General features: G+C 35.2%; 11 protein-coding genes and 1 long non-coding RNA gene across 23 annotated transcripts; 8 read left to right on the plus strand and 4 right to left on the minus strand.

Annotated features, from left to right (window-relative positions):
- The first annotated feature begins 34234 nt into the window (after window positions 1–34234).
- Window positions 34235–36478, plus strand: Emc (Basic helix-loop-helix domain-containing extra-macrochaetae). Its single transcript, XM_074112194.1, has one exon. The coding sequence runs from the start codon at window positions 34793–34795 to the stop codon at window positions 35174–35176; it is 384 nt and encodes a 127-aa protein (XP_073968295.1). The 5' UTR covers window positions 34235–34792; the 3' UTR covers window positions 35177–36478.
- Window positions 36479–38166: 1688 nt separating this feature from the next.
- Psa (puromycin-sensitive aminopeptidase) lies at window positions 38167–42372 on the minus strand. 2 transcript variants are annotated; one of them, XM_072021923.2, is made up of 4 exons: window positions 42097–42372; window positions 41486–41730; window positions 41226–41373; window positions 38167–40899 (listed from the first exon to the last, which is right to left on the minus strand). In XM_072021923.2, exons 1-4 carry the CDS (start codon window positions 42223–42225, stop codon window positions 38821–38823), a joined length of 2601 nt encoding a protein of 866 aa, XP_071878024.1. In that variant the 5' UTR covers window positions 42226–42372; the 3' UTR covers window positions 38167–38820. The 2 variants fall into 2 exon arrangements, with proteins under 2 accessions (XP_071878024.1, XP_071878023.1); XM_072021922.2 differs by lacking the exon at window positions 41226–41373 and adding an exon at window positions 41022–41172 and having other exon boundaries at window positions 42097–42371.
- A 787-nt stretch (window positions 42373–43159) lies between these two features.
- Window positions 43160–49555, plus strand: Eip63e (cyclin dependent kinase Eip63E). Of its 8 annotated transcripts, none has more exons than XM_072021929.1 (7): window positions 43160–43717; window positions 45269–45387; window positions 45774–45902; window positions 46302–46525; window positions 46601–46986; window positions 47063–47607; window positions 47694–49555. In XM_072021929.1, exons 2-7 carry the CDS (start codon window positions 45309–45311, stop codon window positions 47783–47785), a joined length of 1455 nt encoding a protein of 484 aa, XP_071878030.1. In that variant the 5' UTR covers window positions 43160–43717; window positions 45269–45308; the 3' UTR covers window positions 47786–49555. The 8 variants fall into 8 exon arrangements, with proteins under 8 accessions (XP_071878030.1, XP_071878027.1, XP_071878025.1 ...); XM_072021926.1 differs by having other exon boundaries at window positions 45298–45387; XM_072021924.1 differs by lacking the exon at window positions 43160–43717 and adding an exon at window positions 44062–44353 and having other exon boundaries at window positions 45298–45387.
- Window positions 49556–49814: 259 nt separating this feature from the next.
- LOC139997883 (RAB11-binding protein RELCH homolog) lies at window positions 49815–56414 on the plus strand. The gene is made up of 16 exons (XM_072021921.1): window positions 49815–50167; window positions 50422–50622; window positions 50959–51117; window positions 51195–51547; window positions 51634–51744; window positions 51824–52068; window positions 52146–52456; window positions 52539–52825; window positions 52904–53231; window positions 53313–53466; window positions 53533–53656; window positions 53732–54002; window positions 54099–54234; window positions 54382–54581; window positions 54651–54912; window positions 54979–56414. The coding sequence occupies exons 1-16, from the start codon at window positions 50116–50118 to the stop codon at window positions 55124–55126; spliced, it is 3342 nt and encodes a 1113-aa protein (XP_071878022.1). The 5' UTR covers window positions 49815–50115; the 3' UTR covers window positions 55127–56414.
- On the minus strand, window positions 56110–81838 carry Lpcat (lysophosphatidylcholine acyltransferase). 2 transcript variants are annotated; one of them, XM_072021934.1, is made up of 11 exons: window positions 81352–81838; window positions 68959–69104; window positions 61405–61619; window positions 59714–59826; window positions 59140–59294; window positions 58874–59011; window positions 58481–58606; window positions 58241–58388; window positions 57913–58011; window positions 57692–57836; window positions 56110–57597 (listed from the first exon to the last, which is right to left on the minus strand). In XM_072021934.1, the coding sequence occupies exons 1-11, from the start codon at window positions 81475–81477 to the stop codon at window positions 57512–57514; spliced, it is 1497 nt and encodes a 498-aa protein (XP_071878035.1). In that variant the 5' UTR covers window positions 81478–81838; the 3' UTR covers window positions 56110–57511. The 2 variants fall into 2 exon arrangements, with proteins under 2 accessions (XP_071878035.1, XP_071878034.1); XM_072021933.1 differs by lacking the exon at window positions 61405–61619 and adding an exon at window positions 65048–65265.
- LOC139997888 (uncharacterized) lies at window positions 59280–65071 on the plus strand. Of its 2 annotated transcripts, XR_011803140.1 has the most exons (4): window positions 59280–59399; window positions 59472–59691; window positions 60078–60872; window positions 64955–65071. It is a non-coding gene; the product is annotated as an uncharacterized lncRNA (long non-coding RNA). The 2 variants fall into 2 exon arrangements; XR_011803139.1 differs by having other exon boundaries at window positions 59292–59691.
- A 3181-nt stretch (window positions 81839–85019) lies between the features above and the next one.
- LOC139992932 (uncharacterized) lies at window positions 85020–86376 on the plus strand. Its single transcript, XM_072014249.1, has 5 exons — window positions 85020–85249; window positions 85414–85549; window positions 85796–85953; window positions 86037–86149; window positions 86222–86376. The coding sequence occupies exons 1-5, from the start codon at window positions 85104–85106 to the stop codon at window positions 86266–86268; spliced, it is 600 nt and encodes a 199-aa protein (XP_071870350.1). The 5' UTR covers window positions 85020–85103; the 3' UTR covers window positions 86269–86376.
- A 1532-nt stretch (window positions 86377–87908) lies between these two features.
- On the plus strand, window positions 87909–97967 carry LOC139992922 (sodium-dependent neutral amino acid transporter B(0)AT3). The gene is made up of 14 exons (XM_072014241.1): window positions 87909–87997; window positions 89970–90237; window positions 90500–90698; window positions 90844–90959; window positions 91035–91142; window positions 91448–91531; window positions 91608–91769; window positions 91879–91989; window positions 92325–92526; window positions 92613–92815; window positions 92912–93113; window positions 93188–93347; window positions 93437–93700; window positions 93988–97967. Exons 2-14 carry the CDS (start codon window positions 90052–90054, stop codon window positions 94181–94183), a joined length of 2193 nt encoding a protein of 730 aa, XP_071870342.1. The 5' UTR covers window positions 87909–87997; window positions 89970–90051; the 3' UTR covers window positions 94184–97967.
- A 1142-nt stretch (window positions 97968–99109) lies between these two features.
- On the plus strand, window positions 99110–102196 carry Art7 (arginine methyltransferase 7). 2 transcript variants are annotated; one of them, XM_072014296.1, is made up of 9 exons: window positions 99110–99623; window positions 99699–99848; window positions 99926–100147; window positions 100222–100454; window positions 100539–100668; window positions 100728–100954; window positions 101024–101594; window positions 101685–101845; window positions 101923–102196. In XM_072014296.1, exons 1-9 carry the CDS (start codon window positions 99450–99452, stop codon window positions 102179–102181), a joined length of 2127 nt encoding a protein of 708 aa, XP_071870397.1. In that variant the 5' UTR covers window positions 99110–99449; the 3' UTR covers window positions 102182–102196. The 2 variants fall into 2 exon arrangements, with proteins under 2 accessions (XP_071870397.1, XP_071870406.1); XM_072014305.1 differs by having other exon boundaries at window positions 99111–99623; window positions 101036–101594.
- Window positions 102197–102208: 12 nt separating this feature from the next.
- Dtwd2 (DTW domain containing 2) lies at window positions 102209–103563 on the minus strand. The gene is made up of 5 exons (XM_072014317.1): window positions 103372–103563; window positions 103060–103221; window positions 102802–102982; window positions 102532–102734; window positions 102209–102460 (listed from the first exon to the last, which is right to left on the minus strand). Exons 1-5 carry the CDS (start codon window positions 103452–103454, stop codon window positions 102331–102333), a joined length of 759 nt encoding a protein of 252 aa, XP_071870418.1. The 5' UTR covers window positions 103455–103563; the 3' UTR covers window positions 102209–102330.
- A 991-nt stretch (window positions 103564–104554) lies between these two features.
- Window positions 104555–106213, plus strand: LOC139993372 (histidine protein methyltransferase 1 homolog). The gene is made up of 6 exons (XM_072015040.1): window positions 104555–104722; window positions 104909–105160; window positions 105271–105428; window positions 105499–105749; window positions 105829–105944; window positions 106075–106213. Exons 1-6 carry the CDS (start codon window positions 104683–104685, stop codon window positions 106110–106112), a joined length of 855 nt encoding a protein of 284 aa, XP_071871141.1. The 5' UTR covers window positions 104555–104682; the 3' UTR covers window positions 106113–106213.
- Window positions 105982–108347, minus strand: LOC139993378 (pyridoxine/pyridoxamine 5'-phosphate oxidase). The gene is made up of 6 exons (XM_072015054.1): window positions 108117–108347; window positions 107086–107242; window positions 106918–107017; window positions 106790–106843; window positions 106444–106643; window positions 105982–106383 (listed from the first exon to the last, which is right to left on the minus strand). The coding sequence occupies exons 1-6, from the start codon at window positions 108166–108168 to the stop codon at window positions 106218–106220; spliced, it is 729 nt and encodes a 242-aa protein (XP_071871155.1). The 5' UTR covers window positions 108169–108347; the 3' UTR covers window positions 105982–106217.
- Between the last annotated feature and the right edge of the window lie 33758 nt (window positions 108348–142105).

The raw sequence follows: 142105 nt of genomic DNA on the forward strand, positions 1-142105 counted from the left end.
GAATAAACGTAAAGGTATATAATTTTTATTACACACGATATTATAGGCGATTAATATTAAAAGCATTATACAACTTTCTGACTTTCCTATTTAACAAACATTGCATAAAACTTTTTTTGTAGCGTAATAAGAAACAAAAAACAACTAGTCAGAGATAGACGGATTAAATGAATGTGACATAATTCCATACTTAATCTACAACGTTAAACGTGTGACCAAGAATCGTGAGAAACGTGACAAATACATAGATTATGGCTTGTATTAATCAATACCAACCATTTTTCCACCGACAAGAAACTCTAGTGCAAATCGACACCTGCGATCTCACTAAAAAAGAATATTACGTTTTTTGAAGCAGCACAATTACTTGCATTGTTAATGTATCGTGCATATTTTGTTCACATTTTTGCCCGAAGCAGAAATTAAGTCTACTTATCGATTAAGTAACAGATATTTTTCTGCATAGTTATCGAGGATAAAAAAGAATGACAGACCACTTTGTAGAAAATTGCGTAAAAACTCGTCGAGAATATTCTCATCAAATTGAATGGAAACCTCGAATAACACACATTTAACATTCATGAGAAAGAACAGCTTTTAAATTGCACTATTTCATAAGTTTCAAACGTTCAACGTGCCGCTTGTGTCTTTAAACGAACGTAGAATCCTACTTTACGGTTAATTCAACTTTGACCAAAAATTCGAGACTTCCATTCGATAGTTATTGACCTCGTAAAATTACGATCGAAAAATCCGTATCTTGATATTCCATACAAAGAGGAAAACACAGATAAAGACCGCTTGGGGATAGTTTCCAAGAACGTTTCGAGGCCTCTGCACACCTGAGGAGGACTTACGAACGGTGTCGCCTAAGGCGTGTTCTCCAATCTTAGCAGAAATTCGAGCTCTCCCTCGCGGTCGTTCAACAATAAAACAACGGCGTGGGGTCCGTTCAAATGTACAGGTCGCGATGGAACAAGGCAGGAACGGAAAACAGGCTCCCACGAATCCCACGACACTCGTTTTGAGCCGTGAAGGAAAGGCTGCGGGTGTCCTGGTGGCTCTTTCGACTCAGCCAAGTGACAGTTTCGAGTTGTTATTGCGCGCGATCAAACGTTTCAAAAAAAGATCGCTTCGAATGGATAATACGCGAAATAATCATAGCCTTGAGATAAATGGCGGATATTTAAATTATTTTGTACCCCATAACGGTTGGATGACTGGAATTGCCATCGCGTACGATCATGTGTTTCAGAGAAATAGTCAACTGGAATTAAAACACGCGAAATAATCATAACTTTGGGACTAATGGCAGAGATATAAATTATTCTGTAGTCCATAAGAGTTAGGTGCAATAAAAGAGAAATAATATAAGCCATACCTTTTCTAGAGTGTAGTACAGTTTGTAACTGTTAACCATAATACTGGAATTCGTAATTGGTACAATATGGATGCGGGCAGATTTATGACCACCTGGCCATCACACGTGTGCAACAACGGTGACGACTGTGCGCATTCGTCAAACTTCTACCGTTATCATGTATGTAGTTTAGGTTCGGTTCTCTGGGTTCGATAAAAATTAAGAGTTACTTTTTACAACGTTTCTTATAATTTTATTTTAAAATTCAACAGGCCGCTGGCAATATACAGACATACGGATTAACGTTATCTGCCACCTGATTATTCAGTTATTGGTGATTTATTTTTGCAATATATGCAGACACATGTCCGCAGGGAATATGTATACGGATTAAGATAAAATCGTTGCCGTGCTAGAACTTGCTCTGTATCTTACAACGTCGATTCGTTCTCCAGCGAATGATTAATAAGTCGATCCATTTTTCTTTTATTGCAATTCGATGGAAAAAGCAAATAATCGTTTCAGTTAAAATTCCTTTAGTTGAGTTGATGTTCACTTATAAATAATTGTTCGCACGGATAATTCTTATTGAAAATATCTCAAATTCATAAAAAGAAGGTAGTGAAAAAACCACTTGTAATCTTTAATAATTTTAGCGTTGCTCTCGATAATTTATATGCTCTTAAGATAAAATATCACTTTTCGTGGTCGGACTATTTTACAACATTGCGATGCGTCACGAAACTACAACGTGACACGCTATTATTAATTATTCGTAGACTGCGGATATTTACCTACGTATTTATGAAAAATTTAGAGCCGAGAGAATGTACAGAATGCATATAAGAAATACACGAAAATATATAGTACTCGATATAATATTATATAAGATGAAACAAATCTCCATTTACATTATTCCATTCCTTTAATTGCACTGATAAAAAAGCGAGTAAAGATGGTAGCTGATTTCCTGATCTCGTAGGTAAAAAATATGCATAAACATCTGCGATCTAATCATTAGTCTTGCGTAAGCAACGCCACATAGATCCCAATGGCTATCCTTCATGCTGATAGCGCAACATTATCAAGAGCAACCAGGCTTCCCGTGCAATTTATTAACCGGCAACGAAAAACAAAAATAACAACTTCTCTGCCATCTCCATGAAACTCTCGCGACACAAATTGAGACAAACAACTGGAGTGCGCGCTCGTGTGCGCGCTTCTATGGCTTCTAGATCGCACGCACACATTCAGACGGCCTGTCTCATACACAGCACCGGCCGACTTATGAATGGTATCTGCACACGTTCCCACGTCACTGAATGAGTCTCAGGTCTCTCACGTCCGGCAGGATTATCGTGCCCGGTCGCGTTCTTCGCGTAAACCGTGCGAGTCTCCTTTCACGTTTCCTCCCGGTTCTCTCGTGTCTGCTTCTGCTCTAGTTCTGCTTCGTAGGAAGAAAAAAGAGATTTCGACGGCGCTGTAGAACGACAGCTTCAGGGAAGAGAGCAGAGAAGAAAGAAGAAAGAAAAATGCGTGCGTTGCTCTCCTAACTCTCGCTAGGTGCATGGCGCACGGTAGCAATTCTAGTTGCATAACAAGTCACATTCCGCGAGTAAGACAATGCCAGTTTGCTTCCCGGAAGTTGGTACACGTTCAGAGACCTGAGAAAAAATACATGTTTATTGCCGGTTTTTCGATACTGTAATTATACGGTCTGATGTAAGGCGCCGCTTTTCATTTGAGATTGTTTTGATTAGGCTAAGACCTGTTAGGAAACTCTAGCAGCTTGTCTTATGATTTTATAATGAAATAGATACTAAATATACTATTTTATTAAGCTTTTTTCCCGTTAACTTATATTACTAAGTTGAGAAAATACGTATATATTCGCGATATGTGTATTTGTAGCTTATGGTTATACGTAATTTGATGCAAGTCGACTCTTTTTAGATATTTGTATTTATTCCTATCGATTATACCGATCCTATTGGAAAGCTTCAAAGGTTTGTTTAAAGATTTCGTAGAATAAATGTCGATCGTGTATATTATTTTACGGAGCTGATAAGATATGTATACGTAATGTTCGTATTTTCATCCTATAATTCGACGTAAGGTGTCAGATTTGAATTAATATTTAATATTAATTGAGATTAACTATTAACATTAATATTGATATTGATATTAACTGTATGAGTAATATACTACGTACATATATTAATTCACAATGCTGGGAAAAAACATATTTGTGGTTGGCCTCCCGACAACTAACGTGATGCAAGATGCTATTTTTCATTTGCGTTAGTCGATATTGATCAGGCTTATCTTAATAAGAATCTTCAGAAGTTTGTTTGAAGATTTCATAGAATGAATATTGATCGAACGTATTGTTTTACAAAGATGAGAAAGTACGTGTTCGCAGTGTTCGTATCTTTACTCTATAATTAATTAATTAATTTAATACAGGCGGCCAAATTTAGTTGTATTTACATTTAATGTTAGGATAGACTTCAGACACTTGAGACGTTTGTTTTATGATACAGGAATGCTAAATGAGTAGACGTATTAATTTATAAAGATGGGAAAACACGCGTTTGTAGTTAGGTTTATAATCTTGTAATAATTAATTTGATGCAAGGCGCCAGTTTCATTTGAATTAATATTAGTTAGGTCAGAAAGATGGGAAGTTTGTTTTACGAGGTAGTAATATTAAATGAGTATATACATTAATTGCAAAGCTGAGAAAGAATGAATTTTACGTGTTGTTTCATTTTATAATTAGTCTGATATACAATGTTATTTGAATTAATTGCTGATTCGCTTAAAATTCTGAATTAGTTAGTCGATTCAATTGTTAATAATGTTATCTCATTAATGCATTAAAGATAAAGCGATAATCGTACGACTTTAAGTATCTATAGGATATTAATTAGATGGAAAGAAACTCGTTTGAGAGGAAAGTCTCAAAACCAAACTACTGTAAAACAATTTTATTTATTCCATATAGAATGGTTGAAATAAATGTAGTTTTCTTTGACCTATCTTATCATACAATTATCTGCATCAACGTAAATCATGTCTATAATAATTTCATATTCGCATATAGACCGGTAATTGTCACTTCTATAGCTTGCAACAACTTGATAGCGGCAGTTTATAACGTATCGCGTTCTTTAAAAAAATATACCTATAAAAATATATTTTACAGCTGCATACAACAAAGATTCGTTTTCCAAAAAATTGCTGTTTCGTCTCTTATCAATGACATTTCACGCTGAAAGAATATCCCACATAATATCTAAAAATACCACATTTTAAAGGAATACTATATGATAAAGCGACACGTACTTAGAAGACTTATTTTATAATCTACAATGAGCAATCATTTTTCACAAAGATCGATCTTTTGAAACTTCCCCTTTTCTTATCGCCATCGTCGATGATAATTCGCAAGGGCGACTAGAACCATACGAAGACATCCCGTTTAATAATACCATTATCGCGGACAACGAAAACGCATTTGAATAATAGCTTTTTCCACAATAGAGGCGCCTTTCTTACAGCTCAGGGTCTAATCCTGCAGCTTTGCTGGATGACCACGCGTCGATGCAAACATTATCGATTATACCGTAAACCAGGTAGGAGGTTGAGGGGGGACGTTGCGGAAAGAAAATACGGATTCCTGTCACGTTCTCCTGTTCGGCGAAAAAAGAAGTTCGCGCGGGGCCTGTCGGTCGGCCGGGCGGTTCCGCAGGGCCGTAGTACAAAACAGGTGCTTCCAAGAAAAACAGGTGTCCGCTCGTAGCCGTCGCTAGTCTCGGAGCCCGGCTTAGATTGCGGCACTGACAGACGTGCCGACCGTCGGACGAACGACGGACACCTGCACGCCTCCGATTGTACGTAAGATCGGTCCTTCGGAGTCTCCTTTTTCCCCTGTGTCTCTCTTCTTCCTACAAAACCTACGCTCGTTTCGTTCTTTCACGGTCTCCGGTACCTATCTCAGGTCCCTTTCTCAGATTCTCGTTGGTCCTTCCGTGGCTATTCGAACAGCGCGGAGGTGGCCAGGGGACGGTGGTAAGGGGAGGTAGAAGAACGAGGTACAGAAATCGTAGGAAAATCTACGCGGAGACGTGGTAGAAGAGGGACAGAGTCGAAGCTCTCGAGGAGTCAACGAGACTCGAACGAAGACGAAGAGAGAGAGAGAGAGCGCGTGATTACCATAAGCGGGACGAAGACGCTCGCTTTGGTGCGAGCAAGCGACGAACGAAGAGAGAGATTTCTGAAAGAAAGAAGAGGAGGAGAACGGGCCTGTCGTTGAACGAGGATAGCTTACGTCGGCGCGTTAAAGACGGAGAAAGGCGCTTCGTGGGACGAAACAGAAGGAACAGGCAGACGAGGCATGCGAGCGAAACGAGGATAGAACGACTGGCTCGGACGAACCGACCAGCTGAAGAAGGACGAAGAGATTGGGTTATGTCGGAGGCGCCGTGATTCAACCGAACGCGCAGGTGTGCCGCAGACTGGCCGGCGCCTCTCTGGAATGCGCGACCCCTCTCCGCGACTCCCCTCGCCATGCCGCTCGCCTCGTCGGCCTCCACCCCACCGCCTCACTCGAACCACCACTACCGACCCTCGCGGCTTACCCTCCTCCGCGACCATCCGCGCGCTAGCCAACAACACACCGCTTCACCACTACCAGTCGCGACACACGATCGAGACCGCGAATTGCTAGCGATGGAACCGATTCTCTCGCGATCTTCCAGTTTATTAGACGGCAACTAGAGGTTTTTACAGCTTCTTTTTACCGCGTTGAGTCTGATGGATGATTGGGTGTTTTCTGCCCTTGGATGATCCCTCGGAACACTAGATCTGGTTGGCTAGATTGAAAGATGGATAGTCGAGGATGTTGCGAGTGTTTGTAGGTTATTCGTTGTGTTCGGGTAGAGATAGACATGCTTCTCCACGTTTTATTTTTACGTAGCTTCTTCGAAATTTTTAGGGTTAATTGTACTTTGAGAAACGTCGCACTCGACGCTGATAAATCTATTTTTCTTTCGTTGGAGAGCAGTAGAAATATTTTTGATAATGGATCTATCGGAAGTCAATCCTTCGCGATGCAATATTTCGCTTAGCTGCAGAAATTTTCCATTTTATCTTTATACAGTTTACTTTATTCGAGTATAGTAACGTCTAGCCCGACCGTGAATGTATTCGACATTCTTTGAAAATAGCGACTTCGGGAAAAATGTAGGGCAAGCTTAGACGATTGATTGATAGATTTAGAATGTGCACTTGAAACAATAGACGTTGCAATAGGTGAATTGAATATAATGCGCGGTGATCAACAGCTCGTTGGCGTTTGACTACGTAATTAGGATGATGCTTATATGCAAATTTTTTATTACTCGAATTCACTCGTAATAATAGCTAGATGAGAGATTCTGAACATCTTGGTGAGTCATGGTTTTGAGTCACAGCTTTTAAGACGAATTCCAAAACCATAAACGCTTAGTCAATCTTTGCGCAACTGCCAAACAGTTATTATTAAGGTCAAACAGCGAAAATTATATCTCCTAGTAAATTGTTATCAATCTGCTAATATTATCGTTTGCGTCCATTTCTCCAAAATTTTTCGAAACTCTCTGTTTGAGATCAACGATGACAAAATATTTTCCACAAAAATATTTTTATCCTTTGTCTCATCTTCTATATAATCCCCGTACCAATTCCATATACGTATACTCTTGCAGTTTACGATGAATCAAGTTCATACCAGTTTCCGTATCTTAACCGAACGGATAATACAAATTATAAGCCGTGTTCTTTTCAAAAAGAACTTCAGTAATTCCAATAGAACCGCGACGTAAAACAGGAAAACCAGGTTATAGAATTTTCTTGAAAATACAGAAATACAGGAAGGATCACCCCTCTAATTCCCATTTCGAGTGAATCGAAACCAGCTGCATAATCGCAAACTTTCATCTCCCTGGATGCACCTATTTTCGTTGAAGAGCACGGCGCACCTTTATTCGTGTGTTGGTTTCTTGAATGAAAGCTCGTGAAGTGCTCGGCTCGGTCCCATCGCTAGAGCTGCGGGTCCACACAAGAGTAAAAGACACGTTCGTGTTGCATGCGCGGCTGTGTGGCTTCGACGACGACTACGTCACGTCCTCTCATGGCAATCAGTGCAGCTGGCCACCAACGCGTTCCCACGGGGCCAAACCGACCAGGCCGGCCAGCTTCGGTCGCCTTTGCGAACGCGCCTTTTACCTCTTTCTCTTTCTCCGTTTCGCCCCTTGGGCTGTCTCCCTTCCACTCGCCACCTATCACGCTCGTCTTCTCTCCTTTTCTCCCTATTTCCCTCCCTGTCTTACTTTTCCTCCTTCTCTCTTCCCTTTCTGTCTGTTCCTTTTCACCTCCGCTTCATACCTTTCCACGTTGTTTCGTGAAGATTACTCACGCTGGTGCAACAACGTTTTTACGCGGCGCACTTGCCGTGTAATTCCAACGGTTCTACCGGATAGAACGAAGCCCTCCAGTGCGATTTGATGGCTTTTTGCATGACACGGAGATTCGTTTTCGAAACGTGCTGCCCGATGATGATTTATGAAAGGATCGTTAGGATTTTATTGCTACTTACGGGACGATGCCCAAGCATAAGCAACGAGCGGAGCTTAATGGACTGCCGCGCGTAACTGACTGTTCCTCCTCGACCAGATAGTCATTAATTAAATATCTATCGTAAACGATAGCCGCTGATTAAGAACCCGCTAAAAGGCTGATTCTTCTCCGAATACCTGACTTCTGGAATATTGTTCCATAGACGTGCGACGATTATGAAAATTTTAACTTGTCAACCGGACCGTTTCTTAAATTATAGGATTAAAAGTTCGAGAAGACAAATTAATTTTGGTTCGGGTTGGTTTTAGATCTTAGGAACGTAAATACGATTATTTTGGGAAAAACGAAGCGAAAAGCTAGAGCTAAATAAAGAAATTATTGTGTCTTGTGTTCGAGAGATTGACTACAAGTTATAATGAAATCATTGAGCAATACCATTATCATGTACGCGCTTTGATGGGTAATATACCGAGCAAGTTGATAGAAATCAACGGTTAATTGCATTCTTTTATTAATTCAAGAGAGACTCGCGTATGTTTTTTCGTTGTTGAAATAATTCTCTAAATAAGATTCGTAATATGCAGGATATCCTGTGTAATTGTTGGTACTACGTAAAAATGTAGATTGAAAATACGAAATAAAACTTTTCTGTATAAGTATCTTCTTAATTATCTAATACAATAAATAGATACAATTAATTAATCTACTGCGAGAAAGATTATCGCGCAGATATTTAAGGAAAATTTCCTGGGAAACAAAATCTTGTACGAAAAGATTTTATTCTGTATCTTCAATTTCCTCTCTCTAATAGAACTAATAGAACTTCCTTCTCAATTGTACTATCAATTACGAAACACCCTCGTCTAACTATAAACATCCGCGTATAACGATGATTACAATTCTTTCACTTTTATAATTATAATTCTTGCTACTAACTAGGTATACATTTTTTATTAACAATATGACGAATTTATTTTTCAATCAAGGCATCGTATTTGCACATGGCTCGGTTCCCACGAACGGTTAATTCAATTTGAAAGGAGTTTCATGGAAAATATTGTTTTTCCAGCGTTTCTTCACGTGTTGCAGCCCATCGCTCAAAGAGCCGCATTGCTCGTTTCAATGGAACGCGTACATGCATTTTAAATTTAACTCGGTAAAGTCTTTAGCGGGCACGCGTATCATTAAAATGTTCCGCATGCGCTAATCACCAGACACACGAACGATTGACGTTTCATTAAAAATATCCGCACGCACGATTCCTCTTTGCTTCGTTGCAACTCTATTCCCGTTGCCGCATAGAAATGTATATTCAGCATGAACTTTCATTTCCATAAAGGTTACACGATTCCGTAGAAAAATTTTAACATAGACAGTTAGACATGTGCATGCTTCCGCTGAAATTAGTCCGTTTCAGAAAATTAGAGATTTTAAGATTAAACTCGTTATTTCCCCACTTGTAATTGAACATTTTCCAAACTCTTTTTTATTTCCGTTAACGTATTTCTATTTTGTCGAATGACAACTTCGTGATTTAAACTGCAATATGCATGCAAATATATCTAAAACGTATAAAATTTCTGATCAATATATTGGATACAGTAGAAATTGATGCTTTAAAAAAAAAAATAGAACGAAGTATGAAAAATATCATATATAAAAGTGTGACGAAAAAAAAAAAAGAAAAAAATGGAATAATAAATTACGCGACAACGAAACCTTATACAAAAGACAAAAGCAAATTATCTTAACGCGTACACATTTGTCCTCGAACGGTACAATTAACGTTTCATTGAAAAAGCTTCTTCGCTTCGCAACTCTATTCTCGCGGCGCACGGAACGAAACAGCACAGAGAAACGAACACGGGGGTCCTTCCTCGTTCTTTTTTCCTTCTTTTCTTATCGCCTTCCTCGTCTTTTTACCTTCTCTCCCTCTCTTTCCCATTTTCTTTCTTTTTGTTTCTCTCGCATTTCCTTTATTTCTTCCGACGTACCTGCTAGCTAATGCAAGAACATGTTGCATACGTATGCGAGAAGCCCGTTTTCGAGGCTTTCTTCTTACAGAATTCGTCGCCACGGGCGTGCTCGTGGTAGGCTTTATACGGTGTTCGAGATGGAGATGATCAAATGAATTTATCGTCGTTGTTATATTCCCCTATGTAGTATCACCAGGCTCGTATAATCACCATACAGGACCGCCATGGTGGCTCTGTTCGATGGACAACGACGCTGAATGAAAAACATCCGTTTTTGGTTGACTTATTTCATTGCGAGAAGCAATTGATGTTTCAATCGAGATGATTCCTATAAGGACTTTATACGAATTACAATCTTTACTTTGTAACCGGTAGATTTAATTTTGCGAGGTTGGAATAAAATTTTTAATTGGCTATCGTTTAAGAAAGGCAAATAATTAATAGGTCATGTTTGTCTTTATGTAGATTGTGATTCAGTTGGTACTTTTAATAAGACCAAATGATAGTCTTGCAAGGAAAGTAAAATAGTTTGTTAAATAAAATTGATATATGTAATTTGATAGGAACATTTTTCATTAAAATTTAATTTTTTGTAAACTGTATAGATAGATATACATGTCTGAATTTTCGACTAACAAAAGGCTATATGAAGATATTAATAAGATGAAATTAATGCTTAGATTCTCGAAAAGATATATGTTCTTCGTACGTAAAAAAAAATCTTAGCAATGAAAAAAGAAATTTTAATTACATATATATTTTTTTTGAGAATATATATTTTGTCGTTTTTTGTTAAATATTATTTAATATAAGAATTCTATTATTAATATCACGATAAAGTCACTTTCCATTATATTCATCTGATTAATCGTTACGCGTTTTACACAAAAAGCTGTTCTGTATAGCCAAGAGGAAAATGTAGAGTCGAGAACAGAGGTGGTCCTTGTGATATACACCGTTATCGATCCGAAGTGAAGTAACGTTGAGTGATGTTACGAGGGTGGCCGACGTACTTTTGGGCTTTTCATGACTCGTATCCAAATTTTGATACGCGAGTCGTGCCTCGTTTTCAAGAAATATGATGACAAGGGTAGAAGGGTTACCATGGTTAATGGAAATCTATGCTTACCGTACTCGTTCGTTTTATCTTGTTTTTCTTCTCACTTGGATTTACGAGATAACGATGCTTCAGAGAGTAACAAAATGAATTTTCTTTTACAATTTTTCGACACAACGGTACACTAATAACGTACAATGTTTATTTAGATCGATTTAACGAAGTTTCTAGTCAACTGCAATAATATTGCAATTTGAAAAAATTATTTCAATTATCAAATTGACTTATATGAGTGCGATTTTAACAAATATTTATTTAAATTACAATAAGAGCAATATATCAATAATATAGGTAATAACTGTGTTCTGTTCTTTTCGATACAACCTATCCCTATTTTATTACATCTGTAACACTAGAATTTAGAGAACTTAGAGATTTCAGTCTACCTAGGACCTCATTAATGGTCATGTTGATAGTACACGATTTTCTTTACCGTGTGTATATTTTTAACAAACATTCAGTTATATTCTACAATTTTCTTCATTAGCGTCATATTCAATTGTCTTTTACTGACACATAACATACATTGTGTAATAATCAACCGTTCTATTTATATAAAATTTCTAGAAATTAATATATATATAATTCATATATTTTATTTCAAAATATATACACCGAACAATAGAATCGAATTACAAAGAAATAATAATTTTAAATAATTACAAAGAGGAACTTCTCTTAATAAAATATATAAATTCATTGATTCCCTTAATTTATTTTTCACCGCGCAAATTAGAATTTATACGTGAATTTCCAATTTCTCAATAAGTATAGATAATATAAATAAAAATGACAACATTGCACAATACTTTTCGTACATAATATTGCAGCAATAAAAGCTGAAACATCATTGAGTGCATAAGGCAGAACACGTGGAGATATAGGGAATGGAAACGACAAGGTCAAGCATATGGGTCCCTAATGTTAAATTCGGGGTTTTCCCAACAAGACTAATCTTCCTAATTTACAAAAATACGACGCACACTCTCTAGTAGTTATTTTTCTTTTCGCTTAGTTTTTCTTAAACCCTAAATTATGGGCCATTCTCTGTGTACCTGGGCTATGTACATTACGGCTGTTTTCGCAGCCACTCTTAGCTTCCCAATCAGCTGCGTATATTCGAGTTAAAACCATATGGCGTATTGTGTATTGTGTGCCGAAAATCGGCGAGAACGTCTCGTCGTGTCGCGGTGAACGAGCGAACCGAACGTTCCTCGTGACCAACCATGTACCTTGGACGCTATTCGGCATACCTAAATTACCCGATGTATTTACTTGGAAACAATTTGCAGAAACGGCAGAATTCCAGGCTTCGTATAGATTTCACGTTGAACGGTCCTCGTAAGTGACTCGGAACCAAATGAATTTCACGATGCTGCAACGATGACCGTGAAAACGGACAACTGTACACGGACAGACGTGCAGAATGCACGCAGGTAGCGAAGCACAGCTTAAGCATTCATTCGGCAAAGAATGAAAGGGGAATAAGAAACAATTGTCTCGGTCTTAATGGGATTCGACTGGTTTTCTGGCTTGAGCATCGCACAGCTGTGCGTTGGAAATAATAAAATTCAATGTCTAGCCGTACAATGAGCAGCTCTGTTCTCCATGGAACGGCCTCCGGTTCCCGTAGCTAGGTGAAGAAGCCATCGACGTACCTAGTGCTCCAGATCTCGGTTAAACCGGAGAACAAACGGCCCTCCTAGGCTCTTACAACGAAAAACGGGTCACGAAGCGTTTCTTCACCGTGTTAATGACTAGGCCGTGGACACGGGTGTGTTCTACGCACGTAGCAAATGCGCACTCGTCACTTGACGGATATTTTAAAAACCGACGGCGAGGTGTAGTATTTTCGCGGTACGACCCGTTTGAACAGCTGCGCAAATAGCGGATCCTCGCCGCGACGCGATGCCGCGATTTTTGTCTCCCGTTTCGGAGCCGAGTGTATTTTTATTGCTTGCCCGATTGCGAACCACTCTTTATACTGGCTGAAATAATCGGTCGTATAAATTAACCGGTTATTTTCGTGTCTCGATCTCACGTCGAATGACAAAGAGATAAGTGACGTAAAGAATGTCTGTCTGTCCGATTATTATTATTGTTAGCTATGAGAACATTCATTGATTAGTATACTATATTTTTCTATTAATATCACAGTACTTCTATGTACTTTTGACTATACTTTGTCCACCTTTTTTAACATCCGTTCGAAGGTTCCAGAAGTTTGGAAAAAATTACAGATTGCTTGATAACGTTCTTACTTTAAAGTTAATTGTTCAAAATTTTCTTAGTCTCGACGAAATATTCAAAAGTGAAATTTCATTTGCACCTAGATATACGTAAGGGTATTATAGAGTCATTAAGCTCTTAAAAAGTGTATAATTAAGATTATATTGATTAAATGTTTTCTCGGTTAATGTAAGATAAACAAAAATATAATTCGAAAGTCTCAAAATATTATTTGAGTCAACAACGAAACAATGGAATGAAATTTCACTTTCCCTATTTGTCTACTGAAGTGGAGAAAATTCGTATGTACCTAGCTATATGCGTACCACACCCCATACACTGGAAAAACCCGTACGCACATATACGTAACCCGTAAGTACCGTAGGCTCTGTTCTAAATAACAACGATAATATTTGAAAACACTCTCTGTATATTTGCAGCTCTTCCTTATCTAATTTTCGTTTAGATATCGATCGATGGGTTCGTTAAGATCTCTCAAGAAAAATATCGGGTCAGTCAACATTCGACTAATGGAGGTTATTAGTGAAAAGGGGAGGTGCTGTCCTGATTTGTCTCCATCATTCGAAACATCATCGTTCGTGTTTCGACAGTGACGTATAACTTAGTTTCTATTTATCTGTTTCCTAATTAGCGACCTATTGGTACGTCGCGTCACTGTGGGAGCAAACTTGTAAAAGATATTCTCTTCCTGACATATGCACGTTTGAACCGGTTACCACGAAGTCGACCGTGTAAAACCGGATATTGAAGGATTTTTTGAAGAGGAAAAGAAGTCGCACATGATACTTAATTTGTGGCGTGTATGAGGTCACGTATGAATTTAAAATTAACTTATCGTAACTGATCGTCCTTTGGCATTCTTGGGAATATAAACGCCTCGATTTTGCCATTATTGTCATCTTTGTATTTAAGTATTAGAGCATTAAAGCATCAACGATATTGCGATATAATTAATCACTTTTTATCGTTCTTTCATTACCGTTATTTTTTACTTTCTTATAACGAAGAACGATTATTTATGATACACTTTGAAATTCTAATGATATTGAATTCTGCAAAATATACGACGCTATAAAAAGATCCATCGATTCAATAGCCGTATATTATAATATAAATTATTCCATTTTATCATAATCGTTATTTACTTTTTCGTATCAAACGCATGAAATACAAGAAAAAGAATCCATTGAACAGAATCAAAATTTATTACACTATACAGACATTTTACTTATCAAATTGTAACGAATATAAAATTAGTTAGTAAAATATGAAAAATACAAGTAGAACATAGAGAACAAAAAAAGATACAAAGTTAACAATTAACTCTAAAATACTTAATCTCTAATCAATGAAAATCATAATGAACGATGAACCAAACGATTTAAAAAAATTCATCAATTCAATATAATTATCGGATTGTAACACGAAAAAATCCATTTTGTTGTCATCGATTATTCCCTATTATCAAATTATCGTAACTAAAGTATTTTAAAAGTAGCGAAAAGACCATTCCTTGTAACAACGTCCACGTCTAACAACATTTAAATCGTGCAGAAGACACCAAACAAAAAGCAGACGATAAGAAAGAACTTAAACTCTCAACAGTTGAAAAACGCCCCTATCGAATCGCATTGCAGCGAAACGCGTTAGTAGATCGTAAAGGAAGATAGTATTGGATCGTGTCGTTCCCGATTCCACGATTTCCCTGCGTATTCCCGCGATCGTGACGGCTGAGAAGCTCTGCGCTTACAATTAGCACCGCGTCAGAATAGAAGAGGACAGAGATCGTAAAGTGGAATCGCGGCTGAACGAGGGAGCGACGAGGAGAAAGAGAGATGAAGTACGACGAGGCAAGTGTGGGTATATAGTTATAGCCGGCGTGGCCCTGATACGATGTTACAGTCTGTAGGCAGTCAGGAATCGGGAGGGTCGCCCCACAGCTAACACGTGCAAGGCGCACGTGCACTCCGAGAGACCACTCTAGCCTCTGGCGCACAATCATCGGATGCCAAGATACACTCCACGGAATAATTTTCGTGGGGCACTCCCATGCCTTCCTCCTTCGACTCTGTGCATCGCGAAAAAAGAGATTTACCTACCAACCAGAACGGGTTTCGTCGATTTACCTTTCGACGTAACTCTATTTTTATTCTTTTACGCCTCTCGTTTGCGAGAATAGCGGGATTATTCGTCTGGCGAATACAGTTAAATTTTCTAATTTTAATCAATCAACGACGATGCTATTACTTTTGACAATTCTTTAAGTTTTAAACGATAATTTAACGCATATAGTAACAGTAACAGCCATTTTTTAAGTTTCAGATATGTTTTGAGGAAATTTGGTAAAATATTTTTTAAAACGAAAGGAAACTAAAATCGTTAAAGATTAATTGTATTGTTATGGAGATTAATAAATAAAGTCAGCATGAAATTACGATAGCTAATCTTCGAGTAGATATGGGGAAATGTGATTCCATTTTGAATAAAGTTGAGAAAATTTCGAAAAAAATTAATTTTGTCGCTGACTAGACGAAAGTAACTGAATATCGAATTCGCTCGAGAAATTGTCTTTGATTCATAGGTGAATTATTAGATTCTAAAGCATATGAAAAATAGTTCCGAATCAGTGACGATAAATTTGAATACTAATGTATTTCTGTTTAGGAAGTAGTTCGGATATTATTGCTTTTTATTGAATCAGACTGTACCGAATGTTTTCAATATTCTTCGATATTTTAATTATTTTTTCACGTTGCTACCAACAATTCATCATTCAATTGTCCACTGCAGTCAAATCAATTACTATCGCTTAACACAACACCAAGCTTTCGAACGAATCTAGTACTTTCCAACGAATCATTGATAATAAAGAATATTTCAAATTTATTTCATTACTTTAAAATGCTTTATTTTTCCGATAATTCTTCGTCTTTCGTGTAATTAAAATTACGATTAAATAAAAAAATGACGAAGTTCGATTCATTTATCGAGACAAATAAATTAAATTGTCCCCTGTTTATACGTTTCAACATACTATATAGTATCTTCTACTTATCTTTGAAACATTAAGACCGTAACCTTTAATATATATCTACATAATCCATACCAACGTGATTTTTTTCCAAAGGAGCGTTCATATTTTTGCCGATTGCAAAATCAAAATACCTGTAACTCTTCGTTGCGATAAATTTAGTCGTTCCAATATTAAAAACACCTAGTTCGGACGTAATTTGTGCAACTGCATAACGACATATAGCCTTATAAAATCATAAGATATGGAAATCTAAATATCACAGCATCAATATCTACCAGATCCATCTACTTTAACCACCAGCCAACCCCTTGAACATCAGAATCCGTAAGCTTCATCCATCAAACATTTCCACCAACCGTATCTCGTTCGATTGCCCCGACCATAAATCCAACAGTGAATCCTTCATTTTCCGCTGATCGCGCAGCAGAGACGAGCCACAAACGATAAAGTCTCTCTGGTTTCCTTGATTTTTTCTGAAACGAAAGAATCGCCGGCGGCAGCCTTGCACGCGCGCACGCCTCGTCGGCGGCGTAAATTTATTCGCGCGAGTGTACGACCGAGCGTGTGTACGAGGTGAGTACCTACGCATGCTATCGCGACGAGCGACGGACGCGATGCGGCAGGAAGCACACGATTACCGGCTCGCTTTGGGGTCGTTCGCGGCCGGTGCGTGCGCGCCAGCTGCAAGAGATGCGAGAGCAGTTTCACCGGTCCGCAATCGTGCCGTCCCGATTTCCAAGGGGCGAGCACGCGAGTACGCTAATTATAGGTGTGGGTACGTTCTCTAGCCTTTCTTCGCGACAAATCGTACTTAGGAGAGCGCATCGTACGGCCACGACCGATCTTATAATCGTTGGATCGAACAATGAGAACGTTGATCTATGATCGAGTTTATCGACGAACCACGGACTCTCGTCCAAGTTTCGCGCGATAATAGATGGACTCCTGGGCACACCTGACTTCGTCGTTCGGCCGACACTGCCGCGTAATTACGTGAAATATCGAGCTATCTCGGGAATTTTAATGGCTGTACGTTCTGCCGTGGTAGTTTGTTGTTGGTGGCTTGAGAAGTAATTCGCGTGGAGGTGTTTCAATAGCGATACCGTAAGATGCTATCGAAGAAGAATGTTCAATTTTATTTATATATTATATTTATATTTGTTATATTATTGTATCGCAGAAGTGGACAAATTGTACGGGAAATATTTTTTTGGTTCGTTCTGCAGCTAGGAGCTTGGGAAAATAGGTCGAACTTCGTTTCGGGGCGTCACCTCTTGCTTAACTATTTTTGCATCTTCCGATAGTAGTCGACGAATAAAGACGAAATACATCGATTTTTAATTTGCGAATCCATTGGTACGAAAGTTATTGTCAATGTATGAATCGATTTGTCGAACATCATTTCGTATAAGGGTACTGACCGCCTTCCGGCTGCCGCAGAAATATACAGAGTGATTCATAAATGCATGTCCACGCTTCAGTGAAGAGTCTATACAAGTAAAAGAAACGAGTAAAGAACGTCACATATGTTCGATATGCCTTAGTGTTTGAGTTATTGATGATTAAAGAAAATATGCGAGATGACCGCCTCGTGTCTCAGCAGACGCTACTCCACGAAGACGCTCATAGAATTGAGTTCCGCACTCGGTCCAAAATACCACATACTCTTCAAATAGTCCAAAAATCCATCTGCTACGAACATTATATGTAAACATTAGATAAGGTCTGTACGTATCGAATATTTTCTTTAATCTCTCGTACTAGAAAACTAAGGTAACACCGGACACGTGTTCGTATGACATTTTTTACTTGCTTTCTTTGCATAGATTCTCCTACCGAGATATGGACATGCATTTATGAAATATCCTGTATAGTCCAACCAATACTACACCGATAACACTCATAGTGTGAACAAAGACTAACGCTTTACGGTCTGTCTCCAATGCATAAAACAGAATATATCATACACAGTACATTGCGTATGATACAGACATTCTAATCTATTACAAATTCTGAGAAAGTTTAAGTTTTATTTATATCGCAAAGAAAAACTAGACGATAATTTATGAAACGTATAACAAATTTTAGTTTACATACATTGACCTTAAAAATTGTAAGCAACGCTTTGCAGAATTTATTTCATAATTAGGCAAACTGTGACCTAATTATGCAAACCAAATAGTGATCGTTTATTAATCAAAACTGGATCCTCCATTACCAATAAAACGATAAACCATTGTTATACAGAGAATGAAGATTTATAGAAAATAGAAATCATGGAAAGAGAGGATTCAACGAAACTAGGTAATAATTTATAAAATACCGCGTAGGAAACATTTCTCCTTCTACTTCGGCCTTAAGAATTCCATACAATATTCTTGCAAAACTTCTCGATAAATAGTAAATAGTGACCTAATTACCCAAACGGAGTTGTAAACTTTGATTAACCAAATCGAAATCCTCGAGCAGTAAACTGATGAACCTCCGTATAAAGACATCGCAATCTCTCCTAACGTCATACCGATCGCTCCATTTTTGAACGCGCCACGTACTCATCTCTCATTGTTCGCCAGCGTTACGTGACTCTGAGCAATCTTTGTTCGCGCGATAGTTTCGTAAACGAAAAAAAAGAAAAAAGAAAAAAGAACGAAGGAGAGAAAGATTCTTCCCAGCGGCAACCGTAGTTTACCGCTCTGGTATGCGGAAAATCGGTACGGATCGTAAGCTCGATCGAACGATGCGTCGATATAATGGAAACGAAACTGCACCGTCATACGTTTAATTACGTAACCGACCTTTCAGCCTTTCGTTTATCATAAAGCGTTACGAAATGTTTTTGTGCAGACTCGACCTTCGTATCGAGGAGAAACGAGTATCTGCGCCAAAGATCGTGCGTCTGCTTTTTTTCTTCCACGTCCGATCCTCAGGCGCGAAGAAGCGCGTTCGATCGACCCGTATTCGTACACGTCGGCTTACGTTACATTCTCGCCTGCATTATCGCACGGTAGGTACTTACATATGTATGGACATGTGTCTATATATAGACATAGACATATGTAGGTACTTATGTATCATTCATTGATTCGTTTGGTGAGAAGGGGAGGATAGCGAAATTGATGAACTTTAGGAATTTTATGTACTTGAAATTACTAAATAGTCGTCCTTCGAACAGATTCTGAGAAAACTTGACGAGATTTTGATTGAATAAAATTCAAGCGATGAACTGTAAGAAATTGGTAAATAATAAAATATTAGAATAGTTGTCGTTCGAATAGGAAATTGACGTGCGATATGTTTGTTTAAGAAAATGGAAAGACACTAAAATTCATGAACTTTAAGAATTTTACCAATTTTGAATTAAACAGATGAAATCAAAATCGCAGTAGTTGTTCTTCGAGTAGATTTCGAGGAGATCTCATTTTAATTTGATAAAATTGATAAACTGTAGAAAGTTAATGAATAATACAAGATTACGGTATGTAGCTATTCTTCTAATAGGAAATTTGGTTTAATTTCTGCCTGTTTGTTTAAAAAAAAAAATGGTAAAGATGGAACTATAATTGAGAGGATTTAAATATATTAATAAATAAAAAATGAACGATCGTTAAATTCTGAAATATATAAAAATTAGTTTGGAATTAATAATGACAAGTTTGATATATTCGAACTTGTACTACACGGAACATACTCATACTAACGTAATTTATATTATCACGAAATACATACATACAAACGACCATTCATTAGCCGTCGTCTGCGTGATGTTTGAAACGTCACTACCTCGAGAATTCTTCAGTCATTACGTGACTCAAATGTTCGCGAAGGAAATCATCAAAGATCTAAAACAATGGATGAAATGAATTCTTTTCCCTTTTCTTTCAGATCACTTGGATTATATGATTGTTACGATAGGTGTAACACCTGGTAGCTTAATTAAAAGAAGTGTGTGACGACTCGATAAAATCGCATCGCGACGCACTTGTTTATCGTGAACAGTCTTCCATCGAATCTCTGTCTAGTTAAATCTATTTCGATATTTATCCAGATTCAAAATTCATGTCAGATTATAGATACTTGCGTCACCACATTGAGTTCATTCATTTGTACGAATGAAGCCGAGGTTGGAGTAAAGTACATCTTTTATCGAGTATTTTCCTACGATTTCTTGTCTTTATAAACTATCTTGGTGTTGTGAGACGGAGAAAGATTATACGGGAGATTCGTTAATATTCTCAGTATTCTATCTAAAGGATAAATAATTCCATTGAAGAGATTTATACTATTTATCGTATTAGATGACGAGTGTAGCAAACTAATTGCAATTTACATTATACATTTTCCTTTTAACGGTAATGTTATTCAGATTCGTTCAGAATTTTAGATTCTTTAGTGTTTCAGATTCATAAAAAATTCAAAGCATCGTTATTTAACATTAGGAGCACTATTCGTGAAATATTTGAAACTTTTCTTACGCGTTTAAAACTATTGACGCTATACTTGACGTCATTAATAACGAGAACCTTCGAATTTAAAATAATTGCAAAGCGACATTAACTAGCCTCGACAACGTACGATCACATCGTAATCCAGTTTCGTAGTTTTCCTATAACGTCCTATCGATATCTATGCATACGGAGCTAAGCAGAAAAATCGTTGGCTATAAACAAACAACGCAGACAGCGTCGAGGAAAGTAGACGAGGAAAGAAAATAACAAAAAAATGGTGTCGAGTGGTTTGTCGAAATCCGACATAGATATCGCGATTCGACGAAACTTCGTAGAATTTCGGTTCACCTGTACCGAAGCTGTACTTACGAGCGTAATCGCGATTCCTTATCGCGGTACCTAGATAAGCCGATTCTTTTGCCACGAACGGAACTCCTTCAAGTGCGTGGTCAGTACAGCTGACCGAAACACCTGGGCGAGCGTCGATCGATTCCGTCAAATCATTTCCTTTCGGTGAATCACAAACCAAATCGCGTACACAATCGTGCACCTCCGAGTAGGTGTGACTCAATTTCTTTTGCAGTCACGACCATCTTCTTTCCCTGCTGGTGCTCGTTCGTTCGTTCGTTCGTTCGTTTTGCATTCTGGCACGTAGCTTGTTTTCGCGCCACGTAAATTTCAACGATTACATTTCACTCGACACGTGCACCACTCGAGGCTCGCGAAGATGTTCCTTGTCCGACGGCGGTGAAGTTTCGAAAGCGTACGCTATTTCGAGGACCGCGAACGTTTATCGAGATACATAATCATTTATTAATAGGATGATCGCTGGAGAAACGTAAAAGGACGTGACATTTACCGAGAGACGTATTTATATGTATGGATGCCTGTTAGGTTGAGAATTTGGAGCAGCTACATTATATAAGTGTGATTCTTCGCACTCTCCAATTTGTTGGATTAAGTTTGATTTTAGGACCGGTATTCGCATCGTTGAAAGAGTATTAAGAGATATAAATGGTTTTAAGAAAGCAGTGGACTTTGATTATGATTAGGTTTAATTTTAGAGAATTATAATTTAAAGTGGATTACAGTCAGGTTTCAATCGAAATTTCAATCAAAGGTATTTTAATTTACTCGTTGCGTTATAAACGTAATCTTAACGGCGCAATAGAAAAAATAATACAATAAAAACAAATAAATATGGAAACAATAAAATGGATCACACGAAAGAAAACTTCACAGGATACAAAATCGGAAAGTATATTGGTAGAGAAATAGATTGTTGAATATCTAAAACTAAAAGATTAGAGTATTTTTTTATACTCTATCTATCTAGCATTTTATACGTAGAGATTCTTTTTTTCCTTTATGGAACTTGATTACTAACAGAAAAAATCATTTAAGTAAGTACTGCTATTTACTTGGTCGTCATACATGACGTAAACGTCGAGTGACAAATAAGTTGTAAAGTTCGGAAGGAAGAAACACGAGGTACGCACGAGGTAAGACTAAAGAACGGTGGACAAGTTGAAGTACAGTAAAAGCAACGTCGACATAAGGTTATAGATAATTTTGTATATACTACGTCAAGAATCACATAATGATGACATGTTAAATATTCTTGGAATATGTACTTACCATCGTATTTACGTGATACTCGTTCGTTCGATAATCGTTCGAAACAGTCCATAGAACAGTTAGCTTAAGAAACCTCTATATTATATGCAAATTTCTTTCCATACAAGCTACTTAATTTTACATTCTGAAATTTTAATTACGACATACACGCGTTTCTAATTTACCTATTACCTATTCAATGAAAATAGTCGTGTACTACGTAACAATCTTTAAAGAATAAAAATAATTAAAGACAACCTCAAGTAATCTTATCGCAAGATTGCCTCATACAGAATGCTCTATGCTCTAACAACTGACATGTACGAATGCAGCTTGCCATTTCATCATTCACAAGAATTTACGTTGAACTCTTTTGAGAAAAGCCTAGATCGTACGTTTCTTTCATTTTTAATATTTCTTTACTGTTCGTCGTGAGCCTCTTTATCGTGATATCTTGTCTTTTTCTTGGTGCGTTTATCTCGATAGAGCTTGTCTGATAAAGTGCATCTTCATGTATATACACGTACACGCGATTCGACCGCGTGGTATATAACGAAAAATTACGTAATTGCTTTGTTGTTTCCCTAAAAAACATTTTATCGCTTACGCAAACCCATTCTCGCGTAATTAGTTCAGGTGTTCTCTCGCGAAGCAGCAAATAATTCGCTTACTTGAGATACGATATTCTGTTTACGTGCTTAGTCGTGCTGCCGTACGTGATTCTTCTGCGTATCATATGCGTTAGCGAAGATTTGCTTTTTTCGCAAATTCCTGCAACGAAATATTTTTCGACAATTATTTGTCGGAAATAATTAGTATACGTTTATTTTTCGCCATCGTTATTTATTAAATTTCTACAACTAAATACTACTTTTTTTAATAATTGGAACTTTACAAAATTTGTACAATTATATATTAGTTACGATATAATAAGGTATTATATAAAATAGTAACAAATGGAAAGATAGATACGTACTTAATATAATGAGAAATATAGTGTCAAGTAAATCTGATTAAAAAATAAATCTATGTATATCTTATCAAAAACACGAATGGAACAAGGATGAGAATAGATTCACGGTACACGTGAACTTTTACGTTAAGAAAGCTTGCTATCGTTTTTTGAATCTCGTCTATCTATCGTATTACAAAATACAGAGCAAATGTTCATACTCTTGCACATAATAATACACGCACGTATATTTAGAAACACAAAGTTCTTCGGCTTCTTCAACAATTAGAGATCGCCGAAGATACCGCTCAACGGGAATATTTCTAAATAAATAGCTAGCTAACGTGTTAATCAAAGAGACCAAATCGATGTGATGTTGTTCGGTCACCTGGAATACTAAATATTAATATAACCGTACTCGCGTATTTTAACACGAACGTTGAATATTGCGATACGAGTATCGCATATGCAGCATAACAAATATAGCGTCGCTTTCGAAATTCCTCTGGTTCACTCCGAAAACCGACGTGTCGTGAATGTCGTTCTCGGAAACGGTACACCGAGGAAAATCTATGATTTTTACAAAAACAGACCACGTAGCCAACGCCGTGATCGTTCATGAATCATTCATAATGCATGAGATAATAGCGACGAGCAGTTTGAAGCCACCCGTTGACGAATGCGTCCGCAGCGGCTGTGCGTTTCCACGCGCTAGACCGACAAAGAACAGACGCGTTTCGTTTCGTCCCATTCAAAAGGTCTATGAATTGCTGGTGAAATCGGTAAATCACGAAGAAAACGTGGCTTTTTGTACACCGAACAGGTAACCCTTTCTTTCTTCCAACTTATGGAAAATGATTCTTTTGTGCCTAAAAGATAATGCGCATACTAATATAATCGGTACTTGTACGTTCGAACGAATAATATCGTATTGAAATTGGAACGTAGAACGAATAGAAACAACGAACTATTTTATTAGTGATAAGAAGAGAAGTCAAAGGGATTGTAACAACAAAGAGACAGCTGCATTCTGTATACCTATATTTTTGATCGTACATATGTCTTGTAAAGAAGAATATACAGGGAGTCCCAAACTTAAACAGTCAAGGGTTTGCCAGACTTGATCTACGGAGAAAAAGAAGAAAGAAATGTTATATAAAGTTTGTCAAGAAACGCTTTGTTTCATGGCTATGCACAAATATTGTATGCATTTTCCATCACAGCACAAAAGAGTTGGGTGGAGAAATATAATTCTGTGCCGTTAATAATTATGGAATATAATAAAAATGATTACCTGGTACTTTTAATTTCATATTTTAGAATGTTGCCTTGTGTTCGGACACAAGCAAAGGATCAACGAACAATTATTGACCTTCGGTAACTGCGTCGTTACCTACTTCATGCGCACAGTATTCCTTTATTACTCTGTGACAGTGCGTTTATTGACAAACTTTGTATGACATCTGTTTCGGATTTCTGCCAGCAGATTAGACTCTCGCAGTTGGGACTTTCAAGTTTGGGACACTCTCTACATATGGTCCTTAGTAGGTAGAAAGTCATAAGACGTTATAAAACTATAAATTATAATTTACGATACAGTTCCATTTTGGAAACACATGTATAACCAGACTTTACACTGGAACCAAACAGCTTCAGATGCTCGAACCGATACAGAAGGCGAATTTAAAGACGATATGGTTTGATTATATTTTAGTTGAAACATTGTACGTGTATTCATTACCTAATCATACTAATTACAACAAATTTATTTATAATTTATCGAGTAATTCTTCTTCTTTCTTTGATATAAAGGGAAAAGGTCGCTGTTATTCGTAATTTGTAATATTTAAATTGTATTTTTTAGAAATTAAAAAATCCAATATTCGATGATTATATTTAAAGGTTCGATGATATCATATTCAACGGTTCAATAGCAATATTTAAAATTTATTACTGACGATATTAGTTCACCATGAATAAATCAAATAGCTTCTTCTTCGGTTAAATTATATCAGTCACTTTATTTATAGTACAATATATAAGTAGAAATCATAAAATTATAATCGTAATATAGTAGAAGATAGATCATCTATTCGACGAATTATGACAGCAATTATAATTCTGGAATCGAGCCGAAAATGTCACTGTGCAAACGTCAAACATACATAATACAACGTAATATATTCGTCGTTTAATTATTCCAGCCGAATCGAATGAAATGACATTCGATACACGAACGATACAATTTAGACAGAAATTAAACGGTATAAGCAGAATCGGTTTGTAGAGTTTTCCGTGTCTTCTCCGTTAATTAAAATACGATAACGATATTCTACTAACAAGGGACAAACATAATCGACCATGAGTCATTTTATTCTATATTTTACATCGTAATAACCGACCACAGAATGTAGGAGGTTAATCGTAATTTCGCTCTCCTCCGCGTCGTGATTTATGTTAATTACCCGAAGACAGGTGAAGCATGGGATGCGTACGTATAAATTTCCTCTGTCCCATTTTCCAGTGGTACCGCAAGTGGCACCGACTGTCAACGGCAGCAGAGACGACCAAGCTGTTTTTATTCTGGAATCCCTGTGAAATGACGGATTTCTTCCTTTTCAGCTAATCGAGGACGAATCGCGAAGCAAATAAAAGGGGCGAGGCGCGATCGATGAATTCACGCTCTGATTGACGCTGTTCCAAAGCGTACAACGAAACTGCATTTCGAGTATTCGTGTTGGATCGTGTTCGCATGTCACAACGATTCTCTGCATTCGATTGGTGATTTTACGTCGAAACGGTACCTGGATCATTCGCTCGATTTCTCATTTTTCTTTTTATTTTCATTTTTACTTCCATATGACGTTCTTTCGACGGATCATTTTCTCCGATCTTTTTGCATTTTGCATTTCCCCAACATATTTGCATATCGCGATGATTCTCCATATGATCCTTAATTTTACGACCGAAACTTCGATTTTTTTCTTTTCTTATTTCTGTAAATATAAAGTTCTTTCGAAAGATCTTCTTCAACCTTTTCGTATTTTACATTTCCTCGATATATTTGCATACTACAATGATTCTCCATTCGATTCGTGATTTTACGTGGAAACGGTATCTCGATCGCTCGTCCGATTTTTCTTTTTATTCTTCAGTTACTTTATTACTCCTGTACAACGTTCTGTCGAAAGATCATTTTCTTTTTTCCGATCATCTTGCATTTCGCATTTCTCCAATATATTTGCATATCACAACGATTCGTGTTTTTATATCGAAACCGTATCTTCATCGTTCGTTCGACTTTCCTATTTCTTTTTTATTTTTACTTTTTACTCCTGCGTAACGTTCTTTCGAAAGATCATTTTCTCCAACCTTTAACGACACGAAGTTTACCCTTATTTGCATTCATGGCTGTACCGTGTGCAGTTGAAAACTACAGCTTGATCGGTCTCGCTAACCAGATCGCGTTTTATAAGATTCGCCACGATCGTTATATGTATACGAACAAGTATCTATCTGTCTCTGTTACCAACGCGATAGTACCATCGAACGACACGCATTCTCGTTCCCTCGGAAAAGTCGTCGAGCAATTACTCGATAATTTATACGACTCGTTGGTGCACCTCTTCGCGGCGTAAAATGGCCGATTAACTTGTCCAGGCTCGAAAAAGATTTATGTAATGCGTACACGATTACGGTTTATTTAAAACCGTGCGTTGCGCGTTCTATTGCGTCTGGTCACGGTTAAAAACATCGAACTGATATCGGCTCCGGAGGAATGTCGCAGTTATTTTCGATCCAATTCCAGTTCAGTTCCTCGTTACGTATGAAAGCGACTCGATTGCAAATTGTATCGGGTCGCAGTCAATGGCACGTCATCGATGATTTACATAATCTAATTTATAGTTACGTATCTGGCTCTTATCTTTTGCTGATCTTGCTCCAACTCGAGTCATCTTACCACCTTTTTTTTTAACCTACAAACCTTGATACCTTTTCTTTTATTCCTGTTACCATGATATTTCCTTTCGGTGTAGCAGTGATAAAAATATCGTTTAAGTAACGTTATGGTAAAGTTCAAGCTTCATAAACGTTGATCTAACGGCATTGGTGTTAAGTACGTGTAGTTGGTGTAAATCAAAAAGATAGAAAATATACTTAGCTCGTTAACCTGTTATTTACGTCTTCGTAGAAACGCAATGACGCATAAGGAGAAGGGCTAGTAATTAAAAGCCAAAGGTCTCGAATGACCGATGGCTAATACACAAAATATTTCGAAAAGTTGCGATGCGCTGACATTTATAATAGGTAGTTACAATCGTATCGTATCGTATTGTGACAAGCTGGTATCTAACAGAGATCAGCAGGATTAATTCGCAATCTTTCACGGTAACTTGATCTATAGATTTGAAAGCATTCGTAACGGAGAAATTTATCATGATTTTTATAAAATATATACTTCCCTTGCGTTATGGATTTTTTCTATATAACTTTCCTCTTTTTTTTTTTATTTCTCTGATACAAGTCTCACACTATAATTTTCGGTGTATTATATTATATTATATTCCCAATCGACCAGTTACGTAACAAGTATGTTACCCTATCCGCCAGGGTTAATTTCGAATGACACTCGAGCTATCCAGAGTCAATGAAGATCCGGTGCTCGTGAGACGAGCTACGTGTCCGGCATTCGAGTGATTTCCTCGGCTCGCGTTAGTATTCCGTAGAATTTCCACGTAACGCGTTACTATTCCGGTTTCTAACGGCGGACATTGAGCTTTTTTTTCTCGTAGAGAACTGCTCAGTTCAGAGTGTAGATTGGCTGATCGTCTAAACTGAACGACGATCCAAAAACGTGTCCAGCGAAACGACGCGTGTAAGTGAGACCCACGAGCTGAAAATAGGAACACGGGAATAATTATCTCGTGAGTTTCAGTGGAAACTGAACGTTTCGGAGGGTAATTAACGATCGAGCAAGCGGTCGATGTCGTAACATAAATCGAGAGTATAGCCTCGTTCCAGCTCCCGAATCATTTCAAGTTTGCGTTAATAGTTCATTCAGTTATTTGATATATAATTTTATCGATTTCGGGCCACCTGGCTTCAGGTGGATTTCTAATGGAAAATGGATACTGGGAATGGCATTGAGAGAGATCGCGAAAGAAAGGGAAAAAAAACACGAAGATAACAGTTATTGTTCCTTCGAGACAAAGAATAGTTGGAGGAATATTAGCTTCTAGAAACTTGAAAGGATATTTCAAGCGAAGTAAGATAATAACTGCAAATTAGTAAAATGGTTTCAAGCTGCATTCTTGATCACACGCAGCTTGGAGTTAACCATCTTGACTAGCAAAAAATGAGGATAGAAATTGAAAAAGATACTTCAAGTCGAATAAACAGCAAGTAAGTAAAATAATTTCAGTTAAGTAAATGATACACTGGCCGAACGAAACGTTTCCAGTAGACGTTTCTTTTGTCCGTGACTATTCGATTCGTTAGAAAGCGTTGGAATATAGTAATTTACTTATCTCCCTTGGAACTTAATGCGAAGCTACGTTTCTCATGCTAATTAAGCTCGTAACATATCCAGATAACCCCGGCAACTATAAACGTAAACGCGGTTTTTCGCTCGATACACGTGTAACGAGAAACGGAAGCTTAAATAGAGACGCCGAAGGCGATCGATTGTAACAATTAATTAACGAAATTAAACGAGGTTAAAAGCGGGTGCTCGCGGTCGTTACCGGTAACTGGTGTTCTCCGACTCGCGATCCCGTAATGACAGATAAAGGAACAGCGTGCGCGGTATCCAGTTTCAATTACCGGGTACCACTTAATACTTTGCTTACGCGTAATAGAGCCACGATACCGGGGAAAAGTATAAATACACTTGGGCTAAAATGATACTGCCGGGCAGCGGTTTCGTCAGTTTATTTATTCCCAGGTCAAGGGAACTCCATTTCTTAAACTCGAAGGTCAAGAAGTCAATGAGATCCGGTTGCTCAGGTATGTAACCGCGCAAGTGCCCGAGTCTCACGGGCGTTTCGTTCGATTTTATTCCCTGTAATTTTCCATGGAATCTTCGTGCCGGTTAGCGTTGACTCTGCATCGACAAACACTAACGATCTCTTCATCGAGATATCGTTCACGTTCGTCGAACTAACGACACTGATCATTATACCCGATCGTCATTGCTCGATAATCGTACGTACGCACCAACTATGTTAGAAGGTGTGATTACTGCATTGTCAAGTTATGCGTTATTGTTTCGCGTTATTGCAAAAGGACGAAGATAAGCATCGAAAATTCCACGGTTTTAGTTCACCGCTCGTATGCAGATTAACTTACGCAAAATCGTTGATGGTATCTGGTCGAGAAAGGGTGATGATTGATTTATGTCGATTAGATAAAATATGATTTATTAATAGCTTTTTTCCCGTGATACAAAAAGGTGCTATAAATTGGAATAATTTTTTGTAAGATTTTATTGATGGAATAATAATGACTTTAATTATAGCTGTGTACTGACAGCAGCTGAAGTATTATAATTTGGTATCGAAATAAAAAGTCATTATACACATAATCTATACGAAGTCTTCGGTATCTATCTAAAAGAACAGCGAAAAGTTGGTAGATATTTAACAGTCTGATTTAACTTTAACTTCGCCTAAAGCTATAGTAAAAATATTAATTTTATATTTAACGTCGCTTTATAAAAATAGAAGGTTTATATGTAACGATATTTTCATACTAGCTGTTACTTATAATACAATAGAACTGATGTGCGCACAAGTATACTATATGTACATATATAAATAATTATAATCAAAATGGTATGCTGAAAATGAAGTAAGCGCATTAATACGTTTCAACTTCAAAGAAAATCAACTTCAATCTTACAAAAACACCCATACGTTCTTATTAATCGCAGAAAGAGAGAATAGAAACCCATCATTTTATGTTAAAAATATTTACCTAGGACTTGAAGTGCCTTTATCTTGCCATTCCATCGCGTTAACATGTCAGAACGTCACGGCGTCTTACATGCTACTTAGCGCTTTAATTACATCCACAATTCTTATTACCACATCATTTTCTATTTCTCCTCGTTATTCTTTTTTGCTCGTCTCGCGCTCCACCGACAGCTAAACGGAACATCCGGCGCGCGTCGTCGTCTGCAGCTCCTCGATTAGCAAAAGCTCGCGAATTACGTATTTCTTCCACGTTTACCGTTAACTCCCATATTCTTCCTCTCGATCGACTCGACTCACGCCTTCGCTTTTAGCCGAATGGAAAATCGCGACTTCCAACTCGGCCAACTATTCCATGGTATCTAAAATCTTTATCACGACGAGATTTCACGCGCAATGAGGCGCGCTCCGTTACGCTTTGCATTTCCGATTATCACACTCGCATCTCTCTCAGCATTCTCCGCTTTATACTCTCGCCGCGTGTTTCTCCCGAGCATAAACTTATTTTATCCGTTACAGCAGTATATTTTCTTCTTTCTCGTTCTTAGAAATTCTACTTTTCTATTTTTTTCTTTTACCTGTTCGTCCAACATTCGACAAAGTTTGCTCGCGAAGATATTCAATCTTCTTCCTCGTTAGCATCCATGAAAAAACAGCTTTACCATGAAGCAGATTTTCTTTTCCGATACTAGATAACGTTATCTTCTATCTCCAGAGTTTTAATTTTCTTTCTATAGGAGAATGTTACGTGCGCTTGTTACGCTAGATGCTTCGTAAGTGCTAGCTTCGATGAGAAAGCGATTTATGCGAGAAAATGAGATGTAAACACGAATAAGATTTTGTATATAAATTTGTTTTAAAGATGGGAGATTTTAAATGTTTAATAGGTACGTGAGTATTCGAGTGTAACTGTGTTTGACAAATTTTATCGCGATGTGTCGTACTCGTGCATCATTTTCGTTCGACGATCGAATGTAAACGTGAAAATATTTTATCTGTTTGATTTTAACGTAAATATCGTTCATCTCTATTGAGAAATGTTAAAAACGTTTCAGAAATTCTAGAAATTTTAATCTTTTTCAACGTTCTTAACTGATAATGATTCGAGTGTAGGGAAAACTCAGAAGTATATCTAAGTCGCTGAAATTCTACGAACACCTCTACTATCTAAACGAGTTCTAAAATACACAATTGCAGATGTGAACTTTGTTCTACATTTAGTACCATGTTCAACCCTGGGTTCTTTCGGTTCTTCACCGCTGCCGTGAACTTTACACGGACATTAGCTACGTTCATAAACACAACCATGAGGCAAGCTGGCCCACAGCGAATTATATTCAAGTGCAAACGTACCTAAGCTTGATATATATTCATAAGCTTCATACATATTCTGATACTAGAACATTGTTAGCATCTTTTCGTTGAACTTTTTTTAGCTACCATAACGATTAACGAATTACTTCTTATCGAACTCTTTACCGAAGTTGAATATATTAGAAGATATAGGAAATAAACAACAAGTTCACACTGTATGTACGTAATTTTGTGGGGATGAAATGATATTCAAGGCTGTTTTATTTAAAATCCCACGCATGGTGAAGTAATATCAGAGTAGCTGCAGCGAAATAATAATTTTTACAAAAGTTGTATATCTGTCATATCCAAAAAAAAAAAAAAAAAAATACGATACTGTGATATATTAGTGCATAAAGCTGTCAAAGAAGGGAAACCGAAGAAAGACAAAAATGGACACTATATCTATGGACTGTATATCATATAGGAACCTTCCTCGTATCCTCACCGCCGCGTTCGTGCAATCAGCACCGACTCACCCTACGAATCAGAGATCTTTCTCGCCTCCTCCTCCAACGCAATTTCACCGAGACGTCTCGTGGGACTCGTATCCGAAACGTGGCGCATAATAAAGGACTCCGCTCGCTGTGTGTCCGTAGCGCCGGACAACGGATGAGTTCTTGTCCCGGCGACCGGTAACGAGACGCCGAAGTAACCAGAGAGTCACGAGAAGCGAGAGCAAGATCGACGAACCGGCAATCGGAGAAAGACCACGAGAGCGTGGAGTCGTATGTATACGCGCTAGCACGCAAAGTCAAGAAGGCGAAAGAGTCTCGGCGCTGGGCACCTCGCGCATGTATACATATATGCGTGCACGTATATATAGATATGCTATACACGCGCGTACATATATAGAAAATCGTAGCCGGAATCATGGTGTACAGGTTGGCGGTGCACGGTGCCGCGAGAGCTCGTGAACCATGAGCATGCATGAGAGGACGGTGGTTGTCGTTGACGATGGTGGTAGTGAGACGACGCGAGTTGGCGATGGTGGTGGTAGCCGTGATGGCTAGTGGCTGGCGCCGCCGGACGTTCAACAATGGTCGTGTCTCCCCTTCCCCCTCCCCGCGACCGCGTACAGCCGCGCAGCTCTCCCACCCCTCCACCCGCGCCTAGAACCCTTAGCGCGAACCCTCTCCTACCCCGCCGCCACGCCGCTATGCCTTTGCCCCCTCCCCTCAAGCGCCGCCGCCACCCGTGTCCCTCTCGTCGTGGGCAGCTTTAGCTTTAGCGGCGTCGCCCTTCTCTTCCACGCCCGGCTTGTCCCGCCGACGCCTCTGGTCCCATGGTCGTCAAACACCCCCGACTACGGTTGGCTTCGAGCCGAACGATTTTCGCTGGAACAAGCTCCATGGCCGGGGAGGAGGCGACGGAGATAGCGAGCAGGCGTCCAGCAGGAATTCCTGGCGGCGTTCCTGCTCGCGCCTTTCCGCGAATTATTCGTCGCCTCGGCTCACGATACGTGTACCCGTCCGCTTCTGTCGGATTTTCTTCCCTCTTTTCTCCTGTTTGTCTTGCCTCGTCCTTTTTCACTGCTTCTTCGGTTAGCTGTTGGCTACAGCTTGTGAATGGAATATAAGGGATGCCTTAAGGGGGTAACAGAACGTCGGTTGGAAGAATGACGAGATCGATGGTTTGGGAACGTGTTTGTACGTACAATATGGTGTTCGGTCGTGGTACAGGATTTTGGGTTATATAGAAGTTGCGTACACCTGGTATGGGTAAGGAAGTACGGTTGAAGTTCTTAGGTAGTTTGTATGACTTTGGGCTACATAATACGTATGCGATCATACCGCAGGAAATTAATCCGTGAAAAGAATATATTAATAGAAAATGATATATCATGTGACACATTTTATACGTTACTATTTTGGTATTTCCGCACTGATTAAGGAAGCTGAATGTTTGCTTCGAATAGTAGCAATTGTTTCCATTGGTTGTTTAATAACTACTGTATTTGTAGCTATACATTGACGAATAAAGGAAATTTATGAAAAAAATTACCTACGCGATATCCTGCCAATATGTATATCCCTTTTTATTAAACTACGTACGAAAAAAGGAAAAATTAGATAAAAGAATCTTCAAATATAAATAAATATCAACATTCTTCTTTAATAAACCAATCTAGCCGACATAAAGAACAAAGCATCGACGAGACACGAATACCACTTTATACTTCTCAGTAAAATAATTTTTCTAAAGAAATCGACGCTCGGTTCACATGTACCGGCAAATAGCCCGCGCAATCGAGTACAGTGCAAACAAGATTATCGTCGATTACATTATCTCCGATCGCAAATAGCGGCCATTTTTTTCAGTCGATCGAAAAGAAAGAAAAAAAAAGAGAAAAAAGAAATTATTTATGCATAAATATTTATCAAAAGTGCATATATAAATAGGTCAGATAACAATTCGTTTCGTGAGCGATTCGAGTCCAACGCTATTTTATTCGGGCAGCGATTGCGCCGTATGGATAGTGGAGGCGTCTCGGGTAGAACGGTACCGGGGTGGGGGAAAGCTATATAAGCGCGCAGGTGAGGGGCGGAGGCCAGTTGATTTCGATCCGTCGAGCATAACGTGTACGTTACAAGGAGAACGCTGCACGCTCTTTTCTTGCGCACTCGTTGCGTTCGGAATAGACATCAGAAAATTTCTCTTCTCGAATTAACAAACAGTTCGATCAAGGCGATGTTCAACGCGAGTGTAACTATCTCGCGATAACACAGACAGCCATACAAATAGTGTGTGACGGTGTTGTAAATCATCAAACTTCACCGAAAGGAAAAAGGAGCGGCATATAAAGTGGACGGAATTAGAAAGAAGAACGAAAGACCAAGATCGCGCGAGTCTCTACCGCTATCTCGTGCGCTTACTTTGGTGGGTTGGTTCGATCGATAAATACACGGGGTGCGTACACTGGCGTCCGGCAGATAAGCAGCCGTATATTTCGGAAAGTGTGCTGCCCGATCGAATTAATCGACGACCCACATCTTTTTTGCCGCTTAATTGCTGACTGTGTGCTGCTTAGCGAGCTAACTCTCGCGTAGACTGAAAATCGACCAGAAGTAAGAAACACGCATATACGCGTACGACATGAAGGCGATGGTGGTAAGCCCAGTGGGCGGCAGAGTACCGCCAAGTCGAGGTGTTCTGCACAGCAGCCTGGGCATCAACGGAACTCGTCGTGACCTGGAAGCAGAAGAAGTGGCCGCTTACCTAACGAAACTGAGATCCCTGGTGCCTGACATGCCGAGGAAACGGAAGTTATCCAAGCTGGAGGTTATTCAGAGGGTGATCGAGTATATCTGCGATCTTCAGACGACCCTGGAGGAAACGAACGTTCATCACGAATCCACCGTAGCGAAAACGACACCGAGACAACCGTTGCAACCGTTGTTGAATGCCCCGACGACCGTTCCAACGACGACGACAACATCGTCAACATCCACGATCACCGGAATGGTCGCGGAACGGTGACCTGTATCGGCGAACGAGCTCCAGTGAGGTTCAGGTCGCTGCGAACTTCTTGTCCTCGTGGGCTGACGGCTTGACCTCCGTGTTTCGACCTCGCGGGATTGTTCGAGTCATCTTCGGGGAGTTGAATCGGGAACTCGGCTCATTATGGCAGCGTTTCACCGGAAGAACGTTGCTACAACTATGTTTTGTGCTCGTCTTCGACTGTATAGAGATTTCTTGAAGATTTCGAAGGTCCAGAAGGGAAACAGGGATGAAAGGTATCCTGATGTTCAGGTATTCGGGAGAAGAACGGGATTTTGTCGAGCGTTTCGAGAAAAGAGCGAGGACATCGAATAGGGATGCGCTCGACGTCTCGAGGCGGCGCGGCGCCTGAAGAAGAGAACGAAGACGACGTGAAAGAAGGACGACGAAGCGGGCCGATTACGGCCGATCTTAACTTCTTTCTTCGAGTAAAGATGTAAATACTTGTACATAGAACTCACCGCATTCCTCGCACGAGACCCCTTTTATCATCTTTTAATCGATTCACTTCTTTTTTGATCCACCAAACTCTCTCTCTGCCTTCCGACCCCTCTTCTCCGATTCTTATAATCCTCTCCTAATCCGAGCTGTGTTACACGTGTCTCGTTTCTCGATATCGTAAACAATGATCGCGTTGTTCTTTTTTCTTTTTATCATTCTCGTGTTACTTTGTTTCGTAACTCCGAATTGTAACATATAGGAAGATCGTTTCTTCGCATCGATTGATTTTATAATATTACAACTATTCGTTTCGACAAGAAATTCCGATCGATTCCGATAGTTTAGTTCGAAATCTAGGAAATTTTTCTATAGATGTTCGTTTTAGAGAAACAAATGTATATTTAAGGATCGACGAAGATCGAAATCGAATTGATCACCTGCGTTTTAATTGTAAGTACCAGCCCCTCGTCCACAACCAATCGTGAATGGATCGCCTTTCCTTTTCTTTCGTAGTTTTCGCGTGGAAAAGAAATGTTTATCATCGCGTTGATCAGAGCATGTATTATTTTGAACTCCCCCTTGTAGATAATAAAGCGAATTTATCTGTATTATGAATTATTACATTAATCGCAGCGGTCGATTCTATATGATTATTATATTATATTATTATTACATGATTATCATTGTTATTGCTTTTCATATTATAATTTAGAAATTTTCTCCGTAATTATTGTATATTCGCGAAGACTGAAAGGCTGTAAAGTGTAAGTATATTTGATGTGCGAGCTGGTTATGCTCGCTCGCGCGCGAAATAAAATACAAACTGTGTCCATACGATTACTGTGTATACTGTTTTCTCATCAACGATGATCCTTCCCCTTAGCAGATTATTTGATTAACGAAAAAAAAAAAGAACTTTTAAGCTGTAAAAAGCGTATAAAGAGGAAAATGCAACTTGTAATTTCAACTAATTATATCGTGAAATGTCTTTTTTTCTTATAATGCGGAACAATGTTTGTCTTTATTTCGAATAATAATTACAAACAAAATTAGGACTGTTTCTATTTTTATGCTCGCCACTGTGCGCAACGCTGAGGAGAAATAAGAGAAGAGTCGTATATTTATGTAAGTTGTTATCCAACAGAAAATCTCAGCCTCTCGAAGAAAGCTAAAGGTAAAAATATAACTTGACAATATATTTCCTTCTTCATAAATATAATGTTCCAAAGCACGCAGCCTTTTCGTAAAATATCGCCAATAAATTCATATACACCTTACTTTTGCCATTCTCCTCCAAGTTTTACCCTAAAAACTTCCAGCGATTACGCCAGCCCTTCTACCCGATCTCCAATCCGGGAGATCCATCTGATACCATAATCCTTTCACCCTCGGTCCAACGCATACATCACGCTAAATTGCCCAAGGCGTTCGAGTATAAAGTCTTAATCATCGATAAAACGATTCGAATAGGTGATATATCCCGCGCGTTCGTTTCTGCCAGCACAGGTGCCTATTACAAGAAATAGAATGGTCCAATAAAGGTTTCCATGGTCGACGATACGCAGTGGAAAAGCCAACGAAGTTGTTGGCGAATAAGGTGCTCCGGGGACATTACCTCGAAAAAGGGACTGTTCCCGGCAATCGAGCTCAACCCGTAACGATCCCCATTGGCAATTTCTTCTCGTTAGGTCGCTGCATCGCTTTCAACGATAAATCCGCGAGCATCCTGTGGAACACGCGCGGGGTGGGCTGACTTAAATGGACACACGTGTACGTAATAATCCGTGCACACGTGCGAGGAGGAGGCGGCCCTTCGGATGGTCGTCCTCGTCGAGGCAAGGAGAGGACAGGGCTGGTAGTGGTCGCACGATGTATCGTTGTAGGAGTTCGCCAAGTTCCCGTATTGATCGTGTGTCCCCTGTCCCGGGTCGCGTGCGCGCTCCTGGGAACCTCGAGACCACGGAATACCCACGGGAACTGATTCCGTCCGAGCGCGTGTGCCCCCGGCCCGGCTGGCTCTCTCATCCCTTCGGCCACTCGAGTTTGCTTCGTATTCATACGGGGAGATGGGGAGGAAGCACCGTAGGGAGATAGAAAGAGAGAGAGAGAAAGAGAGAGATGATAAAGAGGGTGGCGGACGACTAGTCGACGCAAACCACCAGGCTGGATACACGCGTGTGTACGCGCTAATAAACGAAAGTGGAAGCTGACTCACGGCAGCGCAACCCTCCTACGCGGGTTAAAAGAGCTGATCAATGCTGGGGATAAGGAGCGAACTCGTACTCCGCAACCGTCACCTTGCGAGCGTGTAACGACGCTTAAGTGACCGATATGACTTCTGCTCGCCCACGCGTACTTCAATCACGAGATACCGAGGAGGCGGAGAGTTTGATAGGTTGGAGGCTTGAGGGGTGGATTCTGGTTGTTACGAATTTGATGATTAATAAAATGTGAATATGGTCGATCAAATGAAATTTTTAATACTATTAAATATTAAGAACGGAGAAAGCTAATTGAATATGTAGTCGTAAAGATACAAGCGTAGAAGTATTTATTTCAATTTTTTCGGTTATAGTACGTGATATAAATGAGTTTCTGCAGCTACACGCTTGTTTTCTTTCTTTTTATTCATCTTGATTCACTCATTTTACTCGTATTATAAAAGTGGTAAACACTAGTGCGCGGTTTTGTGACATCATACTTATCGGGGAAAGAACTTACATCGTACGTGAATGATAAGACTGGGAAAGTAAATGTCAAAGAATATAATGCAGCAATTTAAAAAATGCCGTCGTCACTTGATAAAGTTCGGTAGTACGGACTGTAATATCCTTTCGTAGCTCCTGTACATTCGTTCGAAAGAATTGCAACGAAATTTGCAACGAAACAACGAGCAACTATGCACGCAATCGAGGTTTCTTTGAAGCAACTGTTATATATGTATACCCGTCTGTGTGTATGCATGTGTATATGTATGTCTGTAAAGGCAAATTCTACGATGTCGTGTGTTACAAGAGAATCCTTGCAATCTTCTCTTTTTCTCTAAATTGACTCGAAGCAACTCGTGTTTTATTTTTAATACGTTCGCAGAATGGCATACTGTAGCCCTTTCGATTTTCTATTGTACGAGAGATTGTAACAAGGTAAGGACAAGAACTCGAGACAAGTAACTCATGGTACTACTAAACATGAGTGATCAAATATTCCTTGATAGAGTCTTTATCCCTGGCAAGCCATGCCGCGTTCAATCTGATGGATTCGGCGCTCTGCTGGACTGTTCTTTCGGTTCCTGGTGTCGGGTGGTTCTTGAAGAATTCCTCGACATCTTTGGCTCGTTCCTCGGTAACGAAATTCTCCGTGGTGAATTTCACCAATCTCGAAATCAAGAAACCGCCACCGTATCGATCGAGCAGGGTCTTCCAATTTTCCTTGAAAAAGTCCCAAGCCATTACGCGGCCTTTGTAAGTCATTGCCACCGACATGATAGCAAACACTGTGTCCTGAGCTCTGACTTCGTCGCTCATAGCGAAATCCAGAACCTTTGCCAACAAGGTTTCATCTTTGATCGCACCTAGCGCTCTCAGTATTCTGTCTTTCTCTTCGTGCAAATCTGCCTCTCGATAAAGCCTCAACATGGTTTCATAAGTGTCGGCATCACCAACAGAGAGTACAGCCCTGTAAACAGGGCTACGTAAATCGGCAGCGAGTAGCGTGATGCCAGAAACGTGTAACTCAAATCTCTTTTTCGCTTCTTGTATAGTATCCTCGTCGTTCAATGCTGCCATACGACCTAGAACAAGGGATCGTAGAAGGGTGTCCAGATGACATTCATTAGGTTTAGGATCCCAGCCTAGTTTGTTGGTGATGTCGCGCATCAAGTTACGTCCAAACGCTTTGAACGAGTCCTCGAAATCCAAGTGAGACACGAGAACTCCGATTTTTCCTAGGCTATTGACTATACTAGACCATACAGTGAAATTGTCTTCGTGTTGAAACGCTTGCATAAGTTGAAGTACTTCTACGGTAGAAGCATGACCAGCTTGTACCATAGCAAATAGATCGTCCAGTAGACCCAGTCTATCTAAGGGAGGTAACGCGTGAGCTTTGACTGCCGGTAACAAGAGAGACAATGCTTCTGGGCTATAGTGAGTCCTGTAGAAACCGATCGTTCCAGGGTTGATCTTTACCCAGTGATCTTCAGGAACGTTTTTAACTCGAAATTCTTTCGTCTTCTCGTCGAACAAAGCGTTAAGTACACACTCCTCTGGATTCTTCGACGTACTTATGCTAATTGGTATGATCCACAAACTGTTTCCGGTATCCACGGAACCATCAGCTAGGAATCTTTCCTGAGACAGAGACAGAATTCGATCACTGCCTTCTTGACGATGTTGAACTCTGACAACAGGGAATCCTTGCTGCTCGGTCCAAGTAGACATCACGCTGCGTACGTCCTTATTACTGGCTTCCTCCAGAGCTTCCCATAGATCGCCAGTTTCCGCATTGGCATAGCTGTGCTTTTTCAAGTAGAGATTCATACCCTTTCGAAAGTCGTCGTCTCCAATGTAGGAATGCAGCATTCGAATAACACATGCCCCTTTATTGTAAGAAATGTCATCAAAGATCTCATCGATTTCCGACGGGTGACCAACAGGTACCTCGATCGGATGGCTGTTCTTTAAAGCGTCAAGTTCTAATGCTCTGATATACGTGTCTGTCACAAATTGAGTCCAAATATCGTATTCGGGAAACAGATGAGCAACGCATAAGAATTCCACAAACGAAGCGTATCCTTCGTTTAACCATAAATGCGTCCACCATTCCATGGTTACGAGATTTCCAAACCATTGATGCGCCAGTTCGTGCGCTACAACTAAAGCGATCCACTGTTTCCGCACAGCGGATGTGTTTTGTGGATCTACTAAAAGACAAGTTTCTCGATATGTAACTAGACCCCAATTTTCCATAGCTCCGGATGAGAAATCAGCAATCGCGATAAGATCAATTTTTGGCAGTGGATAAGCAATTCCAAAGTACGTTTTATAATATGGCAATACTTTGGTTGCTACTTCCAGAGCAAACTGTCCTTGTTCTTTCTTCGATTTCGGGGTGTACACGCGTACTAGTACACCATCGCTCGATTTGTCTTCTATGTAATCGAATTCACCAACTACCACTGCTACTAAATATGTCGACATGATTGGTGTCCTCTCAAATACTAAAGTCTCGACCGATTCATTTGTTACCTTGCTTTTGATAGGCTATAACAAATAAATAAATATTTCTTCTAAAATTATGTATATATTTAATAACATTAATGTTTATTTAAAAAAGAAAACAAAAGAAAAAATAAATAAAACCACATGTGCTAGGCGCTGCTTACCATATTGGAAAGTGCTGTAAGACCTGACGGTACATTTAGAGTAATATCAAACGTGGCTTTGTGTGCTGGTTCATCCCAGCATGGGAAGCAACGTCTAGCATCTGTTGGCTCGAATTGAGTTACAGCTGCATGTTCAACAGTTCCATTGGTCCTGCAAACACATAAAAGATCCTTGTTATTTTAAAAATGCCAATCATTGCTTACCATATTTGATAAACCAACAAGTGACATATCACGAGGAAGCACAAGTTGTATAGTAAAAGTAGCTTTTAATGATGGTTCATCCCAACAGGGAAAAAGTCTACGAGCTGATGTAGGACATAAATAAGTTACAGCATAGTACTTATTTTGTCTATAAAATGTTAAATTCTTATAATAAATGAAAAAAAAAGATGTATAACTCTTATAATAAAATAAATATTTGATAGAATCATATTATTATAGTTCTATACAAATTGTAGTACCCAATGTATTTGCTTCTATAGAAACCCTTCATTTTATCATTAATTTCCCCAACAAATTCCAAGCTCAAGTATCCACTTCTACCCATTGGTAATTTTTCTTCAAATACCAAAGTGGCTGTTTCTTCGGGTGAGCAAACTTCAATTTGTTTTGTTGGAATAACTTTTCCATCATTATCATTAAAAATTACGCTCTTTATATCAATGTCCAATGAATTTAAAACGATAGTGTCTGTAGATGACTTGACCTGTAAATATTAAAAAATCATAATTAATAAAGAGACAATAAAATTAAAAGAACGTAACATTTAACATCTTGGCAGAAAATATCAAATCAAATATCTTTCATATGACTATCTTATCATGTTCTACTTTTAGTAATCATACACATTTTCAGAATTTTAAGGACAGATAAAGCAAGATAAGAAAAATGCCTTCAAATTTATTGTCATTCAAGGTTATATTAGAATTTGTTTTATATATAGCACATAAATTTTATGGTTATGTTTGCCATATGGTCAACATTTTTTGTTCTATCATTCAAATAACAAATATACTAGGAGCCACGTGAATAATTAATATGCCAATGAGTGATCTAGATTAACTGAGCTTACGTCAATGTGCACATCCTCCTTGCCGTCGAAAACAAAAGTTTTCAGATTCGGTGACAAAACGATATTATAGTGGTAAGGCTGAACATCTGTGGGCAGCCGACGAAATGGCTTTTTTTCTACACTTGACATCGCTCGATGTTGAACCGCGATTCGAAAAATCCTTAAATATCGAAATGTCTTAAAACCCGTTTTGAGCTTTTCCTTTTTGCCGACTCACAACGCGAAAGTATGCACTAACACGCAACGCCTCAAACCATCGCAGACGCATGCGCAATATGCATGCTATATACAAAGATGCGAATAAAAATGGAACTATAACTGCTAGAAAGAACAAATCACGTGCTCTGATGTCGCCATGGATATAAAAGCGCAAATTTTGATTTTAATCCATATCCTATATTCGCACTAAAAATTTCAGTGTTACAGTTTTATTCCAACTATATTAATTTTTAATTCCTTGATATAATTTTCCTATTTTCATTGAAAACAAGTTGTTTTTTCACTGTTTACTTGATTTAAATGTGAATATTTTGTAAAATCGTTTAAATAACTGTACACGCGCGTCCGTACTTGATGTGAATTGAATTAGAAAAAGATGTAAGTTGCATAATTTAGGTACAGCTAGAATAAACGGTTAACGCTTGCCTATGATTATGTAATATACAGAAAGGAACATTATACTAGGAACTTGTTTAGACATATTTTACAGTAATGAAAAGTAGATTTTAATTTAGCCGAGTATGTAATCGTCTCTTAAGAATAGTTTGTCAACAATATGGCAAATAAAAACTCAATATTTGATATTGCTCGTAACATGAAAGCTGACAATATGTAATTGATGATTTTATTTATTTTGCAAAATAAATATAAAAACTCACTTTAAGACGCATATATATATTATTAATTAAAAATATTACACAATGCAATGAAATATATACAATATAACTCCAGCACCAAAAGAGTACGATAACAAAATCCAGATGGGTGTAAACGAACACGTATGAAAATTCTATCGAGTAGCCATTCTGGTTGCACGTTGTATATACCCAGGCCAACGTAGATCGGCCAGTTTCAGACTTTTGTCTGTGGCGCGAGGCAGTAGTGGGGCTATGGGAATAGAGAACTTCGTGGGAGAAGTTTGTTCTCGCGGATGAGTTATTCGAGGTAGTGGTGGCGTGCGCGAGCACCCGCCATATATCCAGGAAGTGGCGATAGAGAAACCCGGTTGCAAAAGATATTTGAGATATTTCACTGAATCGAGAACGTGTAAACGTTCGGCGAGGTCTAACCGGGGATAATATCGGCGGAACGCATAGCACGGCGAGAGCGCACGGCGCGAGATCTTTAAGCGGTGAACGGGAAGACGGTGGTGTGTTTTTCATGGCGATCAGTTCATTAGGAAAGTATCGTACGTTGCCACCGATGTACAAGATACGGGAAAGGTGAAGGAGGTACTCGCCGGACCTGACCTGCCCGAGAGGAACACCACGAAACATAGCTTCTCACATATACACACACACTGTGCGTCACCGCCCATATGTGATGTGTTTCGTGCGTTCGAGCGAATGAGTAATCATGTACTGTCAAGACAAGGGCTCCACCGCCTCCAAGAGCAAAGAGGGTAAGTTGACGCCCGCGAGATCCGACTATCACAGAACTAATTCCCCCGGCTGCTCCCCCCCCTTTTTCATTTTTCCGCAGCCTTAGACCGTGTCCTCGACGCTCGTGTGCCGCTTTCCGTTTTTACCCTCTGTTCGTGTTTCATTGCGAATTGAATCGTCTCTCTGGTTTACACATGTGGACTCGGTAAAACACAATCAAGTGGTAGTCTGACAGAGTGTCAAAAGTTGCGCGATATGGGGGCGGACATTGGTCCGACAAAGAGAGACAAAGTGACAGGCGAAGAGAGTGCAGCAAAGAGAGAGGCAAGGAGAGCGTGTCGTTTACTAACGAGAGGGGTGGGGGCGGACAGTATGTATTTCGAAGAGAGAAACGAATCATGTACATTCTTGGCGAAGCTTTTTATCGAACTTCGGTCGCATAGACGAGTTTATCAGATGTGAGATTGTATCAAAGTTGTGCATCGTCACCTCGAGTGCTCTGGATATTGTAGTGCCTTTCCATTGCCGCGAAAACGTTACTCGTTTAGAACCGCGACAGATGCGTGAATGGAGAAAAGTGCTTTTGTGTACGGGGAAGCATGAGGAACACCGTGAAACGAGATGTGGAGTCAGTAGTCACTCTAAAGATTATCAACGTAATTTATCTATCGTTATTTCACACGTTATAACTAAACTTTCTTTAGTTCATTGACCTGTAGTAACAACACATGTGCGTATACGCATGTATGTACATTGTACGGTGTATATACGTTATACATGAGATACACATAACCATACACATCATGTATTTATGTATACATATAGTTATCAAACTTTTAATTATTTGTTGCTTTCTAATAATGGAATTGATGTTTATAGAGCTATAAGATACTTGCTCTTACGATATAAACTATAGGTTTTTAAAGAAAAACTTATTTTATATTTGAAAAAATGTAGATCAATTTCAAATTCTTGTTATCATTATGTATTAGCATATCATTGTTTCAATATCATAATCTGCTAATAATTGATCATGTTATGTATTAATTCATGAATTTAATTAGATATGAATTTTCTTCAATAGAATAACTTTGTCAATGCAGTTGAACAACTGGTGCTATTATCTTTTCGAATTGAGCATACATACTTATATGGTACATAAATTAAGAAAGAATGTCGTTTGTATTTGTAGAAGCAGTTATAAACTCTTCTGCTCTACTATTTCATTGTTTCAATGAACATACTGTTACATCGTGGTAATCTTTACTTTATTCAACAGAATAAAAAATATTGTTATCTATATAAACAAGATATATTCTTCTTTCTGAAAGAAGTGTTCATTGATAATATTGTCATATATATATATATATATATAGCACTTTATCCAAGACAAATATATCTTACACATCCCTGCCACTATTAATCATAAGATTGAGGAACACTGGCATTGCACACTGCATGATGTCATCACACATGTAATAGTCCATAATGTTTGAATTATTCTGAGTTTCTTGGTTATATATTATAGTACGCCAATGTCTGAATTTATATATCTTTGTTTTGATTTACAGTTGCTAAAGATTGCGCTTATTATGCACAGGGTCTGTGACAATGCGGGAGAAGAAAGGAGGTGCTCTTAGCAGAGTACAAAAACTGAAAAAAAGGCTTAGCCACAGCTTTGGAAGACTTTGTAAGTATAATCAAAATTATCTAACGTTACACAACATCGATATATTATGTAAAATACCTTATAAAATAAAAAGATAAGAAGAGTTTCATACCTATTTCTTAAATATAGTACTTTTTATTATATAAAGATAGGTCATAAAAGAATTAATGTCTATTTAGACACTTAAAAGGTTCCACAAATATAATTTCATTATCATTGATATTAGTTATGTATTGTAAAATAATATTACTTATCGCATGTACTTCCAAGTTAATTAAGTAATTGCTATTCTGATCTTTATTTACATTTTTTACTTTATCTATTTCTTATATTGAATTTTATAGTAAAGATTGATAAAAAATATTTGTAATATTAGGTTATCAATATTATTGGTTTGTCTACTTTAGCAATATCAAAAGAAGAGGCTGATGATGCTGCAAACAGGGGTCAACTACCGTATAATGGCTATTCCGAGGAGTTCCTAGACCGTTTAGAACCAAACGGCAATATACCTGCAGATAAGGATCGTCGTTATGGTAAGTGTAAAATTTATTTATTATAAAAGAAAGTATTGTATTTTTTATAATATATGGTATGACTATAAATAGTTTAACAAATAACTCTATTTATCAAACTAAGTTTTTATAGTGCACATTGGCACTTATCAGGAAGCTACATACCATCTTTTTTTTTGAAGTCATAACATGTTAAGTAGATAACTGTTATGAAAAACATTTACATCGGAGTTTGATATCTGTGGTAAATATTTGTTACTTTAGTAGTTAATAGAAACCAGTAGTATGATTAAATTGACCCATTATAATGTATTGTTTACTAAATATGTATTGCACATACACTAAAATTTTTATGTATTAATAAAATATTGAGGGATTATGATTCTACGTGGATTCCTATTGCTGTTATTTTAAAGAAAGTTTTAAGGACGAAATTGGATGTCATAGAATGGACAGGTGTGGGCGACCATGAGAGAGTGCATCGGCAGCTTTCCGTTTCTAGTGATTCCAAGCTTCTCGACGAGGATATACGTGAAGAAGCGAGAGTAATCTTAAGACCTCGGCGTCCACCGCGACCCAAGTCAGAGGTCTTCCTTGGGCCAGATCCACCTCCTAGAAGAACCAAGAGATTTTCAGCATTTGGGGTAATGCTAGACTCATATTTACTTATATTCTTTCAACATTTTAGTGTTAACAAGTGTCTACGCTTATATTCGTAGGGAGACTCTCCTTTTGGTAAATCCGAAGCTTATATAAAACTGGAACAATTAGGGGAAGGATCGTATGCCACAGTGTTCAAAGGCTATAGTCATCTTACAAATCAAATGGTGGCACTTAAAGAAATTAGACTACAAGAGGAAGAAGGTGCTCCATTTACTGCCATCCGCGAGGCAAGCCTTCTTAAAGAATTGAAGCATAGCAATATCGTTACTTTACACGATATAATTCATACACGCGAGACTCTTACTTTTGTTTTTGAATATGTTCATACTGATCTATCGCAATATATGGAGAGGTATGGAAGCGGTAATGGTGGTCTAGATCCACGAAATGTTAAACTATTCTTATTTCAATTATTAAGAGGATTGGCATATTGTCACCGCAGGTAAAAGCACGCGTACATATAAATTTAAGATTTTCGAGCTTAATATTAATAACTAATTTATCGTATGTTAATTTAGGAGAGTATTACATAGAGACGTGAAGCCGCAAAACTTGTTAATCAGTGAAATAGGAGAACTTAAACTAGCAGATTTCGGTTTAGCGAGAGCTAAATCTGTACCGTCACATACGTACTCGCATGAAGTTGTGACATTATGGTACAGGCCACCTGATGTTCTTTTGGGTTCCACAGAGTATTCTACCTCGCTTGATATGTGGGGAGTAGGTTGCATATTTATGGAGATGTTGACTGGTGAACCAACATTCCCAGGTGTACGCTGTACGTACGACCAACTTGATAAAATATTCAAAGTATTGGGTACTCCTACTGAAGAAACTTGGCCTGGTGTCACACACCTGCCAGGATATAAACCACATAGACTGGGATTCTATCCTCCACGAAAATTGGGTCTTTCATTTCCTAGACTCTATGATATTGCCGAAGGTGATAGTATGGCATCGTCGCTTCTGCAGTTAAATCCGGATCAACGGATTGGAGCTGAAGAAGCGTTAAGGCATCCTTACTTTGCCTCTCTTCCTAGAAAACTATACGAGTTGCCTGACGGTAAGTTTAGTATATTTGTTAAAAAAATATATATTTATCTTACTGGAACTGTAATTTGTCATTGATCGGATATTATTTCTTTACAGAAGTATCGATATTTAGTGTTGAAGGTTGTCATTTGTATACAAATTCGAGGCACGGGTGTGCAGATTCGCGTCACACAGCCCTTAAGACTTGAGGTTAAAAGTAAACGTAAAGAAAAAGAAAAGTAAATAATAAGTAATTCCCAAATTCACATGTTCAATGAAACGTTCATTCTCATACAGATCAAATTCACACAGGCAACATGCCTTAATTCACCTACACGTTATTTCCACGCGCGTCAATCGCTCTTTCTCAGGGCTGCTCTACAAATTCCAATCATCGTTCACACACATGTTGATATGTGCACACACAAACATGAACACATTCATATACATAATTGCGACATTCATATTTTTGTTTCTTTTTTTCCTTTTTCTTCTCAAAACTAGTACACATGTATCAAATGAATTAACGAAGATAAATTATTAACTGGCAAAGAAAATACGAAAGTAAGCTATCTGTGGCTAAATGAAGTAAAACGATTTTATGAGATTTGCACGCTCGATTTAGAAAGCAAAAGCACGCACGACCCATCCTCGCACTTCGTCCAAATACTAGATTTAGATTGATACCAATCAAAAAAAAAGTACTACACCGCCTTGTGTCTCTTGATCCCAATCTGAGTGAAGTCTGGAGATGGCGGTTTCTGGTTAGAAAAAATATAATAAAATAATTATAACTTAGAAAAATTCTGGAAGACCTGTAATACTTTATATGAATTTTATGCTGTTTTTGACTTTACCGTTGGTTGCTGAGACAGTTGAATATATTGGTATATAACGAAAAAAATCATTGTTCGAATTAAAACTAGTTGTTAATTATATGACGTGATGATAGAAAATAAATAGGAGTTTAAGAAAATAAGATATCAATACGAATCAAGTGTCGTAGCTACCAACACCAAGAAACACGGCAAGACTAACGAAAAAAAACTCATCGTTGATGATATCGACGGTAGTGATCTAGTTGTAAGAATTAATATTAGCATCTAGGGTCGATCGAAGTTCATTATCGACATTTACAAAGTAGTATCTATCAGTGATAGTAAAACAAGAACGAAGTAATAATTATAGACGTAATCAAATCCAATTTGTTCAATCGCTCATATATTTAACAGCCAATGGTGCTTGAACGAATTGTAGGAATAAAATGTTAATAATTTCGTATTAGTTATTTAGAATGGACCGTTCGGCCAATCTTGTTTCTAAATGGTTTTCGATAACCATATATCTAAACGAACCAACTTTAATAATGTTGCAATAGTAATATAGGATAACATAAAACGGTGTTACAGTCCTTCCGAGTTTTCTCTAAGCTACGATGATTATTGCGGTAAAATATTACTCCTTTAGTAGTTACATTTATACCGATTTTTCAGCACACTTATAAAAATATCAACGAGGCGAAAGCAAAAATGAAAAAAAATTGAAAAATATTTCGAAAAAATTTGAGACACGTTATTACTACTATTATTACTTATTAAAAATTATTATTTGAAAAAAGACGCGCAGAAGGTAGATTGTATATAGAACAACAGGTTCGTATTATTGATGATGCTGAGATAGCTGAGCTGAACTAATAAATGTGACTTTGTAATAAATTAAAGCGTAGTTCGGTACACTTCAGACCCTATTCTTTGTTAGGTTTTTCCATGTGCAGCAAGCCACAGGATCGTTTAGACCTTTAAGTGTAACATAATACGAAACCACTTATATCTGTAATACTTGTTCTGCTTAAGTATTAATTTTATACACATTTATTTCCTTATAATTATATTTTATTTGTAATTTTTCTAAGAAATTATTGATATTCAAATTGCTTCAAACTTGTACTGAGAAAGATAAAGAACTATGTTTTTGAAGTACATGTGTATGTTGACAAATTTATACCTTTTATGTGTTATTCAGTGCACAGTGCGTTATGGAATTAGAACCTTTATAAATTATTTAAATATTTTTTAAAAACTAGAGGTTTAAGTTTTATCTGGTTTTACAATATTATACAAAATGCTTACAAAAAAACGGAAATTTAATTTTACCTATTAAGAGGAGTTAATTATGCATTATTTTTGATCCTTCAACAATTTGACCTAATTGAATTTTATAATGTAGTATTAGTCGCATAAATTTATGTTAATCTGATATACAAATAGCTAAATACATTATTGCGAGAGATCTTTTAAGAATTCACGTGTTCATAGTTGCCAGTTCAAAGGCGCTAGTTTACTAACTGACATCACGGAGGGTAACATGGCTTTGTTGTCATCTTAAATGCTCTGCTGTGTTGCGTAGAGTCAAGTGATTTCTATTAATATACTTAATCAAATTAATGAAAGCATGGCACGCGCTTGAGTAGGTTACTATTTTATTCATCAACCTAGATGGACATGTCATTCTCTCTTAACGTTCGAACAAAGTGAAAGCTATGGCTGGTGCTACACAGGAGGTTAGAGATCCTCTGTCTACAGACAGTAAAGGTAATAAATATTTTTTAGTAGCTTAATTTTATGAAAAACAGTTTACGCTTTCTATTTTTTAAGTAATATTCATGTATTGCACAAAATCACAATTTGAAATAAAAATGTGCTTTTAACGAATATAAATTGTGTCACTGGTACCACAGAATATATACACGTCATCGGGCAAACAAATTATCCTATATTAATTTTTAATAATGTGTCATTCTTATCGTGAGAATATCATAATATAGGATTTTTACTTATTATTTTAGGGTGTGCGACTGTAAAACCAACGATATCGTATGAAGAAATTGCTACCAAGCTTTTAAATGAAAAGCTTTTATTAACGGCCTTGGAATTACACGCAGAACTATGCGAAGCTGGAAAAGAATTACCTATTTTAAGAGAATTTTTTTCAAATCCCAATCATTTTGAGAGTCAAAGTATTAAGCCAGAACCATATACTCCTATGCGTATGTATAAAATATATGTTAGAGGAGTTATTTATTTTTCTTATACAAATTTGTAAATAATCAAAATAAATAAGAAATTAATAGAAATCAATATAAAAATTTAATATTAAAATAAATTTTTGTCATTGTATTTATATTGTAATAATTCTTCATTTTTATGTTACAAAAAGATTAATTAAAAAAGTATAAAGAAAATTATGATTAAATATTAAAGCTTGTTTATGTGTTCATATATATGCATATTTGTCTGCATATTTCACTTCTTCAAGTAAATTGTATATTTAATTTTGTAAAATACTACAAGAGTAATACAATATCTGAATTTTAATTTATTAGCTAGGTCTTCTAGTCAGGCTACTTTAGACTCACTTGATATGACCAGATACTCAGAAGATGGTGCAGGTGTTGATGAGAGAGTAGCAATTTTAGAATTTGAATTAAGAAAGGCCAGGGAAAGTATTTCTGCTCTTCGTGCAAATCTCACTGTAGTAACAGGTTTCTTTCAGTTTGACTATTACAATTTCATAACATCACTTATGACGTAAAAACTGATATTTATTTTAATATTTTAGAGTCAGAAGGAACTACACCTGACAAATGCTCTGATAAGCATCTTGTTACTGGAACACCCATAAAACCTCATGAACAAAGAGCTATAAATTTTCTTGTTAATGAATACCTGTTAGCAAGTTCTTACAAATTAACATCAATTACATTTAGTGATGAAAATGGAAATCAAGATTTTGAAGATTGGCAAGATGTAGGGTTGAATATCCCAAAACCAGCAGAATTATTGCAAATATATAGGGAATATATGAAGGCAAATGGATATGATAAATTACCTTCTGTAAGTGTTGGTGTGCAAACTGATTTCTGTGAATTAGAACCAGAAACAGAAGCAGAGAAGGATGAATTCAAAGAAATGGTTTGTAGATCATATCTATGAGATACTTTACATTCTTCTATGATGTGCTGTGAGGATGATTTATTAAACAATAACATCATTAACAGGTAAAAAAAGTAGAAGAACTTAAACAACAGACTGCATTATTGGAACAAGAAAGGTTGGACTTGCAACAATTTATTGCCACTTCGGAAAATCTATCTCAAAATGCAATTAAGGTATAAACTAAATTCGTGTACAAAAATATTAAAAAGATTTATTTTCTAGATTCCTATAATAAATGTATTTTCTATGTAGCAAGGTAGCAGCGGAACGATACAAACGATAAATTCGAATTCTACTACTCCAGATAAGTTTGAACTCCTTGAAACTCCAGCTCGTGATACGTCGACAGTGACTCAAGAAGCCGAGGAAGACGATAGCGTCTCTGTTGTTGTTAGTCTTGGTGAAACAGATCCTGGAGATAAAGAATGGACTAGAATTCAATTGCCTAGGGTGGACGTTACTGAAGGATCATCCATCCTTCCAAATCCGCCATCTAGGTATTGTACTTTTTCTCAATAATGTACATATTTTTTTAATATATAGAAATATTTTATAAAAAGTAAATATTTTTCAGACATTTACCATTGAAATTTAAAATGGAAGTAATATCACATTGTTTAGTAAATGTTCCAAGTTCTGTAATATCGGCAGCAGAAGAAGTTTTCAAAAATGGAGTTACGCGCGATACTCTCGTTCATATTTTAGCACAAACGTTACCTCGCATCGTACCCAATGTTATCTTAAATAAACGCGAGGAGGTAATACCATTAATGTTAAGTGCAATTCGACTTCATAATGACTCTACAGAAAGGGAAAAATTATTGCAAATGCTATTCAATCTAAAGAAAAGGCCACAAGAAGATGAAAGGCAATTAATTTTAGCTGGTTAGTTATTAATGCAAATTATCACTGATGATATAATCACTTTAAGTAAAAATGTCTTTTTATTTATTCTTTTTAATACTAGGTTTCGTTGCTATGGCTAAACTTGAAGATGAACCAATGGAAGGTGAAGAAATATTGACCATTTGTTGGGAACAAAGTCAGCATAAGTATCCTGAGAAAAGGTTGTTAGCTGTTGAGTGCTGTTCTGTATTAGCTCCATACATGTCAGTTGGGATAAGAAATTCTTTAATGCTCTCCATGCTTCAGCAAATGTTACTTGAAGATAAAGATCCAACAGTTAGAGCTAGTGTAGTGAGAAGTCTTGCACTGTTGATAGCTTTAATGGATGATCCTGATAAATATTTTCAGGTACGACATGAAAAGAGAAATTACCTAACGTTTAATAGAGATTTAAATGTATCATATCGATAATATTTATTTTTACAGTGTGAAGAATTAGCATTAACGGCACTTCATGACACGTCATCTATCGTCGTTGACGTTGCATCCTCTTTGCTCTTACCAATTTTAGCCCAGTGGGCACTCTCTCTTAAAAGATTACAAACACATTTATTACCACGTATAATATCTAAAGTAAAAAGTCATTTAAAGTCTGGGTATTCTCAACATTCGCCTAACAAAGATCATGTTGACGAAGGAAGAATAGTATCATCAATCGCGGTATTACAGTATTTACTTCCACATATGGTTATTTGCATAGCAGATACTGATTCTGTTAGATCTTATATTGAGCATGGAACATCATCCGATTTACGTGAGTATATCGTATATTTGCGTGTAGAAAATATTTAAATAATTGTGAAATTTTTTATTTTACATATGTTTTATTATGCAGCCGATGTGTTCCTGAATTTGTGTCATTCCAATATCGTCAATCCAAAGCTATTTTATAATGGAGATGTAGATATAGGATCTCTTCTAAATACATTTTTTGCAAATACGTGGGAGAATGATTCATGGGGAGAATTAGAGTGGTTTACAAACTCACTGTACTTGATATTTTTCCTTTAAGTTCTCAATCGATACTTTCATATACTTACAATTAATACTTTCAGAGTATTGGACATTTTGGAAATGGTAAAATCTGTTGAAAGTACACAGGAGACCATTTTAAATGCTCTTTTAACATATATTCATTCTTTATGTTTGGGTTTTGGGCGATATATCACGCAAACACGGGTAAATTTGATATTTTAATGAAATTTGATTATTATATTATATCACGGGCATAATTAACAACTTTCTATCTTTTAGATCCAACCGATAGTCGTATCCGAAGTAACTGAACTTGAGCAACAATTAACGACTCTTGCAACAGATAAAAAAAATATGAGTTTGACGTTAATCCCAACATATTTAATTATATTGTCCACTTTAAACGGTATAGATGTTTCTAAGTCTTTAAAACAGTTCCTTGTTGCTTTATCTATGAGTGGCACCAGTATTACTAGTTTACAGATCGCAATCATTATGTTATGTACTCAGGAACATATGCAAGAATACGTCCTTAGTGGTTTATGGGATGGTTAGTTTTATCAAATAGTTTTGATAGAATTTTGTTGTTTTTTTTTAATTAGAAATTTAGTAATCAAGTTTTGTCTTCCATGCTTTTTTTTTATAGGGGTAGTGCACCAAAGACCCATTGTAAGATGTGCAACCGCAACATTATTTGGTTGTGTAATAGCTCACGTTTCCGATCGGTTAGCAAGTGCTAAGGTAGTTCCTGCAATCGTTACGCTCGTTAATGATCCTGATATGTAAGATATCTTCGTAAATATTTTGTTTGTTTTGAATTAACTATTTAATACTAAAATAATGATAATAAAACTATATAATTAAATTAATTAAGTCAATTATCTATTTTGAAGCAATATGAACATTTTTCATAGTTAACATACTTTTAGAACTGTTCGATCTGCTGCAATTCCTTCTCTCGGTCGTTTAATAACGGAATGTAAAGTGAGAGAGATGCGTGATAAAGCACGTTTAACTTTAGAAACCATTGCTAAAGAACCTCAAGGTGTTCCGCCTACTTTAGCACTCCCATTGGTTTCAACATTAGCATTTATTGCCCCTAATTGTCCTCAAAATTATATAGAAGATGGTAAGTTTTTATAAAAATTTGCATTTTTAATATTTAACACGCGAAATTATAGTCTTTAATTTTGTATAGTTATAGCTACCCAATTAATGGGGATAACTTCATCAGCGTTGCAACAAGGTCGCAAGATCGATCTCATTAGTGCTTTGGTCGAAGCATATTCTGTCTTGGTTTATTGTCCACTGAGTAATCAGTGTGTTTCTGGCGTGTTACTGCCGGGATTGAAATATCTTGAACAATTGGTTAATCAATATTTACCTCAACAGAAGGAAGCTGTTCGATCACTTTTGCGAGAAGCTGAATCTCGGCAGGATCTTTCAAAACCAATGGAGAGGTAAATACACAACCTGTTTATTTTGGAAATAATTTTGCAATGGATTGTTTATTGCCGTTTTCTCAGGTCCTTATCAATGAGTTCTGGCCTTTCATTATCAATGGCTACAGTAAATGTAGGACAAGGCGTAGAAGACATGAGACAAAGAGTGAGCAAAATATTTCAACAAAAGACTAGTTCTCCAAGTATGTCAAGTATCTTTCGAAAGAAGTAAAATATTTTTTGTATTCATGTTCATACACAAATATTACTTTTTATCGTTTCAAAATTCTATATTCACTTTTCATTGTTTTCAAATTTTATTTATTTATAATTTCTGTTGTACTTACCGCATGTTATATGTATTATACGATTAACGGTACAAGCGATGCACAACATTTACACCAATCAGGATATAATATTATGTAAGTATTACTCATTATAATCGGAATATATATATAAGTTTGAAGACAAATATTATTGAATATTGCTGTAATGATGTGTGTGCCTTTTAAAATGTAATTTTAAATCACGTGAATTACGAAATCTAACTGTCTGGAGATAGAAGAAAAGTCAATAGTATATTAACTTTGTTTTTTAACTGCACAACTTAGTATAACGTTAAATACTAAAATAGTTGCAATGTTTTATATCGTTATTTTTTTCTTTTTTTCCTTTTTTTTTTTTTTTTTTTTTGAAGGTATTGTAATAAGTAGAATGTTATTATAGTTTGTTATTTTATATTTTGTGAAATTATAGTATATTTATTAAAATGAATCTCACCACTTACTAACGCCGATAATTTATGAACCGTATAACGTTATCATGCTCCTGCTAAAAAAATTTTCAAATATATTCTGCCATAACACGACTACGAATTTAAAAGTAAAGTTTTAAGAGTATTTGCTATATTTTAAATTATATAGAAAAATAATTATAGGGAAATTAACTGTGCAAGAAATCGGTTGTGATTATTAAGCGTTGAATGTCGGAAGAGACAATTTCATTTCGTATTACTGTTTGATATTACGAAGCAAAATAGTTTTTATTCTTATCACGTTTAAGCATTTTGTGTGATATTATAGATCTATTACAATTAGGATATATGTATGTATATTTGTACTTAAATCGGTTAAATATAAATCGGGTAATATTATCTTCTTCACTGTAAACGAAAGAAAGAAAAAAATTAATCAAATTTATTTAAAATAGATCATATCTTGTAAGAATATTTTATTGTATCTATATATATACAATTACATTTCCCGTATATACATATATGTTGATACACATTACATGTATATAATCTATGTATACGTATATATGTATATATATGTGTATATACAATGATCAATAATTTACTTCGTATCTCATGATCAATGTATCATCGTTATTTTACATACATATATGTACATATATACATCCGTATACATGCATATGTATTTACGTTTATTAAATATTAAATACTGTAGCATATATTATTACCGTGCAAAGAATAAATTTTATAGTATATTTATTCTAAATGCATTGTCCTAAACATATTCGGTTTTCTTAGACATATTAGAAACTCTGGTTATGTTTGTATGAACCGATGACTCGCCAACTGTTGGCCACAGTACGTTTTATTACGATATAACGCGCGAAACATTCAATAGCCTCCGAATTAATTAATCGATACCCTGAGCAATCTAGATAATAGTTCTAAATCTAATTTTACTTTGCATGGACAATTTTCCCGCCGTGGTTCGTAATTTTTACACGGGTTGGATTTGGGGAACTTGCTTACGTCTAAGAAACCTTCGGTGTAATACTATTTATGTACATGACTTTGAATTTCAACGTGACATTTTAAAAGGGAAGAAAGCTTTTCAGTAAGCTCTACGTGAGTAACAACGATAAGTGTATATCTGTGAATGAAAATACATAGTAGTTCTCTTTTATTATGCCTTGTTATTCGAATGAAAGAAAAAAACTATATCACAACTATCGTATGCGTATGAATTGCGCAATAAATTAAAAAAAAAGTCAACCGTTGTCTCCCTCTTTTTCATATTTCTATAGCTATGTGTTTTTTTTTTTTGCAATATGAAACCTTGTATTGAGAAAATGGTACGATATAAAAGTTTAAATTTTCATAAATTAAATCGTAGTAAAATAAAAAATCATTACAATGCGAGTTAAATAATAAACACGTATCATTTCCCTTCCTTACTTTCTTTTTTACTCTGGATTTTAACGTTCCCTTCGAAAATTGACTTCATTCGTACGAGATGAGCTTCTTCTTCTAGGATTTAAGAAAAAGAAAAAGAAAAAAGGAAGAAAACGTGTTCGTGCTATACAAACGCCAGACTCGTTTAACGCGACTTTTTTAGCGATCGGCATATAATCTTCTCGTTCCGTACGTCGCTCGTTTAATTCTCACGAAGACGATACTTCTTGCTTCGTCAACGATAATAATACTAAATAAAAATGGCTATCTATTCGTTGAGAGGGTAGTAATATCAGCAAGAATTGAACAAATTTATACAGGGCTGGAGCATGCCTGATTGAGAAGCGGCCTGCCACAGACACGGTGTGTTCTGTATCTTCGATGAGCATGGAACGAGTTGATGAAATAGTCTCAAATAGTTTTTTTCCTCGTCTCGGGGTTACCAGCGAATATATGACAATATTCTGCTCTTGCTGATAATGCTGCTAGTACGAATTCTATTCAAACATAATAGAGAACAAAGTAATTACTGTTATAAAGTCAAGATAACTTTCTATCTTAATATAGCAGCTTGGTTTAAGTAAAACATACCAAAATTAACTGTTGTATCAGCAAAATCGATCTTTGCATTCTGAAAAATTTTATCAGATTCTTCCGTTGGCGTACTTAATGAGAGTTTTAAAGCCTTTCTTAATTCCATTTTATTGATACAAGATAATGACTTGGTACCACATACCTGTTAATTATGACGTAAATAATACGTATATATAGCAGATAAATAATTTAGAAGATTATCTTTCATTGGTACTTACTTCGAACGCTGTTTCGATTTTGTCTAGCTCCGAGTTTGCGGTTGTTGTAGCTAACACCGTGAATAAATATTCCTCCAAATCTATTTTACCATTTCCATGCTGGAATAGTTATAGGATGAGTAAGTGATGTGTTGTGTATAACAAAAAGTGAAATGTTAGTTATATTAGAATTACACAATGAACTATGTACCTATGTATGATACACAATGAGAAACATTTATAAAGAATATTTGGAGAATTACAAACGGAGCATAGCTATTTTAACGTATCGTTATAAATGTATACAAAATTTAATTAATTAAGAGTGGATACGACAAGTGATACAGACCCTATCGTGTATCCGAAATAGTTGCTGAGTAACAGGCTCTTTTTCATCTATTCTGAGGATTTGCGCAAATTCGTGCAAATTAACTTCTTCGTTAAATCTCTCTGTTTTCTTCTGAACTAACTCCTCTTCCGTTTTGGCTGATACCAAACTGTGGAAATAAAATAACGTATATTGCAAGATTAATTATATAATATATATTTGTATTTTTCTACACACATGTATTTCGTTTCAACGACATACCCGAGTTTGTTACGAAGTTTATGGGCTTCCACTATGATGGATGCTCGTGGTATGTTTAACTGATGAGCTTTGCTAATAATTCGGCAATCGTCATACGTATAATCTGACACGGGAATCTGTAATGCCCTAAAAAATAAATAAAATTCCATTTTTAACAAATGTACTTTAACAAATACAGATCTCATTTCCATTTCTTTTTCTATTAAGTTTATAGTTAAGTTATAATCTAATGAATTCAAATTCATTAGATTATTTATAGATTTTAGATTAATTTTCTTATTAGATTTTATCGTTGAACATGTCAGTAATTTATGAACTTAAGTCAAACACGGACAAGTTAAATAACTTTTCAGAATTGAGAAACACTTGTTTGGAGTAATGAAATGTACTCACTCCGCCATAAGACGTCGCACGTTATTTGCGTAAAGCTTGGGATCTGTTTTCTCCGCTTCACTTGGTTTGTAAACAGGAAGGAACTCTATCTCACAACTGCTATTCAGTTGTGTCAATGTAAGCCACAATAGCTTTAATCTGAAACAAAAATTTTTGTAATTTAACATTTTGATAAACAGAATGTCAGGAGATGTTTCTGTTTAATTTCTAAAATATTCAATTTAGTAAATTTAATTACAAAAAGACATTTAAAATAAGACGCTTACGCCCCAGGACCTTCCCACGTCCATGTTACAGTGTCCAATTTGTTAGGATATCTGATGCAGACTGGCTGAACAGGAACACCAGGATAAAATGCACCTGATTTGAAAGTAATAAGGCACGATCGATTTGTACAAGTACCTTCCGGGAATATCATCACCTGTAGAAGAAAATTGTTAATTTGATTTAAATATTTTCTAATAAGGGATCGAAGCTAACACTTTATTGTACAAGATTCAAAAGATCGTACACATTTTCAAGCGAGGTATTTCTTAAGACGTTTCTAATTAACAAATAATAACACTAATACCGATGCTAATTTTAATTTTTGTTTCAGATGAACGATTACCTCGCAATTCGATTTAGAGCGCTATGTAATTTTAAAAAATAATACGTAAAAATTGTATATAAAATTATAAAAAAAAAATGTATATTTAATTTAAAAATTATACGTTACGCTGCTGTACTTGAACAATTTATGCGGATCATAATATCAAGAGTAATTTTTAGAAAATAAGCGGTACTGCAACGAGTTCATAAGCTTATTTTTAATAGAGGTACTATTTTTATGAGGGCTACCTGTGGCCAATCCTCTTTTGAAGTAGCTCTTTCGATAATTTCCTTGATAGTATTTTGCCGTGAATTCGGATCTTCTCTCCAAACATAGACCGGTTGTGTATAGTTGATAAGTTCTGTGAGTACATCATAAAAAAGTGCATAATGTAACAAAAGGAAACGTAGTACTCCTAAATCAATATTTGTTATGCAATTTATATGCTGTAGAAAAACCTACTCTCTATAAATTGTATTTATGTACAAAGAAGAGTTAATAAAAACTGCGTATTTTATAATACTTTTTACTTTTTATCATATTTTCTGTGCTATGTTTCGAACCTGAATTTTCTTCTTTTTATTAAAAAAAAAAAAAAAATTTCATTTCTAGATAATATCGTGGCGAATGGGACAATCCATAAAGAAGTTGTTATCAAATTTATCTTTTTTGGAAATTCCTTCCAAATGATAAAAGATACACTTGAAGCGTTATTTGTACAAGTAATCATTAAATTATCAGTGATATTTGCATATGATAGGCGTTAAAACTTTCATTAAAGCTATCGATAAAACAGTTGAAAAGTTTTTAACATTTATGTTATCAAATCATTATACTACTATGTCTTTTTATTACTACAGGTGTCGGTAAAATATTTCTTATTGAAATGGTTGGGCATCCTTTTGACCAAAGTTTGAAAACTTCATGATTTTCCAGTTAAACTAATAGAGGTTTTCAAGTGTGAATCATATTCTTTTACAAGATAATGAGACGAAATACCAGAAACCGAAAACTCAAAACATAAATATTCGTATCGATTCTATTTATAATTAAACGAGACTGTCGATATAGTTTACAGTAATATATAAATCAATTTTTATGATGAAAACAATCGAAAAACTGTAAAATATCAAAACTATGCGGTGTATTGAAAAAAGAAGAAAACTTTGAGAAAAAGGAATAAAGAGCGTTTTAATCGATGTGGGTTTTAATATTAATAGCTTCGGTGTAAAATATAATTTTATACAGTCTTGTGGAAATACTTAATGAGCTAAATTTGCACCGCAACAACGTTAGTTAACGTAGTTAAGTTAGAACAATGAATGGGAAATGTGTACACCACGAGGTGAAAGAAAACTTTAAACGAATAGAAATTTCACGCCTACGAATGTTGTCTTTGAATTGCAGGTAAACGTGTTATTACTGTAATCTTATATCTCCGTTATATTAACGACAATCTTTCATCATGATAATAATAATGATTCCTTTTTTAAGGTTTTTAAATTAATCATTTCCTTCGTTTATATTTAACCCATTTTCAACAAACGTAAATTATTTACACATAAAAAATTAAATTTCCCTCTCGTAAAAGAATTAATTTCATCTTTCTTTCAATGACAATTAAGTATTTCTACTTTTCTCAATGAATTATGTATCACGAAGCATCCGAGTCTCTAACTTTTCTCTTCAACGCTCTAACGTAACCTGTCATCATCTATATCAAATCCAATTTACGCGGAAAAACCTCTAATAGTTTGTGCGTTATAAGTTTTATGCTTCATCCTACAAACGGTTAGTCCAACTGTTTTCGTTAGAACCACCGATCTATCGAACAACCGCCACTACGGAAGTGTTGCGACAACCACAATTAGTCTACCGTTAACGGAGAGGGTTAATCGTGGAAAGCGAGCGTGAAATCGTTTCAATAATTTGCACATACTTCCGATAAATGGGTTCAATCCTGATTCTCGTCTTACGATGATCGAAGGGAACCCGGTTATGTAGACGATCCCTCCGTCCATGAAGGTCGAATGGGGTGCAACCACTAAAATCGGCGCTTCCGCCCTCGTCGCCTGTCTTCCACGCACAATGATTCTCATTCCTCCTGCTTGGTATGTCAGCCGGCCCATAAAACACAGCCAGGGCACTATTTTGCTGCAGGTTTCAATCGAGCATGGTTAACGAATCCCAATTACATTAACGCGATTTCTTGCGTTCTATTTATTTCGTCTCGAGATTTCAGCCTCGAGAACACATCGTTTGGACGTTAGACGCACTTAACGAGCTCAACGTTTATTTCTTAACTTTCCAAAATTTAATACAAGCTGAATATTTGTCATTGATCGCTTATCAATCGAACGTTTGAACGGAGTGGATTGTTTAAGAGATTATTGAAGAGCTCTCTCGAAAAGTGATAATTTCATATCTTTCTCTTTTTGTTCGTTTTTCATTTTTTTTTTTTTTTTTTTTTCATGCAACGTATTTTTATACAAAGGAATTTCGTTGGTGACAAAAAATTTAGAATTTAGGATGAGATTCATTGGTCTTGATTTGACTGTTTGTATTTCATTGGCGCTACAGTGATATTGATAAGGCGAAAATTGTTTCTTTTTTCACCGATAAAAACGAAGAGAAAAGAAGGATACTGTATAAATAAATTTAGGAATATTTAAGATAATCCTTTCTGGTATGAAACCCCGGTTTCAAACGGTTTTATTACAGAAGCATTCTGGAGTTGTTGATAGATCGTATCATACAAAATTTAATATCGTAAAAATTTTCGCAGTTTAATAGCCAAATAACAAAGAGTCGATAGCCAAAAGATCGAAAAAGATAATGCAGCTTTTTAGAATTTCGCGGCCTGGATTTTTACGTGTAACGTTGCTCGAAGTTTCTGTGGGCCACGTTACTCTGCTCTTTTCTTCGAATCGACTTTCTAAGACAAGGTAACTTTACTGTGAAAATCTCGAGCAGCATTAGCGACGTTGAAAATCATCGTCTCGTTATATTAATGGGCTCGAAAGCATGCAAGAATTCATTGCGTATATGTATATATGTATATCCAAAATTGTCGCGTGCTCGTTCGCACGAACTCTCAGTTGCATATTTCACGGAAGTGATTTACAGTTTCGTTGGTACAAATATATAATTAGCGCCAATTAACGTCTTGAATATTGTACCAGCGTAAAATTACCCAAGACAAGAACTAATGATAAACGTAAATTGAAAGTTAGCTGGCGATAATTTTAGCATAAACAAAAGTTTTCTTTTTTGGGTAATATAAACTTCGCAACCATATTGCATTTTTCGATGGTGCACGGTTCTTATAGCGCATTGCATCAAAGTAGACAGAGCTGAAAATATATCAAGCACATTTTATCTCAAATAGATAGAGCTGTAGTGACCTGTTATAGCAGAAAATTCCACGATCAGGTTTATTTGCACAACAGTGAAACTTTACGGCTTCAAGAGCCACGTGACACTGCAACGAGAAAGTTTACGCAGTCGTGAGTTCGTTACTCTACGAGTACCGACAATTTTCATTTGTTATATTATTACACCTAGGAAAATATACTTCGGAAAACTTTTTCCTTTTTTTCCAACCAATTAACCCTTTCAGGCTCTATGTTGCGAAAATACGCAATATCGTACTTTGATAAGTCGTTGATTAATGAAACAATAAATGTAGTTATCCTTGCAGTTAATGTATGGTATATTCCTTATTATTGTTCTATATCGCCCTAATCATTAACCATCCAGTGCACGTGTGGGTTCATGGCCGATTAGGTCGTGCCATTTTTTTCTCATTTGTTTCCATTTAATTTTCTTGAAATTTACTTTTTAATTCGTACATTGAAGGGTTAATAAAAAAGAATAAATAATTTTTTCAAAGATTTCAAAAGAATTCCTGAAAGGGTTAAAAGAAGAAGAATGAACTTTTATGTTGCTTCATACGCAACGATTAGGTACATTCAGTTTGGAGATTACTCTAACACTAGAATTACCGATTTGTAATTGGTGTCGAAAATAATGTTTCAAACGATAAGTATTAGTTACTGTGTTAGTACAAAAGTAATAATATAACGTTTGTGAGTTATTGAACGAGGATTAAGACTTTCGTTAAAAATATCTGCATGTTCTTAATAATTGTTAAAATAAAGAATCTGAAATTTGTCGATTTAATTTGCCGATTTGATTAATTCCAGTGTTAAAGTATAGACAAAAAGAAAGGAAAAGTTGAAAAATAGAATAATTAGATAATAAAGGAATGAATAAATATACGAAGCGGTTGGTAGCGTCAAGCATTAAAAGTATAACACTTTGAACCTCGCAATGGAAAATAATGTGTTCCAACTGTGTTGTAGAACGTTAAATAGTATCGGTTAATAGCATAGGTATGCCCATTATTCCATAGCTTGTTAGTGAAAATGTAGATGTTCCCATTCACCACATATATATGTACATTTCTCTGTTAACCTAATTTAGATAACTCTGATTTTTTCTGTTTTCACAGCTGTGCAGGTATATACAAACATATAGTTTCGGAATTGATATGTCTAGTATGATTAACATTATGCATTTCCAAATATTTGAGGAGCAGTATGATCCTGTATAATTTTAAATATATGTGGGCAAATAAAATCGTTTTAATGATATGATTGAAAACTTAATCAAACGAAATTTACCAACTGCTATTTAATAATTCATTTTTTAGAACCTTTTATTTGTTTAACTTTAAGGTAAATTCTTTGATCGTCGAATACAAACTGCAAGGACTCGTGAATAATAATAAAAACTTTTCAATTTACGAGCTTCTAATTCAATATATTTCTTTGCCAAGTATCGATATAAAATAGCGAGTATGAAAGGATATGTTCGTATTCAAGTATTCAACTTATAAGAATAAGGTGAGGGATCTGTAGATTTGCATATGTATTATAAGACGTATAAAAGTCGTGTTCCACCATTTCATGTTTCTTAAAATGAGCCAAGCAAATGACGTACTTTCTTTTTTTATTTAAAATTGTATTTTAAAAATTCTCCAATTTGTTTCGCACAGTATCATTGTTGCGTCTTTCAAGAAATGGAATAGAAAGTTATGACCTCTTATGTCCAGGCTATTATCAATGAAATCTTACGAGTTACAAGTTATAAGTTATTAACATAACAGCAACAGGCTCGAATATCAAACAAACGAAGTTACACATCTAAATTTTACAAACTGCCAATCAGTTGATTTAATGTAAAATTATAAATTTCCACAAAAGACAGAAATCTATAACCTGTAACTTATGTCGATTAACTAATATCATTATATACTTGGTAAATTATCGTGTTGAAGGATTTTCGTTATTATTAATCTCTAATACCTATCACAGTCCTTAACATTTAGTTGTCAAGTAAAACAAAAAAGCAAAAAATGCAACAAATTCGTAAATGAACTGTAAAATTATAAAACAATAGTTCTTTAGCTTATTTCATTGTTTTAGACGCGAAATGTAAATTTTAATAATGCTAAAGAAATACCACGAGATGGAACAACGACTCTGGTGGCTTGACAGAGCAAAAAGTAGGAGACCTACTTCCGAAAAAAGGAATGCGTCCGATCTCTGCCTTGGCGACGATGCTCGGTCCGCCGAGGTAAACAACCGGAAGTGCATCGAAGAAGCTTGAATGCGGAGCTACGGCTAACACGGGGGCATCCTTTGTTTCCGCTTTACGACCTTTGACCTTCAGGTGATGAAATCCCCCGCAGATGAACAATGCTCGTATCATCCAGCAGATTATAATTCTCATATCTCTGTTTTTTCCATTTTTTTTTTTTTTTTTTTGTAGTAAATATATTTAAATAATATTATTTGGTATATATAATTCTACATCGTGCAATCTATATTTCCCAATTTACGATATTCAGAACGATTGTAAAGTTTAGTAGAATTTCGTTTACAACATGCATTATTCGACAATGTCCTCTATTTATATCTTTATCTTCTTTTCTATCAAATGAAATTTAGTAATGTAGAATTGTGGATTAAAGATTTTTGTAGGTCTAGCGAAGAAATTGCATTATATGCATGTATAAATTTATTATTTTCCTTTTGGTAACCGAGATTCTACTGTGCTGATAAAAATAAATTTTTTATGGAATTATTTATAGCCAATAATAGTTAAACTGATATAGAAATGAGGTTATGCATATTGTTTCGATTAAAATTGTTATTCGGTTGATTGGAGGAAGATTTTCCAGTAAATGGCAAAATGAATTCATTTGTACACGTAATATTTTTTCCTACTTATTGTAACATGCAAAGCATTTTAGCTACTAGATATATTGATATTACGAGACATGCATGGCCTTTCTCCAAATTATTTTGAAAAGTTCTGCGGTAAGAAAATAAGGATATAATAAATTTCATTAAAGAAAAAAAAAATACCTACTATGATAAACAAAATATACATTCGTTAGCATCCATAAAAGATAACAAGTGTATTTTTGAAACAAAAATGTTTATAAAAATGTATATACGTCTTATGACCAGTTGAGATTTCTCCTACAATATGTAGAGGACAATTGAACTACTTTCTTAAAAATTACATTGAATCTGAAGTCTATACTTTGTTACTAAATTCTTTATCACGAACTAGGCACTGGCGATATATGTTAGATCTAAGGAATCGTTTATATTGATTATTACATGAATAAAGGAAATCATCGCGTGTACTTTAGCTTCACTGACTGCGAGTCGTGCTTACAGAAAAGTGTTTACTCGATCTTTATTTCAAATATCCAATGAAATTATTTTATCAATCTACTTTATAACTGAATTTCTCTTCTTAGTGTAGACTTCAAATATATTTAAAAGACTCTGAGAATTTAGATTTTAACCGTTCGTAAAAAGCAATTACTAATACAAATTACAAGTTCGGAAGAAAATAGGTTTTTTTTTCATTTGAACATATTTTTAATACGAGCTATTCACATTCTTTTAAATGTCTATTATTTAATTAGAAAAGTAACGTCAGGATGATTAATTGCCTCTGGAGGATTGATAGTTACAAATATATATTTCAGAGGATTAATAACCCGCATGGTATGCTATACCTAAAAATGTATAAAACATAAAATCAATATTCTACTTCTACATCGTGCATGGAGGTTTGCATTTCCAGTTAATAATAAATGCCAGGTATGTATCTAATATTAGGCGTGCGAAGTAGAATAGCAGCTAGGATAATCATTGTTTTGTGCAAAAAGCGATTACATTTGCGTGCAAACTAACTGTTGTCAATAATATTTGTCCTTTTCATGTATTCTTACGGAAGATATTATTATTCTAAACAATGTCCACGTGTGAAAGTGTTAATGAAAGTTTCAATACAGTTTGACACACTTTCTGCTATAGAAATCCAAACAAATATGCACACCCAAATAAATGCTTCTAAATGATTACCATAGTAAAATGAAACAAATTTTCATGTTATAGGCTTTCCCTCGTCATTTTAGGAATGATAGAATTATAATATAAAAAACTAAAATATTATCAATTTAAACGTAAATATAGCTTCCTTTCCATTGAGCTAAATTCCAAAAATCATTACCTTGTTACGAAAATTTAATTATTTAAATTTTTAATAAAAAATAACGAAACCTATAATTACAATAAATAATCGTGGGTATAATTTTCCATTGAATCGTATTCTACATTCTTTAAATTTTATTTAAAAAAATAATAACTAATGCTTTCATTTTTACTATAAAAATGATAGTATAATCAATGATACAAATTTCTAATCGCAATTTAATAATATAGCAGTACCATTTATCTAAGTGAAACTTCTCGAATTATTTAAAAAAATTTATTATATATCCCCACGCGAAACTCGTTTGAAGTATCGTTCGAATTGTGAGCAAAGCGAGGTGCAACGACACTCGCTACGATTAAATGTCGCAACAATCGAACAATCGAAATGATGACACACGATCAACGAAAACATCTCAGGCAAGCGTATTGTAAATTACTTCGATTCGAAGCTCATACCAAAACGGACGTGAACTACTTATCCGACGCATACTTTCTCCCGTTACTTATTCTTTTTATCGTATTCTCGCTCGTTTCTTCGCCGCGGTCATTCACGCTCTCTCCCCACTGGACATCTTCAATCATTTCAAGTGTATGACCATGAAATAAAATTCTTCAAGGGATTTCCGCAATTTATCCTCATCATTTCGTCTGGACGATAATACGCGTTCGCTAGGAACCATATACTTATCTCTCTCTTTAATCATAAAAATTTTAACAGACATTCATTGCCTCGGTCTTGCTTTCTATCTGGTTCATGGAAATATAAATTATAATACTAAGAAAGAAACTACATAAAAAGGTATTAAAGAATAAAAGAAAAGAATTGAAAATGAAATTTTCTGTTGAAAATGATCTTGATTTGAGATTTAGAAACTTTGTGTAATTTCTAGAGGAACTTGCGGATTTATTAAACGTTTGGTATTTTCCACGTCATCTCGATTGCACATTGCTCATCTTTATGGTGATCTAAACTAACTTACGTATTATTTTTTCTTATAAAACGCATCCGTTTGTCATAAATTTTAATTTTGTCTTTGTGACTCCGTATCGTTACGTCTCATCAAATTAAAATTTATCTAAAAATAACGTCTGACCGGATAATTCTTAAAGCTCGTGCTACATATAAATAAATAGTGAATATGCGTATTTTTTGTATGACGGCATGATACTAATGTTTCGACCTAAATATAATTTGCTGTGCGAGTATGAAGTAAATGAAAGTTAAGACTGACAACGAATGAAAAACGCGCGGAGAAACAAAGTAAGTCAATTTTTATCGATTGCATAATTTTAGTATCTTTTGGTAGCTGGAAGATAGTATTTTCATGCAACATGCTTGAAGAAAGACTACTCTGGCTCAAAAGTATAAGCCTCCTAAAAACCCACGATAAAGCCACAAAATTTTATGGAGAAAGATGGAAACTATATAACAGTAATTATTATTACGATTAGCATAATTAACATTGTGATTGTCAATATCTTTGAAGTGTTCAAGGAAAAAAGAAACGATCTTGATAACATGAACTCGATTAACATAGTAAATTAAAAAAAAAAATTATTTAATTTTCTTCAGTGATTTTCAAATGCAATGTTATCATAGACATATAATCGGTACAAGCTCTGAAGACTAAAAGCGTAAATATATTTAACGTCATCAAATAAATTAACATATACAAGCACACAAAGTAATGGAAGCAAGCGGAAACTCATCATTTTACATGCATAAGAATAGAATAAACGAGTATGGTCATTAAGTGAAAATGAAGTAAAAGTTAAATAAAATGCTCGATGCTCGCGGATAACTGTGACCACAAAGTGAACATCAGAAAATGAGATGATGCGTAGATGATATATATATATATGCATATATGCAATGAAGAAAAACGTAACGGTAGGTTGATGTATATTACCGTCTCCACCCTGTCAGAGGTGCGCGACGAAGATCTTCTTCGGACAATCCAAGAAGACCTAAACAAGCCAGGAGCCAGGCCATGATCACCAGAGCCGTAATTGCGGCCAGTCTGAATGGTAGTAGCGCTACCGTCAGGAATGCCGTCTGAAACATGAAGCATTTCCGCTTCAACAACCACTTTCAGCGTATTACAGCGGTCTAGAGAAGAAAAAACCGTCAAGTTCTACAACCCTCAGAGAAAGATTGTACGTCAAAGCGTCGATTTTATGCTCACTACCTGTTTATCGTTGTACCGTTTGGCTCTTTGTTGTCTAGCACCTGTTTATACGTTGCTGGTTAATTTTACGACAGGTGCATCGCTGATAAATTAACAACAAATTGTTCTCAATTTGATAAAATTAAAGTTTTAGTTGTTTGCGATTGGTTGAGATTTAAATATGATTCGTTTTGATATTCGCGTTATATTATCCTGTGTTCTCTTAAATCGAATAAGATATGAGACTTTAAGACTGTAAGACATAATAACTGTAAAGATAAACTCTTTTCAGTTTGGTAAAATGTAGAGTTCGGTTAGGATTTGAATAATTTTTTGTTTTGATATTCATGTTGCTTTATTTTATGTTTTTCTAAATAGATTTTAGAATTAATGATTATATAGTTTTCAAATAAGTTTCAGATATTCGTATTTCAGTTGTTTTGGATATGATTTGTCTGAAAATTTGAATTGCATTATTTTGCGGTTTTCTAGATAAACTGCATAAGGTATGATTTTAATGCATTAAAGTACATGCATGAAACTATCTTTCAAAAGTGCAACAACATAGTAAGTTATAATAATTACGTGTTGAAGCTGATAATGTAAATCTTACTGAAAAAATTTCATATCAATTAGAAAGAAAATGTCCATTGAAAATCTGAATCTGTATTATAAGATTGTTCGTAGCATATATAGAATTGAATTACATCAAATACAATAATAATACGAATGTACAAAATTAATGAAAATGACGATCGAAAGACACGACAGATATGGACAAGAAAGCAATAATTTTATTGTAATAAATTAATGAGATTCCTACCTTAATGACATTTCCAAATAAAATAATAATTCTCAAATGTTTCAACAATTTCCTAATGGTACGTTCCAGTTTACTTAAATTTTTGTAAATATTTTAATAATTACGAACTGGTGTGTAATATACTACTCCAGTTTATGTGTATTTCAAAACGTCAAAACTGGTCGATAGTTTCAATTTGCTACAAACTCGCGTAGCATAAAATGTTTCAAAATGTTTCGAGCAAAATTCGACGTCGAAGCGAGCGAACTCCGAAAGCGGCAATACGCTGGATCTAGGTCATTTGCCAAATCGTATCTTAAGGAAGAAAATGTTAGAACAGGTCAAAAAGGAAGGGTTCAGGGTTCTTTATTCGGCGATTACCTGAAGATGCTTCACGCCATTTTCAGTTGTTGTTGACGGTGACTTAAATTGGAGGATGGACAAGTATTTCGCTGATAAGGCTAACAAAACCTAGATCAGCACATTTTGTACATTCATCAGCGGACAATGAGTAACGCCACAAATATTCGATAGAGCTCGTTTTGCGTGATAATCGATAAACTTGGATCGCCTACCTTCGATGACAAGGAGCGATGAAAAAGACGACGACCTTTTGTGCTGATTGCTCATATAAAATTTATTTAACCTCCTTTCCATCTATTTGCAGACTTTTATTTCACACCAATCATCATTACGTCAGATTATCATTGGGTCCCATTTATTTCGTTGTAGTATTTTCAGAACTTCCTAGATTTCTTAACATTTCCAAATTTCTTTCCAAGAGAAGATGCTTCTTGTCGTAAATAGACAATTTTACTTTCGATTCGTAAACTTACATTATCGACAAGTAAATGTACGATAAACATCTTTTCTTTTTTTAAGTTAATCGAGCTTACGCTTTTTGCAGGGTTGTTAGATAATTTAATAATCTAAGAATTTCGATAACTTCATCATACGATGTATCTAGAATTTCGTTTTAACATTTTTGCACGTGAAATTTGCTCCAAAGAAGTTTCATATGCAAAATAGATGGTCAATTAATCGATATTCAACGAACAAATCAATTTTGAATTAACCCAGTGAACTTTTCTTTCTCGACCAGAAGAACTACCTTTTCCTTCAGTGGGCCAAGGCTATGGGCCTGCAGATGATTTAGGATGCTGCCTGGTTCGGCCGATAAAGAGAGGAACGTAAAGGCGTAGAAAGACGGAAGGGAGAGCGAAGAGTAAAAAAGGAGAAAGAGTACCGTTCAGTCGTTCCGTTAGACTCCATCTCACCTGTTAACTTCATTTCGTCCATGTGTTACAGACAGACGCACATGTATTTACATAACACGCACACAAGAAACTTTCAAGATCGAGGTTACGACCGAGTAATCCTTTCGACACTTCGAGATTCTTAACAAATAGAATTCCTTTTCACGTTCTATTTCAAAACAAGAAATAAGATTATGCATAGATTATATTATTTTTCTACAATTCTTTTAGCAGATATTCCTCTTTGTAAATTGACTTTTAACGAATACAAAAGGCCTGGGTAATTTAAATTGTATTTCAAGTTTCACTTTTTCTTTATGACGTCGGCGGTAATTAAGTGCAGACTTTAATTGGCCAAATTGTTACTGTGCGACTGGTAATACTAGATGCGATAAATGTTTAAATACAACGTAGTTGATTAAATGGACAGTGTCTTTATCTTGTCCATATCTTTGCAATTCGAAGAATTCTTGAAGAAGAGAAGGGAAGGGGCAGGAGGGAAATACAATTTTTAATTAAACTTTTATTTCTATCGTATAAAAAAAGTACTCGATATAATGTTGAAGTTATTAATAAAAGTAGGATAATAAAGTTATTGATTGCATGTTTAAATTAGTGTTTTAGCAATTTGTTGTTCTAAAGCATGTTTCAGACAATTTTTGACCTTAAAAAATTGTTTCATGTACATTTTTAGCAAGATAGGTATGCAATAGCTTCTATGAAATTATATTCTAAGTAGGACGCACACTGAATTTAGAATCCATTGGATTTTGAAGTATGAAATCATGAGATTACTATATGTAGGCATGCAATGATGAATCGGTGTTCAATGCACTCGGCTTGTTTAATTTTTCATCTATTCATACATAATGTATATATCATCTGTGACTTTGAACACCAAGGTTATATCCAAGTAACTTCTTTAACACTCTATCTTCCTCGGAAATCTGCACATTTAATCTCTTGTCCTCCCACCAGAAATATTACTGTTCTATATACGTCAGATTATGGAAAAATGTAGATTCGTCTTATTATTACCAAGAATTACCTCGATCATAACTACCTTGAGAAACTGATATTGTTTATACTCTCTACGATCTCGTATTTAGTGAAATAAATTTAATGAAATTATGAATCTAAAAAAAAAAAAAAAAAAAACATTTTACAGTATTCTCAGTAGTGAATTATCAGTATAAGAACATGTAAGTTTCTTAATTTCTTACAAACTTAACGTTTGAGAAACAAATTACGCGTGTATATTAAAATTATTTATGAAAATTTCGAAATCTTTAAATCGTGGATTTCGTCGAATAACTGTACGAGATCAGCGTTTTCAAAATGATTGTATTTAGGTCACTTGCAAGTAGCCTATAATTACACCTTTTATATTCTGCTCTTCTTTGTTCGCGTTGCATATTACTCTCGAATATTATACAGACTAATACATCAATCGAAAAACTGAAAATGTGACGGTGAAAATTGATCTGACAGTTTCGTCGGTTATGTTCGATTTCTCGTCCCCTTTCTCGCTTAAAAACTTTTCAAAGAGAAAGATCGGTGAATGTTTACGAGGCAAAGATCATTAGTCTATTCGCTTTCAGCTGACTCGAACTTAGCGTTTTTGCAATTTACTTTTTGTCTTCTGTTCACGAAAATGATTTCCGTAAAGTTACGTTTATGAGGGAAAGTAAATAATAAACTTTTAGTGATATTGCAGACTGTGCAATTATAAATACAAACCACGCATTAAATCTTGTCGTTTTATCGTTAGAAAATATTTATTTGCTTGTGACTACCTTACAACCAATTATTGGATATGTTACTAAGTTCCATAGAAGACGCTGATAGTGAAATTCACTACTTATGTGCACCTTTGATCGTATAGTTTCTTCTTTTAAAATTTTCACGAGATACGTATCTCTAAATGATGGAAAATCTTAACCTAGATCTTGAGAGAAAATAGGGAAATAAGAATACTGATTTTTATCTCTTTAATTACGTACTATTATTATAGGTGTTGAAAGACATTGAAATCCTCGATAAATCAACAATGCAATGATAAAAAAATTTTATAAAAATATCTAAATGGATAAAAAATATTTAAAATAATTTTTTAAATAAATCTATCGTTTGCATACTTGCTCGTCTTTCAGATAAATTGTCTTTGTTTGTGTAGTTACTCGAAGGTTGAAGAACCGAGACCTCGTCCTATTTCTAAAAAAAAAGTTTAGGCAAGTATTGTCATGTTAATCATGGATGACTTAAGTTGGAGATCGTATTAATGTTTTCAAAGGTTTGAAAGTTTTGCTTTCTCGCGACTTTTGGTTGGTTTTTAAATATTTATATGCCTTAAAAATGGTTACTTAATTATTAGATCGGTACTTTTTCGACTTACGACAAAGTTTCCGACGACGCTATATAAAAATTTTTACCATCTTCGATTATTAAAATAATTATACTTTTTTAAGCCGAGACTGTCATGCCATCGTTTTCTTCTATGGTCATACCTGGCAGTGTACAAATCCAAAGGTATAGATCCAAATGTTATTCGGTAATTAATCACAAATTTTTTTATAATTTTTCATTTTTTCCAAATTCTTGTTTGAATTTTGCTTTGCTTAGAGAGATTAAGGTAAAATGTAGTAATACAAACTATTGGATGATATTCTGGATAATTGGGAGAATATTCAAAAATCTTTTTGGATTTTTCAAGCGACAAAAGCCTAAAAAAGAACTGCGTGGGCTTAAACGACTTAGTATGCAGACGATGTTTGTAAAAATAAGACGTGGGGTTAATAAATAATGTTCATACATATATTTTATTTTACTATAATTTTATTATAGTAAAAGTTTGTTAAAACATTTTCATTTTGACCTGCATTTTCCATAAATATAACGAGAACAAATTCTTAGGATACATTTCTTATAATGTTCTTATAATTTTCAAACAGAAATACTTTGCCTGAAAACAAACGTTGGATGAGGCTGCGAGAACCATAATATTATAAGTGTATTCATGGTCAAATATTAAGTACAGTTAAAGAAGTAATTGATCGAATGAGGTCTTTGCTAAATTAACAATTAGTATTCGAAAAGAATGAGCGGCATCTACGTAAGACTTCGTTCAGAAACTTTCAATGAACTTCTCAATGTCGTGCAAGGTATTTGTACGAATTCTAGAAGGTTGTTCATTGAACATCGTCAATGATACGTGTTGTATATGCTGTAATGAGACGGAAAACACGTGAGCGAAGCACGAAGCACGAATTTAATCTACCGTGTATAACATTACGTTGTGAATTAATGAACTCGTAGCTATTTGGGTTGACGGTCAGAAATGATGTCAAGGCTCTGCAGGACGACGAAGATGAGGAAAACACGTGATTTAAATGTGAGAATTTTCAAACGTGTACATGTATATCAACAAGGAGATTTTCATGCCATATGTACTGAATCTGTATGTACATACGTGAAACATATCATAAAACACGAAAACTCTATGAGAGCGACTAATATTTTTGCGCCACCGATAAGATATTTCCAGAACACTTGATAGAAATATGTATATATGTATATATGCTAATGTTTTTACTACCTCTATAATGATTTCCCTCGTGCCTTTCAGTTATGTTATTTTCACAATCGGCGTTATTGAGTCAGAAGAAACTATGTACATAGTTCAACGTATATATAAGGTGTACATATAGATATGCACATATTTAAATGTCACGTGCCATGTGATCAAAAATATGATGAATTTTTAAATATACCTCACGAGAGTCATTTAATTGTGATTAAAATAATATTAGGATTACCTCACGCTTTTTTATTAAACTTCCTGTATTCTATTAGCAATGACGATATTTCTCGGCATGACGTATTAAACTCTTCGATAATTAAATGCTACGACTATATTTACACAGAAATATTTCAACACTCATTTATAGGTGTTAATGCTATATTTTTGTGTTTTTTCTTTTCTAAATAACCGGAAATGTGAAGATTATATGCATAATTCGGTGGTTCGATTATTACCGTCAAGCATGATTTTTCCCTGGTATAAGTTTTATAAAAAAAGAGGAGAAAATTCTAGGACTGCTTTTCTGTCTCTCTTTTTTGCTCTTTGTTAAAGAATACGTTCCACGGAGTAAGTTCTCTACGTACTTGTGACCCACATTTCGCGCAGGCGAAAGACTTGCTCCTCTACCAGCAAAAATTAACGAGAATTGTTTTTCCAGCCGTTTCACATCGCTCATTTTCTTTACGTCAGTATTTGGCGTGTTTTTGTGCAACCGATCAAAATTTGCCAAACACGATATTTATCGATGATAAGACAGAATAGCCTTTCATTTTATCGAAGTCTTTTCATATCTTTTACCTTAAGAAAAATTAAACGACGTGAAAGTAAAACGTGAAACGCAACGATGAAATTGCATTGAAAAGTCACCGGTAATATTTTTATTCGTCTTTTTCTGTATAAATTATCTTCGTACTTTTTATTTAGTATTTATTTTTAACAATGTTTAGCCTCGTTTAGTGTGAAATCTAGTTTATTCTGTACTTAACTAGGTGAAAAAATTCACAAAGTATACATTGAAATGATTCTGTTGTAGACTATTAATATATAAATTTTTAATAATCTAAAAATTTACAAATGAAAGTTAAAAATTAAAATCAACATATATTTTATATAACTTAAGTTGTTATCGAAGGTGAATTAATTTATTAGATACTTGTTTTAATTACACGAAATTTAATAATTCGTTGCATCTCGATATATACATATTGTGCCAATTTATATGGAAAAAGATTGCAACCGGTAAATACCGGAAGTATATCGTGAATCCGATAGAGTATACCATCAGATTTTCTTGTCGTAGTTAAAGAGATTTTCTTCCCGACTGAAAGGATATTTAGAGGCTTCGGAATTCAATATCAATTACATATGCGTTACCTGAATATTTTCTGTTTACTATAATAGGATACCATTTTAAAGGCTCTAAATAGCTGTGTCTTCTTTATATTTATAACATATACACATGTGGTAAAATGTTAGTAAATATTAAAAATATCTTTCCTATTTTGCAACTAAAAATAATACAGCAACTTGTAACTGATTGTAATTAAGAGATTATTATATCGTATCATATGTTATTTAAATATTATTATTATAAAGTAAATTTTTTCGTCTATTTTAACTGAATTTCAACCTTCACATTTCTTATTTCTTAGATTATGTAATTAATAAAAATCAGGCTTTATTATCATTTCATGTAAATTATTAATTTTATTATAAAATTTTTGCACGTGTTGTAATATCGAATTATTTTAAAGAAAATAACATCTTTAAATGCCAAATCAATTTATTTTTGACATTTAGAAATACAAATAAATGTGAGACAAATACACCTTATCTATACGATGCAAAGAACAATTTTTGAGAAATACACTTTTTTCTTGTTATGAATACAAATGCCTTTCTCTCGTAATATGAAATGACCAATGTTGTATCAACTATAGAATCTCTTTGCAATATTAGATTGCAATATCTTTTCATACTATAGAGTTCCTGTTACATAATATCTCTACAATAAACGCACGAAGGTCAACGAAAAGTCTCTTGTACGGGGTCACAACTTATTGAAATTCGCACTATTGAACAAAAGTGACTTTTATTATAATTCCTTTATAATACTACGTTATTTCAAGTTCCGCTGGTTCCGATGTGTCCAGCTCAAACGGGGAAAGTTCGATTCGTGCGCACAGCCGTTATTTGTGCGAGAATTAAAATGGTGTCAAGAACGAAGATATTACGTTAAAAATATTACATCCTAATCTATCACTTAAAGAAAGGAACAACATTTAGAAAAGGAGTGTTGCAATAGAAATGGCAAGTAGAAGCTTTGTTTCTTGTAAAATTCTAAAATATGTTTTATGTTTGTGAATACAAAATAAGAAAATTAGAAAATCAAGCAACTTACACCTACAATGTTATATACGTAAAACAACAATGTATCTAGTATATACTATTTATCGCCTATGATACATGTACTTATTATCGGATCTTCTTTTTTATATCTAGCTACCATAGAATTTTTCTTTTTAACCATATGTTCATCATCGCATCTCTTTTGTTATTAGATTATGACAGAGCAACGAAATGCTTCTTTCACGATATATATGGTTATTCATCGAACCATCTGTGCGATGCAATTTCGCTTAATGCACGCATCAAATTTAACGGTACCTACCCTAGTGGATAAGACCGAATGATGCCGTTAAAATTGTTACAATATGTATCTGCATCATGCTTTTCTTATATTCCTAAGTATATAGGATAATATACAGATAATACGCGTAGCAATGTGACTAATTTGATAAATCTTCCTTTGGTAATGGTTTACCCATAAATTATAGAAAATTGTATTTCACACTAAATTTAAGAAAACTCATAATTTGGCACGGTAGTTTATAAAATGTGGAATTGTATACATTTTATACTATATCGGAAAGATATAAAGGAATATATCGTTAATTATAATTTTGCTTGACCTACATATACTTCCATTTCCTTTTTACGATGTTCCCTTTTCTTTATACTAATGTTATTTCTTTTCTATCGTAGACTTAAATGGCATATATTAATGATATTTTTGTATTAGTGCTTATTATTAATGTAGTTTTTTTGTTATCCTAGCGAAAGAATAACGGTTAAAAGACGTCAATATTATTAAGAATTATTAACGAAGATTATTTTATAGATAATTATATAGATTTTATTATCAATGTTCAATAGAAGCTATCTTAAGCCAAAAGGCAAGGATTATAATGATAAATAAAAAAAAAATGTGATATATTTTTTGACAAGACATTTTTGAAATAATTTATGTGACAACAACTCGGTTGTTTATCATGAAATGTGAAAATACATAATGTTTGATCTTGAAAAAATATATAGAAACATAGTGTTAATTATAATTTTAGTTGGCATGAACAGATTAACGTGTGCCTATAATATAGCGTCATATTTAATGTTAATACAATATTAACTTATGTGTCTAATATTAACGTTATGGCTATAGTATAATTATAGCTCCACTAATAATATCTTTAAGAAATAAATGTTCATCATTTCATCATATGATAGGATTCTATTTATAAACAAACTTACTTGTCTAATCAGTGCACTTTGCCTATGCTATAGTCGTCGAGTAAGAAGATCATCTGTCAATTAGAATCCAAATTCAACCTATCTGTAACTTATCCGTATCTTCATTTGTTTCTCCATCTTTTACAAAATATTTTTCACTACTACGATAAACCTACGATAGAGCAACTTTTTAAAACAATTATTTTTATTATCATCCGGTCATCTATTTCACATAAAAGGAAAAGGCAGTAAAAAGAAAAAATCTCAGACTTTGTACGTGGTACAAAACGGTTTTTAAACACGTAGTGAAATCCCGATGCTCGACAGGTTTAAAAAGCGAATAAGAAACGAAACTAAAAGAGTCGTGGAATAAAGAGAACGCGATCTTTTAACTTGTTTCATCTCTGACGATTGCGTGATATATACGGTCCACAATGTAGAGGCAGTGATGCCCGCATCAAATGCGATGCAGCACGCTTTCTGAGTCTCTTCTATTCAAAAAAGTGCATCTCATGGTGCGTTTAAGTTATGCGTCTGCACGGGTTGCTGTAAGATAGTGAACATGCGTGTTAATTACTACGTCAGACGAATTTTTGAGAATCCCTGGCCGGAAGCCATAAAATCTTTCGATTAAATAGCTGATTTTTATACGTTTACATATTTTTATACATAGAAATTCAAGAGTACAGATAATATGCAAAAATATATTTATATAATATCCATAGTATTAAACAGTATCTGTTTTATTGGCTGAATATTAATTATAATAGGTATTCTACTTTAAATATTTTATAGATATATTCTTGTATATTATGCGCGACATATTCATTTTTGCATTCTTAAATTTTCCATGAAATCATAAAAATTCGCGGTTTACTCATAATATTTATTAGATGAAATAATTCTATATTTGTGTTCGATATTTTTAATTATGTCCCTATAAACATAATTAATTCGCAGAAGAATATCTACGATTTACTTTTGGTATTCAAAAAAGATTTTTACTCTTAAAACAGAATGTAACACTTGGAAGGAATTGTAAGCATTTCGTTGATAATGGATTACTTAGGATTAAATTGCTTTTCGGTTTTTTTAAATAGATTTTAATTAATTTAATTGAATTTAGTTATGATCTTCAATCATTATACATATAACTCAATGGAAAAAATGGTACGTAAGTAATAAAATCTTCAAGCTATATTTTTATAGAAAAAGTTTTGTATGTTAAAAAATATTTAAACGTTGATGAAATAAGTGTTACTATCGTCATGAGAAACATTTGTATCGTTTCTTTCCTACGTAACAACAAATTTTATCTCATTTTATGCACTTACATAGTTGAAAAAATGTATTTATATTACTTTTCCAATTAGCCTTTCTATTACCAAAAAATTGTATTAAGGAGGTAGATCGAGTTACGAAACGGTAGCGGAAGAAATAAGAGGAGCAATAATCTTTACATTAAATTCTATTCTAATTCATTGTTCGATTTTTCTCAATAAAAGTCTGCCGAAAAATTAATTTCCTTTCAGGAAAGTGAAATCGCTCAATGGTTTTTGTTATTACTGATTATGATATTAAAATGCATAACAGTTGAAAAAGATGGTATTTTGTAATATTTGTCAATGTGTATCAGAGAAGAAACATTTCATTGTTACAGTGAATGTATATCGAGCGATCGTATAAACGATCGATGAAATCATTGATTCGTCATTAACGTTTGACGAATCGTACAATAGGTCCATATAAAATAATATAAATATTATTCACAGGTATTTCACACAATTTGATATCGATTTGAAGAGGAATTTACATTTTAATCTATTTTTGCTTAGCTAAAATATTTGTGGTGAGGGAAGTTCAATAGCTCGTAAGCTGATTTAGATGAATCGTAGTGTATTTGAGGTTGAAAAATTCGATCACATTCATAGTGAAGTTGTATCACTTCAAATGACAGGAACAGCTAGAAAATGTCGATAACTCGATAATGTCAAGGTGTCAAAACCGTGTGCACGTAAACGCGAAAAGCTTTAAACAGTTTTTGCAGTTAGTCTTCGCTATCATAAAAGGAAACAATATCTTTGAATCTTATCTTTTACGACATTTACTTTTTCTAAATCAAATCATGTACGTTATTATTTATATTCAGTCAATTAAAATTAACTGATTTCTTCATTTAATGTCAATAATTCATCTACATTAAATTAATCAAAATCATCTATACATTTTATCTATATATATTTTCGAGTTCAAAACAAGATCTTTAAAAGATCGACTTTAATTCAGATAAGGCTTATAACACAACAGATAATACTATATATGTATAAAAGGCGTTCATGAGAACTTATATTAGAGATTAATACGAAATACGAGCATTTCTGCCGAAAATTATATATTCATCGGATGTTCAATACCTACATTCGATAATGGCTCATTAACGTTGTTAAAATAAAATATCATGAGAATACATTTTCGTTAACACAACAAGTAACGTTATGCGGTCCATGTGTAACCAGATGATTCGATCGTCAAATTTCGCCCCCAATCGGAAACCGATCATTACGTCGCAACAACGATTCGAACTTTACGTAACTGTTCGCGACGCGATGGCTCCCGAATGAGAAAAACACTTGAGATCGAACATTTGATGATGTATTCGTGACGTAAAGTTACGTCGCTTCAGAAAAAATTCGATCTATTTTTACGAGCCAGATGGTAGTTGTCTAAGTTCATCTGTACATAGACCGGCATGTGTAACATAGAAAGTATAGAGTGGTAGCCGAAAAGTGGCGAACGTAAACGTTGTTGGAACGATCGTAAATTCCCCGCCCCGCCCTTGACAACCCCTTGAAACATTCGGGTCCGACGCGTGAACATCGATTCCATGGAGCATTTTCGCGTGCAGAAAGATTCGAAGAACTACTGACCTTGAGTTTGTCGTAGGTTGTGTCGAGCTCGAGACGGTGCACGAAGGGGTTCAGGATGTCAGCGCTGAGGGACGCAGTATCCACGTCCTCGTGCTTGCTCCGCATTTTTCCGTTCGCCTCATCCATATTCTTTCTTCCGAGTGGTCACGAACAGAAAAAGAGAGAGAGAGAGGCAGAGGATACGAAAGAGACAGAGGATTGAAGAAAGATTTATACGGAGGGATAACAAGACAATAAACGCGGCTTAGTAGCCTGACGTGTCACACACTGCAAGCCGCGAAACGTCGATATGTATCGGTAGGTGCGAGACTTTCCGGCAATATGCTCGAACTTCTTGACACTGTTTGTAATGAGGTACGAGCCGAGACAGATAGGTAAAAAAAAATGACGAAGAAAAAAGAAGGGAGCTCTTAATCAGCCGTGGCGAGACATGATCATACGCGAAGGGGTTGTCGGTCGACGATCTACTGTGCTCGCGGTCGACTCGACGGAACGAACCGGCCAAATACTCTCCGACCATTACCGAACCCCACCGAATGCATGGGGGATACTGTTGGATGCGTGCGCATCTTGCCGCCTAGTCGAAAGTTCCTTCGGGTATCTCCGTCAGACTGCCCCTGTGAAAGCGAAGTGACAGGAAGAAGCCGAGTCAGGACCGCTATCTTCGTTCCCAGGTGCCCTTCCCTTTTCTACGTTTAGGTTTCTGAAGAGCTTACTTCACTTAAGATAAGTTTACTTTTAAAAAATAATCTTCTTTTTTTTTGAGGCGAATAATTTTATATTATTCTTTTTTCTAAATTGAAATTAAAAGTAAAAATTAGAAATGTAGTGAATTTATATGCTGCATCATTTAATTTTGAATATTTTGTATAAAACTGTATGATATTTAACGCTTTTTTATGTTTTTTACTGTATATTACTACGTGAATGAGAAATCTCATAATAAAACATCACTTTATTAATTGTAAGACATTTAAAGGAATCAAACAGGGACGGCGTGACTTTTTGCGGGGCCGGGTTCAAAAATCTTGCGGATCCTGAATACACATTCAAATCCTGCACTTAAATTTTACGAGGAGGAATTATTTATTTACAAATACTGTTACATATTATATATTTTTTATAGGCAGTTTTTAAACAAATCCAAGTAATATTTTTTCGCATCCATAATTCGCTTTCAAGGGGCAAGAAGTTCAATGAAAGTACAAAATCTGTAATCATGTATGACTTTTGCAAAAAAAACTATTGATGTAGTTTAATTTCTCTAAAAAGTACATTTTTCTGAAAACGCTTGGATTTTTTTATCTAAAGTAATTTCCAGGATATGAGGACTTTATAGAGTTACAATGAACTTTGATGATTTTTGTCACTCCTGTAAACTGAATCATCCTACTAAAAAAATGTCTTGCATCTATTAATGGTATCATCATTCTGTAAAAAGTTAATCAAAATTGGTGTTTTTTAATTGAGTAATTTTCGTAGACCACCGACAGAGCGGGAGAGGATAAGACTCACCCTTGTAGGGTTCTGCGCCAAAGGGGTCGACACGCCGTGAAAGTTCTGGGATTTTCTCGGACTTGCACAACAGCCCGGAGAATGGCGTTGAGAGGGCTGGTCCCTCGCAATGCCCGAATTAGCCTAGGAACGACTCCTCTAGAATGGGAAAAGACGCAAGAGTGCTTCGGTAGTAATTCGAAAGAGGTCCCGGGGCACCTCTGTTGGGCGTCAGGCGGACCACCGTGAGATTTTAGTCGGTCCGACATTATCCCGCCGCTTTCTAGAAGAGCGGCGGGGTGTTCATGAGGATTTCCCCAACGTATAAAAAAAAAAAGATTATGTTATAAATTAAAAAATGTAAGCGTATGTTAGTGTCAAAATTTTTAATCAAACATTTCGTTTAAAAGTGTTAGAAGTATAATCTAGGAAAGGAAATAATCATGATAGAGAATAAATTTTAATACTTGCTCCTTTGAATTAAATAGTATATTTCTTAAACAAATAAGTAGCTGTGTTAAATTAAATATCTAAAAAGTTTTAAAATTAGGTAAGGATCTAAAATTGTATTCGACGTTCATGGTTATGAGAAATTCACAGAATCGGGGAAGTAATTTTTGACGGACTTAACGAGTGATTTCTGACCAATTCAGCTAGAAGAACTATCAGAAATTAACGTCTAATTAACTTACTTGGTATCTAGTACATGAAATACATGGACTATAATAGTTGCCCAATAAAATTAGCATTTTATGAAAAATTCTGGAACCTAATGGCAGCTATAATATTTTCGATATTAAAAACGATCGTATATGTTTTTATAATTTTGTCAATGTTAATAAATTCTGCGTATAATGCTCTTATTTAGAATTAAAAAAATATTCTTTTAAATTTTATATGTAGGTAATTTAATTTTTAATAACGGTGTTAAATATATAATTTTTAAGTGTGTCAATTGTTAAAGTTTGTAATTACTTTTTGTGAAATGAAAATTACTGCCACTAAGATACTATAGTAAACCCAATTGTAAGAATGATCAATAAAAGAACAAAGACGAAGGAAACAGATACGATTTAAAGTGTAGTTTATAAATCGAAAGTTTTTCCATACCTTGGTTCTCAAGGTATCGAAACTTTAAACATTAATGATATAGAACGTTCTATAGAACGAGGAAGTTATACTCTCATAATCGTGTAAATAAAAAATTTTGTTCCAGTTCAAGGCACAACGATAAACCAATCTTTCAAAGACTACTAACTTATTCTAAACTAAACTAAGTAATCTGAAATATTATTTAACAATAATTGAATATTTCATAGATATATTTATTATTATCAATGTAGTTAAGTAAATTATACATAGGTAAATAAAAGATAAATATAATAAATTAATTCTGTATTTATAAATATAATAAATTTTCTGTATTTATTTAACACTATTTTTATATTTTCTGTAATTTAATATCGATGTTTTTGTATTTATATATGTATGTATATTTCAGGTACATTGGTTGTGCTTCGCTCTATTTTAAGCACAATTAAACGGAAAAAAGGTTCTTGTTTCTCTCTGTTCCATGTAAGCTGTGCTTCTGTATGAATGAATGAGTTTACACAAAAGATCAGTTTTACGAACTTTGTGAAAGAGATCTCAAATCGTCAATGACAGTACTATCAATGCCGCGACTAACCAGTAATCAAATCCTTTTTATCTAAATAATTATATTTAAATACTTCGAGTATAAATATCTAAATTTCCGTCACAGCTTAAAATTATTTTATCTTTTATTAATACGATAATGTAATATATTATATCTACAGAAATAATTCGATTCATAAAATGAAACAAACAATTGCATTAATTGCATAACTTAACCGTGATGGTCAATTACAGTTACATATTTAATAAAAAATGTTTCATTGTCCGTTAATCGTCTTCTATAATAATTTGCTTCACTGAAGTGTATTGATAGGTGCAACAACGCTTACATATGAAGTAAGAAATTGTGTAAATCAGGATTTGTAAAAATATAATTACTTAAACAATATCTTTATATGTCCAATTATTATTTAATATAATGATAGCAAATTTTGGATTGGTTTAATCTATCTGTGTTGCGAATTTTGTATTTATAACACAGTGGATACATCAATACAAAATTTTCTTCGCGGTGATAACATTAGTGTGAATCAGCGCTCTCTGTTTCTTCTACCAGAAGCTATTAGGACATGTCCGAAGTTGTTTAATAACCTATAAACGGCATGGCAAAGGAAGTACATAAATGTTTGATAAATTATTTCTCACAGTTAGAGAAAGTAGATTGCAAGTGGAATGAATTATCCGAGGAAGCTAAACGGCCTCTACACGCGTTGAGAAATCAATCAGAGCAACTCCGACTCGTCATAAGGTAACGTTAACTTTCTATTTTTTGTCATGAATTTTATCACTGGTTCAGACGTTATGCGCATACAGTAGCTAGAGTAGAAACTCAACACATAATTCCGAGCTACATCGATATTTCAGAGAAGTAGAAATTTCATTGATTTACCATCAGATGTCGTTCTGTTACAGCGACGAGGTTGATGATGCAGAACTCTGTAAAATAGATGAGCTACGCGAAAGATTGATTTTTAAAATTCTTATGGGGATCGACAATGAAATGACATTGCTGTTCAACATTTTATCGCGATTCCATAATATTAAACAAGTAAATAAAATTTTCATCTCTACATTCATATCTTACTTGTTTCTTATACATATAACCTTAATTAATTCTTCTTCTCTTATTGATTACAAAGAATTGAAGATAGTACACTATCATTTATATAAAAAGATTAATTTCTCCAGAAACTGTTACATAATATCGCATATAAAAATATGTAGAGATAATTATGTCAAACTAAAAAATTAATTAATCGATGATGTGATAGAATTATTGAAAATGTTACTTTAGGATTTAAAAAATCGTTTAAACAATCTGGAAGATGCACGAAGCAAGGTTTCGCAAGACGAAGGAACAATGAAGGAATTAATTAATGGAACACCCTATAGACCACGATTAAATTTGCTCTTAGAATGGGCTATTAAAGCTTTCAATTACTACCATGAATTGTATCTTTTAATTGGAAATATTTCTCAGATTTTAATTTTACTGTATCTATGTGTACATTTTTCTTAATTTATAAGATCTTTAGATATCTTCTGATCAATAGAAATATGAAACAATTCAATTACAAAGATGAAGATACGATTGAAAATTTAACGAAGTCTTTTGTCGAGGACCGATTTAAAAGAGCGCAGATCGAACGTAAGTGCCTGGCTTTAATTAGCATTTTAATTGATTAGCAATTTTGTCGTTAATTTGCATTATTTATTACAGGTATACTATATTTCACGCAATTCTTAATAAAAGAGTCTTTAAGTTAGAAATTTTTTTTTTATTGCGTATAACTACCATAAATTTTTAGAAGCAAATATTTTTAGAGCCTGCAATATTTTATATATAATTAAAATAAATAAAAATATCTGTATTTATATTATTTCTTCAATGAATTCATCTTCCTGAAATTCAAAAAGTTCCTCTGCACAGCAAACCATAGGTATGCCGAGTGAATTCGCAAATATGTTTCTTTATATTTGTATACTTCACAAAACCAATACATGAAAACTTAATTCATACAAAATAATGAAAACTAATTGCCTGCGGATTATGAAATCCACAGTGAAATAGATATTGCAAGTAGTATAACGTGTTATATAAGTTAACACTCACAGACTGCACGGCGTGTTCTACTTGTCTGACTAAAAGCAAGTTTATCTACTGAAACGACGAACATATGTATAAACTTCTTTTGTCTGCAGGTGACAGCAATAAAAAGATACCACAACTTTTCTTGCGTGAACTAATGATTCACGATGTCTGATATGTTACTGAAGTGAAATTTCAATTAAAACTTTGCTAACTTTTTGTTCTATTTACTATACCAATATGTATGTGAATTTAAATTCATTTCATAAAAAAGGATCTGACATGGAAGGTTTGATATTCTTTTTTATATTAACAAACATTCTGACATGATATAAGCAGAATTTGACTGTTCCTTGTCCCAACTAGCAAATACAAAGCCGTTTCGCTGTCTATCGGAAGTAAAGCGTGCTGTTTAATCGAAATGAGCGTTAGCTTGAAACAATATTAACGATAATTCCATTACTGTCGCTGAGGTTTACCCTCTTCGCATTGCTTATCCATAAGCAACTTATCCATACGAGCAACTGGTAATTGGAGAAAACAACCACTTAGCGAAACATAATTCCTTCGCGAGATGAAGTAAAGTCCACAACAGAAAAAATAATAATTACGTAATTCACGACTTTTTTCTGTTAGACATGTCACACTTGGACACTTTCTTCTACATACGTATATATAGAATAGTAGAATTCGTGTTACTTATTATCGATTCAGTTTTTGTAAAGGTCAAATGCTTTTATTTAATCTTCTACCGGAATTTCCAATGTAATTACCTACCCAGACAAAATCCTATGCATTCGATACGTTTAATCTGTAAAGTCTATTATAAACTACTCACCTGTCACGAACTTTTCCAACTTAATAAAATTATTATGCGTTCCTAAGTATTTAGAATCCTTTTTAAAAGTTCCTCTTTAAAAAATCCTCTTATTCGTTAATTTTTAATGACGAATTACTTAAAAGTATGCAAGATAATGCATTAATTGTAAAATGCATTTATCAAAATCACACATATACATGTCTATACGTGCGGAATTTTGTAAAAAAGAATTCCATTTTTCCGTAATATTTCAAACTAAACGATTGTAATATCAGTCATCGTCTCGTGTCGTATTACGTTTGCATTTTAGCCCTTTGATCAACGACAAATATTAGTTACGATGACATTGGTTACTCGCCACATTCCTACGATCGGTTTGCCGATCATCGACCAATCTCCTGACAAAAGGGGCTCACGCATATTCCGGTCTGTAGGACACGGACGCACTGGGGCGCCGGCGCTTGCTATTGATTCTGTTGAATATCGTGATTTCAAAAGTTACCATCGTAGTAGAGGGTGCCACAGTAGCTCACTGCTCCTCGAACCATAAGGAGGCCCTCGCGCTTTTCTTTATTTCACCCCAACAGGTTAGTGACGAGCTTGCAATGTTATTTTCTGACTAAATGGCACAATTTTGTTTGCTAATAATTTTGTATGAAGCCGATATAGATAGTATTACGTTGTTGTTACGTGAGATTATTTTGTGAAAACAACAGGGTTGAATCGTATTTATTTCATTTCTTTCTCTCCGGACTTTTGAATGAAAGCACGTCAAATTACGTTCGTATCAATAAGTTTCGTTGAATGAAATATTTGGAAGATGTTTCTCACAGACGTTTTTAATTGGGAATATTACGTAGGACGAAAAATGTCACTTGACTAGTGCGTTCATGACGTCAATGGGAACGATAGTTATAGTGCATGTCACTCGTGTAAAATTGCCGCCCAACATGTTATCGAAAATATTTTAAAGAAATGATTAGGTTTCACTTGATTTTTATTAAACAAAAGCGAAGGAAGTTGTATGGAAATGATTCGTCTTAATGTCATTTTCTTTGCCGAGTAAATTTTTATTCATCAAATTAGCGTAAATCGTTCGGTTGGAAAACTGTAACGATATTCGATCGTTGGTATATCACAACCAACATGGAAGTAAACATTTTCAATCGCATTTTTTCAAAGCAAGCGTTCTCGATGTAATCATACTTGCAGAATATTTAGTGACTCGTAATTGACTGTTAAGTTTCCTTGTATACGAGGTCAGGGCCGTAGTAAAGTCGCAAGGCAAACATCTCTCCCTCCTAACTAACTGTCCTATCGATGAAAAAAACGACGTGTGCCAGTTCTTTGAGTAGAATTATTAAGACATTTTCCATCAAGTGCTTTTCTCACAGCGTAGAGAGCGTTCAAATTAGTAAACGGGGAAATCGCGTACGATCCTTTACACATCACTTGCTCTCCCTTATCTATTGTTTACTTTAAATCCTCGCGACCATATTAGAATTTACATGTAATATCTATGTTACATAATCATATGAATTTGCTGAATATAGAGTAATTATTCTTGTTTATTATTTCAATTGTTGGAAAAAATAGACGTTTTTAAAAATGATTAATAAATCAATAAATATGTAAAATCAATGAATATATTTAATGAAAAACTATAATTGGACATTTAAATAACGTGTTGAATGTTCTAAGCCACATTTTGATTTTCAACAAATATTTTATCAAAAACTATGATCAGTGAACGAGTGAAATAACTAGAGGTTCCAAATGTAATGTGTCGAGTTTATGGAGCGTGTTCTTACAAATGGGACTGTAAAAGGCTGTACTAGTCGTAGTCCTTGCTTGTACTTGTTAACACCATAAAACGGAACCGAGAACTGTGAACGCGCGTGGAACGAAGAGTAATTCAATAATTCTTTCTGAAACGAGCCTAATTTTAATTCCAGAAATGTATTCATTTCCTTCCTTTATGATTTTTTCATAATTAATGTAAAATAAGATGCTGTAATAGAACCTTTCCGACGAACAATATTGGCATTTTATTTCGTTAGTACCGTTGAAACACAGGATATTGAATTTTATGGTATACAAACATTTTTAAAGAACAAAAGAATTTAATATCTTATTAGCTGTCAATTAATTATTAATTGAACTCGATATTAGCGTAATAAAATTGAAAACTACTAAATTAAATAAAAGCTGAATAATTATAGTTTGCATTTCTATTTATCTATGTACTAAAATTAAATATCTCGAACACGAATACTATGTTTAATTTTTTCGCCGAAATTTGCATTTATTAAGTGACTAAAATTTACTACGTTTGTATTTACAAATTCATTCATGTTTATGAATACGTAGCAAAAGTTATACTTTTCTGCTTTTCTCTTTCTTTTTCTTCCAACCTTCTATTGTTATTTAAATCTTCGAACCTTTATACCTTTCACACTTGCTGCTCTTTTTCCAAGATCACAGACATTCCTCCATAAGTATAATAGTAATTAATATTTATACGTATATAAAATATAATAGACATTTTAATTCCAACAGGATGGAGTCCATAGGCGCGTGTGGTATTTTTGTTTGATTTTTCGAAGAAAAGAAAACCGTGGTCGCACAATACACAGAAAGAATGGCGAACACGGCCCACCTCGTCCGGCGGCAAAGTTCGCGCGACTTGAAGCCCCAAAAAAGCGTCGACAAACTCGAAATGAAGGAAATGAGAGGAAGATTAGTGGTGGACAATAGAAAGGCTAACACCACTGCCAATTACGGGGCCACGAACGCAGCCTTTGAGGACTCCAGTCCTAACACGAAGGTAATAATGTCAAGCAATAATAATTTGAAAAATATTATTATAAAAATAGTACGTCACGACAGAAGGATGACTGACAAAAAAAAAAAAAAAAAAAAAAATAGAACTTGAAAGTTAAACAAGTAATTTAAATTGCTTTTAAATTTAATTATTTGTATTTGTTAATTTATGACTAAAAAACGTTTGTTACGTGTACATAAACCTACTGTAGAGAACATCTGTTATTAACTGAAATAAGTAATCTGGTTATTATTTGTCATTACAGAACAACAAAACGGGGAATGAGGGCGGGGGTAGCAAGCTTGGAAGTAATGAAGGAAAACCGATTTTCCGACCAGAAGCGGGGGAAGATGAAAGAGAAAACTGGGATAGTAAGCTTACGTTTCTATTAGCAACCGTGGGGTACGCAGTAGGGCTTGGGAACGTATGGAGATTTCCATATCTCGCGCAAAAAAATGGTGGAGGTGCGTTGATTGTTTTATAATGTAAAAAAAAAACATATTTTTAAAAATTGGCAGGGCTCTAAAATGATTAACGAGTTATTTTATTATAGAAATTCTAAATATTTAAAATTCACTGTTTTCTCTTTGTTCGAACCATCCAAAACAGGTGCATTCTTAATCCCTTACTTTGTAATGCTGGCCATCGAGGGTATCCCTATATTTTATCTGGAATTGGCAATTGGCCAGAGATTACGAAAAGGTGCTATCGGTGTATGGAATCAGGTGATTGTTGAAAAATGTATAACTTGCATCCGTCAAAATAAACTTACGCTTACGATACATCATACTCTCTAACAGGTTTCTCCATATATGGCTGGTATCGGCGTAAGCAGTGCTGTAGTATCTTTCAACGTAGCTCTGTATTACAATACTATTATCGCCTGGTGCCTCTTTTACTTCGTTCAAGCAAGTATTCGTTCATTTTCAAATAGTTGCTCGCTAAAAAATTGCTAATCTATAATTCTTGATACTTCTATAACGGTTGCCAAAAATTCCCAATCAAAGCGTAATTTTATTATATCGTTGGGATAACATAAAACATTTGTGAAAAGAAGATTTTATTAATGCATAATTTAGACTAAAATAGAATCACACTATGGCCGAATACTTCTGGCAGCTGTAGATATGTCAACTCGTATGCTAACATTTTTAGTACTTATATCTAAATATTGCTAATAAATAAATTAACGAATAAATCATCTCCTCTCTAGAGTTTTCAATCACAGCTACCATGGGCAGAGTGTCCTAACGTATATTTCCAAAACGGATCATATGCGCCTGAACCGGAGTGTGTGGTACGATTGATCGAATTAATTAATGCCTCCGTGCTTAATCGGGATAATTGCGCTACAACCAGTGATTGCTTCTCAGGTTAGCAGTCCCACGCAGTACTTCTGGTATCGAACGACATTGGCAATCTCCGAAGATATCAATACCCCAGAAATATTTAATTGGAAAATTGCTCTGGCATTGGTGATCGCTTGGATTCTCGTCTATATGTGCATGATCAAGGGAATCGCGTCTTCAGGGAAGGTATTCCTTTAAAGTATTCAAACTTTGAATGCATGATTTTATGTAATTATGTGTAGGATTATACGATCTATTTTTTAAACAATTTTATAAATCGAAATATCTTTTATAGGTCGTGTACGTGACAGCCACATTTCCATATATCGTTTTGATCATATTCTTCTTCCGTGGCGTCACTTTAACAGGGATGTCTGATGGCTTACGTCATCTTTTCACTCCAAAGGTATGATTTTTCGATTTTTATCAATAATAATATTAATATGAAAACCACAAGGGGAAAATATGATAATGAGATACATTTTATAGCACATTTATAGTACATAACAAGATTTATACCTTCGGACCTAACAAATGATTCCTTTTCCAATTGTGTCATATTAAAGTATTTCATTTTAGTCATCAGGTAACATAAAAATTAGAACATCGACAGATATAAATTTATCATGTTAATCTTCATTAGTTCCCATTTTTAATCTTCATATTATAATATGTGTTAGTATTATAGTAGATGAATATTAATTATTATTATTAATTTCAATAATAAAATAATTTGTTTAGTGGTGGAAATTAACTGACCCGGTAGTCTGGCTAGAAGCGGGCACTCAGATATTCTTTTCCCTCGGTTTGGCATTTGGTGGTTTAATAGCGTTCTCTTCTTACAATCCCGTGAATAACAATTGCTATCGAGACGCTATCATGGTCAGTTTAACGAATTGTTTCACTTCGATGTTTGCCGGGATTGTTGTGTTTTCTATTATTGGTAATTATTTTTCTACTGATTTTTAAATAATAAATACAAAAAAGGATATATTAAATACGTATGTATGTGTATTTGTTGAAATATAGGTTTCAAAGCTACTATGGTTTATGAACATTGTTTAATGGAAAGGAACACGACGCTCATGAATGTTTTTGGCCAGATAGATAAAATACCGGATGAAATACCAGCAACCGGTACACTTTTGAATATTACTACAGGGAATGGAACGCTGGATAATTTAATCATGCCAGAATTACCCGAATGTGATCTCGAGAAAGAGTTGGATAATGTAAGTTATAATAATGACGATCAGCCTAATTCTACTATCACAGAATTTATCTTTAATTGTTTTAGAAGCTTAATCTTTTTCTAATGATCATTTCAGTCAGCATCTGGCACAGGTTTAGCGTTTATCATCTTCACGGAAGCGATTAATCAATTTCCTGGAGCACAATTCTGGTCCATATTATTCTTCCTTATGTTATTCACATTGGGAATCGACTCTCAATTCGGCACTCTCGAGGGAGTCGTTACAAGTATCGTGGACATGAAATTGTTTCCAAATTTGCGAAAAGAAATTCTCACAGGTGAGCGATTATTAAAAAATTAGCTACTCATTAAAATAGTTAAACGTGACTAAAGTTAATCATTTTCAATATAGGAGGTATTTGCTTGGTTTGCTGCATGATTTCAATGGCCTTTGCTCACGGTGCTGGTAGCTACGTGTTCGTATTATTCGATAATTTCAGTGGAAACTTTCCTCTGTTGATTATCGCCTTCTTTGAATGTATCGCGGTGTCATATGTATATGGTTTGAAAAGGTATATAATAATATCCAAAATATTAGTAATGTCTTTCATCGATATTATCTGTAAAGTCATTTAGATTGTTGGCGTTATTTCGTTGATAGATTCGCCGATGATATCGAGCTAATGACTGGCAGCCGTCCAGGCCTTTATTGGCTAATCTGTTGGAAATATCTCAGCCCGTTAGCTATGTTGAGCATTTTAGTTGCCTCGATCGTGGAAATCATTGTCGATGGAAGTGGTTATCCAGCCTGGGTTGCCAGCAAAGGTATTACGGAGAAACACGAGTGGCCGGTTTGGGCCTTGGTTCTCATCGGTATCCTCATTCTCGCTTCTGTTCTTTGGATTCCCACAGTTGCTATTTGCAGGTGATGTTCTCGTATTTTTTCAACTTTTTTTTATTATGAACCGCTAACTATAAACTTCGTATTTTTCTATTATTGCAAACAAATTACTCGATGATTCTATTTATTAAATCGTGCCATAGAATGCTATTTCCTTCAACGATATGTGTTTTTTTTTGTTAAAGATTTTTACAGTTAGAGATATTTAGATCATGATAATGGAACAAAATTTCGATTCTCTCCTAAGAACGTGCGACCTATAGTCAAAGACTAATTTCTCACAATTTTTTGTCATTCATTTCTCAATTTAGACTTTTCGGAATACTCATAATCGAGGATAACGAGAAAGCGTGGTTCCCTGCAGCCGATCTGAAAGAATTTCACGGAATCGTACCACACGAAGTTACACCTGCTGAAACTTTGTTATTCTGTATAAGAAGCGATGGCTCAGAGGGTCTTTGTTGCCCAACTGGTGGCCCCAGCGATGACGACGAGGATCTCACCTAGGAATGGTTATCCTTGTATATGTTGGATTAACACGTGTTTAAATGGTTCATAGACAGAGAAACAGCATTTCTTAACTTTGTATCGAGGTTTGCATCGTTGAAAATTAATTTAAGCGTAACCAGGTGTTATGATTATCATTCTTCGTCTCAATTTAAATTTAACACTTGACATCATTTAATTTAATTTCGAGAATCTTTAGAAGGGTACATCGTGTCAATTAATCTGGAAATGACGTTTATATAATTCGATTTACATTTACATTGCGGTGTTATGATGAACTTCTTTTAGAAGATATATTATAAAACACGTTTGAATAAGGGAGAAATTCGAAAGTACGGATTTAATATGACGATTAAAGCGCAATTAATTGCTCTTCGTTTTTAGACGTGTCTTTCCGCTGATTCTCGAGTCTCTGAATCATTTAGCGGTACGTGCGAATGTCAATATTAATTGAGAAGGTAAAGTAGAAGCGTTTAACATTTTCAATAAGTAATTTCCAATATGGGGAAGCGAATACAAAGCGAATAAGGATAAACATTAATAAGAAACTGCAAGTTCTGTTTTTAATATAAACTTACAGTTTCTTTGGTGATGCTGATATACGATACATCTATCGATACGTATACTATCATTAGATCTATTAAATTCCATTATTTAATTCGATTATTATATTCGATATATCAAAAAGATAAAATTTTGTTTTTTACACATTGCGCGATAATTAAAAGAAAAAAGAAAATATATCTATTCATAGTATATACAGCGAATAAAAAATCATTTTAAATTAGATATAACAAAGTATTTCAATCGTTTTCTAGAAAGAAAGAAAGGAAAATAGAACAATTATCAAAATGGTAGGAATCCTATCGAATAAAATTTCATAAATTAAACCATATGTTTTGCAATAATTTAAGAGATATATCGTATATCCGGACTATTTAGCATGTAACGCGTCATTTTAGTATTTACAATATACATTCTTAAAAGACAAGTTGAATCTCTGCAACAGGTTACAGATCATAATATAACTAGGATAATATTAAAATTAGACTCGAGAAAACTTTTACCGCTTAGCAAATTTTAAATAATGTGAGACCTAAGATTAGAGTAGGAACCGTCCAATGGGCGTGAAGAAGGGGACGTTCCCGAATTGTATTGCTTTTATTCTCGTTTTTGGTGAAGGTATGAAACAGCGCTACTTCGCTGATTGATTCTCCGTTAAGCTCTTACCATTGCGTACTAATATTACATGAAAGTTATATTACGAAGGTGACATCTATATTTCATTGCAAAATTTACGATGAAAGTTCGAAAGAAACAGAAAAAGCAATCAGATCAACAATCATATCAAGAAAAAACCTTTCCGAAGGTGTGATCAAGCGTGCTGCATTCGAATAATTAATATTCCATCGTAGCCCTCTTAAACGAATATCAGTTACTTTAACGGTATCCTTACATACATATCTTACGTCTCGAATTTATAAACTTTGTTTCTAAGTATAGCATGAGAAAAGAGAACGAGAATTCGAAGGGCAAGTGAGAATTGATCAGCATGTTTGTTTGGTATATCGGGTTGAAAGTACCCCGATAAGAATAGAAAAGAGAAAAAAGAGGATCGCATATCAAAAGGACGTATCAGGCGAGAGAAAATTTCGTTGCGATTTTAGCGTATGTTCGTCGATCTTGTCGGCGAACGTTCTAACGTATAAGGACAATAAGAAAATCTTTTAAGACTCGATATTGACGAGGAATCGTATGACAATAATGAGATTCGATTAATCGGAACTTTTAATCGATTAAAAAAATTCGACAATAAGATAAACGTATGCACTGCACTTCTTGCACATTCACCGAGGCCTATGAAATCGAGAGCTACTGCATCGGTCGAAGGAATAGAGAATTTCGTTTTCATATATTTCCTTAACGTACTATATACGATGTATTTTGTATATGTTGCGGTATCGTTTACTTTATTCCAATCGTCTTTGTAACATGCAAACGAGATAGCATACTTTTTAGATCAATTTTACACTTTAAAGGATCTCTTTAAGGCAAAAACTAACGATGCAAATCTATCGTAAACATTAAAATCCAGAAATATTTCCGAAATTGGTATTTTACGAAAAAGATAAACGTATCAATTCTTTCGATAAGAAAATCGTTCATTAACAGAGACTAGAGCAGTAGCGAGATACGCTCTAATCGCGTCTATTTGTACTTCGAATCTCTCTATTTTGTATGCGCGCTTTTGGGTATGGTCTTAACTCTTTTTGACAAATTGTTGATCACGAACTGTCACATGTTTCACTATCATTCTAATGAAACAGCTTGAAACAGAAGAAATTCATCGTAGAAATCGCGCACAGTATCGGAAATAGGTTTGCCATCATCGGTAAAGAAAAGAAACTCGAACCTTTATATTCGATAAACTAATAACCACATATACTTTTGATTTCGAGATATTAACATCCGCATAGTTTTTCTTTTGTTTCCTCAAAAAGGTGCTAAACTACGATAATGTAAGAGAATTTAATACAAAATGATATATATAAACAAAATCGTTGATAATATTATATTATACTTGTTAAGGTCCTGTTACCGACTTAATAACAGTCCCGAGGATTAATTATGTTGCTCCTGAATCGATTAGTGATTTACTTGTATTCGTATATTATATTATTATTATTCGTATGGAATAGTTCGATTGTAAATAATTGTTGAAGTGTCTTTTAAACTCTAAATGGACAATAACTTGCGGGACAAGGAGCTGCCGCGTGAAACATGATGAATCGCCCCTGCAATGAATAGTACAAATGTTTCTTTCACTATCATGTGTTTCGTATGCATTGCCTCGAACTATGAAACATACAAGTCTCAGACAATAATTCACATGAATTAATTTTATTTCTTCGTATTGTTACTCAAGATTTTGAGCCTGCGTTGGTGTATACAGTGCGCTAACATCGTTTAATTGTTAATCCGTAATTGTTAATATCTTCACGGATTAGTTGTAAATGCAAGTGTTACTACCTATCGATCTCGATAATAAAATAAACTTAAGTAAATAACACAAATACGAAATGCAGTAAGTATTATTTGCCTGAGCAAAACAATACGTAATTAGTAGACAATAATTAAAAGATAAGAATTTAAAGCAAGACAAAATAGAATATAATTTATTTAGCGCACTTTGTACACTTTTACACCGATTTGAGTAGTTTAAAATCGATTTATGGCATTCAAGGATAAGTGAAGAACGTTGTTTCATGTCGATATTCGTGGAGTGTACGAAAAGGGTCAATGAAAAGTATCGATAATAATTATGAACTATTATGTGCTTAATCAAGGATAACAGAATGGATTATTAATCTTAATATCTTAATTTTAGATAATTTCCTTCGTCGTTCTCCTACATATCTCATTGTGTTTTCAAAGTGTATAACAAGGAAGTCGTGTCCATCCATACTTAAAATACAATTTAAGCGTGAAAGAAAGGTTGATATATCGGTCGAAGAAACACGAGCGTAAGCTGTGAAGTCAGATTTTGAGGATGATTCGTGTTATATTAAAGTTTTAATGATACATCGTATCAGATAATCAATGTCGATGTAGCTTGCGCAATAATAAATAAGATATAAAGATCAGGTACGGACGGTAGCTAATGTTATAATTATATATAAAGAATAATGAATATATACACACTGATATTACGCATATATAAAACTGTACATATATATATTGTTGTCAGTTGAATGTTAAAATAAATACTGGGCGTAAATGTGGATTTCTTATTATATCGATTTCCTTAACTTTTTAACAGATAGAATTTAGTTTTAAATTCAGAATAATATATTTATATCGATAATATTAATATATAATATTATTTTAAAATTTACATAAAATATCATTTAAAATAATGTTCGCAAGGTATTATTTTATAATTGATATCAAGATCTTTTCAGTTTGATTACTAAAACTAAGGACATAAAACGTTGCTTCAGTAAATAAAAGTATTCTTCAAATTACTATACAAATAAAATACAAAGAAATTCGTACAAAACGAAACCATATCGGAAAAAGTTCAATGCTGTTGCAATTTATTTATAAATAAATATTTTTATGTAATTTCTTGTTTATATATCGAACATCTGCCGAAATTCGATCTTTGGAGCACGAAATATGTTAAGAATACAGGAAATAGAAATTATTTAAGTACATACCGCAGACAATAGAATATTATACAGTAAATCATAAAGGCTATCATAAAATACAGAAAAGAAATGCTTACGTACTTCTTATGTCGGTGATCAAATCGCTTCGATGGATCATAGCTTTCAGTTTCCTAAAAATTTCTCTTGGTTTCATTACACTTAAAACAGGCGAAACGAGATGTAAATGCGCTTTAAAGAAATATACACACATATTTCGTTTTAAAGAAATGCGTTATCGGTAAACAAAACACGAAACAAATGAAAAGGTATTCTTGAGTTAGATATCTGCGAAGTTTAAGTAAATGACTATGATTGGTTGAAAATGTGCGCGAAAGTATGCCACCTGATAGTGAAAAAGGACATTAAAAATACGCGCGAAAAAAATTAAAAATTTAACAGTATTTAGTTTATATTAATTTTTATTATTTTATTACTTATTTCTCAAATAATATATTTCTAATTACAGTTTATAATATCTAATACACATCAGTATGTTTAAAAAATATCCATTTATAGTAGAAAAAATGCAGTAGTCATTTTAACACATTATATATACTATTACAAGGAGAATATTAATGCCCAATAATTACATAAATTAAAACTAATATTTTAGGAATTATCATATTAAATGATCTCTTACTCTGCTATAGCAGAAAATAATTTCAGATAGATACATATGTACTTATTCACATATATTTATCGACAGTTCATCAATAAGTTCTATGAATTTGAAGAATACACGTGCTCTTGTAGTTTGCAGTGTTTAAAATTAAAATTATATTTTTCTGCAATTATTGATTTCATTTTATTTTATTCCATTTCATTATTTCTGATTTATGCATTAGTTATAGCGCAATTATTATAAATTCAATCATTCAATATATGATAAATTCTAACCTTAGTTTTAATTTGTATCTTATATCTATAACTAAATTTATTATTAATTACATGTTTGACATAGATCTTTTACAATGTTTTCTATTTCTTGTTTCCTAAATAAGTAGTTGCTTTTGTTAATAAACTTCATGTTTCCGTGAGTTTATCAGAAAAAGGTTATGCTAAAAGTTTGTTTCACTCAATTAATTCGTACACGAAATATGAGTATGTTTATCCAATGCCTGAATCCTTTAATTGGGTCTGTTAATTGGGAGGAAAAGGATGAAAATTATGATTATCATCAAGAAGTTGCTAGATCAGCATTTGCTGATATGTTACATGACCATGAAAGAGTTAGTACTATATATTATATAGTTTTAAAATAAGTTTTTACTTGTGCTGTTTACAAAATATTTTTATAATTACAGAATCAGAAATATTACCTAGCTCTTAAAGCAGCAATTGAGAAAAAACATAAAGATGGAGAAGAAGCTAATGTACTTGATATAGGAACTGGAACTGGTTTATTGTCAATGATGGCTGCAAGATGTGGAGCAGATAGTATAACAGCTTGCGAAGTGAATATTTTCACAAAAATTATTATGCATTGCATTTATAAATTAAAAAGCTTTTATGACCTGGCAGCATTTTTTAGACTTTCACACCAATGGCTAAATGTGCTATAAAAATAATTCGAGAGAATGGTTTTGAAGACAAAATTAAATTAATACACAAGCGTTCCACAAGAATGACTATTGGAAAGGATGGTGATATGATAAAAAAAGCAAACATTTTAGTTACTGAAGTATTTGATACCGAACTTATTGGAGAAGGAGCACTTTCTACATTTCGTCATGCTCATGAAAATCTCCTTGAAGTATAATCTCATCTTTAGTTAATACAATTTTGAATAATATCATTTAATATATATGCATTTTTACTTTATTCAAGGAAAACAGTATTGTGATTCCACATAGTGCTACCATTTGGGTACAAGTAGTGGAGAGTCCTACTGTTTGCTCATGGAATACATTACATCCCATAAAAAATAAAAATAAATATTTACTAAGTACCCCATGTTCTGTAAAATCTTGTTCTGGAGCAGCTGCAGTACATGATATACAGTTAACACAATTTCCTTACAATGCGTTCAAACCTTTATTACCTCCTCAGCCTATTTTTAGGTAAATATATGTCATATATGTATGTAAATTGTTCAGGATTGAAAAGACCTGTTAAAGGGTCGAAATATAAAATGAATATTTTAGGTTCGATTTATCTGGTAAATCAACTCTATTATATAATGAAAAAAAGTGTTTGCATGTAAAACCAACTACAAATGGTACTGCACATGCTATTTTTATGTGGTGGGATTTAGTTATGGATGTAAATAATGAGGTATGTAATCATTATTTATTAAAAGCTTTTAAACATATCACTAAATAGTCTTTATGTAGGTTTTGTTAAGCAGTGCTCCAGTATGGGAACATCCAAATACAAAAATTTTACAAAATAAAGGTTTCAGTTTGCAAGAAATAGCAGATGCAATACCCTGGAGAGATCACTGGATGCAAGCTATTTACTATTTACCTGTTGAAACCTTAGTTACTGTTAACAAAGAAGTTAGCTTGATTGGATATCATGATGAATATTCATTATGGTTTCAATTAATAAATGAATCAATGTAAGCTGCTTTAACGATCTTATTATTTTGTTTTAGTTGTTTTACTTTTTCATAAGAATAAATACAAAGTCTTGTTTGCAGAAATGAAGCACCAGATTGTGAGAGACCTGTTTGCAGCTGTAATGTACACGTAGCTTATTGTAGAACTCGTATAGGACAATTAAATGATCATATACGAAATGAAAAATATATTAGAGCTCTAAAAAAAGAAGTTACACCTGACACAGTTTGTTTATGTCTTTCAGACGGCTCTTTATTGAGTCTTGCAGCTATTCAATTAGGTGCAAAAAAGATTTTCATCTTAGAGACGAACTTTTTGTCTCGAAAATGTATTGAAATGTTTGTTAAAACGAACGAGCTATCAGAGAGAGTAGAAATTGTTGAATCAGTAAACGATTTGCCTCCTGAAAGTGCAATTAATTTAATTTTTGGTGAACCATATTTTATCACTTCAATTGTACCTTGGGAAAATCTTTACTTTTGGTATCTAGTTTCAAAGTATTCGCCTCAAATACAAAGAATTCCAGTCGCAGCAACAATAATGGGCGTTATAGTTGAATTTAAGGATTTGCATAAAATACGAGCACCTCTTGGAGTTTGTGAGGATTTTGACTTATCTATTTTTGACAAACTTATACAAGTAAGTACAACAATACAGATTATAAAATGATGAAAGTTTAATTTTTATAATATGTAATTGTAATCTTAATTTTAATTATAATGTTTATAGACATCGAGTGACAAAAGTGATAGTTCTGTAGAAGCTCAACCATTATGGGAATATCCTGCCAAAGCATTAAGTTTACCTTTTGTTATTAAAAAATTTGATTTAACACAAGATGTCAAGGAATGTGAGATAGTTAATATATCAGAAAGTGTACCCATTTTAACGTAAGAGTTTGTGATATTTTATGTTAATGGTTATTGCAAAGTCGTGTTTACATTTTTTATATTTTTTGTTAATTTAGAAGTGGAATGTGTAATGGTGTAGCCTTATGGGTTGATTGGCAATTGAATTCCGAAATCACAGTATCATCAGGACCTACTGCAGAAGTACAATTTGGGAAACGAATATCATGGGACCCATTTACAAGACAAGGTGTACATCTATTTAAGAACATAACACAAGTTACACAACAAAGTAGTGTTTTATGGTCATTTAGCTTTGTACCACGATACGGAAATATTACATTTGATTTTCGTATCTTGTCAAAGAATATGAAATAATATGATGTAATATTTATAAAAATATACTTTTAAATTAAACATTTTATTCGTTCGTCTTATTTACCTCTTTGTTTCTTTTTAGATATACTTATAAAAATTACACATTTATTATAAAATATCTCCTTACAAAAACTATTAGATAAAAAATGTTATGTTGATTCTTCTGGCAGTATACGTAATTGCTTAGCTAGTCTTCGTCCTATTAGTTTTGGATAAGTTTTCTGTTTAATTAGAAATTCTTTACTTTGATGAGTTACAGCACCATTTTCTAATTGAAACCTAAAATTTTCATAATTATATTCTCTTTCTATATAAGATGCAATCTTATATTACATGAATAGAAATCTTGCCTGCAAAGATAATGTAAAGGTCCAAGCATTTTATTTTTCAATTCTCGATCACCTTCTAAAATGGAAAGAGCAAATGCACCAGTTTCAAGTGTAGACAAACAACCTTCAGTTGGTTGTGTTCTAATAACATATTCACTTGTTGGTATACCAACTAATTTACATGTTCGTAAAACACACAGTGCTGGACTTGAATGATATATTGCCTGTCACAAATAGCTTCTCCTTTATTCATTTTAGTATATAAATTGGCTAAGTTACAAGATACACTACCTTCGCTTGTGGCCAAGTTCCATCTAATAAAATAAGATTATAAGGTTTCTGTTCATTAACTCCAACAGGATTTAATTTATCAAGTGCTATAGCACCCGGAGATGGGTATAATAATATAGTATTTTTGTCATTTAAAATTTCAGTTAAGCCTTCATGTTTTGAAAGTGGAAACTTTTTTCCCCTAAAATAGAAGAATACTATAGCATTATATATAACTCCAAATTTTAATATTATTCACCAATATTTTAAATAAATCACCTATAAATTACACATTTTCCAGGCTCTAAACCAAGAGCAAGCATAGGCGCAGTTCGTAGGCAACGTTTTGCTTCAGCTGGATGTTGTAAAATTATTATTCTTGATGCAGGACATACAGGATGCTTTGGTAATCCCGGACACCAACATACTGGTACAGGCCTTCTGTATATAACGCATTAATCAATTTTAATGGAATCAAAATGATATATGAAATAAATAAATAAATAAATATATATATATTTATAATATATTATAATATATATATATATATATAATTGCTTAAACATAACCTAATTTCACATTTATACATACTTGCATTGCGAACACTTATCTCTTGTCTCTGGAGGATCAGCAAGTATTTCTGATAATTCTTGCCACACAGTTTCTTCATTCATTGTAGTTATGATCTATAAAGATAAAAGAAACGATCAAACAACTTAATAATTGATGGAAGTACATACATAACAAAAGGCGAGATAGTATTGATAGTATAAAATATATATATATATATATATATATATATATATATATATTAACGTTATTGTTTATAGTAACATAATAGTTTCTTTAACATTAAATATCAATAGAACAGCAAATTGAATATATTTTATAATCATATTTCTTTTTACAACAAATAATTTCATATTTTTTTCCTATTGAATAATGAAAGTTTAAATTTCGTGTCTTTGTAGAATCGATAATCGATAGGATAACAGGCAATGCGAGAATCGCAAGCAGTTCAGCTTCCGGAAAAGTTTATTAAGTTTGAAAGTGTCGGTTAATTGCATTTTTATTGCCAAAAAATTAAACAAAACGGTGAATAAAGCAGTGTAAGTATTTTGTATTTGATGTATTTATTTCTTTTTAATGGAATTAGTTTCTGTTGCGTCCAGTTTTTAGGGCTATAGTCATTAAAGCAATGATATAAGATGCTCTTTAAGAGATTTGGTTTGTAAGCAAACTGTACCTTATTTTATAATATTTAATATTTTATTTTATAAATATTTGTGTTTTTTGCGATTATAATCATTCAGAAATATGAATTAAAAAATTTTCTATAAATAACAAGCTAAATTTAATTGAAAAGTATATTCTATTCAGTTTAATATTTCATTATTTACATATATTCTAACAAATACTTCCAAAATTTTTGTTTAGGCCTATTGTTAGCCCAGAAAATCTTTACAATACGTAAACTGACGGTTCATTGCACGGTTTTGAGCGGAGGGTAAGTATAATACTAATCATTTATACGTATTGGCTATATATTGTTTGTACATGATTATTAGTTTTATTTAATCCTGTTGCGTTTTTTCAATTATTGTCGATCCAAGCGTATTTCTCTATCATTAACAAATTCCTTAAACTTGAGGAAAATATGAAATAATTGTTACTGACATACGTGATTTTTTATTTTAATTTTTTGATAGAAAATTTGTTAAAACATAACATAAAAAAGTGATACTCTGTGATTGCTTTCTTATTCTACGTTATGTCGATAACGTTGGTAACGACACTAAAATGGTGACAGCACACGGTTATGATTTGATTTCTGTCTTCAATTATTTTATTTTTTAATGATTTTTTGTAATAAAGCGTGACAGGAAAACTATCAAATAGGAAATGTTTAAATTCGGATTCTCGGAAAATAAGCAGGATGAAGGTACTTATATATATTTCATTTCTCTATAACAAATTAAAATTCTCAGCATCGAGAATTATTTTTGAGGTTATACTTGCGTTATACTTCCGTATATATATAATTATTGAACGCGATCCGAGTTTTCGTTGAATTAGTGTTTTAAAGAATAAGTTTATGAAGAAGAAATGAATAGAGCTATTATTTTAGTGAGAGGTGAAGATACTAAAAAATCAACAATTAATTGGATACCTGCCTCAAAGGTGGAGGTATCGGAATTGGAATTGCAAATCGAGAACCGATATGAACCTAATGACTACAAAGAATGTCTGTTTTTTCCGGATTGCAAATTAAAATTAATTCAACCTAAAAGGGCGTTACACGATTTGCAAAAGTATAATTATACAAATATTCTAGAGGCAGAATCGCAACATTCTGATCTTATTCCCGCTAAATACGAAGGTAGACTATATCTAAGTTTCCTTAAAACAATATGGTTTACTTTCTAAAAAAGTTTCGTCACCATTAACAACAGTAAAAAATTGTTGAATTGTTCGATTTCTTGTATAAAGGTGGTTTAAAAATTTGGGAGTGCAGTTACGATTTAGGCCAATACTTATTAAAAAATATCGAATTTCAAGATAAATTTGTTTTGGACTTAGGATGCGGTACCGGTATTATTGGCCTTGTTGCTCTTCTTAAAAATTCCATCGTTCATTTTCAAGATTATGTTCGTATTTATCATGATATGTTCATGATGTGAATTATAAAATTGATTTTACGATTAATTACCATTGCAGAATGTAGAAGTAATTAAAACTGTAACGATCCCGAACGTTTTATTGAATTTTGAGGATCGAGAGAGCGTATTAAATAGGTGTCAATTTTTTTGCGGTGATTGGGAATCGTTCACAAAATTGCGTGATTCTAACAATGGGGATGAATTCGTAAAATACGATCTGATTTTCACAAGTGAAACAATTTATAACCCCGATAATCATAAAAAATTGTACGAAGTTTTCAAACATAGGCTCAAAGCGAATGGCGTTGGGCAAGTACAATTATTATCTAATCTTGTTTTTGACTTTTATGGGAACACAATATAACACTGGCTCACGTGATGTTCTTAGGTTTATTGCCGGTAAAAGTTATTATTTTGGTGTCGGTGGAGGAATGAGGCAATTTCAGAACCTAATAGAGGGAGATGCTATTTTTGACGTTGAGATAGTGTGGAGAAATAGAGAGGGTATTTTTCTAAACAAGCAACAATTATATATATATAATTTATTTATATATATAGTTTATTTATATAGTTTAAAGTATATGTAATTATATTTATATATTATGTATATATATACATATATATACATTTTTAGGATTACAAAGAGAAATTCTAAAAATTACAAGGAAATAACAATCTTAGGCTGATCCGGAACTTATTATTCTAGAAGCATTATTCTTTTTGTAATTTGTAAAACAAAAAATGTTATTTAATAAAAAATAGCCGTTTTTGTATTATCTACGGAGATAATCTTTCATAAACCCATCCGTTATCTCCCTGATGGAGTAATACGTCGTCAAGTTTGTCGTTAGGCATAAGCCGTCTGAAACGAATTCTATCGTGTAAACGATCGCTTTGACCTTGCCAAAATTCTACGGAACTTGGAACAATGATATAGCCTCCCCTAAAAATTAAATTAGATTATTATCGTACATGATGCGTTTTTAATAATTCATCGAATTACCAGCAGTCTGGCCTTTTAACTTGGCCCTCTGGGAACTGTGCTATTAATTCTCTTTCTTTCACAACAAGCGTCTCTCTACTCGCGATCACACTACTTTGTTTGCTAGACATTGATCCTATTTGACACGAATATGGTCGGCTTTGGAAATAATGATCCGAGTCTTCTGGAGAAGTTTTCACTGCTCTGCCTTCTATACGCACCTAATAAAAAAATTTGTTCAACATTTTCATTAAACATAATTTCTTACTTTAATAGTATAATAATATGCTAATAATTTGTAAACGTTAATTTAAGATAATATTTTATTTCTTCCTATAGCAACGTATATCGGTATAACGTCTCTTACGCCTCGTCTCAAAGGTTGCCAATAGAAGTACGCTGCTACATTTGAGTTTTCAGCCTAAAAAAATTGTTAAATATAGTACTTATACGTATCGTTATAACCGTTGCAAATTGAAAATATAATGCACTTACTATATCGCGACCTTTTTTACTTTCGTAATTCGTATAAAATTTGAAACCGTAGTTACCATAATGTTTTAGTAATACTGGTCGTATGGACGGAATTCCATTTCTGTAAAAATACGATATTGTAAGAAATGTTTTATAATAGGCAATACCAAGCGATTTATTTAGTATTACTCAGTAACTGTGGCAAGAAACATGGTGTTTGGCTCAAAAATTTGCGGGTTCTTGGAGGCTTCCTCGAACCATGCTTTAAATTGACCCATAGGCTCCTTGCTAACAAGTTGTTCCTCCGTAAAAGTTTCCAATTTGCTTTTGTACTTAATTCGCATATCTACAAGAAGTAAGTAATTAGATATTTAGAAGTTTACCTTCAACTTTGATTTCGATGATTTTTTAAATGCGTTGTAAAGCTCAACGTTTTGAACTTTTCCTTTTTCCTATATAGCTGTAGATTAGCTTTAGTTTTCCAGATATTTACGAAAGTTATCAGCAGTGTTACAGTCAATTCTACCTATAGTTATACGTCTGTGGTAGGGTTTGCGTCAGTATTGGTTCTCAGTGACCTTGTAGTGGACAGGTATACTGATACAATCGAAATCTAACTTCTATATTTTGTTTAAAGTAAATGTAAACGAGAGTCAGGCGAGCGGATACGAGACTGTAAGAAATGTCTACTATATTTTATAATTCAATTAAAAATGAATAACATTGATGCATTGGATTTGGATTTGGGCTAATATTTTTAATCTGGTTGTCGCGAAGCGGCCGGCTACGCTTGTGTGAAATAATAAAAATTTATTCTTTTCGTAAAATAACAATATCAATGATAAAATAATATCAGATGTGCATGAGGTTTTTTAAATTCGTCCGATCTTCGTTTCTAAGCAGAGAAGTGCTTGATAATTAACAGTGATGCATTCGCTGCGGACATAATTCGTAGAATGGACACTATTGTGTCTGACAGATTTTTACCAGAAACTATCAAAACTACTAAACTTCAAAATACTGATACAATACAATACAATACTGATTCAAAATACAATATGTTCAAAAATTATTGAAATCGATGAGGAGAGCATTGTAAATAATTATCTAAAAATGTTTGCTTTAAAATCGTGAAAAGCTTTTGCTTAAAAGTTACGTAAATGGTAATAAAGAGAAATTTTCTTTCATAATAATAGTAATTACAAAAAATAAAGTTATACCTCCAATGTCAACACCGAACACCGCATCTGTATTGAGTTTTGAAGATGACATGATGCTGTTTCTACTTAGAGACACTTCACACGCAAGGTATTGGAAGAAAGTAAACTTAAGAATAACAGATTATGAATAAGTATAATATCGAATGATCTTATCAAACCGTGGGAAATATACATAATATTAGAGAAGTAACAGAGCTCATAGCCATTGTTGTTGTTCCACAGTACAATGCTGCCCCTAGCGGTCTACTACTGAAGGTGCTATTTATTGGGTTGGCAACTAAGTGATTGCGGATTTTGTCATTAGGTGGTATTGACAACCCAATAATTCCATCAAAACCAGGTATAATCGCTATTGTTTCGCGTTACGAAAGCTTTGTCATTACGGTTTTGCAGAAATGTATACTTTTCTATCTAAGATAAAAGTTAAAAGTCTACCACGGTTGATCTTACAGTCTATGGTAAAAAAGTTTTCGATAATCAATATCGATGGTTTTTGTCTGTGATAGAAAAAGGTCTGTGTCGGTAACTGCACAATGATAGTTCATAGAACTTGTGCACTTTTAGGACAGAGTGCACTGTATTATTCGACCATTTACTTTGTAGTAAGACGAGCTTCTGTGAATTGTTGTACAGGTAGATACTGTATGCAACACTACAGTATTTTATTAGATGATATATAAAATCATTACTAGTAACAAATATCGTTATTAAAAACAAATTTTGTGACCTTTCAAAAACACTATCGTAGACATAATGTGAGGCATTTGTACGAAGAGAGAAACATAATTAAATGATTGTGTCACGATGAAAGTAAAATGACATCAAAATCTAGTTTCATATTTTGAGGATATAGTAATTTAGTGTATAGTAAATTTCTAAATTTCGTAACGTGATTTGCCTTCTGTTGTGTTTTATCTCATAATAAAAATAAAAGATAAAATCAATAATTTGTTAATTACATATAATAATATATAAAAGTAATAATTTCCATTACATCTCCTCACGTTTTTCGTAATACGATTGTATAACGGGTGTATAAACGGGATATTCTAGGTACATACCTATACTACTAAAAATCAGGTAACGTAAATGATATTTCTATCGAGTATAATACATGATTTGTAGCATATTGGTATTTCCAAATTCTTCAATATATTTTAGGAAATTGATATTTATTATTAATTTATTAATTGTACCAATAGTATATTATCCTCGTATGTTTCGTAAAATAGCTTGCGTTTTACGTTCTTATAGTTAAAAAATGTTTCACCACTTTCTCTATAGACAAGCAGTAGGTTACTTAGAATATTTACTAAAACGTTTCCTCATACATTTATTACTAAATTACCAAATTAGCAAAATATCATTGGGAACACCATACGACCCATAGCTTCATTTTTATACGACGCGTAATTTAAATTTTTATATAAGTAGAATCCATAGAAAAGAAACTTTTACATTCCTGATAGGCTAGGATAAAATATTTGCTCCAAGTTTTTATTAGCAGTCACGAGACACCGCAACGAGACTTAATTAACTTCTAGAAGGTAATAAACTGTTTGAAGCATTGAGATTGTCGACAATACAATTAAAGCATTCGTGGAAGCGGCACCAGTCGATAAATAACTGGCAAAGAAAGAGAGAGAGAGAGAGAGAGAGAGAGCGATAGGACACGCGAATAGTATCGGAAGGTGAGATCGTGCCGACGACGTCGCAAAAAGCGGATGACGCTGGTATTTTTAATGGAAAGCCGAAGGCAAGTTGAATAGAACAAGCTTTTGGGTAGGGAAGCGACACTCAGTTTCTTTGATCAATAATGAAAGTTCTCTCTGTCTCGGTTTCACGTTCTTCTTCGTTTCACTGTCTTCTTTGGCCCCGAGCTATTGGCCCTCTTTTTCTCTTTCTTCCACCACTGACGTTCTCTATCTTATCTTATACATTTTTAACCCTTATTTCGGCTTGCCCTCCCCCTTCGTGCGAAGGAGGAGGACGAAACGGTGCACGAAGGCTCAAAGCGAAAGCCAAGTTCTAACAAGCCTCGAGCCGAGCACCCAACGCTGCTGGCCCTCTCCCTTAAATAATCCACTCCCCGATCCATTCGTACGAAAGCCTTTTTGTAAAAGCCTGGATAGCCATCATTCAGCGGGGAGAGAGTCTTAAAAAATTTGGGACTTTCGTCGGTCTCTTGGCTCGACAGAATTAAGGATCACGTGCCTGCAGATGGTTGAAATTCGTCGGGAAATATTTCGACATCGGATTAGATGGTCGTCGAGCGTCTTAAGCTGCTTCTTTGATACATAAAATGACATTAGAATATTCATGGAGCCGAAGTCGCGGTATTTACTTACATCTTTTTGGGAACAGGGAAGTTGAACGTGAAAAGTAAAACAGTAGTCGTAACAGTAGGTAGAGGAATTAAATTCAAATTGATTGGAAAATACTTCGACACGGATCAGATGTTCGTCGAAGGTTTCAAGTTGGTTTCTTGATATTTTTTGTCGTTAGAAGATGGTAGATATTTTACATTGTTTTAGAATCTATGTTTTTACATGCATGTTTGCATTCGTATCTATATTTTTTTAGGAGAAAAGGAAGTTGTAATATAAATGTAAGATAAATGTGAGAAGAAAGACAGTAGTCGGCGGAATTGAGTCTATAAATCGTTAAGATCCGTCGTAAAATTTCGTTATTGGACTGGACACTCGGTGTAAGGACGAAAACCTGAAGATCCAAAATTTAAGCCGATTCTTTGATAATTCTTTCCTAGTAAATTGTGATTTAAGTGGATTTCTTAATAGTCGTGGAACTGAGTTCGTGATATTTACATCTTTTTTATCGGAGAGAACAATTGTACGTAAAAATAGTACGAAATGTAAGAGAAAGGACAGTGGATATGGAAATGGGTATCTAAATTTTGAGCTTTCAAAGAGGATGCGAAAGATGTTTCTATTTTATTTTATATTTCAAACTAAATAAATACCGAGAAGGAATGTACAATATAAAAAAATGATTCAAGTTATTAAACTAATATTCAGATACATGTTCTTTCATTTACGACGTTTATTCAACCGAGACGTATAAAAATCCTCGAGAACTCTTTAAACAGGACATCGAAACGTCAATCCTTTTCAACGTCGATTCAAAAACTTTAATTAGTATTTACGGATCGGTGCTCGTGGAATCGTCTGAATGTTTCCGGCGCCATGACTTCGGCCCTTGTAAATATTGTAACAAAAAGGACTTCCGTTTCTTCCGCGATGAACAAGCCCATTGTGGCTGGTTTCCTTTGACATTAGCGAAAAACGGGGGAAAGGACGGGTTTCTTGTCTTCTTCGACCTAATAAAAACCTCAAAAAGATCGGCGAGACTACCATCGTAGGCTTCTCGTCCTTTCTTTCGCGGCTTTCTTTCTTTCGTTTCTTTCCCTTGTTTGCCACTGTACCTCGGTCAAAAGCTTACGGAGAACAGAGGGGCTTGGGACACGGATTAGTGTCCTTGCGTAGGATCCGGGTACGCTAAGCAAGCGGTGCGCACGAGGAGGACGAAGAATACGAGAGGAGGGAGGACGAAGAATACGAGAGGAGGGAGGACGAGAATTCGTACAAAGCGAAGGGTGAAGAAGAAAGGGGGGTGGCAGGGCGCGGAATAATGCTTAACAAGCCGACTTGAAAGGACGGCCGCCATTTTGAGTCAATACTTGAAAGTCTTTGCTCATTAAGAATATTTTACGTCTCCCTCGCCCAACGGAATCACTACCCTCCTCTGGATCACCCACCCCTTTCACCCTCGGTTCGACTTTCTTTTTCCACGTTTTTTCATTCCCTATCCCTTTCTCCTTCTGTTCCGCGAGTCCATCCCCCCGATAGGAAGGGAGAAGAGGAGGGGGAGGGGGTGGGAAGGAGGAGGCAAGCGGGTGGTTGCACCCTCGAAGATGGAAGTTATTTACGCGGCACTCGGAACACCCTCCACCATCGCAACCCCGTAACCATTCCCTTTCCTCGTCGCGTTTCTACGCCGGCCTCCCCCTTTTTCCTTCGGTAAGACGCAGCAATACTGCTACCCCCACCACTTTAACCCCCGCGCTTGCTCCACTCTTTTCTTTCACCCTCGTTCGTTCTAGTCGCAGTTCCACCATAGACTACCGATGGCCAGCGCAACCCCCTCAACGCGGGCTAAGGGAATTCCGACTTTGCCGCTGGGCCCACCTCTTCGTCCGACCCACCTCCTCGACCCTTTCAACCTTCACCGTCGCTCGCTCGCTCGCTCTCTCGTTCACCTCCACCTTGCAACTTTCCTTCGTGTAATCATCGTCCCATTTCGTGGCGTTTTTCCTAATTCCTACCCAATTTCGCTTTTAGCATTTCAATTTATGGCCGCGAACCGATTTGTTAGACGTGCCGACCCTCTCGGATCGCTGGATTACGAGAGCAAGGGAACGACGAGAAATTTCGATGGATAAAATACACCCGCTCGGTGAAATGTTTCTTTTTTCCACCGCGTGTTCTTTCTCTTTCGTTTCGTTATTAAGGGCGGGGTGGGGCAGTAACGTTGACGAATTCGACTCGCGTATTCGATGGAAAAATTGAATTTAACAGAGAGAGATTTGTATGGAAAAGGAGAAGTTTGTCTTCGTTTATTTTTTAATCTAGAAGCTTAGGATTCGTTGATTGATTGATAGATTTCTTTTTTGGTGTTATCTTAAATTACATTTTTTGAATTAAACTTTATCGGTCGTATGTCATTTTTGACGTGACATTGCAATTTTATTGGAAAAGCCGTGTGTCACGCAGGCAGCGACAAGATCGAATAAAAATTCGATTCAGTAAATTATATACAGTGTCATCCAAAAGTAGTAACCTATTTGATTTAAAGAATGTTTCAGAAATATTGTAAAACCATTTTAATACGCGTCCTTATAAACGATAGATATTTTCTTTCATATCAGATTAGCAAGTGTATTGCATTCAATAAAATCTCACGTGTTCATGTACAATTTTTAGATTTTAAGCGAACATTTGCAATAGACTCGAAAAATTATGTTACAATTAATTAATAATTAATAATAATTCTTCTATTTTTATTTTATCCTTACATTTTAAAATGGAGCATCTATCCTCAATTCGATGAACATGTTATCTTGTACAATCGATGTGAGTGATCGATATATACAGTATAACACAATTGAAAGATGAATTAAAAAAGTAATTTTCTTTCTTATAAAATCGAGGTAATCCAAAGGTTCTTAATTTGCTTCTAAAAATAATAACGTCGTATTACCAAACATTTTAAATTTTTTAAGTTTTCAATATTTATAGGGATTGCGATAAAACAGGAAGATATAAAGTATTCCTTTCAGGCAATTAAACCGTAACACCTTGTGCTCTTTCTATGCTAATTACGCGAACATCATTCGGATGCAAATGAGTGAATATAAAAACAATACAACAGAACCATTCCATGGCCGTAAAAAACAGCGCATTGGTACTATTTTGTATAGCCGTTCGGCCTTTTAATTTAGCAATTTATGGCGTCACATGCCATCTCGTGTCGGAGTGGTGTATAGGGGATGTTGTGTCAGTGCGTGGTCCGATGATTAATGGTTGCGTTCTGTACGGTGCCACTAAATTTCGAGTTACGACAACCGTGTATGGTACATACAATTATTCATTCAGATCTACGTATATGCTATCGTCATTATTTGATAGAAAAGTATATGCTTGTGAAGTTTTTTGTCTCTCTATATTAATGCGTCCCGGATCATTTACAACATTTGCAGATCGTTCTATTACGATTTCATATGAAAATAGTTTGAAGGAGTATTTAGCCAATGACAGACTGACATTTTAATATATCATATTTCTTGGCTCGTTTATTTTCTGTCTTCTCTCTTTCTTTATTTACAAATTTTCAATTTCCTTTTTCACGAATTGAACTTTTATAGAGCTGCGTGGCTGGAATTAAAAATTAATTTTAATATTACATTTATACAGGAAAATTATCGGGTTTAGGACACTTAAATATTCTTTACTTTAGACTTACAACGAACTATTTTTAAAATTTTTAGGTAAAGAAAGAATATGTCGCTATATCTATGTCTTTTGTATAATTCATTTTTCCAAAAATATGGCGATCGGTTGTATAACGAGAAGATCGTCTACCGCATCATAGGAAACAGAGTTATACGAAGTATATGTATCCGCGTTGTAGATTGTACAAGTCCGCGTAAATGGGGGTGCAGTGTACATGAAAAAGCAGTATATTAAAATCGTGACCATTAGTTTTCGAAAACCACTAGCTTTCTCAAGGATATAGAAATAAATTCAAAACCAAAAAGATATTAACACAATTTACAACGCATAGTTGGGAAACATTTTTCTTCTACTTTGTTCGTTGAAGTTAGATTGCAATTACGATTAGAAAGAACCGTTTTATGCTCTTACAGTTACGTCGATAATACGGAAATTGTTTTTCGTGTTACTCTCACCGGTAAAACATGGAAAACGAAAGAGCTTTCTTTATGAATAAGCTCATAAACGTTCACGAAACCTCTTTCTTTTTCAAACAAAAAGTTTCGCTATAAAAGTAAAACTATATTGGAATCTCCTTGGCTGATCGCACTATAAAAACTTTCGCAGTGCAAAAGACTTTGACACAAGGAGTATAATCATCAACTCGGTTCTTTACAACGGTAAGAAAAACGCAACAGTTCGATACGCAGCGGAACCAGTCCTCCTCTCTCTCCCTTTTCGCGACATTCGTTAGCCGTAACGAACTTTCCGAACAAAAAGGCTTGCGTGTCGAGTTTTTAAGTCATCGCGAAGGTATTTTAGCCTGCCAGGCGAACGGTGCACGAGAGGAAAGACAATGGGACCGATATAGCCGGGTGCTGGGCGAGAGACGGCGCGCGGGGGGGAGGGCTGACTGTAAAAATAAATCACGCGTGCAACGTCGTCGTTTCTCGCTCAATTGTATCAACTTTAACCCCTTTTATTGTATCGCTTTTTTTCCATCGTTCTCTCTTCGCCGTTTGACCGGATTCGCATTCGACCCTCACGGTTTCTCTTTCTCCTGGTGGCCCGCGAGCGAGCGAGCGAATCAGGTTCGAAGCTCGCCCGTGCGAACACAATCGACCGTGCACGAACGCCAGAAAGCGCATATAATAAGCCACGGAGAGAGAGACAGAGTGAAACAAAAACTGGTCTCGCTAGGTAAAACAATAGAGGGGGTTCTTCGGCCGGGGAAAGAACGACAGAGGAGAGTAGAGATGGTGAGCGCGCGAGCGAGTGAAAGAGCGCGCGCGGTTACCCGGGTCGGCGAGAAACAAGAGGGTGAGAAAGAGAAAGTAGCACCGCCGCGGAGAGCAACCCCATCGAACCGCGGCACGACGTGTGTGAAATTCAAGAACCTGTAGCGTCAAGAAGAACAAAACGACGGTGCCAGCTGCACGGTGCATACGTTATTAGTGCGTCGTTTTGTCCTTTCGTTTCGAAATTTCAATATACCTGTATCGGCGCGCCGAAAAAAAGATCATCATAACTCGTGAGACGGCAGGCTGGCTAAGGCGCGAGAGAAAGAATTCCTTCGTTCCTTTTAGCGAGCTTCGGATCGTTTCTTCTCTCTCTGTCTCTCTCGTCTCTTCTATCTCCGTTGCCGTATGCTCCCTCTTCGTCCGCGGTACCCGAGAAACAGGTTCCTCTTTATTCGTCCTGCTTATTATGCAAGTTATTGTTTTCGCTGAGACACGAGAGCTTCGGGAGTGGTACTGGTTCAAGCGAAGGAAAAAAAGGAAACAAGTCCTCGAGTGATTCTCTCGTTCGTGCATCTCGTTCTCAAGGGTTGCGCGAAATAATTATCATAACTCTGTATCGGTAGTCTGGTTGAAGTACCCTCTCTAGCCTCTCTGCTGTTGCGAAAATCTCGCAGACGAGATTCTCGTGAGAAACGGGGAATAAATTCAAAAAAAAAAAAAAAAAAAAAAAGAAAAAGAAAGGAAATATTCCTGGATGAGGAAAAGCGCGGGGAATTAATGGAGTGGTATAGGTATGGCAGGTACGTTAGAGTTCTTATATGATGATGGACAGTGGTCCATGGCATAGTACCCCTTGATATACGGTCGAATGCAATGGCGATCGATGGCAGATGTCCAGAGACGACTGGAAAGAGGATTTTTTTTGCTATGGGCTCCCGCGGACCCGTCCAGGTGTCCATTGTGGGTCCGAGCCAGGATTCTCAACCCTTAATCCTTAACCCTTTGGCCGCACGCATCCGCTGCCAAGCACCCATTTACCGATTCTGAAACAATGCCGACCGGACCGCACCCCGGATGCGCACGTTTATTAAGTAATGTCCCCCTTTGGTTTTGCGTCCGACAGCTGCCTTGCCAAAAAAACCACTGTTGCTTTTGTCTATCGCATATTCTCATTGCATCGACGACGGTTCCGTAAGGATGAAGCGCAAAGATCGTTACATTGGGTCGTAAGATTTCGCCTCGTACGAGCTTTGGTCTGTTATTATTCTTTATAAGCATCTAACGATAAGTCGATATAGATCTGGATACGTTGGGTAACACCTTTTGTTAATATATTCTTTGCGAATGAAATTTAACGTAATATCAAATGATTAGTTTCATTGTCTCGCCGATCTGCAGCGAGTTTAAATCTGTTTCATACTGGTATCAAGTTTGAAGAATTTTTTCCAAGACCTATTCATTGTTTATGTATAGTTATTTAGTTGGGGACCAAATGATTACAATGGTAATCATAATCTTGTAGAGACGTTAAGTTTGAAAAATTGTATTTCCTTGTATAAACCTATATGGCTTTTTTCTATACCGATTTATTATTAGCGAATGGATAGAATAATTCATTTACTTAATTTTAATTTTAATGTTTTTCTGGTCGGACTCAAGTGACTTGTCTTCCTGACGCTTTGGTCAACCTCTTTTCTTCGTCACTCTTTTACCTTCTTTTTACGTACTTTCTATATACAATGACGAGCGTGTAAGTAGTTACGAGTCTTCCGTCGATTTAACTGGTCGTGAAATTATTTTCCGTTCATCAATCATCGGAGATATATTTTTGCCTAAAATACTATACACATATTCCTCGAACACCCGTTGTAGTTTTATATTAATTTAAAGATAAATAGTACATGTTTCACGCAAGTTATGAAAACAAAATTCTCACAAAGATATAAAATTATAATATAACGACACAAAAATCTAGTACATTTCACACGTTGACGGAAATATTTCTTGAAATATCACGCATGATATTACCTGTGTCTTCTTGACGAACACGACGAATAAAAAATAATTCTCGAATAAAGAAACCGAGTATACTTGCTTTTCTAAAGTTACCTTCTCGGTAAGTAAGTAAGGTTATACATCTGAGCAAGGTCCAGTTCTCGTACCATGAATTGCCATAAGAGCGAATTCGTATGGAATCTTGAAAGGGTCATGTGAAACCTGACCGAGTCCATGAGCTCACCCCACCACGTGGTCGACGAAAGGGTGGTCTTTGCCATTGGAACCAGTCCTACGTTCATGCAAAATGCAAGAGGCCAGTTTCAAAACGACCGGCCATCATATCTCCACGTTATTACGTCTCTGAATTATCCCCGAAGAGATAGTAAAAATCGGGAAACGAGTCACGAGTTCATTGCATTCTTGAAAGTCGTAACGAGCAGGGTAAACGAGAGGGAAAGGGACAGGGGAAAGTAATTGCTAGAGACGGCCGTGGAACAATCAAGGGAAATTGATTTCCAATGTTTCATTTAACGACTTTAAAGTGTTCGCTTCATTTAGAAAGTCGCGTTGCTGTAACATGTACCGTGTTGTGTTGTATCGTGTCGATTTCCTAGAGGTGATTTCTAAGATTGTTCATTTTGCATTGTTATTTGAGTGTGATTATCGAGTGATTAAGCAATTATGTAATTAGTGAGGAAGAAAGATAAGTCTTCGCTTCGAAATTAATCGAATAGAAAATGAGTGACTCGTTAACATACAATTTTATGTAATTATATATCTTTTTAGATCTTATAAAATCAGAGTAGTTGAAATCAAAATTCTATGTAAAGTTGCTGAGTCGTTAAACTTGATTAGAAAATTTGTTGAACAGCGTAGAGTCTTTGCTTGCTTCTCGATGGTGTAGAAAGTTCGAAAGGGTTCGTCTTTCTAAAATTATTGTTATTATATTTCTCATTGAATTTTTATTCTATTTTTTGATCGTTTCCTTTGTAAACGAATACTTCGATCTTTTCGTATAGCTTAGAAACTTTCAGTGTTTCACAAGTTCAACATTTTTCTCTTATTATAGTATTATTTATATTATCAGCATCAAAGAAACAACTCTGCGTAATTTCGTACTAGCTAATATAATTGCTTATTATTATTTCTTTCTTTAACATATTATACGTAACCGATATTGTCGTATATTTATTGAATAAATAAGATTATAACATTGTAATAAAATTCGTGGAATATGTAAAATCGAAATTGGTCAGTGGAGAAGGACGATCATCTTGAGACGATCGAAAAAATTCTTTTAACAAGCAAAAAGAAAATAAATTTTTATTTAAAAATTTTTCTTCACATTTTCCATAGTAATAAAAAATATTTTATATGTATTTTTCAAATATAAGTGTCTTTTTGATATATACTTATCAAAAGTAAAATTATTATTGAACTTCTTCGATTTGTAGTTTTTTAATTTTGTCTCTTAATACTGGAACGAGAATTTGATTTCGAGAGATTCTTTCATTAACATTGCGCCAATTAATTTTAATTAGCTAAAAACTTTTCGGGTCGCCATTTCAAGACGATGACCTTAATCTCTACAGGATCAATTAGTCGCTGATTAATTTTCGCGAAGTATCCTCTCGGCCATTTCCTCTTCGATTGTCTGTGAAATTATCGCGCGTAATTCAGACCTCATAATGATCAGGTCGACTTTCTTCCCCTCGACTTCTATAAAGTTGCAGCCCATTCCAGTTCGCGCCTAATTACAGCTAATTAGGACGAGATTCGAAGGGTGACCCTCGGTTTAAGGTTACATATTTTTTTTAATAAAATTTGATACGGAAAAGTGAAGATAAAAAGGTATGGATGGCAGGTACACGAAATTAATGTATAAAAAAATTAGTGAAAAAATGTTTTCGTAATTTTCAGATAAATAAAAATCACTTTGATATACAAAACTTAATTAATAAATTTTATAACTTGAATTATATTGGAACTAATTATAATAGAAACTACCTACAATAGAAAATTAGAAAATCTAAATCTAAAAAAATAATGAATTATAAATAATAAATTTCAATAAATGATAAGTTATCGATTCTACAAAATTCTTCTATTAATTTCTATGATTAATTAATGTTTTGCCCAGTTATTGTTCGAGGATCGTTCAAATTCATCACACTTATCTTGATAATTTAATTCCTCTAAAACTATAGCTTGCTTTATCGAATATGAAAAGCGATGTCGAACACGATATAAAATATTCGTATTAATTATTAGATGATTCCACAATAAATCATATTTTACTGTACTGCCAGAAATAGATCGTTCCACCAATTAACCATAGCGGCTTCATTAACAGATCAAATTTCCAGATTTCTTTTCTAATTATGAAAACTATGGCAAAGATCCAATTTATTATCTCAAAGCGTTTAAAAATTACGGTTAATAGATACTTCTTCAGAAATCGTTCAATTCCGTGTAGAAATATTTGAAAATTGTTCCAAGTCTCGACCAAGATCTACGATAAAGAAGAGAATCCTGGCAAAAGAACCGAACGAACCAAGTCAATTATTCCGACGGAATAATCTGGAAGAAGCGAATCTTAAAGGCAAACTGAAAACAGGGACAACAATTGCAAATGAGGGTGTGGTTGCTTAAAATGTCGGCCGCGAAATCGTCCGTTATCATTCTTTCTTTTGGTTCGCGGCTCCTGGGGGGTTGGGCGGGAGGATGGGGGAGGTAGATCCCACCCACCCTTTTGTACGTCGAAGGTATGGAGCCATTGATTTTGAATATGTAATCTGAGGCATTTTATTATTCCATCGTACTTGGAAGTTGGGGAAGGGGGTGGCGTTCCTCTGTAGGCAGGGGCGGTTCGACCTCCACCGCCATCGACCTTCGTCCCTGGTCACAGTCGAACACAGAAGGAGGGTGGGGTGAAGACGAGGGGGTTTCGAGGGTGATTCGATTCTCTGCCACTACTACTACCACCACACTCGCAAAACCAACACTACCACTACCACCACCACCACCACCACACCACCACCCTCGAGTTCTTAACGCGTGATTGAATATTTTTTCGCTGTGCGCGATTGGTTCGTCGTACCAGTGGCAGGCAGAACAAACGAGTCTGGAGGAGATGGAGGGTGCTGGGGGAGGGTGGTTGGCGGTGGCTGCAGCCACCTGTCAAGCAAAAGAATCGCCATGGTAACCAGGCCCCGTCGCCATCGGCTGAAGGGACTCGTTCGACGAGGGGGGTGGCGACCCGGTCTCGCAGGGGTGCCCGCGGGGCTTATATTGAATTTTAAGGAAGTTCCTGCCGGCGGAAAAGATACATGCAGCCGTGGGGGTGGCTTCTCGCGGAAAAATGTATCCACTGGTTTTCCACGATTTCTATAATTTTTATTCTTCATGGTGTTCCTATATGATCTGACGAAGTTCTTTCGTTCTCTGTCAGTGATACCTAGTGGCCAAGAAAAATGTATGTTTTTATCCTTCCATCGAAGTCTATAACTTTTTATAATTTTTTGAACAACGATCATAAATTGTAAGATGAGGAAATCGATAGTAGAATTAAGACATTATTTCATTCCATTGATCGGATTATAAGAAGAATATATCTCGTGCCAAGCGGTTATACACAACAATATTATTGTGAAAATCGAGGAAGCTCATCTTCCTTTTTCTGCAATCAAAGTGCTGATTGGTGATGTTAAATCACTCTTACGATTGCGAATGTTCTATATTTTCAGTACTCTTCATATTTCTCTTCGGTTCCTCCTTTTGTTTTAAAAGGAACAATCTCCCGGAGGAGAGCGCTCGTAAACTTTGTACGCTTAGCTGCATGGACCTTCCAGTAGAATCAAACAAAGGGCGCGTACAGCTTTCCGCTATATTTTTCACTAAAAATAGAGGAAGAGAAGAATGCTTGGTTTTAGGATGAATATAATTACTTTTAGTAAATTAAAATCTTTGCCAGACTTCTACTTCGAAAATGTATCGGTCATCGTTACATAACGAATTGTAATAATCACTTCGAGCATTAAAAAGTAATTTAGTATGATAGATTTGATGAAGGTATAAATTATTACAACATTTCATATAGAAATAGTTAAAAGAAAACTTTATATCTTTATATTTTTATCATATGATCATCCTTGGATTTTCTATATTTTTCGATCTTTGATTTTACAACTTCTTTCTGCATTACTCCATACATGTACATCTCACTTATTATCAGTGTATCTATACGTGTATATATTTCACTCAATTTACGTTTCTAAATTCAAATTGGATACAATGGTTTCCATTATATTTTGGATACAACAGAAGCAGCGTAAGATACGAACAAGAAATATTTCGTAGTCTCTGGAAAAATGATTCGATCTTTTTTAATAACTCATTATCAAAAGAACTGCACGATACGTCGCGATTCATATATTTTCCTCATTTATATACAAAATATTTTATAAAGTTTGAAAAAATGTCCACATCTTTCCAAATGAAGGATCATATATCCAAACTCATTACACATGCAACATTCGTACAAGAATTCGCCTCGTATGACGATACCGATACAAAATTCTCCTCGATTCAAGAGATTGAAACGCAATATTCGAACGATGCAACTCCGTTAAAAGGAAATCATCACCATTGAATCGGTTTAACCGTGAAGAAATCACGGTAAGACGCGGAAATTCGCTGTCTGAATTCGCAGGCTCGGTCGCGGGTGTAGCAAGTGGAAAGAATTCACAGCCCCAAGGGTCGAAAGCGAGCGAGAGAAAGTGAGGACTAAAGAGGAGCTAGGGAGCGAAGGGTGGTGCTCGGTGGGAGTTGGAGTCGGAGGCCCCTGTAATGATCTTACGGCCGTGGTAACTTTTTTAATCAGCGCCCGGTTTAATTATACGGTCGATGAGGAAGGTGCTCGTCCTCCTCTTGCTCTCGCGTCCCCTTTCTACACCGCTTCGTCCGCTCCGTCACTGCCTCTTCGAGCTTTCCTCATCAATCCCTCGCGCAGACCCGGCCAGTCGTCCTAACTAGGCACCGACTCGCAAACAAGATTTGACTTATTGCGCCCGAGCGATTTCTCCTTCGTTCTCTTTTGCCCTCCGCGGTGAACCCCGACAGAAAATTTTGAAATATTTTTCTGTAATTGAAATGCTGCTCTCGTGATCACGTTACGATCAAGGAATGTCGATCGTGATGATGGCTTAGTACGGTGGATACTGTAAAGTTGTTCGTATAATATCGAGATGATTTATTATCGATGGACGTGAAAGTGCAGGTAGAATAGTTTGTTGTACATGTTGGTTTTTAATCTTCAACCATTGCAACAGATAGAGAGATAATTGCAATGTGTAGGAAAGTAGCGTATGTTTTAATTTGCAAGGGATATTAATTGTTTTGCCGCTACTGACGTATAAGTTGCATTTTGCCAGATTTTTGGTAATGCTGTTGATACAACTATTACGATTTCGTATTTATTAAATACTTATCGATGTTGCATCTTTATGGTTAAGAGAAGAATATCGTGAAACACGCGAAGAATATTGTGATACGTTGGTATTTGATGCGGTTACTCATTGATTTTTTAAAACTGGTTTGTTCGAATAAGGGTTGATAACAAAACTGGATGCAAAGATACTTATGGGAAAAAAAGTACGTTACTACAGGGGAGAGAAATTGAAATTTTAGTGGCAGCGACAGTATTAAATGTTTAATAGTATTTTACGTTACATATTTAGCATCCATTTTCTTAATAAATATTTACATATGAATACATTATGTTCTTATATTTTAAATATTATTAAGTACATAGTTAAATATTTAATAATACAAATTTTCATTCGAATAATAAAAGTAGAAAGTAAAAAGAATATCAGGAATTTGTATACGGGTCTTAATAGATCATTATATTAATGAGGTTTGTGTTCGAATGGCAGGAAATTGCGATATTCTTTTTAAGCCCTTTTGCAGTCTCACTTTCAGAATTAAAAAAAAATTTTGATAACTGAAAAATTTTAGAATTGTTTTAACATCTTAAATTATAATTATTTTTGGAGAATTTTCTTTAGAAGTATCACATCTTTAAAGAATAGTTTTCTGATTTGCTTTTAATTGTCGTTTCAAAAAGAATCAAACATCTTTTCATTATTTTGATATCATATTCATTATACTATTTTATCATTATATCATTATTCCATTTCTCAGAAAATGGCAAACATCTGTTTTCAAAAATTCTATTTTACTTATTTTCCATTCATTTTGTATTATACACCAATCATACATATTTGCGTGTTTTTAAATTATTAGTTTCTACTTATATTCCGTTAAATATATTTCCATTGTAACATGAAATATTTTTCAAATTTTATTGGCCATTGTCAGAGATTTAATAATTAGAATACGAATAATTTTCCGAATAGAATATGGTGTTTGTATCGTCACAGAATAAACGACGGTGGTTGGGGTGGGGGCTAGAGGGTGGTTCCTCGACCAACGATACAATTCAAGCTCCTCTTCTGTGCAATGGCGCCCGTTTGAGTTTCGTGTTCCTTAAATGCTCTCGTTAAATCTATTTAATTAACTCATTAATCGCGGTAAGGAGAAATTGGAAAACTCGTAAATACATTTCAATGAAATAACGAGAACCCTACAAGAATCATAATGTTGTGACTCTATTTACAACTATATCATTAGATATTCTACGAATTCTTACGGACACAGTGTATTATTTTAAAATTACAAAATATTAAGAATATTTAGTAATTTAAAAGCAGTTACATTACAACGATTATCTCAAAATTCTCTAAAAATATAAATCTAGCATAAGATTAAATTAAATTAAAATTAAATGCTAGGAGAAAATTAAGTGATACGATAGCGAAACAAGTTATTTGTTTATATAAAATTTACTACTTTATTTATAAAAATGACATCATTAGAATTAAAAGGAAGTCCTTATTCTTGATTGAAATTCATTATTGGAACGTGTCAAACATCGACTATTTTTGATCTTGTTGAAAAGGTAAAGGCTACCCCTCAATGATATTCGATGTGAACCTGCGGATGGTTTTACCTGGTCGCGTGCCACCTACCTGCTGCGCACCGAACAGGTACGATATCGATTCTATTGGGTATCGAATCAATGGTGCGAAAATAATAAAAGGTATTGATACCTGTTGCTGGAAGCCCGATTTGTTACCTGCCTCCCTTCCATGCACAGCCAGGCAATTTGATCATTTCCTTCCGTCGAACAGGGTATATTTGTAAACAATATTCATCCATTACCCCCATTTTCTTCAATAATTTAACGTGTAAGGTATATTTGTAAAAATCGTATATGAGATGCATGGTCAAGATAACAAGAAAGATTTTTTACTTTTCAAGTTTAGTTATTTCTGTGTAGCCTGAAAAAGTTTTAGGTTTAGTTTACGCCTATAGAAGGACACGTAAAAAATTCTGAAGTGGTATTTATAAATTAGTAAGATTAGTAAGTAACTTAGATGATGGAGAAGAATTTTTATTTGTCAATTTAATGAATTATAAATATTCGCTTTTATTTAAAAGCGATTAAAAGCAAATAAAATAAAACGGTACATGTTGTAGTATTTTTATAAAAATAAAAACGATGTAATATCGTAATAATCGTTTGCAATAAATATTTTCGGTATCAATTAAATTTCAACGAGCTCGTCTGGCTCATTCTGAAATTATCCATGCATCATTCTGTCGCTACTTTGCTCGAGAATATTGAAATAACAGGTATTGAAAATATTTTCAATTTGTACCGCATAATTCTCTGTTTGTCTCGGTATTTGCTAAACGAGATTCGCTCTTACATCGAAGGGGCCTCAAACACTTCCCGTCTTCAGCCACGTTGTTAAAAGTACGAGCTATAAGCGAGCGTAAAATGAAGTTTTAATGGCGTCGCGTTCAATTCTACCGGGCCTCTCTCCCCCCATCGTCTTATTTTGTTTCCTCTTTTTTTTTCTTTTTCGGTGGGGGTCGATAATCGCCATCGTCACGTTTTATTCCGCGCCGGCTACGGTGGTTCGGGTTTACGAAGGATTTTCGAGGTAAGCGGTGTAAAATCGCTTCGTCGACATTTTACGACTTCCTCCCTGACGATGGTGACGACGAGAGTTAATTACGCTGTAATTAACGTATAAGGTAATCCAGGACTTACATTTCGTTCGAACAAGAGACCGGGATCGCAATTAATGCGCAGCCTTGTAAGATCTATCACTTTGTAGGGTTAGTTTCGGAGGGAACAACGTTTTAGGGTCGTAACGATTTCGATTCCTGTCGAAGTTTCTCGTTCAGGTCGTGTAAAAAAGTGTTTATGTATTTGTTAAGTATATCAAATTTATTTGTTACTTTTAAATTACGACATCGTTTCAAAATAACATTAAAGAACGGGGTAAGTAAAATATTAGTGATCTTATACAAAATGATTTTGCATTTCTTTCATACGATTTTATAGAAAATATTATAGAAAATATAAAGAAATCTAATAATAGCGTTAATTAATATACTTCTAAAAATTCTACTTATAAACATTACAATTTAAAATTATTTGCAAGTATAGATGTTTATTCGAGCTAATAAAAATGAAAATGAAATTTACGGTACTAAATGCAAAATAAACTATCATTACGACTATAAATATTTTATTATACGATCGTATAAAGATTTTAATAAAAAATATTGAATTCTAGTTGTAAAATTTACAAGTGACAAAGGATAGCTTCTTACTTTTCAATTGAAACTTCGGTCAATGTTATCGGCTGTAAAGCCACCCTTGATATGTTTCAACTACCCTTCGCTAGAGGGTAGACGCATCGAACACGTTTTCCCCCATTCAGTCAAGGTAGAAATTTCCCTTATCTGTAAAGACCTTTGCGATTGTAGATTCCTGTTTTACCACACTCAGTGGCTCTCAAAATTGCACCCCGTGTTAATTTTCACGTTTGAAGGTATCTCACGTATTAGACGCGTCGCATCGGCTCGCTTCTAAACGATTTATGTGCGTGATAAAACAGTCACTTACGCGTTGAAAGCAGGAAAATTGCTCGTATAAATTCGAATTTACCATCTTAATTGCTTTCGTTTATCTTCCAGCGAAAGTATTTCCACGCATTCAAACGATCGCTAATACGTAATTATGCCTTACGGAAATGCAATCGTAATAAAATTATGTACGCCATTAGGTATTAAAATACTATTGTGAAAATCATATATTTAATTATTGAAAATCTTCTTACGTCTCCCCTTTTGTATTGTCTATCAATTATGGTATATATTCTAGCTTTAACAATAAAGTCTAATCCTTCCGAATAGGATCGTGATTGTCGAAATTCGGGATAAATCTATTTTAGTGTGTCTAAACATATATTTAAAGACAACAGTCAAAGAGTTAAGTCATTTATTTTTTTGTTATAGAGTTAAGTGTAAATATAAATGAAGTGAATATCTTACAAAAGTATAAAATATAAATAAAATAAATATCTTGTTGAAAATGGCAACGTGAGTTCGTGCTGGCCATCCATATGCAGATGCGCTTCTTACAATAAATAATAACTAGATGATAGTTCTAGATACAATTGATAGTTTTAAGATGTTCTCTTGTTTTTATTCTTTCGTTTTTATTCCTAATCCATGTAAGAAAGTGCAATAAAGGCTTTCCGACTCAGAACAAAATAAAATAATAGCTATTGTGATCCTACCTTTGAATACAAAAATAACAACAGGCAATGGGGCTCAATAATTAAGTATTATTTTTATTGAAAATATTATTAACAGTAATAATATTGAGGAGCGCAGAAAATAACCTAAAAACAAAAAAAGAAAAGTGCGTGATCGATAATTCAGTGTTGAATATCATAAGGGCGCTTTATCGAATATGTAATAATTGCTTACGTGATAATACAGTTATCAAAAGAACGAATTTCTTTCCAAAAATTAGTAAAGCTAATGAAGTAAAACACATCGAATGTTTTTACTGTCACAAACATAATGGACATAAGAATGCCAGACATTGGAGGGCACAATAAAGGTAAATCAGAATGTAGTCCTAGCGGAGGATCTAGTCCTAGCGTCAACACTTCTTTGATTACCCTTGCACGTACCCTGCACGTGTCACACCTTAGTTCATAAATAGCCATTAAATTGTTCTTTAGTTGTTCGTTTCTGCTATTTTGCCATACGATTAGTTTCTTTTACTCACATAGGAATAAGTACTGCTGTTGCAAAGATCGGTGTGTTTGCAGAACAAATCAGTCAACACAGAACAACAGAACCAACTGGTTCTGGACAGCAACTGCTGTCATTAGTAATCTTATGTCTTTAAACCTCGTGCCTGTTCTGCCAACTGAGAAGAAGGTGGTTGAGATTAAGTCTGTGGCCGCTCAAGTAGAGCCCTACGAGTTCGTAACACCTCCAGAGAAGTTTGTTGCAGACAAAAGTGTGGAAACTGTACCCTCTGCACCGGTGTGTGACCTTGATTGCATAGGCCCTGAACTAGGCAGGCTATATATCCACAATTACTGGACAGTGGAGAGGAACCTCCATTTAGCCCGCAGTTACCAGCACTAGATTTCTCCAGTTAGGACGAGAGAGAAGCAACTATAAGGATAATCAAACAAGTCATTTCCGTAAATATATTAAATTGGCAACATGGATAAAGTCACTGGGACAACACCCAAGCCGGATGAGTCTGAGACACTGGCTGAACAGCTCGATATGATGACGAATGCGATGGATGGGAATATTGATCGGGATGTGTTTAGGCAGCTTGTAGACACCAGGTTCATTGACCAGTCACTTGATCGTCTCAAAATGATCGAAAATTTGATGAAATATAAGGGTTCCAAACCTCGTCATAAGAAAAATGCTTGCAAGAAGTAAATAAATATTAATCTAATAAATATTTTATTCCTCCCTTATAGAACTTTAAATAAGTAACAAATATATAAATAAATAAATAATAATTTATTCTTTGAATAAATATCGCCAAACGATCGGTAAAATAAAATTTGTTTGAAAAATCTTTGTCAACAAGAGGGAAGGTAGACGTTCGAGAAAAGAACGTGCGAAGTAGTCGAACGTGGAAGAAATTACGTGTCGAGTAAATGGAGGAATAGGAGAGCCGGTTATGCTTTGACAATGTATTCTCTCCTGTAAAAACAGTTATTATTTTTCCGACGATTGTTCGAGCAGGCAGATGTATACTGAAAGGTCGTTCGTTTCTTCTCTCTCTCTGTCTCTCACTATTTCTTTTCTCTCTATTGCACTTTCGTGTTCGACAAAATTTGCATACACGGGAACGAATCGCAGGATCCGGAAGGACGTCAGGTAGCGATGCCGTCACAACTCGCGCGTCGCTGTGTGCGTGCATACGGTGAAAATGAAGTGGCCCAGGGCATTAATAACTGTACAAAAGGGCCTTAAGACCGGGGTGGGAAACGTGGACCACGATGCATAAATTAAATCGAAACGAGTTCCGCGAGACAACAGATCGAAAAGGGTCGAAGCCTCCGTCATTTTCTGCTCGCCCAGAACACTTATAGTACGTTGCTGTTTTCATTGACGTTAGTAACGATTCAGATGGCAGTTTCCTGCTATTAACATATTAATGAGTTCTTTGAACGTAGTTCTTTTATGAATATTTATTGTATAATGGGTTTGAGAAGATACTGGGAAGTTTAGAAGATGCGAACGATACGAAAATATTTCGACATTAGTAGATTAAATCGTTCGAGAAATTGAGAGCAAAAGGAAACTAATCTCGATACTAAATGAACTAAGTAATTTTATGTTTAAAATAGACAAGAACACAAAATTGATCTCGTTGCACGTATCCGGATTTAATTTGAAAAAAATGAACTGCTCCATTTTTATATAATTAATATAATTAATACAGCTTATTAGAAAAAATTACACTCAGAAAAATTGTGATCTAGTCCACTTTTGCAACACAATGTAGCCATTTAACTTATTTATGATTATTTGTGGTTATTTACTAAAAAATACTTTTGTTGTTAACAATTCCACATAGGCGCAACGATGAAATTATTATCGAAATAAATTAACTCATCGGTACCTACTCGAAAACTAATCAGAATATAATTTAATTACATCGGGGATCCGTGACAAAGTCTAGCCCTTGAACGCTGTGGATGAGAGTCATGTCGTGTTGTAACGACTTTTGGGAGGAGGATTAAGCGCGATGATCAGCATTGATAAAGACACAAATCCCCGAGGAGGGCAGGAAAGAGAAAGGAGCAGAAGTAGGGAGAGGAACGTGTCCACCGGTGCTGAAGAATGCGAGGACATTTACGATGCTCTTATTTTTCCATCCCCTTCGGCTGTCGCAAACGAGACAGAGACACCATCATTCCTGATAATCCTTGTAAATTGGCACGATCGTTCCTCATCAAGTTTATTGAATTAATGCGCGATCTCTTTCACGATATTGCAGCTTCAGCACTCGATGATCTTCCTCGAACGTTTCAAGAATTCGTAAGATTTTTCGCCATAATTTCACCGTTGTTCGTTTGAAGTTTCAATTTTAATAATAATCCTCGATCTAATTCATTTTACAGTGAATGCATGTTCTGACGAACTATCATTTTGATGAATTTATCACAGGCTCACGAAAACATTCAAACATTTGTAGACACCTTTTATGAATATGTTACGTGTGTAGCACGAAACATTTTGAAATTTCATCGGCATTGTTGTGGGACCGACTATCATCGGAAGTTACAAGATATTTAGTACAATTACGCTTGTATATTTCTTAGAGATCATAAAAATATTTAAACAGTGAACTCTCCGCTATATTAACGGACCTCGATATTCAGCGGAACCATCTTCGATACTATTTTTTTTTTCTAAATAAATGTTTTGTAACATAACATTTCGTAACTTGGACCTATACGTTCAAATTGGTTTCAAGTTTCACCGATATAATCATGGCAATCGAGTCTCATTACAGTGCAGTACCACTGAAGTTTCAGAATGTTTTATGTAACATATACAATATGGACATAAAAGTTTTCTATGTAAGTGCTCGAACACTTTCGTGTGCCAGTGTATGTAGATTCGCACAAGAACATGCCTTTCGATCTTCAGATGTTTCATTCATCCCAACGACGATTCGTCGAAACACGCATTCACCGTAACCTTAAACTTACGATCAAACGATAATTTAATTAACGGGTGTATACGATACTGGTCTGGATAAAAGGAAAAGGTAGAAGAAGGAAAATGCTACGTTTTTGCCGTTGCAGTAGACAAAAGCATCGGATGTCATCGGATCTTTAAGCTGTCGCTGTAACTCATCTCGCAACTTTCACCCTGGTTGCCTGTACACTACCCTAGACAGTTTTGTTCCTTTCTGTCGGGCGGAAAGCAATTGTTTCGACCTGGCAGTCTGCAAGAGAGAAAGAATAAAGTACGAAAAGTGGTCGGTAGGTGTGGAGGGGCGGGAAAAGAGAAGAGGGGAGGTGTAGGGGACAGAAATTATAAATGCGCGACTGCCAGCGACACCCCATTACTCGGTTGGGGCCCTCTTCTTTTCGGCGCCATTGCATCGAAAATACTCGCACGACCGAAAACAAAAGACGAATACTGCAGTCTCCCTTTCGAGAGTTGTTTTTTCGCTCGTATTAATGCGGTACACGGTGCAGATACACGGTTAAAATATTAAAACGCGCCAGAATTACAAGTAAAACGAAGCACGCCGCATGTCGACGAATTTCGTCAGGCAAACTTTCTACCCTTCTCGCGGCCGGTGCCAAGAAAATCCGACCGGCGAAGATCACGAGCGTTTACGTGCCGGGGACAAAGGGGTTAAGCGTCAGGTCAATTCGCGACTTTAATTCGGAATGCGGTTGAACAAACAGTTTCGCGGAGAACAATAACATGCTTACTTTTGTTCGGAAAATTGGTTACAAAAGTTTATCAACACTCGTACAAATAATCTATGTTTCATAATAAACGAGGTTTTGTTTTCGGCAGTTATAAATGCAAATATTTTTTCAATCCAAATAGTTCGTAATTGTATGATAGTAGTTCGTATTTATATGAAGTATTATATTTCAATATTTAATATTTATATCGAATCAAAATGATTCACATACTGTTATACAAATATTTCAATTTCAACCTTTTACGCGAGGACTACATACGTGGAATGTATCCGTATGGAGCGTATACGTTATTCTTTATATTTTAATTATTCATACGTATGTTCTTTAATTAAATACACATATATCTTTGCAGTGTGTGTGCGTTCAAAAAGCTCGCAATGTTAAACTGATTTATAATTTCGCGTTTCGTTCAGTGTTCGTATATCGCAGGGCTTATACGATAAGGTCAGGAGACACGACTGTTCCCTTTTCTTTTCGTCTTCTTTTTTCCATTCGCTTCAACCTCGTAAATCCGCGTCTATGTTGGTCTGGGGTTGAGCGCGCACTCCGACGCGCATCGATCCGAGGCGTCGCGTCGCCTGCCTCTCTTTTTGGATCCTCGGCATGTGTTTCCCTTCGAACCTACCGACGAACACTATCTCCACCTCGTTCTTTCCCTATCTCTATCGAAAGAAGTTGCAACTTGCAATCGACAAAATCTTAATCATAGCATTTTTATTCTTAGATTATTTTAGATTATTTTAGATGGTATGCAATCGAAGGGGAATATTTATTAATAATCAAATTGCAATCAAAAGTAAATCAACTATAGATACTATAGCTTTTTTATATAAATAATTATAAGGATATTTTTTACTTTTTATTAACACTAAAGCTGTGAAACTTTGATGTACATCTGAATATTTATCATTTTGTCTTTAAATATTAGATACTGTGATCAACGAAATGTACTCGTTTGCTCATATATGTAATATAACTTTTTGAAAAATTGTACTCAAAAATTTAAAATATTATTAAAAATTTTACCTGTTCTTTATGTATATAAATATTCTATACGCTTATGGGGCTGAAATAAAATCTCGTATGAGATTTTAATCGTTTAATACGAATAATAATAATAAAAAAACGATAATAATAAAATATATAATAAAACGAATAATAAATGCGAATAAGTATATATAATCACGGTTTTAATTTAATAGAAGTTGACGTTAATTTTGCTAAAAGTGCCTGTATATGGCAATTGTAAAAAAGAAGTAACTGTGAAACCGAGCATTTTGACAAGTTTAGTAGTTCTATTATTAAATACATGTGATAGTTATTTTGTTATTTACTGAAACAATAATCCTAATACTCTTATTAAAAATAAAATATATTATTGATAAGAAAACCTAGGAATAAGTATAGTAATCTTACTAAATAGAAAGATTTTTATTTTATTAATATTATCAATTCCAAAAAGATTTGAACTTGGTGATCGTTTAAATTTCTTTTCATAAATACAAAAATCTTTGGATTTGATGATAGTTTGAACTTATATTTAAAAATTTTCAACTCTTGAAAGACTGTCCCTGGTATTTTTCAATTTCGTTTCGAACAAAAGCCGGCCCAACTGGTCCCGAGGAAGGACTTAACTTCATTAGCGTGTCGTAACTTCCTTGGTATTATGTTACCGCGATGCTTACTCGGTGATTTCCCATCGTCGGATTAATTTAATGCAGACACACGGATTTCAAACTAATTTCTTATCCAAGGAACCAAGATCGTTTCAAAGTTTCCGTTTGTTAGATCGCTCTAAATTGAACGGAGTACGGAAGTCTCGAAGATCAAGTAAACCCATTTTATCGCTTTTTCATATTACGGCTTACTGGCGTACTGCGAATTTGCAGGAACATTAATTCTAACGTAGAATAGAAAGATCGTGTCTATTTCACGGTCTCTGCGAACTATAAACCCGGAATTTCTTTATTAAACGACGAGTTATTTAAACGTCTGTACAAGCACGAAATTTTTGGTGACTAACGCTTCGATAATTGTTTCATGGTACCGTGAAATTTTTTAACACAGTATTTTATCTTGGAAAACCAATCTAGGCAATCACATTTCATATAAATAGGTACAATAATGAATTAGCATTTAGTTATGAATAATGAATTAAAATGTAAAAGTTGAAAAATGGATGAAACGATTGAAATTCATAATATGTAATAAAATTAGCGCGGTTTATAATTTCCCCAATAAAAATGAGCTTGAGAAATATATAAAATTCTGTGCAAATAGAAAGGGAGAGATCTATCAATTTTAAACAAAAGACTCTATCTACGCTATGAACTTAAACAGAGTTGCTGTTAATTCTGAGAATTACTATAAACATCATTGTATACCTACGCGTCGATCGTTAGTATTAGAATACTTGCTGTATCGTATATTGCTTTCATCTCTTAATTATTTTATTAATTCTATTATTTCACTCGCATCGTATCTATCTTGTAGTGTAAAATACAAAATAAAATATTTATTAGAGTTTCCCAGTAAATGCACAACCAACAGTTGTCCTAATATTTCAGTCATTCATAACTCATATTGGCCAACTGTATAAATTGAGAAGTTCAGAAAAGTGGCAATATTACAAACGTTGTTTCTTAAATTTTCCTTAGAATTTCCCGTTATTCGTGTCATCTTCTCGCGACGAACGAGCTTATGGAAATAAGTATTTGTTTTTTGAAAATTGAATATCAATTGTGTGTACGTATGCAACGAGACAAAGAAATTAATAAAAAGCGGAAAGTTAACCAGCTTGATCTGTAAGTGGTTCTTTTATATCAGACAATATGCGTTGACCGCTTGCCAACAACGCGTCTCCAAACGATATCATGCTCGACAGCGACGAAATGGTGGAACGATGGTCGAATCGTGCGAAATACTTTCCATTCTCGAAGTCGTCCGCATGAATCAAGTATACGGTAATACCGGGTGGAACTCTGCTGGAATAACGTCACATTCTCTTCCTCTCACGTGAAGAACACGGGGAGGAAAGGAGTTTGCAGAAGCGGGGACCGGTTTCTCGTATTTCCTGCCTCTTTCTCGCATCCACCCGCGATCAATAGCGTGTATTCTTGACGCGCACACATTGTATCCGAAGAGAATGAGAGAGCAGGCGCCCAACCGCTCCTACAACGAAGACAGAGCGACGCGAACACGCGCGCACACTCGCGTCCCGAGCTCGTGGTACATGCGTGTGCGTTCGCGAGGGAAGCGCACACGTGTGACGGAGAGAACGCGGAGAGGAGCAGACGGAATATGCGAGCACAGAGACGACTCGCGTAAGCTTCAATCTTCGCCTTCCATCGCGAGAGAGGCGAAGAGGGTGAAGGAGAGAAGGACAGGGTGAGACAGGTAGGGGCCAGGGTGGAACGAGAAAGGGAGCGAGAAGAAAGACGAAGGAGAGCTCGGCCAGGCTGAGGGGGTGGCGGCAAGGAGAAATAGAAGAACTTTTATCCGACCGGCACCGAACCGAAAAGCTTTTTCCAGCTTTCGAGCTTTTACACACTCGCGCTTTCCCGAGCGACGAAAGGTCGCCCCAGATGGAAATCGCTTCAACTTCTTCTCTATCTCTTCGTGCACACGTGTAGTATGCGCGAGTGCTATACGTGGTTCTACGTTTTTTTCTATTACGTGGCTTTTTTTTGGCAATCTGGATCGGCGTTAATGTCCGCTGGATAGTGCATTTCGGACATGTTAGGTATATTCCTTTCTTACTACGTACAGTACGTACACTACCGTGGACGTCTGGTGCAACTCGATTAAAAGATTGAGACGAGATCGACTACTCCGTTAAATGTAAACCGAAACAAAAAGTAAATCTGCATTGGTTTATTTCCGTGCTTATCTATAAGAAATACATAGTTGACATTTAATAGAATCTATATAAACTTTTATAATATTACTGAGGACATATATTTCAATCGCTTCTAATATCGTACAGACTTAGTCTGTTACTTAACTCAGATATTAGGTAGATCGTATTTTTTATATTGTGTATTGCGCTATTTTTGTTCGCTATTGACCTTATTCTCTTTACACTTTATATTTCACGCTTCAAATTTATTTTATAAGCAACGATAATACTTCGTAGAAGAGTTTTCACGAACAAATTCGACGCACGAAGTCGAAATAACGATCGGTGCAGGTGGTGCACAGGCGAACTCCCTTGGTATTCCATAAGACATTGTTTCGGTGTTTTCTCCGGTGATTTATTGATAATCGGCATAACGGGCACGATGCCGGAGACGCTATAACGATGCCACTCCATCTTGGTTCGCCCTGGCGACGCTATTCGTTGCTCTTTTCTCTTCCTCCTTCGAGTTTTTGCCTCCTTCCGTTCGCGCCCTCGGATGTCGGTGATGAATGGATCCTGGCGAACCTCCAGGACAGGGAGAAGGGAAAAAAGATATCCCGGCCTATGCGGGAATTATTCGAAGACGAAGACGTCGTTGTCGGGGGTGTGAAAGAAGAAACGACAACACGGGCCTCGAGCTGCCTGAGACGGACAGGGAATGGGGAAGAAGGTCTGCCGACGACGTCGGGCTTTCGTATGATTGATCGAAGCCACTATAGTTTACTATAGCGGATGATCGTTAATGATATCCATCGACGGAGAACCTGATCCATTATTAACGTTGTCATCAATATCTTTTCGCGAGCATTTTGCTTCGCCGTATTTCCAACCACGTTCCATGCAATGGATCTCGTTTATAATTCTCCATCGCGACAGCCAATTTTTACCCGACCTTTGTCAACAATTTTCCGTGAAACATCGTTGTCTATTGTTAGTAAATTTTTAAATTATAGATTTGGTTAATCACGTTCGTGAGTTGAAAATTACCGAAACGAAAAGAGGCTTTGTTCAAAATTGCAACACCACTTGTACATTCTGCGTTGAATATTATTCAAGCGAAGAAATTATTTGCTTGAAATTATTATATCAGGTATACCATATGACTCTGTCCGTTTCAAAAAGCGGCAACGTTCGCTTGAAAATTTCGTAGCATATCTCTCTCATCAAATAAAATTAAAGTATTTTAAATTGGGATGAAACCACACTTCCAGAAGTAATACGATTAAAAATGGAATAAAAGATACTAACAGAAATTCATGAAATTTACATTCAAGTATTTTTATTCGATGATAAAACATTTTCCATTACACGTTTAATTCTGTACGAGTAAAAAACGAACATATAGCCGAAACTCATAATATTTAGGAATAGAAGAAACTATTTAAAATTCTCTTAAATAATTTTAATGTATGTCGGTGCTCTGAATACCAGGCTCATTAGCATCTTTTTCTCGTGGAATATCAATGGCTACCGATACGTGTCATCTTCTTTCTTTTCCGCGTCACTACGCACCTGCCCCGTTCAGGGCGCAGGTAAAACACACGTTGGATGTTTAAATTAAACGTGGGAAAGGGATGGTGTGGCCGTTTTGACGCTCTTCTCACTGAGAAGGTCGCATAAATCAGCATACATATGTTCGTTGAAGAAAAAACTTGAACGTACTACGTTCGAAGACGAAGGGTATGTTTTTCTTCACAGGAGTTTCGAGGGCCTTTCCATGGCTGGGAGAGGGACAGGGAGAGGAGGTGAACGCCAGCCGAAGGGCTGGAAAAGAGCGAGAAAAATTCGTCGTTTGAATTTTCCATTTCCAAGAGCGTGAACCCCTTCGTGCGTTTTCGAATAATAGTCAATAGTGTTCAGAGGGGCGAGGCAAGTGGGTATCAAATGTCATGTCCCATCGACATGATTTCACTTGTTTAGCTTTCGAATGCGTACTACTGCTATCGAGATTTGACTATAAAAAATAATTCATTTTTTGACACCGGTGGGATCGTATTAACATTATTTTGTGGGTGAGATGAAACTTGTAAAATTTTATTTTGGAAAGCGATGAAATCATATAATTCTATTTTGTCTGTGAGAAGTGAAATTATACAATTTTATTTTAGGATTATATGAAATATTATTTTATTTCATTTGACGTGAAAAGGCAATAATGTGATATTTTCAATTTTCTAGTAGCATTTTTAACGCTAGAATACTTAAATATCAGAATATTGTTTTTTAAGTGATTTTATCATTAATTCAACGTTTGTCGTTGTACGAAGTATGATATTGCACTGATAATACGACTAAGTATTTTTTAATAATAAAAATAGTGTCTGAAGGCACGTGACAATCGTCACTAATAAATCAAAATCGTGTACATTGTAAAGTGGTCTGACAAAGGATTCGATAGATCGTATATCCTGGGACCGCAAGCTCCGCGGTTTACAATAGCGATGCGGTACAATAGTGACGATACAAATATACCTTAAACGTCAATTAATCAATCCTGGGCGAGGTCGAAGGTCGAGAGCGATTCGACAAACTGAAGTGCAGTTAGGAAACGCAGCCATCCTGTTGCACAAAAGAACTACTTACAGTTTGTCAAAGCTGCATCATTTATTTCAATCTGTTGCGAATTTGATTCTTTTTTTTGATATATCACATATCATCTTCGTAACTGATAAATAAATAAACGATGGATGTTTATGCCAATTGATATTTCAATAAATATAATCGAAGAAATAGAACCAAGGCAAAGATTTGTTTCATCCATCAAATATTATAACGATCACTGGTTTGGATATTTTATACGATTTCACATATTCTGTGCATTTTTGAATCTTTAAATTTCCCGTAAATGCGTGAACATCCGCAGTCGACGAATAAGAAACGTAACGTTATCAACTTCGTTTTAAATTTGAAGGAAAACAATTCAGATTATTCGACAAGACGGATAAACGAGGGTTCGTGTTTCTCCACTTTAAAAACAATTATTTGCAGAAAAGGAACAAAGTGAGAGGAAACGGGTCAAAAGGTATCGGAGGATGCTTAGTTAAAAATCGATTGAAATCGGCATTTCACGGTGTGCCTGTACAATGGTGTTTTCATTTCTCCGATCCTTAATGATGCATTCTTTTATGCCAAGCTTCAATTCTCTTATTTTTTCTTTTCGTCTCCGTTCCTCTCACTCCGTTCCACCCTTTTCTTCCCTCTTTCTCAATTAAGGAAGCTGAAGATCGCGCGCCGACGCGCTCGTTTAACCTTCCATTTTTCCAGGGACTCGTCCTCTATTTATTTTCTTAGTAAATTACTTGAGGACGGTCCGGGACACGGCGAAAAGGGGTGGCCGGCCGGGGTGAATTGTTGGAGGGGGTGTGCGGGGTTTGGCCACGAAAGAGAGAGCGAGAGTGAACGGTGAGGAGAGGGAAAGAGAGACGGACAGAGTTTAAAGACGTCTACACCCACCTGTTGAGACGCTCTCATAATTAATTCCATTTCATACCGCCACGCGCTTACTTTCTTCGGACCACAGTGGTAGGAGCAAGAAACCGAGTAGGAAAAGGACAACCAGAACGATAGACCGCTTATCGCACAGTTTAAGCAAGTCTATTCTTCACGTGTTCGTTTCTAATTTTCAAATTGCTTTAGGGTAATTTCTGCTAATAGGAAAGTTTTATCTTTTTCTTTGTTACGACTACTCGAGCCTTAACTACGAGCCTTAACTACGCATTTTCCGATTATTAGTCAAGGCAAAGGAATTAAACTATTTTATCATTAATTTACAGTAATTACGTCATGAATCTTATTTTACTCACCTTGACTGATAGAAATAAAAAATTTAAGAATAATAAAGAAATGGTAGTAATTAAGCATTCTTTGGAGAGTATGTTATTTCCGAAAAAAGTTATACGATACGTTTATTCGTGTCTCGGATCAAGGTATTTAAATATTTTAAAACAGAGATATTAAAATATTATGATGTTATGTAAAAACGAAAATTTCCTATCTTCTTACATGTAGTTGCATTTTTGTTACTAATAAATTATACTTACATTTGCAAGGACTGAAACTGACCTAATTAAAATTGGCTTACCTTTATTAGAATTTTCAGATTGAAGGATGTCTCGATTAATATGTTAAGGAATGTGATATTTATTGTCGGCAAAATTACGCGATATATTTATTTTCTTCATAATAAGAGACAGGTTAGAGATCGCGAAGTCATCGTTAAGAATGAATATCATTATACAAAAGTTATAATTCAACAATTACATTCAGATTTTCCGGTTAGTTTTCAGTTATAGAAAGAATCACTCGAGACTCGGCGGAGAAACCGGGCGCACACGTACACAGAGAGATCGGTTTTAGTTTAGACGGAGTATAGTTCGGCGGCAAAACTTTCTTTCGCATCCATTCGGTCGCGTTTTAATCTTTCTCCGGGTTTGGAAAGCCGCGGGGCCGTCTGCTCCTTCGGGTAGTTTCATTTCAATTTCATCCCCCGTCTCGTATTCCAGCCATCTCCAAACCTCGAAGCTAACGGAAGAGGCAAGGAATAGATATCTACATTATGCTGATACGAACCAACTACGTTTCATCCGCCTCCTACCCGCGATCCACCCTCGTATCTTTCTGGCCAACCCCCTTTTTCCCCTTTCTTCCTCCGTGTTTCTTCCATCCTTTGGTTTAATCTTGCCAACTACGATATGTAAGATTCTTCTACGAATTTACACGATATATAAGGAAGAGCGTATCATGTAGTTTACAAAGAAAATAGTCCACTTTTGTTAACTATAAAGTTCTTTTAAAAATAATAGGTTCTATGTAAATACGAAGCATTGGTTTTTAAATACATATATATGTAATTTGTTTTAAGTTAAATTATTTTCGATGATATTTTTTCGTATTGGTTATTTAAATAGCATATATCTTGTACCTTTTATGCTTTTCAATTAATCTAGGAATTTATCATGGAAGTTCATTTACGTTAATGCCCAGATACGAATAAAAATTCCTTTCTATACAAGTAGATGGTTAATTTTAATCGTTTAATAACTATGTATGTATAATATATTTTGATAAACCGCGCATGAACATAACTTTTGATAATCCTACTACTTTTTATTGATTAACATATCATATACTTTATTACAGCATTACATATAGTAAGTGACGTATCAGTCTATCAACTTTATGTCTGATTGATACAATAGACCGTAATAGCGATCCTCTAATTGTTTTAAGTAGTGAATATTATACAAAACTAATCCTTCATATACCTCAACTCCGTTCCATACATTTACTTGCCACTAAAGCTTCGCTTTGAGCCAAAAAATTGTACGCTAATGCTATTAACAAACACTATTACGTCAGATATGCCAGAAGAAAGCGCGAGAATTTATCGTTAGAATTCAGTGCGCGTATCGGAGTTTAGATTCCCGTGACTCTGTGGGGTGGCGTTAAGAGAAAAACAGGATACGTAAGAAAGTAGCCATCGTTCGGCTAAAAGCGGAAAAGGAAATCGTTCCCCGCCCCCGTTGACGCTGGGGGGTGACCTTCTTCCTTCCTTTTTTTTTCCAAGTGAACTCATGCGAAATATCGATTCGCCATGGCAGCATGGAGCATATAAATAAGAAGAGTTTTCCTGCGTGCACACGCGTCACTGGCCACGCCACGTTCTCGCAGCCCCTCCAGCCCATTTCTCTGGCATTTACGTCACGGCACTGGGGGGGTTTTACACCGGAGATGGGTGGAGGGCTGCGCTCATGGAACAGAGGATGAGCGAGCTTCACCGTCGAGAGGGGGTGAGAGGGATGCGAAAGAGACGGGCCAGAGGGACGGAGATTATGCTGCGGGACTTCTGGGTGGGGGGAAACCTACTGCCTACGAACGAAACATCTCCCTCAAAAACCACCCTCGCACCCTCTCCCGTGTCCCTTCTGGCCTGTCTCGTTCTCTCCATCGGTCGACCCTGTACATCTACCTCTGGTATCGATTCACTCGCGATCTTGCCACTGACGACGAGATACCTTCGCCCTGACAAAAAAAAAAAAAAGACAAAAAAGGGAAGGAAAGGAAGAAAGAGAGAAAAGGGAGGACCGATGATAGCGCGATAGGTGAAAGTGAACGGCAGCTGTACGTCCTTTCGATAAAGTCGGGTTCGTTGATCTGGTCAAGGATTACAAATATTTGGACTTCCCAGAATTTAGAAATTGAGACAAAGTTTAGAGAACGAGAAAGATCGAGAAATTCTTTTTGTTACGATATTCGAGAATGAAAGTGACACACTCCGTTCGAAGAGGTTAACCAAATATCACATGTTGCAACCGGACAATTTCCGGCTCTCCTTATCCCAAAGCATTTCGCGTAGTTTGCAATTACCTCGAATTTGTCGCGGAATGCAATAACGCCGGGTCTCTACGGTCGCGATTGCGTAGGATTACCGTCGTGGGCGACATTAGAATCCTCGTTTCAAAGTGTCGAGCAATCGCGCGGCATATTGTTAAGCGACCCTTTCGATGCCGATGTTCGAGGAAAAGTTGGTCCTCTGATAATAGAGAGAGGGAGAGAGAAAGAAATAAAGGAAAAAAATAGGGATACGATCCGCGACTCCGGAATTATTCGATCTGTGCTTCGAGATTCGAGTGGAGAGAGGGTCTGGCACAAGGGTCAGAGGTTGAGGATGTTTTGGGTGACTTGGAAGGGCGGGGTGGCGTTCGCGTGGCTGCTTGGAAGTTTGCCGGGTGGAGCATAATGTCTCTAATGAATCCTCAAACTCAAATTAAAAGTTCGAAATTGTCGGCAGTCAGCGAATGCGACACTCGATTCCGTAACAATGCAAAGTTCGCTGTTTCTCGTGTACCTTCGGTTCTGTGTTGCGAACGAGAGAAGAGGCCCAAAACAAATTATCGGCTGTCTCGTTCACAAT

This window comes from Bombus fervidus, chromosome 2 (genome assembly GCF_041682495.2).
Source record: "Bombus fervidus isolate BK054 chromosome 2, iyBomFerv1, whole genome shotgun sequence".
Taxonomy (NCBI): Eukaryota; Metazoa; Arthropoda; class Insecta; order Hymenoptera; family Apidae; genus Bombus; species Bombus fervidus.

What these genes read in the sequence shown, in the direction of transcription:
- LOC139993372 (XM_072015040.1), top strand. Translation starts at nt 104,683, where the DNA reads ATGTTTAAATTCGGATTCTCGGAAAATAAGCAGGATGAAG. An exon ending in CTCAAAGCGAATGGCGTTGG is followed by an intron (nt 105,750 to 105,828) that starts GCAAGTACAATT and finishes TGATGTTCTTAG; the next exon opens with GTTTATTGCCGGTAAAAGTT. An exon ending in AGTGTGGAGAAATAGAGAGG is followed by an intron (nt 105,945 to 106,074) that starts GTATTTTTCTAA and finishes ATACATTTTTAG; the next exon opens with GATTACAAAGAGAAATTCTA.
- Psa (XM_072021922.2), bottom strand. Translation starts at nt 42,225, where the DNA reads ATGTCAAGTGTAGAAAAAAAGCCATTTCGTCGGCTGCCCACAGATGTT. An exon ending in AGGAGGATGTGCACATTGAC is followed by an intron (nt 41,731 to 42,096) that starts GTAAGCTCAGTT and finishes TAATATTTACAG; the next exon opens with GTCAAGTCATCTACAGACAC. An exon ending in TATAGAAGCAAATACATTGG is followed by an intron (nt 41,173 to 41,485) that starts GTACTACAATTT and finishes ATGTGTTTGCAG; the next exon opens with GACCAATGGAACTGTTGAAC.
- Emc (XM_074112194.1), top strand. Translation starts at nt 34,793, where the DNA reads ATGAAGGCGATGGTGGTAAGCCCAGTGGGCGGCAGAGTACCGCCAAGT.
- LOC139997883 (XM_072021921.1), top strand. Translation starts at nt 50,116, where the DNA reads ATGGCTGGTGCTACACAGGAGGTTAGAGATCCTCTGTCTACAGACAGT. An exon ending in TCTGTCTACAGACAGTAAAG is followed by an intron (nt 50,168 to 50,421) that starts GTAATAAATATT and finishes TTATTATTTTAG; the next exon opens with GGTGTGCGACTGTAAAACCA. An exon ending in CTTCCAAATCCGCCATCTAG is followed by an intron (nt 52,069 to 52,145) that starts GTATTGTACTTT and finishes AATATTTTTCAG; the next exon opens with ACATTTACCATTGAAATTTA.
- Dtwd2 (XM_072014317.1), bottom strand. Translation starts at nt 103,454, where the DNA reads ATGAATGAAGAAACTGTGTGGCAAGAATTATCAGAAATACTTGCTGAT. An exon ending in GATAAGTGTTCGCAATGCAA is followed by an intron (nt 103,222 to 103,371) that starts GTATGTATAAAT and finishes CGTTATATACAG; the next exon opens with AAGGCCTGTACCAGTATGTT. An exon ending in GGAAAATGTGTAATTTATAG is followed by an intron (nt 102,983 to 103,059) that starts GTGATTTATTTA and finishes CTTCTATTTTAG; the next exon opens with GGGAAAAAAGTTTCCACTTT.
- Lpcat (XM_072021933.1), bottom strand. Translation starts at nt 81,477, where the DNA reads ATGGATGAGGCGAACGGAAAAATGCGGAGCAAGCACGAGGACGTGGAT. An exon ending in ACGCATTCCTTTTTTCGGAA is followed by an intron (nt 59,827 to 65,047) that starts GTAGGTCTCCTA and finishes ATGTACTCACAG; the next exon opens with AACTTATCAACTATACACAA. An exon ending in TGATACAACAGTTAATTTTG is followed by an intron (nt 57,598 to 57,691) that starts GTATGTTTTACT and finishes ATGTTTGAATAG; the next exon opens with AATTCGTACTAGCAGCATTA.
- Eip63e (XM_072021924.1), top strand. Translation starts at nt 44,257, where the DNA reads ATGCGTGAATGGAGAAAAGTGCTTTTGTGTACGGGGAAGCATGAGGAA. An exon ending in TCACTCTAAAGATTATCAAC is followed by an intron (nt 44,354 to 45,297) that starts GTAATTTATCTA and finishes TATTATGCACAG; the next exon opens with GGTCTGTGACAATGCGGGAG. An exon ending in TTGGCATATTGTCACCGCAG is followed by an intron (nt 46,987 to 47,062) that starts GTAAAAGCACGC and finishes ATGTTAATTTAG; the next exon opens with GAGAGTATTACATAGAGACG.
- LOC139992922 (XM_072014241.1), top strand. Translation starts at nt 90,052, where the DNA reads ATGGCGAACACGGCCCACCTCGTCCGGCGGCAAAGTTCGCGCGACTTG. An exon ending in ACTCCAGTCCTAACACGAAG is followed by an intron (nt 90,238 to 90,499) that starts GTAATAATGTCA and finishes TTGTCATTACAG; the next exon opens with AACAACAAAACGGGGAATGA. An exon ending in TATGTATATGGTTTGAAAAG is followed by an intron (nt 93,348 to 93,436) that starts GTATATAATAAT and finishes TTTCGTTGATAG; the next exon opens with ATTCGCCGATGATATCGAGC.
- LOC139992932 (XM_072014249.1), top strand. Translation starts at nt 85,104, where the DNA reads ATGGCAAAGGAAGTACATAAATGTTTGATAAATTATTTCTCACAGTTA. An exon ending in CAACTCCGACTCGTCATAAG is followed by an intron (nt 85,250 to 85,413) that starts GTAACGTTAACT and finishes GTTCTGTTACAG; the next exon opens with CGACGAGGTTGATGATGCAG. An exon ending in GATTCCATAATATTAAACAA is followed by an intron (nt 85,550 to 85,795) that starts GTAAATAAAATT and finishes ATGTTACTTTAG; the next exon opens with GATTTAAAAAATCGTTTAAA.
- LOC139993378 (XM_072015054.1), bottom strand. Translation starts at nt 108,168, where the DNA reads ATGTCATCTTCAAAACTCAATACAGATGCGGTGTTCGGTGTTGACATT. An exon ending in TTTCTTGCCACAGTTACTGA is followed by an intron (nt 107,018 to 107,085) that starts GTAATACTAAAT and finishes GTATTTTTACAG; the next exon opens with AAATGGAATTCCGTCCATAC. An exon ending in GTTAAAAGGCCAGACTGCTG is followed by an intron (nt 106,384 to 106,443) that starts GTAATTCGATGA and finishes TTTAATTTTTAG; the next exon opens with GGGAGGCTATATCATTGTTC.
- Art7 (XM_072014296.1), top strand. Translation starts at nt 99,450, where the DNA reads ATGCTAAAAGTTTGTTTCACTCAATTAATTCGTACACGAAATATGAGT. An exon ending in TTATGGATGTAAATAATGAG is followed by an intron (nt 100,669 to 100,727) that starts GTATGTAATCAT and finishes GTCTTTATGTAG; the next exon opens with GTTTTGTTAAGCAGTGCTCC. An exon ending in CAATTAATAAATGAATCAAT is followed by an intron (nt 100,955 to 101,023) that starts GTAAGCTGCTTT and finishes ATAAATACAAAG; the next exon opens with TCTTGTTTGCAGAAATGAAG.